The 144,179-nt window shown below is 42.2% G+C and overlaps 2 protein-coding genes across 2 annotated transcripts; one reads left to right on the forward strand and one right to left on the reverse strand.

Moving 5' to 3' along the window:
- The first annotated feature begins 7,833 nt into the window (after positions 1–7,833).
- Positions 7,834–101,598, forward strand: CEP85L (centrosomal protein 85 like). The gene is made up of 15 exons (XM_054393022.1): positions 7,834–7,882; positions 8,040–8,236; positions 19,097–19,154; positions 25,239–25,400; positions 48,135–48,901; positions 80,525–80,646; positions 90,520–90,637; positions 91,470–91,643; positions 93,487–93,639; positions 93,914–94,068; positions 95,606–95,723; positions 96,007–96,057; positions 99,491–99,598; positions 99,971–100,184; positions 100,975–101,598. Exons 1-15 carry the CDS (start codon positions 7,834–7,836, stop codon positions 101,136–101,138), a joined length of 2,610 nt encoding a protein of 869 aa, XP_054248997.1. The 3' UTR covers positions 101,139–101,598.
- Positions 60,147–60,495, reverse strand: PLN (phospholamban). Its single transcript, XM_054393055.1, has one exon. The coding sequence runs from the start codon at positions 60,493–60,495 to the stop codon at positions 60,337–60,339; it is 159 nt and encodes a 52-aa protein (XP_054249030.1). The 3' UTR covers positions 60,147–60,336.
- Positions 101,599–144,179: the final 42,581 nt, after the last annotated feature.

The raw sequence follows: 144,179 nt of genomic DNA on the forward strand, positions 1-144,179 counted from the left end.
TATTGCTATGCTCTGCTTTTAGAATTTGTTACTTACTTCTAGGGGGTTAAGTATTTCAGATTAGTTGAGAGGTCTGTTGGAGTTAAGTTTCTGAGGTCATATTTTTGTGCTTTAAACAGATGTATATTGGTAGCACCTGAAAGTGCTATATAAATGAAGTATCTGTGGCTTTGGGATATGTGATTCCATTTCAAATTTTTAGAACTAGTTCTTGAGTTCTGCTCTTAATACAATGCAAAATAGATGATTTTCTTGTGTTTTCAATCCAGATTTTATGAGTTTATCCTGGCAGCAATTATTATCTTCAAACACAGAAGGAAAAGACAAGTAACATTTGCATTTAAAGATGCTTTATTATAGCTGTCTGCTTCCTTTTCATTTCTTTCTTGGTTGTCTGTTCTATCTTTTTACCATAGTGGCTGTTCTAAGTAAAGATCTTGTCATAGTAACTGCTGGGGACATGTTCCAGCAGGGCCAACACTGTGAAAAGCTCACATAATGTAAGCTCAGTGGTGTCTTCCAGCAAGGCCTTCCATGAATGAACTGACTATCCTGGAGGAGTTTGGAGATGGGAGTCTTGTGTGTGACTGCCTCTTGCATTTCTTAAGGCATGTTTATTGCTGTTCATTTTAGCTCCCTGCACTGCTTGTCATGTCCTTTTCAGTGCAGTTTTCTGCTTTTCACACTGGGATCATGTACATAATGTTCTCTTGTAAGGATGCAGACAGTTCTGAAATTTTAGAGAGGCTATTCAGCTCTTCCCATTAATGCATTTCATTTGGGTGCTTCAGGCTACTTACCTTGTGCATAGATGGCAGTCTTCCTTCAGAATCTAAAAGGATGTTCCCCTGTTCTGGATTGATGCTTGGCTCAGAAGGCAGTGATGCTGAGAATTAAATGGTCCAAGGACAGAGCATGCTTGTACCTTACTGACCTACATTAACCTGAAAGTCAGAATTATGATTCTTCAATTTAATTTTAATTGTCTTAACCAGATATTCTTATTTGAGGTATTAGAATGAAACATGGGTGACCTACATGATGTGCAGTTCTTAAACCACAGGATTTCTACATGAGTGGGACACTCCACAACAATTTAAGCAGCAATACTTCAATTTCTGTACTTCTTTTATTTATGCACTCTTAAAGTTACACACTTGCTTAGGAGCTCAATTTCTTCTTTTCTCCGTGACCAAAGATCAGGTTGCATGTTTACCAAAACACCTCCCACATCAATCTGGTCACTCAAGCAATGTGTTAAAAGCAGAATACTAGAGAAAGATCTTGCATCCAAGTCAGAGTTGCAATGTTACTTTTAATAAACTCTTGTCTGTGTTAATTTTAAGTCAAAAGCAAAACAGTCTAAGGATGCTGTGGTGGATCATATGTGTGTCATGTACCAACCTGTGAAACAACTCTGATGGGCACTGTGGTCAGGACAAACCAGTGCAGTCCACTTGCTGCATTTCAGACATTTTCTCCCTTCTTGGGTGGACTGGGTTTGTCTAAAAAATTATATATATGTTTACTAATGTGAGAATGCCATTAAATGGCCTCAAGTTGCACTGAGGGTGGTTATTAGGAAATTTTTTTTTTACTGAAGGAGTGATTATCCCTTGGAACAGGCTGCCCAGGGAGGTGCTGGAGTCACTGTCCCTGAAGTTGTTCAACAAAAGGTGTAGGCATGTTCACTTCAGGACTTGGTTTAGTAGGCATGATGGTGTTGGGTTGATGGTTGGACTCAATGACCTTTTTCCAACCTTAATGATTGTATGATTCTATGAAAAAGACTGAAGGATATGAGGTATGAGATATAATTTAATTGTGCTTTGCAGTCTCAGCCATAACAAACCCAGGAGTTTTCTAAGGCTGCCTGTCCTGCACACCAGCAACTTTCCAGCAGTGCCAGAGCTGATGGCTGCTGGCCCTTGTGCATTGTACTGGGGGGGCATGACTGGTTCTGAGGCATCTGCAAAGGGTGTGTTGAGTGGGTCTAGAAGTGTCTTTTTAAACTGGGTTTTATCCTACCAGCACAGAATAGTCTATGATTTTAGGCACAGACCTCTCACTGCTGAGAGAAAACAGTTCCTATAGTGTTACATTATATAGAGTAGTGACTTATTGTAGAATCAATTTGGGGGATGTTTGCAGAATAAATGTAGGAAAAAAAACTGGGGTGGGGAGCTTCATAAAGTTAATTGTATTTATAGTTGTAGCATGAAATAATTTTTTCCATCTGACTTCTGCATATGGGCATATGACAGCAGTGAGCTGCCTAAAACTGAGCACTGGCATAACTCCATTGACTTTACTGAAATTTCATCCCTTTACAGCAATCCTGAGTTTGGCTCAAACACAAGTGACCAGATAATTTTCTGACTGGTAATGTCCATGAGCTGTATTTCTGACTTGGAATAAACAAATGACATATCTGAGGCTATAAGCAGATAATGATGGTAATTTGAAAGAAATTTCTATTTTGAAGTATTCGTATAATGTTGTAGCACTGGCTGGCTGTGCTCTGTGTGTTGAGTCTTCCAGGATGCAGTCACTTTTAGTTTGAAGTTCTGTGTTTCTCAAAAGTTGTGGAGTTCAGCAGGATGTTTGCTGCACAAGGAAAACGGGATTTATTCTTTTCTGGGCCAGGCTGGAGAGCCTCAGCAATTTCACTGATGATACCAAGCTGCGCGGTGTTGCTGACATGGTGGAGGGAAGGGATGCCATCCAGAGGGACCCTGACAGGCTGGAGAGGTGGGCCAATGCCAACCTCATGAAGTTCAAAAAAAGCCAAGCACAAGGTCCTGTGCATTGGCTGGGGCAATCCCAAGCACAAATACAGGCTGGGAGGAGAATGGATAGAGAGCAGTCCTGAGAAGGACTTGGGAGTGCTGGTTGAGGAGAAGCAGTGTGTTCTTGAAGCTGAGAAAGCCAACTGTATCCTGAGCTGCATCAAGAGAAGCATGGGCAGAAGGTTGAGGGAAGGGGTTCTCCCTCTCTAGACCCCACCTGAAATAAGTACTGTGTCCAGTTCTGGAGACGCCAGCACAAGGACATGGAACTGTTGGAGTGTGTCCAGAGAAACGCCTGAAATTCTTCAGGAGCTGCTGGCTGGATGTCACTGGATCCCACCCTCTGCATATGTGCTTTTTTTCTGCATTATCAGAGTTGATAACACAGAGTTGATTTTAAACTCCTTAGACTTATTTTAAAACCATGAGACACACACACAGAAGTGTTTGACCTACCCAGTAATGAATCACGTAATCCCCGACTCCCACGGGTCTTCTAGCAATGATGTAAATAATTTCTCAGGTGAAAATCTGCTTCTGAAACCTAAAACATTAAAAAAGAATCTGAAATTTCAGGAAGCTGGTGATAAACCATAGCAATAGTAACAATAAACTGCATGGCTTTATTCTCCCATCACATAAGCTGTTACTGAAAGTGCAGAGCAGATCCAAATCTTCACCAATTTATGTTCCTTTGTGAAAGACACACACTCCCATTTGCTTGTAGAAGAAGCAAAAATAAAAACATTATATACAGTGTGTTTCTTTCATGATGCCTGCTCTGCAGGCATTAGGTGATGTGGTTTATTGTTTATGCTGTGCAGGGCATGTGATGTACTTTTAGTGGAATGTTTCAGTCTTTTGTAAGCCAACCTGCCCCTACCAGCAGGGGTGCAGATTAGGTAAACCAATCTGTTCTTAATGACAGTGCCACTCAATACAGCTTAATATCTTGCTTTGTAACATACATAGTTACTTCTTTTTGCAACACAGGAGGAATTGATCTAAGGCTTTTAAAATGCTACATAGGCTTTGCTAGGATACAGTGTGTTCAGCTGAAAAAGTTGTGAGTGGGGGGAAAAGGATTTCTCTACTTAGTGAAGCAACTCAACCGAAAATGTGCGATGTTAACTTCAAGGTCATTTGCAATATAGATGTGCTTGCAGAAATGCTGCTGTTGCCTTTTGATAGAAAGCACACATGCCTGTTGTCTTAAGCAGATAGCACAAATAGTCTGCATTCTCTTGGAACAGTGTTTAGCTGATCAGTATTCAGGGTTTTCTAATAACCTTTTAATTCTATTAAATGTTAAAGCAAGTGTGTACCATAAAAAATTGAACACACTTCTGGCTTTAATCAAAGGGAGGGGGGGGGGAAAGCTGCTTTCACAGGCTATGCTTCATCTTAATTCCATTTAGAGCATTATGTTTTCACTCAGGGAAGAAAAAAAAAGTGATTTCTGAACCTGGAAATAGATCACAAACCCTTTGGTAAAGACATGGCTGCAATTGACATTAATGAAACATCTGCCTAGTACCAATGTTTAAGCTGTTACTTGCTATTGCTCTTTTTCTTTGTTGATTCTGCCAAGAGGGTGGAGTTTGTGTCAGAAGAAATATAGGTGGTGAGAAGGCTTTTCAGACAATGAGAACTTGAGTCCATTCATTGTCTGGAGCATCACATTTCACAATAATTATCTGGGGATACAGGCTGCTTCCTCTTACTATTGATTCCTGTGTAAAGTTACAGGAGTTTCTCCTCCTACTCCATGGATCTTTTCTATGACTGTTGAGACTTTCATACTGGCAGTATTGGAATGCAGATTGCCAGGCTCCTAGTTTTATCAACCCAAGAGAAGCAGGAGAGCATAAGCGAATACAAATCATCCTACTGGAGGTAGGTTCCATTAGGTACATAGGTAAAATGGACCAGAGCCAGTATTACACACCACCTCCACGTGGTTGAGCCTTGTAGGTGGGACAATAGACTTGTTGAAAGAGTAGGGTCTGCTGCATCACCAAGCTGAGATCCCCAGGAAAGCAGGGGTTAGCTTTGGCGGCATTAAATAGCACAAGCTCACCTCTGCAGGAAGTCCAAGGCCATTAGCACACTTTTTCGAAAGGATTTTGAAAATCTAACCCAAATACTGCTCCTGGTCTAGCACTGTGTGCATAAGCAAACTGCAGATGCAAAACATTGCTGGATAATGAATAAAGCATTAACAAGCTACATTTATTTATAGAGTAAAGCTACTGGCTTCAGTTTGGCCCAGTTTCCAAGAGATACAGTGTGTAGCAAAAAAGCTTTACTAATTACATTCAGTTTCTATAAAAATAACTTAAAATTCAATCAAAAGGATGAAGGTGACTCAGGTTCTGTTATCTGACGTTAAATTTAAGCATGTGTGTTTTTTCCTTCCTGCTCTGAGCAGTAGCACTGTCAAAGCACAGATGCCCCAGTTGGGAACACCTTGGGAGACATCAGAGGTGATGCAGCCAGACTGCCTGGTTGTGCTCTGCCACCCTCGTCTTGACCTTTTTATCTGTTTGGTTTTGTTTATTTGTTTGTTTGTTTTTTTTTTTTCCCCCACTCTGTGGTGTTGTTCAGGAGCTATATAGGAAACTGTAAAGCTTCCATGAACAGCAACACCAAAGTACATAAAAACACAGCAGTGACATTTATTTGGAGACGGAAGAGCTGTTATCACACCTTTTCTAGGCTTGCAGCTTTCTGGGGTGCTGATATGCCTCTGGATTCTTGTAGCTGCATTATAGGACAGCATCACAAACTCCAGAGCTCAGTGATGAGGTAAATCTTCTCCTTGCCTGCTGCTGGGTACCTTCACCTTCTTGATATTCAGCTTCCTCACAACTCACTGTGTCCCCCTGTAAATATGCCAAGTACACATGCTTACCCAACAAAATAGAATGCAACAAGTGTTACAAGCAGACAAGTCCTTTAAAGAAGTCCTGAACTAAGCTGTTCACATGTTTCTTGGTGTTGAGTGTTTTGCAAGATACTTCAGGTTTCATTCTTCCTTCTTATATTCATGTTAACCATCATACTGTCTTTCTGGACAATTTCATTGAGGTGTTACTAACAATAACTTAGTTTCCTGCTTTAGTTTTCTACTGCTGGCCAGTATTTGTGGCTCTTGAGAACACTTCTGACCTTTATCATTCAGAGAACCTCAAGAAAGTTTTGATGGGATCTCCTGGAGTTTTACTATTTGGGTTTTCTACACAGTATTTACTGTATTTAAAGCCAGTGTTTCTCTCTCTTACTGAATACATTAGGAGTACACAGCTAGGCATAAATAAAATATGCTTTGTGCTGCAATATAACAAATAATTTTCCAAAGAGATAAAAGCTATTCTGTGATCATCAGCTACTAATTAAAAATGCATCAGGTCAGCAGGAAGTGTTTGAACACAGTTTTATTTATTGATTGTGAATATTTCCACATGAACACAGAACTGTTCCTACTTCACTCCTCTTCCCTAACTTGTCATGCCCATCATACTCTGCAATGATGTCCAAAGCATTGCTCTTCTTATCTTGATGGCTGTGGTAGGAATTTTGAGTTGGTTACACTGAAGCTGTCCAAGTATCTTCTCCTTATGTTTTTGTTTTACAACATGGATTGCAGATTGAGTCAGAAGGTAGTTTACAATGGGGACCACTTGTCTGCAGCTGCAGCCAACACCAACATGAAGGCTGCTATTGCATAATTATCTCAAAGTATTTGGAGTATCTTGAGGTGGGTGGAAAGCCTCTCACTGTGTTTCAATAACTGCTGCCAGGCACATTTCTTTTTCCAGTCTTGTGGCTTAAACTTTATGATTACTGAGGATCTTTTAGTAGAACTGATTGTTCAAATGAATGTTCTAAATCTTAGAACCATAGAATTGTTTTGGTTGGAGAAGACCTTTAACATCATCAAGTCTAACCCTTATCTAACTCTGCCAAGGCTGGTGCTAAACCATGTCCCTCAGCACCACGTTGATGTGCATTTTAGACATCTCCAGACATGGGGATGCAACCAGTTCCCTGGGAACTGTGTTTGAGAGCCCTTTCAGGGAAGAAGTTTCTTCCAATATCCAACCTAAACCTTCCCTGGTGCAATATGAGGTCCTTTCCTCTCGTCCTATCACTCGCTATTCATTCTTTTCATTTTTTCTTTAGTGAAACAGAAAAAGCACAGGAAAATTGTGACTTTTTATAATAGAACTCTACCAGGAGTGCACGTCCTGGCCTTGGGTTTTTCAAACACTGCAATTCTGCAGTGAGTCATTATTTCACTTTTCTTTACCTATTATCTTTATATCAAGCTAACTCCTTCCAGTTGAGGATTTTCCCCGCTGACAGTTACCCGCCGTTGGTAACCGGCCCTTTCCGGGAGCCCAAGGGTGAAACGGCCAGGACTCGTCTGGCGCCGGTTCAGCCGGGGGCTCGCTGAGCCCAGGGAGCCTCAAGGGCAGGCGCATGAGTAAGTGAAGAACTAACGGGAGCGCCCCAACCGCCTCTGCGGGGCCTGGGCTGGGCGCGGGAGCCGCCTCGCCGTGCCGGGGCGGTGTGGCCACTGCCTGGGGGCCGGGCTGAGCGGGGCAGACTCGCCCCTGGAGCCGCTGCCTGCCTCGCCCCGGCCCCCCGCGACCGCTCTCCCGGCGCCCCCTCTCCGTGGGCCGGGTTATGTAAGCGGCTCGGCCCCGAGCAGCAGTACCATCTGCGGGGCTCCCGCCCCTGTCTCCGCCCCGCTCCCAGCGCCGGAGAGGCAGGCGGCGGCAGTAGGAGCAGCGCAATAAAGCAAGTTTTGTCTCCTGCGAGGGGGCGGCAAGGTCTTATCGCCTTTAGCGGCCCCGGGACCATGGCTGTGCTGTTCTCAGGGCAGGCAGCAGCCTCTGCCGTGGCGATAACTCGCCGCTAACCTTCCTAGGCAGCCGGAGCGGCCGCCTCCGCCGGCCAGCCGGGCCGCGGCCGACCGCTGAAGAGCGCGGAGCTCCGCGCCGCTGCCGGAGAGCGGCGGTGCCCCCGGGCCGGCACCATGTGGGGCGGGCTGCACCCCCAGCTCGGCTTGCGCGGCTACAAGGCGGGTAAGGAGCCTTGCGGCCCCGCCGCCGCCTGCGCGTTCCGGCGGGACGGGAAGGGATGAGGCTGAGGGGAGGCACCAGGGCCCCATCGCGGTGGGGCAGCGGCGGTGGGGCGGGGGGACTGGGCCCAGCCGTTTCCCGTCCTCCCGGGTTCCCACAGTAAACGTCGGAGGAAGCAGCTTCCTCCCTACCCTGGGCGGAAAACGCTACGGTTCCCCCTCCTCTCCTCCGCTTTCCCACTCCTTGAGGGGGGACGTGGCGGCGGGGCCTCCCGGAGGGGGCGCGGGGGTCGGCCTGCCGCCGCCTCGGCCCGTCCGTGCGGGGGGCTCGGTGATTAGCTGGACTTTGCAGCGGATGGTAAAAGCTGAGTTTAACCTACATAATCCGCTTCCTTGTTTGGGGTTTAACACCCCCCCTCCCCCGTATTTTGTCAGTGTACCCTTAGGCGGAGGCTGGAAGCGTGCCTTCCTGTGTGCTTCTCGTGTTTAACGTAGACTGCAACGACTTAGGCGAGCCTTTTATTTGTGATGGGGCTGGGTTTTTTTGCACCACTTTCGGTTAATTAGAGCCTAGTTTCTTCAGGTTAGCTGAGATACGTTGAGATTTGATGCTTGGAGTTAGGTTGTTCTTGGGGAGACATCCAGTCTGTAAGCCGTGGGCTGACTTTCCACCAGCAGGGCTAGGAGATAGGTGAATTGACTGCAGAGCCGTGCGAGCATGACTTTTGGGCAGGTAAGACTAGGTACCGACTCACTTAAATGCCCTTTTCAGGATTTGAAAATGCTACCAGCTCCATCACCTGCTTTCCTCTGGCAGAGTTCCTGCAAACGTTTTGTGGTACTTTGATTTATTGAAGGAATCGGTCACCGTGAAGGTCTGTGGCTTGGTGCCGCTGTTACAAGCGGTGGAATAATTTTGTAAACTGTTGGGATAACATAAATTTCCCCCCCCACCCCCCCCTTCAGAAATTTGGGTTCGTGTTTTAATTTTAAGATTTGCAAAACATGGCTGCGTAATATGCATGCAGTTAGCTGACACATTTAAAAGGCAGGATTGTTTTGCGTTCGACTGGCAGGGCTTTTCTTGCAAATACAAGAGCTGCTAAGATGTTCTCAGCAACAGCAGCTGAATCTCTACAAGTACGCTAATGTTTAGTCCCCATAATGAGAAAGAAGACATTGTTCCTGTTTTCTGTATTATTATTAATTTCTATGTATAAAACGTTTGCCTTGTTAGAGTGTTGTATTTGGGGGTTGGTTTTGTGTGTGTGTGTGAAGCATAAAATAGAAGTGGAGCTACATTATCTTTGTGCCATGGCTTGCAAAGGTATTGGGCATTCTCAATATTAAGTGCAGAGGTTTCAGTTAATGTGATGGATACGGAAGGAATTTAGGGTGTTTCAATTCTTGATTATTTGTGTCTGAGGCAGGAATGCTGGAAGATTATATCACAAGTGTGCACTGACACTAACTTCAGATCATGTTAAGTTTTCAGTTGTTTCAGAAGACTTTAGATTGTGCCATTTGTTACAGTGTCTTCCTGATTTTTTTTTTTTTTTTTAATAATGAAGTTTTTAATCTTGATCTGGTCAGCAATTCTGGTCAATCAATTGCTGCATGAATATTTTACTTGTCAGAATTGTCTTTTAAGACTTGAGAACAGATTTTGTGTATGGCTTTTCTTTTCTCTCCTATCCTCTTTTCCCTTTAAATACTCAGGGTTAATACAAAGTTCAACATGTGCATTTGTCTATGAGCAGTAGAAGTGTAAGGTAGCAAAACCTGTAGAAAAATCTCTAATTTGAGATTAAATAGACTCAGAGAAGGTGGTGGTTAATTAGAAAGCAAGCAGATAAAAGCTTAACCTTGAGATACGATCTGTGCATTATAATTTCCAACCTGGTTGTCCCTTCCTTCATCAGTCTTACTTTAAAAGAGTCGAGAAGCAGTTTCCCGAGGTTCATAATCCCTCTAAAGAAGAGGAAGTTAATTAGCTCCATGCAGATATTGTAATGAGGAGTTGATGGTTTCTAAGGTCCTGTGCTATTATAGTCAATTTAGACTTTTTTTTTTTTTTTTGAGAAGGAAGCTGTCCGTGGGACAAGTGTTTTGTCACATAACAGTAGCGTCCTGCTAGGAAGCAGAAGTTTAAGCATTTCTTTTTCAAGCTGAATGAATTTTTCCTTTGCCAAAAGGTGTTTAATTTTCTTACAGCAATTGCTTGCTATGGATTCTGATTATCTTGTAAATACTAGGGTGGAAACATGACAGTTAATGTCTTATTAGGCTGTGTTTCTTAGTGCAAAGCATTCTGTTTTGCATGTATTTTAGTTAGGAATATGGGTTTTTAGAAGTCCTGTTTTTGTTGAAAGTCTTACAGTTCCCTTACAAAGCTAGGTGCCTACTGAAGCATTCTGTAAGTATTTACACGGGGGAATTACCATTTTCCGTAATAGATGCAAATTAATTCTGATTTTTCCTAAAATGTACCAGGCAAGGACAGTTCTCGGGGAGTATTTAATTTGTGGCCTTCAGTTTTATTCCCTCTTGTCATTTCCAAGTTATTCTTGCTTTTCAGTTCAATCAGAGTGCATCCTCTGAAAAAAAATGTTTGCATGCTGCTGACATTTAGGGCATTTTTTAGGTAGTTGCTTCTTGTTTAAGCAGTGAATTTAATGACAGCGTTTGCTGCCTGTGCCAAATAAATTCAGCTTCTTACAGTCTCAGTACCTGTCCTGAAAGATTAAATTACTGTTTTTGGAGTGTATATTATTGATTTACAATCTTTCAGTTTTCTGGTACACATTTAACTGTTTATGAAAACCTTGCAGTGTAGTTTATGCCCCTATAAAGACAGCAGTTACCTGCTATGCTGCAGGAATTTCAATAACTGCAGTGAAGGGCATACTGCGTTTCAAGCCCTTTGCTTATTCATCTAGACCAGCTTTTTAAGGGCACAGTTGGTTAATAACTCTTTTAAGACTATGAAAGTGATCATCTAGATGTGTTGTTCTTCTGGGGCACACAGTCATTCGTTTAGGCTGTGTGTGCCAACAGATGCCTGTGAAAAGTGAAACACACTTCAAAATGAAATCACAAGTATGTATTACTTTCAGTAACCTGTGCCACCTCTTGACCTCTAGTCAAGCTCTGCTCTTCAATATTACCAATAGCTGACCACTACTGAAGTTTGGCTGGTAAGCTTTTTAGATAACAAAAGCAAAAAGTGATGAAAATTAGAAGTAGGGTGCTCAAAAGTATGCATTTGACACTCCCTAAACATAGTAGCCTGTAGTCCTCTACTCTTAGAAGCCTGGCAATGTGAGGCAAATCCCAAAGTAACCCACAATCTCATACTTAACCCTTGCTGGCAGCAAGTGTGACACACGTGGGTCCCAAAGATTATTTAATTATGTCACAATGAAAGTGTCAAGCAGCAGTAAGGTCACAACGCATTATAAGGCTCTCAGGGTTCTGCCTCCTTGAGTTACCTGTGGACTTCACCAGCAGCTTTACAGACAGCCAAGGTAGGGAGGATGGGGCTGGTGACAGTCTTTTTCATGCTTTGGGATGGAGAAGGGGACAGAAATCCAATGGTTTCATTTCTGTAACAAGTTTTATTGGTGAGCTGTTGAGGAGGCCTGCAGCTGAAGGTAGGACAGCTCTGAGACATCTTGAGAAGGCAGATTTTATCATTGCAGGCTGTGCAAGGCAATAAATGGTGTTAGTGTTACCAAGACTAGACTTCAGATTGTTTACCAGTTCTAGGGGGGTGTGTTTGTATACACATGTGTACAGTGCATTGTGAAGATCGATTACAAATGTAATGTTGTAACTGCAGGGCTGGCTGCTAGAGCAGCCTTTGCTGCCTTTGACAGATTGCAGTGATGTGAAGTGACATTCTGTGTTTGAGTGGTGATGAGCAGGAGTTACTTGCTTCCCTTCAAAAGCAATGCTTTTTTTTTTCCCCTTCCTCCAGGCAATTCACTTTTATGAACATAGTGTTCGCTCTTCTAATGTCTACAAAACATAAATATTTTAACTGCTTATCAAGAGAAGAGTGATAGCTGTAAGGGTGTATGATATTGTTGATCTTAGGGGCTGGCAATTGTTCTAATCTCTTATATGTTAAACATTTACTGACTGAACATAGACTTATGTTGTCAGTTATTCTATGCTTTTAAAACTTTAATTAAGGAAGTAATTAGTCTAATGGTTTTTGAGACAATGCAATGACTTTAGAATGTACAGGGTAAGTATATAGTTAAAAGCAGCCTGAGTCATCATTTCTTCTATGGGATAAGGAGCTGAAGTTGCACCAAAGAATGCCTAAGATTTATGTCCACCAGTTATGTCCAACTATTGCTTGTTACAGCTGCAAATTACTTGTTAAGATTTTAGCCAGGCATTAGATATGTGTTAGCCCATGTATTTAAAAATGTGGAGAAATGGCCAAATACAGTAACAATGCACAGTAGTAAGAATAGCAGAAAACCTCCTAAACCAAATACTTCTTGCATGACTTGAGGTTGTCACCAGAAGCGATCATTTGCCATTGTTGGAATCAAAGCCTGTTTGTTGTAGACAGGTTAGTTAAGGAAAAAAGGCATAGGACTAGTTCAATATCAGTTGCTCTGCCTTCTGTACTCTTTGGATGCTTGTTTTCATCATATAACTTGCCTGTGGCTTGATAGTTGGAGAGTTAAACTAATTACCAGTTCCTGATCTTGGTGTTCTTTGGCTGGAAAAGTGCTGACTTGGTTTTAGTTGTTAGTAGTTGCTCAGATGCCCAAAAGTGTCCTGATGTTGTACACTGACAAAAAGACAGTCCTATTGTGGTTGTGATTGGCTGTAGAACACGGCCAGTGTATTTGCTATGTGATTCAAGGAATGGCTTTCCAGCTGGCTTATGTGGTGGCTTAACCTTGGCTGGCTGCCACATTCCCATTCAGCCACTCACTTGATTTCCCTCCTTAGCAAGATGGGAGCAAAAAAAAGGGTTGAAAAAACTTGTGAGTTTTGCCATGGGCAAAAGAGGCCTGACTATGGGTCAGTCCATGGCAACTCCTCCATGTTCTTTCCTCCTCATGCTGTTCCTCTGCTTCAGCCTGGTCTATGGAGGGGCTGACAGGGAATCTCTGCTCAGATGCCCGGAGCAGAACTTCCTCCTCTCCTCCTGCTCTCCGTCTGGGCTCACAGGGCTGTTTCTCACACTTATTTCCCCTCACTCATTGCTCAAGGACAGTGTTCTGAGTTTTCTTACACATGCTTTCTCCAGGGCACAACCATCTCAGTGTGCTCTGCCATGGCCCAACCTGTTAGAACTGACTGTCTCTGGCCACTCCTCTCAGAGCCCATCCTGCGCTCACCCTGTCCAGTGTCTGGGCACCTGCTAGAACCTCTGAAGAAGGAAGACATTATGTTTTGGGTATTTCTTTTGGTAGCCCTGGAATATAGATATAGTGTCCTGAAGTTCATTGCTACTACCCAGCAGAGGGGAGTGTGGGAAGGTGTACTGAAGTATAACAAGGTTCTGGTTTCTGTCTTGGGTTCTCACATGGGAGTTTTTCCTGTCTGGGGCAAGTTGAGGAGGTTCTAAATGTGGCATATGGGAGACTGCACATCAGCTGCAGAGGCCCAGAGGTGGAAGGCTGGAGGAGAGAAAAACATGCAGCAGGGAATAACTTGTGTAAATTTGTTCACAAGTGTGTTTTGGTTTGTGTCAGTCCTGACCCATCATGCCTTGTGTGCTGAAACTGCTGATCCCTGTGGAATTGCCCCTGAGGATGTGCTGGCTTTCTCCAGGGACCGTTCCTTGCAGCCTCTGGCTTGGTGGCAGGAGCTTGAACATCCTATGGATTGTACAGTCATGCTTAAGTGACCTTTTCTTTGCAGCCACCCATGCCCTAAGTGGCACTGCATCTTCCTGTCCTCGTTCCTCAGGGACCTTTGCTGTTGCTAGAGACTTGAATGGCTCCTTTGTAAAAAGAGACATTAGCACAAATAAAATAAGGGCAAGTGTTGAATTTTAATTTTTTTTTTCTTTCAAGATCTGATAGTGCCTGAGATGTGGGGAAAAGTGACAGGTAAACTCCTTAAGCCTGAAGGGGAATGTGTGTCTGGATTGCAGGTTATGATTTTGTTTTACATCTAAGATAATTTAATAGACAATTTAGTGGGGTGGTTGCTCTGCTCTTCTGGCCTCCTCCCATCATGGCCTGTGCACCTGCTCTAGTACTTGTCTAACCTTATTGCAAACTAATCTGGGGAGGTGGACCAGGAGATTGCTAAAGTTAAATAAATACAGAAGCAGGGATTGATAGTTGTCTGACCCCCATGTGAGAAATCGCTGTAGGAAGCATCTGTGCTGGTGTCAGGTGGGTCAAGTGGGCTGGCTTTTCAGTCAGCTGATGGATAATGGGAAAACATCCTAGCACAATCTTGTTCCAACACTGCTGATGCCATCAGGAAGTACATAGTTAATCCTCAGACTTACCATGAAGACAAAGGAAGATGAAGAGAGAGGATCAGGAAAAAGTGATGTTAATTGCACAGGACAGTGTAGCTTCTGCCAATTAGTGGACTTGCATACAGGTTGAAATGGGTCTAGTGATAATGACTAGAGAGCTAGTAGGAGACTGTCTTGCTGAGAGGCAGTGCAAGTAGTGTCTAGAAGAGTCATGCTGCCTCTTTACTGGTTAAAATATCTGAAGTAGACTTAGTAAATGCAAATGATGCCTTTCAAACTTTCAGCCTCCTAATATGTTAAGAGACTCTGGTAGTGTAGATTTCAGAGAAGAAACATTCTTGAATCATCCTGGAGTCAGATCTGAGATTCCTTATAAGGTATCCTAATGGTTTTTAACATCTGCTTTACTCCTTTTGTAGCGTAGTTGCCAGATGCTGTGGAGCACTGCAACTTTTTCAAAGTTTCAGAGTAAATAAGACTCCCTCCCCAACATTTCTTTAAAAGATGGTGTCTTCCCTTCGAAGTGTCTACTCTACAGCAAAGCTCTTTATACCTTTTGGCAATTCTGAACCTTTGGAGACATTCTTATAGTTAAGAATTAATGCTTTGTAGAAATGTTCAGCGTCTAGCACTGATCGAATGCCAGATAGTTTGCTGTGTAGTAAGAAAATAAATTGGGGATACAGTGACCCATCTAGAAGCACTAAAAGGCATTGAAAAGACCATACTTAAACCTTTATCACTTTTGCTAAAGGCTGTATGGAAAACAAAGCTAACAGTTGTGGTCTTATCCTCCTTCTGTTTGCTTAATCTGAAATACCAAAGTGATTTGTTAAAGGCCTTTGTACGGATCGGTAGAATCACTGTAAAGTTTTATTACTGTCAAGTTTTACAGCAGAAGTGATTGTAATTGTGAAGGTTGAAACAAGAGTTTTTGACTGGAAGTTTCCTGAGTAGGATTGATGAAAATTGCCTCAGCTTGCACCAGGACAGGTTTAGGTTGGATGTTAGAAGAAACTTACTCACTGAAAGCACTCACAAACGCTGGAACAGGCTTCCCAGGGAACTGGATAAATCCCCTTTCCTGGAGGTGTTTCAAAGAGACAGAGATGGGGTGCTGCAGGACATGGCTTAGCACCAGACTTGGCAGGGCTAGACAGTGCTTGGACTCGATGATCTTAAAGAACTTTTCTAATGGAAGTGATTCTATTCCATGGCTTGGGTGAAGCCAAAATTTCATCCTTTTAATCCAGATATACCAATATAATGTTACATGACATGCATAATTCTGTTAGCACATACTAAAACTACATAGTCTGAAGGCATGGTCTCTGATACATCCATATTGCAGTAGATCCTATGGTGTGTGTAGTGCGTGTTAGACTTCTTTGAAAAATTACACCAAAAACGCTAGCATTGTTACATCAGAATGAAGTATTTCAGTGAAATTTGGGGGCTTTTTGTTTGTCTTCATTTGTTTTACTACCAGGGATATTTTTAGATCTGATATGATTACAGTGAAGAGAGAGATTATGCTCTTTTTGGGAGAGAAAAAAGACTTCTAGGCTTACTTAGTTGATCCTCTTTTGGTAAGTGCAGGAGCTGCTTGAAATCTTTATTACTTTTTCTTTTTTTGATTCATTCTAGCAGCTGTGATTACTTCACTTTTCCTCATCCATAAAGGAGATTTTATGCCTAAGCAGTTAGTTCAGAGTGAGGACAAAGATCATTCTGTAAGAAAAATCTTTGAATGACTATTTGGAGGAAAAAATTACCTGATGGTGGTTTTGAATATCAATAAAGCTAAGCTGCTAAAAAGGCTGAAATATAGTTAATAACTTGTGACTGTTAGCTAGTATTTGACAGAAGGATTCAGCTGGTTACCTATGAGTGCACACCCTCTAGGAGCTGACTCCCTGTCCTGAGGGCTTGCTGTTCATAAAGTTTATATTAACTTTAAGCATAACTCAATGTGTTTATTTTCCTGGATGTTCCCTTCTTCATACTGTAAGTGACAAACTTTCCAACTTTGAAGGGTGACCTTCCCTATAGTTACGATACGGAAATGAATGGAAGCTAAGAATATCATTTTGTGTTTCTGTGGGGTGAATAGTTCATAGAGTCCAAAGACAAAGAGGCAAGCCAGCATAGCAGGCATGAGGTAATACATGTCGTCTGTGTGCCAAATGTGAAATAAGAAACATCTGCAGTTTGTATTTTGAAGTTCTGTTTTATGCATATACTGTCTGGAAGTAGAAAACTCACAGGAGTGCCATCAACAGTTGGACTGAATTCCTCCTCTTACTCCTGTCAGTGATGAAAGCAAACCTCCTCCTTTCCTGACAAGGGCTGATATTCAGTAACTACAGCTAAATGCTGTCTGTATAAAAAATTATAAACTGTGTTATGAATTAAAGTTCTTGGTTTATGTACTTTGAAGAGATATCAGGGAGGTCTGGTCCATTGTTCCAGTCTAAGGATTTCACTACCTTTTAAGCTGTGTTGAACACAGCTTTCTGTTAGTTGAACAGATTTTGTTATCCATGGTGAAATCAACAGAGATTTATGCTTATCATATTCCAGTTTAGGATATGCCTTAATGTGCAGTTTGACAGTATGGCTGAGCCTGGTTACTCCTGGTTGCTGCTAAGCACCAGAAGTGTGTCTGCCCATTCTCACTCCCTCCTTGGCGCTGCTTTTAGTCTGACCCTTTGCTGAGCCAGCATAGGAAATCAAATTAGCAGATAACCTTTTTAGTAAGCAGGGACAGTTTGTTCCTGGACCACTTTCTGTGGTGTCTGGAGTGGCACAGCTGATGCTGGGAAAGCACAAGCCAGGCTGTGGCTGGGAAAGGTGACCAGCCTTTGCATGGCAGCTGACCACTGGATCCAGTTAGCTCTCATGTCATACAGCATTCTCAGCTCAAAACCAGTTTAGCTGGCTAGCTGGACTCTTGGATGGAAAGACAGAGCTGGGCACCTTTTACTTTCTCCTCCACACGAACTCTGGTGTGGAGGGTTGAAAGAGTGAGCTGTTACCTGATTATGTCTTTGCCACGGCAAGATTTTCCTAAAGCTCATCGTTCAGATTGACATATTTACTCTTCTTAGTTAGGGGAGAAACTTTGTAACTTCTTGTTGTACAATTAAAGTCATACAAAATGGTAACTTGTGGAAGTTAATACTGAAATAATGCTTTGTGTGGAAGACAAAGATTTTATAGCTGTAATTATCTGTGACAAGAGTTTGTACACTCAGCCTTTTCAGATTGAGCTTTTTATTAAGGAATTCCAAAGGCAAAAGAAGATGGAGGTTTGGTGACAAAATCCATTTAGAATTTGGCTCTCTTAAGGAATTGGAGCACAAGTTTATAATCCTTAAAATATGAACCTAGTCAGCTTCTGCTAATTGTTAATGTCAGTCACCTGTATGTTTGCTTAGAGGATTATATTCTCAAGATTTTCTCTTGGTTTCTCTCATCTACTTTTCATTTTTTTCCCCTCTACTATTTTATGATGTTTATCTCTAGCAAGTGATTTTCTTTTTTTTTTCTTTTTTTTTTTTTGCACATGAATAGTATGGAGGACAAACATGGGCCTTTGTATGCCAGGCAGTATGTTTTTATCAGTCAGGATGTACAATTTAGAGGGTCTTGCTCTCAATACTCTTCTGCCTAAACACTTCGTATTTCCATTTTTCTTTCACTGTTTCCCTCTCTATCTGTATGTTTTAATGTTCTTGCTTAGGGCTGCTCTAGCCAGTTCCCAACTGAAAAAAAAAAAAACCTAGGAGAACTTAGTTAAATTGCTTGTAGGCCCTGTCAAGAAAGCACACTATAAAGGATGTGAGTCCTCAGGATGAATCATGCTTTAGCATTCTGACGTAAAGTGCTTGTGAGAAACTGAAATGTAAAAATTCAGTAGTTCAGGCTGTCATTTCATCCCACTTTGCCTTGCTCCTTTTTGCACTTAGACTGTCTCATCCACCTCCTCTCAGCTGCATTCATGTGAGAAGAGGGACTGGAGCCTTCTGGTAACTCAGTTCACAGCCAGCTGGTAGAGCTGTGAGTTTCTACCACCTCCAGAGTGTTTGTGAAACTGTCACCCTGCCACCTTCCCTGAAAGCACTAGAAACCCTCTCCTAGCAGCGTACAGCTTGCCTCAGAAGAGGTTTCACTGGGGACCTGGCACTTGTTTTGGACATTTTTACTGGAAGGATCACAGTGATGAAGTGCACCTAACAAATACTTGTGTAAGTGTCAGGGCTGGGATGCTAGTTTTTTAACTTTATTATCCAGAATATTTATTTGTCCATATAAGTTTTATTTTTTTCCTGTATCTTAGATGCCTGATTCGTTTTATTGTGTCAGATTGAATGAATCCACCTTATCTATTGCTTCACCTTTGAATGAAAGAGGCTGCTGTTGCATTGTTCTGTCAGCATTTTGTTAAATAAAGCCTATATAAATATGTTTAAATATTGCATCTGCCCTTGTGTTTACTTTTTGGAAAGGGTTGATTTTGTTGGGTGGTTGTTTTTTTCGTTTGTTTCCTTGTTTGTTTTTTTTTGTTTGTTTGTTTTGTTTGTTTGGTTTGGTTCTTGTGTTTGGAGCGGTTGGTTTTTGTTTGTTTGCATGTTGTTTTTGTTTGGCTTTTTTGTGTGTGTTGTTTGCCTTTTTTTTTTTTTTTTTATTTGCTTTCATTTTAAGTTTCCCTGCCTCCTCCTCTTACTATTTGTGTCATCTTTCCAGCATTTGGCGGAAAAGATGGTAGAAGTTATTGGCAAAGAATTGTTGTGGGCCGAAGTGAGTAATGATCTTCCAGCTATGATGAATAAACATAACATTTTTCAAATGAAGTAAGTTTATTCACTGAGACACCGTTTGTGGGTTGGTTTGTAGGCTTTTCCTTTTGAAGGGATGTGTGGTTACTTTGCTTTATGGGACAGGGAGAAAGTGAAGTGCAAAAGTAAGACTTCTTGAAGTGTGAAATCTTGAAGGATTTGTTGAGCCTGGAGAGAAGTTAGTTGCAGTTGGGTTAAGTTGATATATAGATTTATAGAATGGTTTGGGTTGGAAGGGAACTTAAAGATGATCTAGTTCCAAGCCCCCTGCCATGGGTTAGGGACACCTTTCACTAGACCAGATTGCTCAAGGCCTCATCCAACCTGGCCTGGAACACCTCCAGGAAGGGGACATGCAACCTCTTCCAGTCTCAGGGGACTGTTGAGTAGGCAAGGTGGCACTGAATTCAAGGTGGGTTGGCTTCTTTCAAAATACTGTTTTTATGGTCTTCTAGCATAATTATCAGGTTTTTGGATGAAGTTGTTGCTGGTGAGGGTGAAATTAATACTTTTGGGCTGAAATGGTGACTTGCTTTCCTTGAAAGAGCTTCAGGCAGGCTTTAGTGCCATCATGGCCTGAAATGTTACTGTACAACCTGGTCCCATCCTTGGTGACTAGGATGAGCTCTACATAGTTGTCAGTTTTGATAGTACTGTAGTGAGATGTCCCCCTCAGAATCCATTGATTGTGTAAGTTCATGCTGGCTGTCATGGGTGATTCATTTCTGGTCACAGTCTATGTCAATGTCATGGAGTAGAGGAGGGAAATCAGTATCCCTAAGTTAGGATGTATCTGCTGTGAAACTCAGTTTAAGTCTTTTGCTATTGCTTTCCATTCAGCTTCTAAGTAAAATAATAGTATCATAGCTGTCACTTAAAATAATACTATTTACATTCAAGCGTGTTAGAAGTATTTTAGGAGCCAAATACAAAGATGGTGGTGTTATTATTTTGTATATGTAGATCACATGGCACTTCTGCATGCCACTGCAATTGAGTGGTAACTTTCCAGAATTAACTAGGTGCCTTCTTGCCAGCAGTAGCTGACAGCATTCTGTTACAGACTGAAAAAGATAACATGTTTTTGTGGAGTGAGATTTCAACAACTGTTCCCTTTTAATAAATCTACTTCCTGCACTTTATATAGGTAGTTGTTAACTGATCTGTTTTAAATGTCCAGTCTGGAAATACAGCTTTCTGTTGGTATATTTAACTGGCCAAATCCAGGGATGGATTCAACTGTTTGTATGAACAAGGCTCCTTCTGAGATCTGTTTGGGATCTTGAATATATTTTGTCACATTTGTTATAGGAAATTACAGCTAAGTAGAATGACATGGAACAAGCTGGAACACAGGTGGGTTCTCCTTGTGTTTACAGGGAGAGTGTTGGAGCACTGGAACAGGCTGCCAAGAGGTTTGTGGAGTCTCCTTCTCTGGAGACTTTCAAGACCTGCCTGGATGTGTTCCTGTGTGATCCTGCTTTGGTAGGGGGGAATTGGGCTCAGTGAGGTCCCTTCCAACCCCTAGCATTCTGTGACACTATTTTTTTTTTTCTCTCTCTCTTCTATTTAGTCTTATGAAAGGTAGATTTTCCAGACCCAGAAAGGAACATTCATAGTCAGGTGGTAATATACCATTTAGCAGCACAAATATCTACTGGAAATTTTTGCTTGCTTTTCTTGTCCCATTGTGTGTTTTGGACAGATGGACACTAATAGTAGATTGGCATGCTCAAGACTAGAGCAGCAGGGTAAAGCAGGTGTGCTGGGCATCTTGAGGACTCCTGTGTATCTTTTTCCTCCTTTTTGAGTGTAGGCTGTTTGCATGAAAGGTGATACAGAGAGCTGTGGAAAAGGAGATAGGGGGAAACATAGATAAGGGTGTATAGCCATTGATAATTCCTCAGGATTTGGCTTGGAAGGTCAGTTTCAGATAATGGATACTGTTGAGGCAATTGCCAAGTCTTTTTCTACTGTCTTGCTGATTTTATTTGTCTGTTTATGGGAGTGTGTTCAGGTAGCCTTGAAAAGCTCTCTTTCACACAGGGGACTTACTTTTATAATATTCTGCTGTTGTGCAGAGTCACCATTAGGCCAGCAAGGTCAAAGAAGGTGGCTTTGCCATGAAGCCTCAAATGTAGACTCCTGGAATATCTTATTAGTTATCTTTTTTAAAAATGCAGCACATTTCATGTCGAGGCTTCTGTGGGAGGCAAAGAGAAAATGCTTCTGGAAGATCACAAGCAGATGTTCTGTTTGCTTATCTAAAATAGGTTAAAAAGCACATCCTGCTTACCTGTTCAAATCCTAACCCGGTTCTCTTTCTTGGGACATAGCTCTTTTAAATGCAGAGGCTGCTTCTGAACGGCAGAAGGCCAGTGAGTGAGAAAGTGAGACAGTTCCTTTCCATCCCTGCCCCTTTGTACAGGACTGCTGTAAGGGGATGAGAGAGTGCCTGAGTGAAGAGACCCTTCTGGAGATCAGAGCACCATGCAGAGAGACTTGAGTATTTCCCTGGAAAGCCAGGTGGGATCTGGTAGGCCTGTGCTGAGCCAAAGCTAACAAAATCTTGCTGGTCTCCTCCTGATGGGTGTGTAACTATGGATTTGTACCACCACTTACTTCTTCAGACCTAACAGCTCAAAAAATTGAGCTTCATGAGGTAACTTAAACGTGCTGAACTGCCCCTGGATGTAAAGGTGCTCCAGAAAGTGTTGTATTAGTTCTGTGTTGTGCCAGCAAGTCACAGAATCGTAAAAGGAGTTTGGTTGGAGACGACCTTTAAGATCCTTTTGGACCTTAGTTTGAGCACCACACATAGGACTTGGTGTGTGCCCAAGCTGTGTGCATGTAGGTTATTATAAGGTGGTTTGTGATGCGTTTCATTTCCTCAGCTTACAGTATCCATGGAGATCTTGATGGGAATGGGTGTCTGCCACCTCTGGTATGTTAACCTTTGAGTTTAGTTGCATAAATTGCAACAATATGTTTGGAACATCAACAACTGATGAGATGTCAGGAAAATCTTACTTGCATTGAGGGTAGTTAAAAGCTGGAACAGGCTGCCCTGAGTGGACTCTGAGTTCTTGGACTTGTTCAAGACTCAGCTGGACAGAGCCCTGAGCAGTCTGATCTAATTAGCTTTGCTTTGAGCTGGGTGTTAAGAGTAGATGACCTCTGAATGTCCTTTCCTATCTAAGTTACTCTGCTGTTCTGTGATACTTTTAGCTTTTATTCCTCAAAGTTCCACCAAAGTGAAAAGTATCTCTTCCCTTTTGAGGGGGCTGTGTAGGGATGGTTGTAGGTTCACATGCTAATGTGTGCCTAACCAGAAGATCTAAAGAGCTTGATGCTGTGTTGAAGTAATGTGCAGTAGTGGTAGCATTATCTGCTCCATTTCTTTTAACACTTGTTTAATGCCATAAAAAGCTGAAATACCACCATAGAACTGTATGGTGGAGAACAGCATAAGAGAGGGTAAAGTAAACTCAGTTTCTCTTCTATACATGTATTTTGAGTGTCTCCTAAATCAGAACCATCTCTAACTTAATTCGCTTGTTCTCATGTAAGTAAACTTTACTCTTACTGGAATAGCTAGAACGCAGCTTGAGAAGTATGAATTGGAACTTCTGTGGAAAGTAGACCCATTTAGAAGGAGAGACAGAGAAATCATCCCCAAAGCAGCCAGATTGTTTAATGAAAACTGCTAGATGGCAGGAGAGGAAGAAACATCCTAGTTGCCCACCGGCTGTATGCGAAACCATCGCATTTCAGTACTTCAGATGATGACACAGGAGGGGTTGGTTTGAAGCGTGACAGCCGGAGTGGTATTTGCTTAGGATCTTGGCTAGGACCTCTTTACAAGGTGTGACTGGTGAGCCACAGGCAGTCATGTCTGGCTCCTCTGTTCTACTGCCTCACCCTTGAACATGAAAGCTACTCAATAACGAAGAGTTAAGAGGCTGCTGTGGAAAAGCGAAATGTTTAAGGAAGAGAAGGAAATACCTTGAACAAGTATGACTACAATAAAGGGGAGAGAGAATTAGAGCGATTCTGAGGGCTGAGAAAAGATAGTAGGGGCAGTAACCTCAAAGGAAAGTGAGTTTAAGACAAGTGAGATGGACAGGCATACCTAAGATCTCCTGGAACCTACTTACAGAAAGTAGACTTGTCTTAGATGTTGTGCTAGAGTAGTAGTGCACACAGTAAGCAGGCATGTTCTGTATTCCTCAGTACACAAGAGGCTTGGTGGGCAGCTGGTACCACTCTGGCAAGTATTTGGCTCTGGCAAGGTGATTTGGCTACTCTGTGGGGAGTGTGAATGTATTAATACGTGGGGGGGGGGGTGTGTGTTATATATATAAACACGTGCATTCATTTTTACAGCCTTTCTAAACTATTTAATTTACTGGGAAACAAGTACAGCTGGAAATAGCAATGATCTGCAGATGTCACTGCAAAGGCCAATTACTGCTACAACTTTGGATGGACACTGCTGAAAATGTTTAAATGACCTAAAAATAACCAGATGTAGTAGAAGAGACATTGTACGTGAGCTGATACTTCTCCATGAGCTGATACTTCTCCATGAGTCATTTCCTGCTGAAAGTGTTATGCAAACCTCACTGCTAGAGGGGGTGTATGTGTCTAATAATGTGATTATATACAAAATCAAGAGCAGGCCAAGCATTTTTTCCAGAGTTCTTTACATGGCTCTGCTGGTTTGGAGTGTTTGGCTGTTGGAAATGGTGATGGTCCCCTGGGGTTGTGCTTTGTGGTATATTTTCCCTTGAGACTGACCATAAAGTAAGCCATATATTCTCAAAAATTCCTTGAACAGACTAAGTATTTGCTGCTCTGAATTGTGTTTCAAAATTTGAATATTTCAATGGTTATTTAAATAATGAATCAAGAAAACGAAACAAATCATTTGACAGTCGGATGTCCTCAGCAGGCAGGATGGACTTGAGTGTGTGGCTTCATTCCTTGGTGCAAAAGGCAGCAGCAGGGGGAGGGAGGGATGGGAGTTGCCATTCTGCTGCCTCAGGGGAGGCTTTGGGGAAAGATGATGAGGGGGCTGAAATATCTGCCTGAGGAAAGACCAAGAGAGCTGGGTCTTTTGTAGTCTGGGAAAGAGCAGACTGAGAGGGGGATCTCACCGATCAATACTTGAAGGGTGGGTGTCAGGAAGATGAGACCAGGCTTTTTGCAGTGGTACTCACTGACAGGACAAGGCATAATGCGCACAAACTTGAACATAAGAAGCTCAGTCTAAAGATGAGGAGGATCTTCAATGGTGATGGAGCACTGAAACAGGCTACCCAGAGAGGTGGCGGAGTCTCAGTCTCTGGAGACATTCAGAACCCACCTGGACATGTTCCTCTGTGCCCTTCTCTAAGTGAACCTACCTTAGCAGGGGGGCTGCACTGGATGATCTTCAGAGGTCCCTTCTAGCCCCTCCCATTCTGTGATTTGATGAATAGATGTCTCACAAAGACAGCTAATGTGCAGCTGCTGTGTGCCTGCTTTGGTTGGTAATGTGTCCTTTGATGATGAATTACTTTGTCAGTAGTTTTCAGTTATGTTTCACTGTTAGGTATCAGTGTTATCAATTTGATTGCTGGCTATATCACCTAGGACATGTTTATGTGCAGTTGGAGATGACAGTATTTCATTGGCCAAATACTCACCTGATTTCTGTCCTAAAATTTGTTCATATCTGTATTTAAACTCATGTAATGCAAAGTTCTGCTGTGAGTGAGAATCAGGACTGTGACTGATAGGCATCATATGATAAATGTCTTGTTAAAGTGCAAAACCTGTTTAAAATAGTAAAAATATATTTACTGGAACTTTCAGGGAAGATTCTACTTAGCAAAAGGATTTTAATAATAATAACCTCCAACCAAACAACAAGCCTCAAAACATTATCAGTCTCTGGCTCAAATCTGAATTTTGAAACACAGGATGCGGGTTTTTCATCTTGACTTTTTGTTGTTGACTTCTGTACTGTATTTGTAATGACAGATTTCTGGCTTCCTTCTTTACAGGCTCAGATTATTCTTCAGTGGGATGGTTACCTGGTACTGAATCCCTGTGGCAGTCCACAACCATTTCATCAAGCAGTCAAAGCAATCCTGTTAGAAGACACAGTATAGCTTCCGACAGTGGGGACACTGGGATTGGTACCTCCTGTTCTGATAGTGTGGAAGGTGAGTTGACATTGTTGTGTTTTGGGGTTTTTTAAATGTTTCTGAGAGAGAAACAATCCCAAATGTTTTAAAGGTGTGTTTCCCTAAATGATGGTACTTTTCCAACACTGTTTAGTGCATGCAGTTCTTTGTTTTCCTGGCTGGACCAAGTAACTGTTTTAATGAGGTTTAATTAATTTACTTCTGCATGAGGTGTGTGCATTAACTGGCCTCTCTGCCACAAAGCCAGTACTTGTGTTAGATCTTTTGATACAAGAAGTGCCAGATTTATGCAGACAAGTGATACCCTGTACTACAGCACTTGATAATCAAGTGGTAAAAGCAGGAGAGGTTCTGAGGGAGCTGCTGAAAGGGCAGTGCTTTGTAGTACTTATTGTGGGTGTCAGCAAAGAAAGCTTACTCATTGGGGCTGGGATGACAAGGGTGTGTGGTGTCTTCTCAGTTCTTCTGGTGAGAAATGCATTTACATTTTATTGCGTGGCACTTGACACAGTCAAACATCTTTAAGGAGAATCTAAAGATTATTAAAACTTAGTGTGGACTAAATCACGATTACTCAGAGCTGAGCTTATCAGGGAGGGGTTCAGATTCTAAGGTAGCAGCATCTGTGGAATGTGTCACTGGAATTAAGCTGAATGAGGAAGATGTTCAAGACCTAGGTTAAGGACAGTGGGACTGTGATATGCTTTCCTTTGGCCCTTTCCTATGTCTGGTAAATTTTTCAAAAGGGGTAACTGGAATGAGGAAGAACAGGAAGAGCTGGAAGAAATGAAGTAAGGAATGCTGAAATCCCTATGGAGGGCTGAACATTCCTGAGGAGAGGTCTGAATGCCTCAGAGTTAGGTCTGTCAGGCCTCTTTGCACATGGGGAAATCCTTTTCACACTCTTCCTGCTGCATCTGTCAGCTGGAAAGGAACTCCATAGGAGAGTCCTTAGCAGCTTGCTTTCTGCTTATTTTAATTTCTAACCCTTTATTTGCTTTGGCAAAATTAAAGTTTTACTCAAATTCTTTGGTGTAAAACTAAAATAATAAATGGTTCTTAATACAAATCCCTTACTGTTTTTTCCCCCCTATTTTTTTAAGAGATGGAAGGGGAATAAAGCACTGTCATGGGTGTGTGTATATATGTGTGTGTATGTGTGTATATATATGTATGTATTTACAATCAGACTCACCCACGTGTTGCACAATAATATTTTAAGATGCAGTATTTGAATTCAACACATGCTCTCCCCTCCCCCCTTTCTGAGGGCTTCCCCATTTGAGGGGTGGGAGGAAGGAGAGGAAATGAAACAGCACCTCCTCATCAGATGTCGTCCTGGCTAAAGAGATTAGAACAACTGTTCTTGGGGGTGGGGTGAGGGGATGGGACATTGACAGAATGACAACTTTAATAGGCGTTTGTTGCCAGTTGACTAATACCGAATTTAACAGATCCTCGTTACAAGCTGCTTTAAGGGTTTCTCAAAGGGGGGAAAAGTTGCCTCAATAGACAGTTCATGAAGTTCATCCCTCTGGCAGTAGCTGACAGTGGTCAGTTTTGCTGTACCCTTAATGTAATCGATTTCCTGCCACCTTATTTGAAAAACTTTGAGTAGCAGAAAAGAAAATGGTAAAGAAAAAAGGAGGGAAAACTGAAATGTAAAATGAGAGTTAATAGAAGGAGCACATGCCAGGTGTGAAAATGGAGTGTGTATGCACAGTTTTGGTGGAAAGTGCCTTTGCCTGTGATCCTCAGTTGTCTGCACCTCAAGCTGCCTCTCCCCACATCCATGGACAGAGTATCATTGTGATCTGTGGGACTGCTGGGCCAGATTGGTAATAGCAGGCTTGATGCTGGCCATCTGCTCTCAACGTGGTGCTTGGGAAGAAGCCCTTGGGGATTTTTCAGAGATGGATTTTTTTCACAAGTCAGCAGATCATTGCAATTTTAAACAAAGCTCAGAGAATGAAATGCAGCCTTGCTATTTCCTTTCTATTACACCTAACATTAATATCTGCTTTAATTCTGGAAGTTGCAGCTGAATTAATTTCTATAGATGTGTAGTTATTAGTTAATACACTGGTGCAGGGAATGGAGCTCAGATACATTTAAAATCTTTTTAAAATTGTTTTCATTGCATCTTAAATGTCCCTTCAAATTCATCTTACTCTTACTGCATTTTGGGAACACATTCTTAAAGTGCAGGTTTTAAAGAATAGGGTCCACTAGCTCTTGTGTTTGGCTTAAAACCTCTGTTTTGTAGGGGACAAAGGCAAGAGGAAGAGAAATCTTTTCTGTTAAAATGTATTCAACTGGTTTTCTGTTATGTTGTGCAAAGGTAGGAAAATTAGGAACTGAAATTACTTGTGGAGTTTCATTGTTGAAGTTAAGCTATGCTGATGTGCAGTCAGGAAGCTGAGGAGAGAAACTTACAACCTGTAAACATGGGGATGCTAGTTTGGGTAGAATAGAGCTAAAACTTTTAATTCAGAATGTACTTTTTATCTTTAAATTTAGGGTAAGAATGCATTTTAGCTTTGTGTAAGCTACAGTTCATGTGGTTGGGATTTTTGTTTGTTTCCTGTCAAGCAGTGGTTCTGGATTTAGATCAGCTTTTGAGAGAGAGAAAAACAATTACTATATTCCATGTGGAGCAGGGAAAAGATTTTGATAAGGTCATTTCCAGATTCTCTTCTTTTTAAATTTACCTCTATTTGTAAGTCAACTCTGTTATTACTGTTTTAAGCTTATACCCTGTCCAAGTCTGACTGCAGTATACTCTTGGTTGCAGAGAAGTCTTCAGAAATATCTGATATTCTCTGTTAAAAAACACCATGCAAGTGAGATGTGGAGTTCTATGAAACTGTTGAAGTTGTTGCGTTTCTGGTAGAGTAAGGAGGTTGTGTCCAGGATAACTCATGACAGAAAAGGTTGTAGTTGATGTCTAGCAGCTGATCAGCTGTCAGACTGCCTGAACAAACTTGATCTTTTCCTTCTCACTGGCAACTCTGAAATTGGCAGACATAACGTTTGTGGCTTATGCTTATAGGGGCAAAAGAGCTTCCAACAGCAGACAGGTAATTGCTATGCTAGGTGTAGGTCTTCAGACTTTGGCCAAAAGATTGTTATTATTTCAGCAGTGAAGCTAAAAGAGGAAATAAGATTAAGGGGGGTGGGTGGCAGAGAAAAGCCTCTCTTGCAATGAAAAAGTGCAGGCGTGAGGTTCTGAAAACTTTCAGTTACAGGATCTTGTGTCTTATCTTTGTGCAACTCAGAAGCCTTTCAAATGGAAGCAGATTGTGATAACATTCTGAACTGTTATTTCTCTAATTGTCTACTTTAAATGCATTATTTGGATTAAAGTGCTTTACAATTTGCCATGCCTATGAGGATGTGGGTGGGATACTGTGTGGAAATGTGGAACACACCGATGAAGCATGGGATTTCCATCAGCAATAATAGCATTTGCAGTTTTTAATAACCATTGTGACACCTGTACCAGCCATCCTTTGGTCTCTGTAAAACCATTTTTTTTTTCAGAAACATGAAGTCTATATTTTAAGCTTTTTTGGGACTGTTTTTATTTGGGTTACCTAATTAGAGAATTAGGATCTTATCAGAAATTAAATTGGGCTGTAAACCCCAGCAGAGCTCTTTTCCTTTGTGCACATTCTGAATTTTGCCTTTTGATCAGGAGGGATCAGAACTAGATGTTGATGCAAGAAGATACAGGGCCCATGGCTTTCGTAGGCCAAAATATTTTCCTCTGTCTCCGAATATTAGGGGTGGACCCCCTGCCAGATCAGGATCGCTGAGGGCAGGTCATACAGAAACGTATTCAGGCAGGTTTTGAATGCCTCCAGAGAAGGAGACTCTACAACCTCTCTGGGTGGAGCCTGCTCCAGTGTTTTGTCACCCTCACAGTGAAAAAGTTTTCCCTTATGTTCATGTTGAACATCCTCTGCTCCAGCTTGCACCCACTGCCCCTTGTCCTATCATTGGGCATCACTAAGCAAAGCCTGGCTCCATCCTCTCAACACTTACCCTTCACATCTTTATATGCATGAATGAGGGCACTCCTCAGGCTCCTCTGCTCCAAGCTAGAGAAACTTAACTCCTTCAGCCTTTGCTCAGCAGGGAGATGTTCCACTCCCTTCAGCATCTTTGTGGCTCTGTGCTGGACTCTTTCAAGCAGTTCCTTGAGGTCCTTCTTGAACTGAAGGGCCCAGAACTGGACCCAGTATTCCAGATGTGGCCTCACCAGGGCAGCGTACAGATGGAGTCATTGTGTCTCTCCTCTCTTCATGTAGGAATCTGAACAAGTGTGGTCTGTTACATGTTAAAATGTTGTTCCGTGGAGGTATGTAGAGGTAGTCTTTGGGAGAGGAGTTTCACAAGAGGAGGTTCAGGGAGTATTATGGACTAGATGTGCTGTGCTCATACATTGCCACTGCATTTTGTGTAGACTTCTCTGGAACACTTAACTGATAGAATGGGAACTTCTTTTAATGTTTGGAGACCCAGAGGAGTCTCTGTCTCTCATTTTGAACTGAATATGTTACCTTTTTAAAGACGAAAAAGATCTAATTAGTTCAATTTAATTGTAGTGTTTCTTGATACACCAGGGAACATGCTACAGCCACCTTCAAAGGTATGAGATTTTGCTATTTTCAGCACTCTTTTTCCAGCAGGGTCTGAGCATGGTATTCTAACACTTTTTTTGCCTTAGGAAAAAAAAAAACAATATAGCTATTGAATGTAGTGATAGGCAGAACTGAAATTTGAGACAAAACCTAATTATGACTTGTGAGGGTGGTGATCTGTTTAGTATGCTGCTAAAGGTAATGAGATTGAGAATGTGCACAGGTCAAATACTAACTTGTGCTGTCAGTTTTGATGTCAGGATGCTGCAATAGCTCAAGGATCATAAGTCTTGAGAGCTGGCAGTGTACTTCATACTGATTGTTTGCTGTGCTCTGTCATTTTAGAAGATGATGGATTTTCAGGGAAGTCCCTGAACGTATTTGGGTTAAAGTTAATCTCCATGGCTTTGGATTCTGGCAAGTACTGACATAAATTTGGTGAAGTAGCTTAATTATCTCAAGGGTAGAAAATAATCATTTGGGGCATTTCTCTTTGGTTTCCTTCCTCCCTGCTTGCCAAATCTCATGTCGTGAAGCAGTGTCCTGCCCTCTGTGAGTCAGCCTTTCTGGGTTACTTGGATACTATCTATCCTAACATCAGAAATGTGTGCTTCACTTAAGCTTGTGTTAGATTCTGTTCCTTGTCAAAGAGGTACTGTCGTCCCCTGCTAGAATTAAATGTCCTTATTTCTGAGGAAAATCGAAATGTTAATGGATTTGAACAAAACTTCAACAAGAGTTATTTCAGAGTCTAGTCATTTATTTCCGGGATTTAATGGATAGGAAAAAAGATGCTGATGAATTTCCACTAAAATAAGACATGGAGAAGTTGCTTCAAATGACAGTAGCATACTCCCTGTGTGAATCTGTGTACTCTGAACTTGGAGTTGGCTTGAACTAAGCTAAAGGCACTCAGTAGTTCCACAAGTGAATATTCTGCAGAGAGAAGTAGATGCTGCTTGAAGTTCCTTCTTTCTTTTGTGTTCCTTTCTCCATAGAAACAAGCAGGCAGTGTGCACATGCTCAGTTTGCCTCACATAAAAAAAACAAAACATAGTGGCAGGATTTTTCTCCAGCTAGTGTGAGTGTTCTGCCCTGTGAACTTGCTTTACCCCAGTGGGATGGAAGAGAGGATCAGAAGGGCAAAAGCAAGGAAAAAAAAACAAGCTCCAAACTTGTGGTTTGAGATTAAGATATTTTATTAAGGGAAAGAAAAAACCCAACCAAGCAATAATCAAGTGTTACAAAAGCACAACCAGCAGACCAATGCCCAGCTAGTCTGTGGGCAACAAATACTTTGGAAAAAAATACTCCAACAGTTTTATTGCTGAGTGGGACACTTATATAGCATGGAATTTCTTTTGGTATTTCAGGTCAGCTGTCCCAGCTGTGTCCTTCCCCAACCTCTTCTGCACCCCCTCAGTGGGGTGGCAGAGCCTTTGATGCTGTGAACATGCTGTTCAGCAGTCGCTGAGACATGGATGTGTTACCAAAACTGTAAAACACAGCCCCATAGGGGTTGCTATGAAGAAAATGTAACTGGGTTCCAGCCAAACCCAGTATGATCTCTGCCCCTTATTCCATATTGTTTGTGTCATGCTCAGGTGAAGCCTTGGGGAATTGTTTTTAATATGTCCTGTAATCTGTATTTTTTTGAGCCTGGTGGACCTCTCACATTCTGATGGGAAAACCAAGGAGCATCATACTAACCTAAATATAGACAAGATCATTGTATGATGAGACCTGGGCATGCCAAGTATCATACCTCTCTGCTGAGAGATTTCTTGGAGGATTTTGCACTTTTCCTTGCTACTGTTGCATCAAAGAAAACTTGGGGCTTTTTTTTTTTTTTTCCTCTTCCCTTTTTTTAAAGGGCTAACAGATAAGATGAAGTGTGCTCTAAACCATCTCATCTAGCTGTGATGAAGAGGAAATTGCAGATGAAATCTGAGTCACTATGTACTATTAGGTACTTTATTTGCCTTTTTTTTTTTTTTTGTCCTTGGACACTTTTTAAAGCTCCTGGAGATGCTGATCATGTTCTCACATGATCACTTTGCAATCTCATGTTGCTTGTGAAGGCTGCTACTTACCTCCACAGTACCTAGAATCTGTGACCCTTTTTCACAGCCTCCTACTGAGTGCTACAATGCCATTTACTGACCTTAGAGGCATGGAGATTTCTGTCTTAACTTTAGATAGTCTTCCTTATCTGTGGTAGCTTGTTTACCTGGGTGTATAATTCCTTTGTATTTTCAGCTAAAAAATACAAATGTAGAAGTAGCAAATAATTAATGAATTGTAAATACAAGTATTTGAGATGGAGGAAAACTGCTCAAGTAAATTAATTAGCTTTCCACTGCAGAAAGCTAAGGGAAGTATAAGGGAATGTCATCTCTCTTTGATAGCTCATAGTTTTACTGTTCTTTGCTCTTACCAGGAGTGAGGTTTTAGGCATGTTGTGAAAGATGATTCTTAATTCAAAATCCGCTTAAGAGGAATTGGTCTGAAATGTATCAGGAGAATGGAGGTGAGATGTTTCTCCTTTTGAAATTTAGCTTTATAGCTGTGTGCAAAAGATAATATTGTAGATGCTAATTTGAAATAACCTGAAAGAAGTCTGTACATGTTCTGAGGAGTCTAGGTTATCCAAAGCACAGAGATAAAGCTTTCTTGTCCATTTTTTTTGCCAACACCATAGGAAATATTTACTGCATTCATTTGGATGTGCCAGGTAGCACCAGGTGATCTGTGCAGTTAATAACTTGAGTTGAAAGCTGCACTGCACTGAATTCAGAACAGGGCTGAAATGAACTTGTTGCTTAAGATTTGCTTTCTTGTGTCTCTGTTAAGATCTAGACAGTATAAGTAGTGTTGGTACTGCCAGGGGAAAAAATAAAAGCCAGAAACTGGAGGCCCTGTGTTCCCTTCTGGCTGTGGGATGGTCATTGAAATAGAATAGTAAAGAGCCTTGTGATTGCAGAGTGAGTTTGGACCCTTGTCCTTTTCTGTTTCATTTGAGAGAAACTCTTTTCAGCTCTGTAACTTAATAAAAGGGCAAAAGTATCATGCTACAAATAGGACATCTGAAGATGTTGCAGTTTGAAGCCAGTTGCTAAGAAAACCTTAGGATATATCTCAATTCAAAAAGTTCTGGGGTTTTTGTTGTTGTTGTTTGGTGTTTTTTTCTGTGCTTTGTTTCATGATGACTTTACAGTGATGCTGAAAAAAGAATGTCTAAGTTTTTGAAGAGTGGGTTTTAAATTGGGGGTTTTAAATATATTTTTATTTGTATAATAAGTCCTGCCTACTGCTCTTCAAATTGCCTGTGATGCTCTCTTCATTTCACTTAAAATTTGGCTTAACGATAGGTCTGATTTGGTTGGATATAGCTCCTGGACTTGCTTTTGTCCAGAATGACATTTAGTTAAATGGCTGAAGTTCAGCTTCATCCTGTGAATGGCAGAATATTGGCCCCTGTGAAAGGAAACTTGTGTCTTGATTTGGTGTGGAGGGTTTTTTTTGTTTGTTAGGTTGGGGGTTTTGGGGTGCCTTTTTTTTTTTTCCTTTCTTTTTTTACTTTCTGTTGTTAGTGATGTGCTGTTGCTTTAGGGGTTTTTTTTGGGTGTGTTTTTTTTTTTGTTTTGTTTTGTTTTTTTTCGGGGGGGTTGATTTGTTATTTGGTTGGTTTAGGTTTTTTGTTATTGTTGTTCTGTCTTGTCTTTTCTTTTTAATACAACCTTCAAGCAAACCCCACAGCTCTTTTCTTTACTGTGAAATCCTCTAACGTTCCCCACCCCCACGGTGTTAGCAGATCCTCTCATGAAGTGACCACACAGATGCTTTGTGAAGGTTCACTGGTTTATTTTAGTACTCTCTATTGATAATAAACCTTTTAAAGTGTGTTCTTGCCTCTTAACTACTTTGAAATTGTTGGAGGGGAAAAAGCTTCCATTAAAGATGGTTTTTCCAATGCAGTTTTATGTTCTTGCATTGTAGTTATCCTGAAAAGTTTGCGTCTCATTCTGCTTATGAAAAGAAATGCAACTTATGTAATGAATCACTTGTTGACAAATATTCAAGCTGCTTCTGCAGGAGAAAAATCTTTGAGGCACCCCTGGTCAGAAACATTAGCTGCATCGACCTAAAGAGTATCTTCAGTATCTTCAGTGTATGTGTGTGTAATGTTTTAAAATATCTCTATACTCTCAAGATCAGAGAAAAAGATAATCAAGCAATTTATATGTATAAGAATAAAATTAAGTAAGTTCTTAGACAAAGATAATTGTAAAAAAAAAAAAAAATGTTTTATTTCTCTGATGCAGAAACTTTTTTTCCTCTGCATCTTTTTCTACTTTTATTAAGAATGATCAGAGTGATGTTTGTCATAGAGATGGTATTTTAATAGATGGCATGGTAAAGAGAATTGTGGATTGGGTTGTGGATGCCTTCTCCCTGGAGGTGCTCAAGGCCAGGTTGGATGAGGCTTTGAGAAGCCAAGTCTAGTTGGTAGGTGTTGCTGCTCATGGCAAGGCAGGTTTGAGTAGATGATCTCTGAGGTGCCTTCCAACCTAAGCCATTCTATGAAGTCATTTATCAGAGAAGCTTGGAGATTTTTTTTTTTTTCTCTGAAACTTACTGATTTGTGAGGCTGGTTAAATCACTTAATTTATCTTTTATATGTGCATGTATAGGTAGTTTAATGAATATGAATTCTATAAGAATTTGTACATGAGAATATATGTACAACATAGCTCGTTTATTCTAACATCATTAATCTTTTAGGCCTGTAATAAGTGAGAATACCAACTAAATTCTAAAAATAAAGTGCAGCACAGAAAGACAAGATGAAAAATATTTGGGATTTCTGTTAAGTAGCTGGTTTGGCATTCAGTGTTTACTGATACAGTTCTGTTTCCACTGCTTCATCATACTGCCTCATCATAGTGCCTCATCTGCCTACAGATGCTAGTCCAAGAGGCACAAGAGAATTCAGCAGTGCTTGATTATAGAAAAAAAAAGCGTATAGACTATGAAGCATGATAGTTTTGATATATCAAAAATCATTTATGTCAACCTCCCTTCTAAAGCTGAAGTGCACTAATGGCCTTCTCCCACTTGAGTGATGATGTGAAGATCTCTGTGTGGCTTCTAAAATCGCTACCCTTTGCAGAGTCTCAGATTTCATCCTGGTAGCTGGGCTGTGGGCTGAATGCCATTACAGTTTGCTATGTTAGGGATTTACTGGCACTATTAGGTAACTCTGGAGAACACATTAGGTACTGCATTGCGCAAAAGCACTCTCTGGTTTCTCTGGGGGTGAAAGAGGACTTCAGTTATTAACATCATTAGACATTTAAATGTATTTTTAAAGAATGCTTGTTGTAAGTAGACAATTCAGGCTCTCTGAGCTAGTGGCTATGGAGCTGGCTTTATTTCAGAGCCAGAGAGCAGGTTCTGGTAAGCTGTTTTCTCCCGTGTGACCTTTTATGATGTACTTTGTTTCCTGCTTGTTTTGGTCAAAAAATACTATCTGAAGTTGAGTTCAGCTTTTTAAGAGTTCTATTTTTAATTTCTGGAACACTTTGTGCTAGTAATGCCACAACTGAGGTGTTAGGTCAGAGGGGCAGAGAAGAAACAATTTTATATTGTTCTGCGTGGGTCAAAGCACTGCTAATGGGCTTGGATACCATAGTGATGAGTTCTATAAATATCCAAATACGAGCCAACAACTGGATATAAATTTATAAACACTGAATTCTTTCTGTTATCAAAGGCAGCAATTGAAACATTCTCTGCTCCGCCACCTCTGTACTCACAACTGTGCAGATCAGAAAACAAAGTGGAAATACAAACCTTCTGTCTTCAAATTTTCATGGGATGCCAGGAGAAGTGATAACCAAACTCTTTGAAGAAAAGTGTTGTTCTGATTGTTCATGGTTGAGCTTGTTAGCTGTTTGTAAACAGTGAACCCTTCCACTGTTTTAGCACTGTCTAGGAGGCACTGCTTGGGTAGCAGCATGTAAAATAACTTTGCAGTTCTTATGTCCTGTGATACACTTTGTTTAAACATGAAGGCTGTTCTGGCTCCAGTTCTGCTGGAGATACAGCAGGTACCAGGTGCATTGGCATTGTGCCATCATACCATTTAGGTGCTAGGTGGTACTACTTGGCAGTTGAGAAGCCAAAATGATTTTTAGAGCTGCGGTCATCAAACCGCTAAACTTTACCAAGAAGGGATTTTGTGTATGTTTGTGTGCTGCTCTCTTTGTCTTTTGAACGCTTTATCATGTTTTATCTCAAATGACTACAGAAATTATCTCAAATATGGAAGTTGGAGTTTGGTTACAGTTCTGTTCCCTGCAGTGGATCATATCTTTTAATCTGAGACTCCGCCATTTGTACCAGGGAGGATGGATTTGGTAACCAAATGATGGCTGACATGTTTACAAGTTGGCAAAGGAACTTCTTCATAGATTCATAGAATGGTTTGGGTTGGAAGGGACTTTAAAGATCATCTAGTTCCAACCCCACTGCCCTGGGAAGGGACACCTCCCACTAGACGACCTTGCTCAAGGCTTCATCCAACCTGCTCTTGAACATCTCCAGGGAGGGAGGATCCACAGCCTCCCTGGGCAACCTGTTTTGGCTTTTCAGGCTGAGAAACATTGTTTTGAATCATTTCTCATGATTACTGACTTAACATTTTCTTGCTCTTACAGCTTAGCTGGATTTGTTACTTAGTGCTAATTCTTAATATTTTTCCAAATCACGGTGATGTCAAGGCAGCAAAGTCTTATCTTTTCTCTGGCATAGGCAGTGGGGGGAGGAACAATAACTTTTTTTTAGGAATGAGTTGCCAGTGAAAGAATGGAGAGGTAATAAACTGTAGTTAATGTGGTTTTTTTATGTCAGAAATGATTTGCAAAGCTAAATATTTTCATTAGGATAAGCTTGGATACTGGGTGTTATGCATTTCTCTCCTAATTTGGAATCCGTTTAAATATGGGTTATAGCTAAAAGTAACTCTTTCAGGGTAGCCTTTTCAAAGAGCACAAATGGCCACCTATTTGCCAAATATTTCTAAAGAAAATTGACTTACAATTCAGGAAACCTGTATATAACTGCCATTACAGACAGACTACTAGCAGGTGAAATATGGTAAGCATTAAGATCTGCATATGCACTCCAGGAAAACTTCAGGGTAATACTATTCAGATGGTAACATGCATGAGTTTTGTTTCTTTTTTTTTTCATCTATCCTTTAAAGTTATTCTTTGTGGCTTCTTTGATGGTGGACGTGCTTTTTTACAATACAGAAATCCTTCTAAGTGTGTGAGATTTAGTTCTAAATATTGCTTCTGAATTAGCATTGCTAATTTTACCTGAGTATTACTCACATTTGCTCAATCAATCAACTGTCCACCAACATAAAGGCAAAATTAAGTCACAGAATGGCTTAGATTGGAAGGGACCTTAGAGATCCTTTAGTCCAACCTCCCTGTCCTGAGGATGTGTGTGAGGGAAGTGGAAGTCTTCGAAGGAGGCTTGTTTCTGAGCATTACAGGAATGTGAATCCCTCTCCTTTGATGCTGTAGAGAAATTGTGCTAGAAATGGAACACCATCAGTTACCAGTTTACTATCACGGCTTCACAAGTGTGTCTGAAAAAAAAAGAAAATATTAGAAGCTAGAGTCAAAAGGTTGAAAGTTAGATGGTGCAGGAAAAGAGAGGGGTTTCCATATCTGTATACTATTTTCTAATCAGTGATTGGATAGAATTCAGTAACTTTTCCATCCCTTGCTTTCAGAAAGGTCTCTGTCAGTTCTAGGAGTATCAAATGCCTTTGGCAAGTATCAAGCTTTTTGTTGCTACAGCACGATGCTGAGAGTTCCAGGTGGTTCTTAGCCTCCTCTCCTCACAGTTTAGTCCTTTTTGTTGTTGTGCTTGAATTTGTGATGTTTAAAATATATATGTTATACATTCCATATATTGCTCAGTGTAGAGAGCAGTGGGAGGAAGCAGGTAAACAACCAAAGGAGCATCAGGCTAGTTGTAGGTAAGACTTGGCCCACTGGCCCACTGTTCTTCATTCAGGAAATAAGGATAATGATGCTTTTTTTTTTTTTTTTTTTTTTAAGTATAAAAAGTGATGACTTCTGTAGGATACAGAGCTAGGCTCAGATCAAATTCAAGGTTAATCCTCTGAGCTGAGTTCCAGATGGTGACCTACATGTGGAGCAGGCTGCCCAGGAAACTTAGAGTCCTGTATATTAAATGAAGGGCAGCTTCTTAAAAGAGCTAAGAATTCAAAAGTTAGGAAATAGTTCATTTTTCTTCTGCAGTACTGCATTTTGCTCTTTTGTGTGTTTGTTTATGGTGGTTTTTTAACAGTATGGTTTTGGTCTTATTAAAATACCTTTTTTTTTTTTTTTCCCTACTTGTAAGTAATAGCACAGACCTGCTACGTCTTCAGCAGACGTATTCAAGTTGAATATAAGCTACTGTTAATGTACTTCAGCAGTTTGGGGATCAATATCTGAAGGGCAGAGACTTCCCCAGTGAGCTAAATTATTCCTGAGGCAGCACTTGAAGTTTTAGGATTCCTGGGGCTGATTCCTGGCCCTTGGAAGGGATTGCCACTGGTGCAGGCGTTGCCAAAATGCAGGAAGCAAATTGCTTGTGGCGCATTAACCACTCTGAGTGGTTCATAGCAGTGGCAGTGCTGTGGCAAGCTGGCTCAGTTTGGAGACCTTGCCTGACCTTTGTCTTGCTATGAAGCAGTGTGAAAGCTGTCAAGTAGTATCCTCCTGCCTCACTGGACCCATGGCAGCCTCACTGCTGGGGCTGCTCACAGCACCTGCTGCTGCCTGTGAAAGGATTTCTTCTCCTTGGGTAGCAGATCACACACATGCTCTGTTAGCAGTAGTACAGAAGCCTGTGTGATACTTAGGAGGGTTACTCGTTAAAGGGTTATCAGACACCAGAACAGGCTGCTTGGGCTCATGGTGGAGTCACCATCCCTGGAGGTATTTAAAAGACATATTAGCTGTGGTGCTGAGGAACATGGCTTAGTGGTGGATCTGACAGTGCTGGATTAACTGTTGGATTTAAGGGTCTTTTCCTACCCAAGTGATTTTAGTCTGTGATTTTAAAATTTGAGCTAGGGCTCCCAAAATGAGAATGTAGAGGTAAAGCAGGAGGATGACTACTGGGGGAGTTCATTAGAGGAAATAAGGTTGGAAGGGAACATGAAGGTGTGTCTCTTCTTGCATGCTCGCATAACCTGGAATAAAGCTGAAAACTGCTGCTCCTTTTAGAACTTTTCTTGGCTCATGAACCAAAATAAGAGGTCCGCTGCTTAGTGGAGATTGGAGCAGGTACCAGATGCATCTCAGTAAGATACTTCTAAACTGGAAGTGTCTTAAAATCCCTTATCAGGAGCAGGGATTAAACTTTCAATATAGATAATCTCAGAGGTGTAGCCAGAAACTCTTAGAAGCTGAAAGTGGGATTTAACCTTGTAAACTTACTTGACATTAAATTGTAGGCTCAGTTTCTGCCTGTATTCAGGAATAAAATGTAAGGAATTGATACATACCTTGCTCAGCAACAAAGTTTTAGCTGCATGGAATTAGAGTGCTCTCTGGGAAACCTCAGATTTTTGCTCTGGCCCTTTAAGTTAGAGGAAGTCTCTCCTCTTAACTCTCCTTGTAGGAGTCTGTCCTCACAAGTATCTCTGTTTTCCTTCGTGTTTTAGATGAGGTGGTTTCACTGCTGAAAGATACCAGCCTACCTAATCTGGGAATGCTGGTTTTGGAGATGAGATAATACAAAGAAGTATCCTTTGGAGCCTGAGAAAGTACAACTTCTGTGTGTCTTGGTGTAGGAAAGTGGAGGGGTAGGGATGTTTCTGCTACTGGCTATTCTTATCAGTTGATAAAAATGGATAGTTATTATTAATTTTATCAATGCTTACAAATATCTAGAGGGTGGGGGGCAAGAGAATGGGGCCAGACTCATTTCAGTGGTGCTCAGTGACAGGACAAAGGGAAATGGACACAAACTGGAATCCAGGAAGTTCCATCTGAACATGAGGAAAAGCTTCTGTACTTTGAGGGTGCTGGAGCACTAGAGCAGGCTGCCCAGAGAACCTGTCAAGTCTCCTTCTGTGGAGACTTCCAAAACCCACCTGGATGCAATCCTGTCACAAACTTACTTTATCAGAGGAGTTGGAATAGATCATCTCCAAGAGGTCCCTTCCAACACCTACCATTCTGTGTTCTCTTTACAGAGAACAAAAACACCTAGGATTTTCCCACTCTGGAAAGCATTTCTGATGGATTTCTGTTGTAGTGGTCCACGTTACTCTATTTTTTAAAATAATCCCTAGCTGCTAAATGAGATGGTATTTGTGACATGGGTATCTTGTAGATTCAGGAAGGAAGGAGGGCAGAGAGATATTGAGACAGTGTGACATCTGTAGCAGTTGAGCTTGGGGTTTTTTTTCCCCTTTAGCCATTGCTTTTAATGAAGGTCCTAGGGGGATATTTGATTTCTGCATGTCTTCACCGTTAAGTGCTTATTGTTGGAAAATGGAACTGGAAGTTGTGGATGGCTTTCATAAAAAGGCAAATGCTCATTTAGGTGTAGACTTTAAAAGAAAAAAAAAAAAAAAGAAAAAGAACCAACCAACCACAAAGGAAAAAGACCACCCCTGTGGTGATACAAGTTTTCACTCCTACTTGTATTTCAGCAAAATGAAGTTGCCTGATTACGTGACTGCTGTCCTGGAATACTGCTTTATCCTCTTATCTGGGGGGGGGGAAATAGAACCTGTTAATCTAAAAATCATTCTACTTAGTTATGTAACTATTTCTTAAAAATAGCTGCAGGCTGCTGTTCAGTTTCTGTTCTCATACACAGAGCATCCACTTCTTATACATAACATTTCTTTTCTCTCTGTGGTGCCCAGTTGCATGTTACCCACACGTATCGTGCAGCAGCTTATGAACGCCTTGCAGCACAGTTTGCCATACACACACAGTATCTGATAGCAATAATAGCAGCAAAACTGAATGCTGAAGAGCTGGTAGGCAGAGAGGTACAGAAAGAGAAAGCCTTGAGGACTGGGCTATCTCTTTGTGTGTGTGGCAGTTATTGCTGTGAAAGTTTAGCTTTGAAAATGCTTGTTCAGAGCACCCCTTGTTGTGTTGTGTTTCTGGAAATCACAATTCTCTTTCACTGTGGGAGTGTTACGTCCTTGGGATAAGGAGACAGTGCAGAAATCAAAAGGTTTATTGTATTCTGGTAAAACGAATTCAGTCTTTCAAGATATGCTTCTATCTTAACATGCTCAGCTTTCTCATCTAAAGAGATTTCATGTGTTAGGTTAGCCTTTGTCTTTGCAGATTAATTTAGCAGATGGCCATTGCAAGCTTGGAACGATAGCAGTTATAAATAACTGGTTTCCAGTGACTGATACACAGTAAAAATTTGCTCTTATGCTTACCCGCTGTTTACTTTAAACTCTTTGATCAGGTAGAGCCTGTGAAATCTTTCCTGCTGCGGTTCACTACCCCATAGTATTCTGTTAGCCTCATATGCTTTCAATGAATCTCTGCTTTCACATTTGTTGAACATTGGAATAATTGAGTACAATAAGAAAAACAGAATCTTGCAGGAGTTGACTCTGCTGTAATTTTTCTCAGCTGAATTGTTTTTTCCTATAAAACATTTCACCTGCTGCTTTTTGAACTGTGCACTACTTCGTTAAAGACTGATACCTGACTTCATTTTGGAGTGGCAGTGTCCTACCTTTATGCAGCACTGCTCTTCCTTAAAGCCCTGTTAAATCGTCTTCTGAATATGGGCTTCATGATAGCAAGCTAATTTGACCCAAATTTGGCTCAGTAGTAGGAAGGTATTAAATTTCTATGAAGATGTTTCTCTTTTGGGTTGTGGAAATGGGTGGAATGCTGCAAATTAAAAAAAAAATAAAAAAATAAGGAAAGGCATTAACTGTAGAGGAAGGAGAAGGATAATGAAGATGATACCAAATGGCCAGTTCCTAGTGAGCCCAATGGGACATGTTAGGCAAATTTCTGTTTTTGTTTTTTCATATATATGTAATATTCCTTTGTCCATAAGGATGACCAAAAGCTGTTTATCATTTGCTGGAATTCACTGTTATCTCTGCATTTCTTTCTTTGGATAAGTGTGTGTGCTACCCAGGTACTACACAGCTTTCACTCTTCCCACCACTGCTTTCTGCTCTGATTACTAAAAGTCCTTCAAACTCCTCTTGTACTATTTGTGTAGGTTGTAGAAGACCATTTATTCCTTCTTCCATCTCTCTGAAAAGAAATTGCCTGGGAGTAGCAGTAACTTTCCCAGTATTTCATCACAAATCCTTACTCTGTGATGATAATGTTTGGGAGGAAGCAATAAAACCAACAAAACTGCTTCCATTTTTGAAAGTTGTTTCAGTTAGAACCTCCTAAGTGTGCATTTGTATCATTCAGATTTGTACTGCTTATATCCCTAGTGAATTCTGGAGATTTTAAATTACTTTGACTTTTTAAACTAGCAAGTTTTAGGTACAACTTGTGTTCATTCAGTATGCAATGCAGATTACAGAAAATTCTACAGGAATTAGTTTGAAGTAAAGTAGAACTGACTTGGAGTTTGTTATCCACTTACTATGTAAAGTAGTTCTGACCAACACTGTCAGTACTGTAACTGGTGATGATGGGAGCCAGTGAATTTGTTTCTTTTTTTCCAAATACCATTAATTCAACTTGCTTCTGAACACCACATGACTGGTTTTGCTTTGAAGGCATAGATGCAGGACAGGAAACTTTACTGGCAGTAAGTATTCTAGTGCTTAATACAGTCTTGTTTTAAATCACTATTGATTAGTTAATATTAAGTAAGATTTTTTTGTTGTTGTTGTTAGTGATTCTTTTGGTTTATTTCCTTGCTGTTCAAACACAGCACTTCATAAGCCAATAATATTTGGAACTGTATGAGGATTTTGGACCCACTTTCTCATACAGACCTCATTAAACAAGAACGGTCTGCAGCATTTTCTGGCACAGCTTTATAGGATGTGTGCTTGAGTTTGTTTATTTGCAGAGATTGCCTCCATTCATTCACCTCATCTTTTGACATACTAAAAGTAATAAGAACAGGGCTTGTAAAAATAACGTTGAAGGTTTATAGACAGTTACAGAATTCAAACAAGCAAACAAAACCCCAACCAAAACAAACCAATCAACTTCCTGTGGCTGCTACCCTACCCTGATAAGGCATGCTTTTGCTTCCAGAGGTTAATAAGTCTGTTTATTCAGGGCCTTTTTGCTAGGGCTGGCCTTCTGCCTGTCCATTTGATAAATGTCAGTTGGCTCATCTGATTATCTATGCTGCATTAAGGGTAGTCCAATTTGTAAGTAGGTAGGAAAGGGGAAACACAGGTAGCATAAATACTGCTGTCATGGCACATCATCCCATGTCCAATTCCCTGGAGAGTTTGACACTTCCGTTGTTGAAAGCAGCTGTTTGGGAGAAGATTTCTGGGAGGCAGCCATGTGCTAGAGCTAAGACTCATGGTCGCCTTCAGTAAATTGTATGTTGGATGCTAAAATTACTTGTGGCTTGTTGCTGGGGTCTGTGCAGTGAAGTGTTAGAGACATTTCAGAGCATTCAGAAGAACCAACATCCTATGATGACTGTAAGAACTTTCTGTACACTAAACTGCAGCCTGATTCAAGACCTTCAATTTGTATAATAGAGGCTTGACTTCCATTGTTTATCTCCTGCTTGGTTATTAAGAATAATTTTATTTATTTTCCTAGATTTATGTCAGTATGCTGGAGGGGTGGAAGGGGAGGGCAGGAAGAGAAGGTCAGCAGTTTTTAGTACTGGTGTTTTTCTTCATGGTCAGGGCTTTCTAATTATGCCCTGGATAAAATATCAGATTTCAAAGGAAGGTTCTCCTTTTTCAGTGCCACTAGATACACCTGCATCCCATAAACATACACATCTTCTGCATTTTGGTTTTGATTAGTATTGGGCAACTGCATTAGCTGATTGCTCTGCTGTTGTTTGGTGATACCTTCTTGGGAGCAGTGGAGAAATTGTCACACATAGAAGCATATCTTGTAGGTGGAGGTTCTTACAGTGCTAGTTTCATTGTGCAGCTGAAGAGGTTTTTCAGGGTTTCAGTGAGCCTTCTCATTTGTGTGCCATGACTGACTGGTGGGCAACAGATATGGGTTTTAAATAGCTGAATGATGGTGTTTGTGTACCTGGCCTGAGGAATGACCTCAGAGGTTTTCTTCTAGTTACGACCTAGCACAGGAAAATGTAAATGAGGAGGCAGCATTCATTAATTTTATATCGGAGAGGTTTTTTGTTTCTTCTTCAGAAGGCATCTGCTGTGTTCTCCCTGTGATTAGATTTTTATTAAGACCAGAATTGATTCTGTTACGTCATTTTCTGTGCCAGACATGTGGTGATGAAAGAGTTCAGAAGAGTAACACAACTTAGTAGGAAAGCCATTTCAAATGTTCTGCGCTTTTTATTCCATCTGCTGCTACCATGCAGTAGAAATCTTGCAGCGTGTTTTTTAGTTCTCTTATTTCTGGGGATTAACTGATATTGGATCAGGTATTAGAATGCCATGCCTATTAGAGAAGTACTCTAGGTTGCTTTGTGGTGGGACCCCAAAAAGAGTTCATTAGGATAATTGAAAAGCAAAAGTTGACATATAATTTGACACTGTTCAAAGGCAAACCAGCAGCAACTGGCTATCTTCTTTATTTTTTTTCCTGTTTTCTCCTATCTCTTTAAATTTTCATTAACAAGAGCAGTCTTAAGCATTAAAAGACTCTGGAGACACAAAAGGCATGATTAAGGGTGTTTGTAATCTTCAAATAAATGCTGGCTCAAAGAAGTGAAAACTGAGTAATGCTGAGAAGAGAGCACTTTTAATTCTGAACTAGGCTTTTGCTTATCCCTGACTGTAAGGAAGGGCAAAATCTGCTGTTTGGATAAAATAATCTTTGGCAGGATTTGGCCAGATGGAGCTTATTCCTGTGACTACAGAAGTAATATCTTTTAAGTTTGATGGTGTTTTCTGGATTCTTTCCTATTTTCATTGAAATTTCTGAATTTCTTGCCTTTTTTGTCTTGTGAGGAAATCTTTCAGAATATAGGCTGGCTGTCTTTCCAGCTGAGCCTGCAGTCAGGACAGACTGAAGCAATATGCTCCAAGAGGAAGTGTGAATTTTCTCTTATGTTTCAGTGAGCGCTAATGGGAAGATTAATTAGGACAACTTGAAGCCAAAATTGCTGTGTTTCACTTTGAAACAAATTATCAGAGACATCCATCAGCTGTAGGTGGATATAAATGGCATTCCAAGTTTAAATCTGCTCCAAGAGTTTACAAAAGCAAGTGAGGAAAAGTTTAAATCTAACTCATGGCTTAAATTTAGAGCAGAACAAGAAAAAATGGAAACCTACCACACAAATAACTCCGTGTTCTCATAAAAACAGATGGAGGAGATCATGTACTTACTGTTTTTCATTTTAATTTGAAGACCATGTGTAGGTGACATGAAGTCAGTATGTCAGATTGAAAATGATCTATTAAATACTACAAATTCTTCTGGTATGGAGCTGTATTTAACTTTTACAGCCACGTGCACACAGCATTTCTTCTCTTATCTTTCTCTTGCAGCCAGGACATTTCTGCTCACAGAAATTTGCATAGCCTAGAATGTAGGTCCCCACAGTCAGGTTTTTTTTTTTTTTTGAATCCTAACATATTCTTACTTTGTTTCAATGTAAAAGCCTTTGGCTACTTCCTTCACAGGCCTGACTTTGTGCTGTGTCAGATTCAGCTTGACTGTTAGAAAGGCAGCAGCCTCTTGCTAAGAAGTACCTGTACAAGAAGAGGTACTTTTCCTTTCAGCTGTGTGTTCGTTCTATACTCTCCCTAGGAGAGTAGGAGGAGAGCAGGAATCTCTCCCTGCTCTTCTGCTGCCTGCTCCTAGAAAGCTGGGCTCTAACCTTGAGTTTTTCATCTTGTGTTTGAGACTCCAGCTCCATCATGTCATATACCTCTTGGACCTTCTTGTCACTGCTTTGATGTCTTCATCCAGTGATGACTGAGTACCTTCATTTCTTCTGCAGAGCAGGGCTACAAGTGCAAGGAGTGAGGCAGTCTGGCCCAAAATAGGGAGGAGTATTCAAGTTGGAAGTAAGGATATCTTTATTGGGATCCACAGAAAAATGAGCGCTGCCGTTTTCAAAAGTTGTTGCACTGTTGAAAGATCTTTTTTCCTCTCTGTGGCATGGCACACTGAGTCAAATACATCCTTTGAAAGTGTGCCAAATTGATGTGTTCTGGCTTTCACCATATCACATTACCTTAGTGTGGCCTTCAAATGGGATATGCCAGTTGTGCTTCTAGAGTAATTTTTTTTTTTTTGCTTTTTAATTGTTCCATTATGAACTCTCATATTGGCTAAGAAATAAAAACAAGTTCTTTCCAGGTGAGGGTGAGAGAAATAATGAGTGTATCTACATTGATGTTGGCAAAAAGGACCAAAAGAATGTTTTAATTAGAACAGTTTCATTCTATCTGTTGTAAACCTGAGAAGCAGTATGAGCTTGCTATGGTGCAGCCATGTGACGTGATGGGAGCTGATCCTCTCATGAGAGGATTAGATGTTTATTTCTAGTTGTGCACAGCCTCTGATGCTAAGCACATGTTGTTCAGCATGTGAGAGCTCTCAGCTAGTCTCCAGTAATCTCTCCTTTACCTCTCTCATCTTTCCTCTTCCAAACCCTTCTGAATATCACCTCACTGATTTCTCTGTTCTTGATATTTTAGCTTGGGATAGATTTCATAAACTATACTGCATGCAGTTTGTGTGCTGTATTGTGTTTGGGTCTGTAAATAACACAAAGCTTAAATGGAATGTGCAATTTTAAGGAATCTTGGTTTTCTAGCAAGTCACCTTGGGAAATGTCATGGTTTGGCCCCAGCTAGCTGCTGAGCACCAAGCAGTTACTCACTCACTCCTCCTTTGCCCATACTCACAGTGGGTTGGGGGAGAGAACTGGAAGTGTAAAAGTGAGAAAAATCATGGGTTGATACAAAGTTTAATAATTGAAAAGGTTGGTTGTTTTTTTTTTTTTTTTAAAGGGAAGGAAAATAACAGAAATAAACCCACAGCAAGTGATGCAAATGAAAAAACTTGCTCAACTGACCCAGCTAGTCCCTGAGCAGTGGGCTCCCAGCCAACCTTCCCTCTAGTACTGTTGCAGGGCATGACATCAAATGGGTAGAATATTCCTTTGGTCAGCTAGGATCTGATGTCCCAACTGTGTTCCCTTCCAGCTGCTTGTGGACTCCCAACGTACTTGCTGGCAGGGTGATGTGGGTAGCAGAAAAGGCCTTGACTGTCAGCACTGCTCAAGAATAACTGAAACATCCTGGAATTACCAACAGTGATTTCAGCACAAATCCAAAATGTATCCCCATACCAGCTGCTGTGAAGGAAATTAACTCTGTCTCTGCCAAAACCAGCACAGGAAGCCATGTTTGAAATCAACAAGATACAAAAAGGATTAATGGTGCTGTCCAAGAGGCACTCATTAAACTGGCTTTCCTCCAGCATAGCCATTTCACAGAGTGCATTTAGTGAGTTGTTTTGCCTTTAAATGAGAAGAGGGATGATGAAAGAGGAACTAGGCTTGGGGCTCCTCAGTTGTCCCCATTTGTGATGCAGAAGCTACTTGATACTGTGTGGGATGGGGGAGAAATCCAGCCTGCCAACTTCCAGCTGGGGCATGAGTGCTGGCTCGTGCTTGCAAACTGAGAATTGTACCTGGTCTGCTGTCACCACTGCTCATTGCTGAGCAACACATATTTGAAAATCTCCCACTTTAATACAGTCTCATGAGCTTGAATGGTGTCAGGAAACCTATTTCCTTCTGGGTTTGTATTTCACCTTGAATTTGCTGGCTTGCCCTCTGGGCACTGATGTTGATGTTCTGTGTTGTCCTTCCTTACATGGTAAATCTCTCTCCCCAGATCATTCAACCTCCAGTGGTACCTCCTCGTTCAAGCCCAGCCGGTCCCTGGTTTCCATTCCCACTGCCCATGTGATGCCGTCTAATGCCAGCTCTTCGCTTCCCAAACACAGGGAAGCTTTCAAGTCTGATGGCTCAAAGTGGAGTACAAGCTTCGTGCGGTCAGGAGGAGGCAGAAATCAGGGTGGTCTGGACAGCTCTCTTGACATGAAAGATGTAAGACCTGTAAGAAAATGGTCCTCTTTGTCTAAACTCAGCTCCCCAACTGCCTTCAGCCAGGATGGCAGTAGTCATTCAGTGGACTCCAGGGCTAGTGCAGACAAAGCTGTGTCACCACAACTAAGGACAAACGGGCCAGGCTGTTTGCATGATAGCATGGAATTGCTAAAAATTGAGGACAGAGAAATGGGGAAAAAAAGATCTTCTCTACTGGACTGCAAATACAAGTTTGAAACGTGCAGCAAAGACGATTTTGTTTCAGATTCCTCAAGTAGGAGACATGCCTTAGACTTGACCTACAGTGCCTTACCAGAGAGCAAACCCATGGCAGCCAGTTGTGAGGCTTTTGGACCGAGATATGCAACTCTGGGCCCGCAGGCTGTGAGTGGGGCTCCCATCCAGCCAGCAGTGAGGACTCAGATGTGGCTGAAGGAACAGCTCCGGGCAAATGCCCTGGACTGCAGGACTACTGAGGAGCCCTACGGCGTGGCAGCATGGCATGTGCAGCAGCTCGAAGATCTCAGAGCAGGAGGTGAACAGCCTGTGCAGGTAAGGCCAAAGCTTGGTGTTTGCTGCCATCATGTGTTATACCTGAGGAATGCCAGCAGCAGCTTTTAACGAAAGAGGAAGGGGAGCAGATCCCCTTAACCAAGTGATGATGGTTTTAGACTTTCACTGGGGATGCTCCTGCTGGTTTCTCAATATTACTTGAGTGCCACAGGGTGGTTTTTTTCTGGTATGTGCTCACAGTTTGCTCTGGTTCATTATGCCTGTCTGCATGAGACTAGCATCTTTTTCTGAAGCTAGGGGCAGCAAGAGGTTCATCAAATAACATTTCCTGTGGCTTTTAAGAGAGTCCTCAGTTGCAGTGTGGTGGGGGAAATGTGAGTGTATTTTGATCTGAATGGGTTTACAATGTGTTGATGCATTCAGCAAAATAAAAATTACTTCTGTGTACTGCAAGGATCAATATGCACTGTCACTATGCACTTAAAAACTGAGTTCAGTTTGATATTACTCCTTTTTAAAACTAACTAGAATCAACTAATAGTAGTCAAATGAATCTTGTTTATTTCAGTTAAATTATGTAGGTTTTATATGTCATACTTGAGGCATTTTCATATAGGGGAAAAAAAAAAAGAGGCTTTTAACCTTTTTCTTTCATGACAATTCACAATCTTTGTTTCCAACCCTTCCCCTAATGTGAAAGGATAGCTTGTGAAGGAAGGCAGTAATGATAATCTAAATGTTTAGATTTACCTGTGTAGGTAAATTTGGTTTGCCAAAAAAATTCCAAGCAGTTTAAAATATTTAAGTTTTCCTGAAAGGCATCTTAAGATTAGGCTAGGATAATATCAGAGCAGAGGTCATCTAGCTGTATATGCAGATTACCTCTTTTCTTCAGCCTGAAGTTATAGTAAGTAATTTACAAAGTTTTATTGTTTCTTCCATTGTATATTGACAATTTTAGATGTTCTCAGGATCCAATTTTGCTCGTAGTGGTGATGTGGAGTTTTTTTTTTGTTGTTTTTTTTTTTTTTAAACTTAAAGCAAATTAACACGGCCAAATTAAAAGAGATCCCTAAGGGTCTCTCTAAAAACCTGGCATTGTCCTCTGTAAGTCCTTTTATATTACCCCTGCTGCTACAGAAACCCCCATCTTGCTCTAAGCTTTTTGAAGGCTTAGATGTCAAGAAAGTACCCAAGTACAGAGGGATCTTCTGAGAACCAAAGTGGCAGGAACTGGCTCACTACTGAGACTTGTCAGGGGCACTGCCATCCAGGCTGCCAGCTGGCAGCTGTTGATGAGGTGTTCAAGAAGTGAGAGCAGGGTGCTGCAGAGGAATGTAGTCTATCCACTCCTTCAGGCCTTCCCCAGCACCTGTGAGATGTAGCTGGCTGCAGCTGTCAGTAGTGCTGGCTGTGTGCACTGCGTCTGCTGCTTCTCCTTTTGGATCTAAATCTGTGTTTAGGGTAAGCTTATTTAGTTCTTTATTTAGGTGTATGTCTTTTCAGCATCTTTTATGTTCCTTTTACAATGCTTAGTTTAGCATGGATGTTTTAGAATCATAGACTCAAGAAGGCTGGAAGAGACCTCAAAGGTCATCGAGTCCAACCTGTCACCCTAAACCTCATGACTATCTAAACCATGGCACCAAGTGCCACGTCCAATCCCCTCTTGAACACCTCCAGGGATGGTGACTCCACCACCTCCCTGGGCAGCACATTCCAATGGCCAACCACTCTCTCTGTGAAGAACTTTCTCCTCACCTCCAGCCTAAACCTCCCCTGGCACAGCTTGAGACTGTGTCCTCTTGTTCTGGTGCTGGTTGCCTGGGAGAAGAGACCAACCCCCTCCTGGCTACAACCTCCCTTCAGGTAGTTGTAGACAGCAATGAGACTCTTGCTCAGGCCAAAACAACTCCCATCTTTTGCTTTTCGTGGCTCACAAGCGTTCTCCACTCTGGTTGTGATTAAATAGTGTCTTGTATGAAGACAAAGTTTCATATTTGAAACAGGTGAAACCCTGTATTTCTTATTATGGTGATTAAAAAACTTCTGTTGATGCTGAGCTGTGTTTTGAGGACAGAGCCAAGAGGGGGAGCACAAGCATTATCTTTGGAGCTGCATTCATGAAGCTGCACCTTTTCAGGTTTCTGAGCCATTGAGTTTATAGGATGATGATTTGCTTAAAATTGGTTGTTTTGTTTTTTTGTTTGTGGGTTGTGTTTTTGTGTGCTCGGTTTTCTTTGTTGTTGTTGTTGGTTTTTTGTTTGGTTTGGGTTGATTTTGGTTGGGTTTCTTTCTTGCTCCTGTTATTTGTATCTCTGTATCAGTATTGATGTATATGTTACAGGATTCATCTAGCCCCTGGTGTAAGAAGTAGCAATCAGTTCTGGAGAACAGGGGAAGTCCTTGAAGCTGTGGCCTTTGCTCTGCTTACCTTGACTTGCAAGAGGGGCCACAAGGAGTCTGACAGTAATCAAGGGCATAAGAGGTGTGGAGGAGGTTCCTGGTGGCCTTAGCAAGGCTTTCTTTGGTATGATTTGGAGTTCTGTTGATGGGCCTTGAAATATGATCTGCTGCGCTTCCTCAAGTGAGAAGCTGTGGTTGTGAAACAGGAGCCAGAGAAACATAAAGCACATGCAGGAGTGATGAGCCTCTGGGCACTTACAGGCATCCTCTGCTGGCCCTCCTGCCTGCCCTGTCTTTCTGCCCAGAGGTTATAGCTGTAAGGATGCCAGAAAAGATGAAGAAAGGAGAATGGTCCTTCCTGGCTTGCCACCTAGTTTTTAAAGAAACCTTAATATGGTCATGCTGTGTTTTATTGGGTTTGGGGTATTATTTTTTTTTTCTTTTTCCCCCAGAGATCACCATATGTAGATCTGGGAATAGATATGCTGTTATATCTGAGGAACCAAGGAAATTGCAATCCTAAAAGGATTATATATACTTTCTTCACTCTCTCCCTTTCCTAGGTTTCCAGGCTTCCTGGAGAGGTTGTGGATGTCTTTTCTCTGGAGACTTTCAAAACCCACCTAGGCAACCTGTGCAACCTGCTTTAGAAAGGGGGGCTGGACTAGATGATCTCTAAAGGTCCCTTCCAACCCCCACTGTGCATACCTAACCATCTGTAAACAACAGTTGTACAACTCTTGAGAGAGAGTGAGAACATTCTTCAGAGAATATTGTTGCAAAGAAAACTTTATTTTTAAGTATCCAAGATTAGTTTTTCTTATGCTCCTGACAGATCAGCAAACTAGAAGTGATTAATATCAGCTTTTTTCCTGTGTCACATTTTGATCAAAGCATGGTTTTTAGCAAGGTAAAATTTTTCAATGTGAGCAATTATCTCCGGTATTTGGCAGAATTAACCCCTTCACTGTCAGCCACAATTCAGCTTTTTGTTCTGTCCTTTTGCTGTGCAGTTGGTAGTCCAGCAACTGGGATTCCATTTGCAATATGTGGGCTCAGTCTGAAGTAAGCACTAGCAGGCGATGGGAAATCAAACTGGGATCATACTTGATTGCAAAAAGAGATTTGGCATTGGTTACCTGGCCAGTTTTGTCTGTAATCTTAGGAAAATGCATCTTTTGGTTTCAGCATCATTATTCAACATTTGAAGGTTCTGTGTTTTCATTGCTGGCTGAAAGAAGTGTCCTGGGGTTGTTTCTTGTATTTTTTTTTTTCTTTTTTCTCCCACGTTCTGATGGCAGAGTTTCTTACAGGCCTCCTTTGTATGTAATTTTTGATCTGGAAACATGCAATCGTTGGTAGCAGTAGACTCTGCTTTCTCCTTTTATTAAAAAGGAGTATGTGTTTTTTTTTTTTTAATCTTAATTTTTCTCAACTCATCTAGTTTTAGTTATTAAACTGTGACAGTGGTTTCTTTAAGATGGGGATACTTCTTAATATACAGATCTCACAGACAGTGAGCTTTGTAGGATCCTGAGTGTTATATCAGTTATAGCCATTTTGCTGGAAACCAATTTTTATTCTTCTTTAGACCAGAGTGAGTTTCCTAAGTGCTTTTGTGGTTTTGATATGCTACGTTAAAAGTCATCAGAGATCCTCCTAAATAGTCTATAACAACTGTTACAACATATCCCATGTGTATAATCTTACAGATTGATTTATGTTTTTTGCTAAAGCAGAGTATTTCAAGAGTATCCAAGTGATAAAGTGCTTACAGTGACATAGCTGTGAAGAGTTTTCTGCTTTAAATGCAAACACAGGAGTTGACACTACTGTATCAACATATAGATACTTAGTTTGCAGAAGCTAAATGTTTATTACACGTATTTCAGAGCAGGTGAGAGAAAGAAAAGCTTTCGTTTTAACACACAAGCCCTATGAGGAGAGGCTGAGGGAGCTGGGACTGTTTAGCCTGGAGAAGAGGAGGCTCAGGGGAGACCTCATTGCTGTCTACAACTACCTGAAGGCAGGTTGTAGCCAGGAGGGGTTTGGTCTCTTCTCCCAGGCAACCAGCACCAGAACAAGAGGACATAGTCTCAAGCTGTGCCAGGGGAGGTTTAGGCTGGAGGTGAGGAGAAAGTTCCTCACAGAGAGAGTGGTTGGCCATTGGAATGTGCTGCCCAGGGAGGTGGTGGAGTCACCATCCCTGGAGGTGTTCAAGAGGGGATTGGACGTGGCACTTGGTGCCATGGTTTAGATAGTCATGAGGTGTAGGGTGACAGGTTGGACTCGATGATCTTTGAGGTCTCTTCCAACCTTCTTGATTCTATTCTATTCTATTCTAACTGTCCATGCTGCTCTAGCTAATGCTGCCGAAGCTTTGAAGAAGGTAGCATAGAGTGGAACGTGGATGGTTAAGAGTAGGAATATATTGCAGTAGTCATGCTGCTTTTTCCTGGGAAAAGGTTCTTTGTAAATCCAATCTAGATGGGTCTCTTCCAGAGAACTGAACCACCCCACAACGACCATAATTGGAAATCCTGCCTGTGAACAGGAGCAGATCAGCTCTGTAACAGCCAGCACTGGTGAGAAGTGCTGCATCAGTGTGTGCTGAATCAGGGATGTGCTGCTGGCAGTAGAAAGCTGGTAATTTGGGCTTCTTCCACCCCATGAGTAACATCTGCCTTTTCTACATGTGTGCAGAAGACTGTTACTATGCATATGTGTGGCATTACGTTTAGTGTGCAATGCATTTGTGTGAGTGTGTTTTGTTCCCATGTGCTTTTGTAGAGAGAGATGCTAAGAGTAAGCTGTTTGGCCCTGATGTAGTGTAGGAAATCTGCTTCTGACCACCTTTCTCAGTGTCTCTCAGGTGTGTAAAGCTACCTCCTGGGCAAATAATTCCAGCAGAAGCAAGCTCCTTTTGGTCACTGTCCTTCCCAGAGACCTGTGAGGAAAGTGTATTGTTGTGTAAAGGTCTGTAAGAAGCTTCTTGTTGCCTGCTTTAAGTGAGGACAAGCTATGGACTGGATGATTGCACTGGGAAGTAACAAGTGGTGTGTCAAATACAGCTTGAGGGCTCCCACGCTGTACACTTGACCTGTGCATAAGTGGTAAATCTTTACTGAGGCTGTAGCATGCTGCTTGTCTTGGTGCAGAGGCAGCTCCTGCTCCTGGATGTGTCGGTGGTAAGGGCTGCCTAGGCAGAGGTATGATAGCTCTTGGCAGTGGTCGGCTGCTTTTCAGCTCTTTTGGCAACTTCTTTTGATACTGATGGACACACTGATGGCTTCTGGCTTTTGAGATGTTTGTGTGAACCATAGGTGGTCAAAAAAAGTGTAAGTAATAATTAAGCTTTCATATTTAAACTTATCTGCACCTTAGCTGCTGCAAGCTGCTTCTCATGGATATTCTTGTTTCTGCCTACAGCATCTGTGACTTTGCTTTCCACAGGTAATTTGATGCATGCTGTCCACCCAGTATAGGTGTTTTGTTCTGCCTTCCTGCTGTGTCCATGTCATTCCCTGTGAAGTATATGTTCTGTGGAAATCCCATTTTGAAAATCTGTGTTCTGCTGTCCCCTTTAGCAGAAATAATGTTCCTTGAAGGGTGCAGATCTTTTTGTGATCTTTCAATATATGTCAGCTGCATCAGTGAGAAAACTGCAGGACACACTGTCCCATGCTTGCATTTATGCCCAGACTCAGCAAGGCTCTTTATTTAATGGCAGGTAGCTAATTGTGCTCAGCTTTTAGGATTGAGTTCTGATAAAATAGGTGTGAACACTAAATGACAGGTATTTCATCTCTGTAGTCTTTGCATATTTATGCTCCCATTGTGAGAACTGTCTTTTGCTGTATTTTAGGGGGGTTGAAGTAGAAGATCTTCAGAGGTCCCTTGCAACCCCTACCATTCTGTGATTCCACACCCCTCAAAAGAAGGTTTGAGAAGGAAGCAGAGCCTTAGAGGTTCACATCAGCTTGACAAGGATAAACGCAAGCACCAGAACCAAGACAATAAGCAGGAAATTGAGTAGCAGGTTGAGACCTCTGTTGTTAGCAAGATCCATAATGTGCATCAGTCTGCCCTCCTCTGCTTGCAGCAGACTCTTGATTGTAGGCTTGGGGCTGCTCCTTCAGTGGTGAGCAATGCAGAGTTACATGAATTTCATTGTGTTCTCTGCTCTTCACTTCTCTTTAGTTTCTGGCCCTTAAGAAAAAAAATGATTGTTTACAACAGATTTTTAATTTTTTAGTTTTCAAAGAAATTCATCTGGATATTCTTAAAAGCCTCTTTTTTCCCCCAAATATCTTAAAAAGAAAAAAAGCTTTAATTTGACTTCTGAAGAACTAATGAATGGCAAAAGGACTTGAATTTTATACAGTTTGGCTCTCTGTTTACTTATTGTTAAATGTCCATTCTCCAGATTTACTCTTCAGCAAAACTGTAGAAAATTTACTTTCAAAAACTCTCTTCAGGTGCAAAAAAGAGAAGAAAGCCTTTTCAACTGGTCAAAATGTATCTTTGCTAACAGGAGTATTTCCTACCCTTTTAGGGTTTGGCATGGTGCAGTGTGTCAGGGAGCAGTTTGCCAGCAGCGTGCTGTGCAGAATTCATTGCAGCTTTGCAAATTTCTTATTAAGAATCTAGACTGGGCTGGCAGAGTGTATGTCCTTAGTGCTTATAATAGCAAGAGCTTATTTTAAGATGGTCTTAATAACTTAGCAATTGTGGTTTATATATAGAAATACATAAATGAAAGAAATGGAAACACTTAGCCCTAACAGTGAAATGTTGCCAAAACTTCCATTCACTAACCAGCTTAGGTTCATAGGGAGGCTCACAAGAGGGCAGTGTTTTCATAGTTTCATATTTTATACCAAAATGGAACTTCTGTCATTCTTTTGTCTTAAAAAAAAAAATGTAGTGAGCTTATAAAGCAATAAGCTTGACTTGAACTGTCAGATACTACAATAAATGTAGGGTCTGTTTTGAATAATTTAACAAGGTTTTTACTGAGATGAGCATCAGTTTTTAAAGGAAGGCCACAAACATATCAGGGGGCTGGAGCACCTCTCTATGAGGACAGGGTGAGGAAGCTGAGGTTGTCCAGCCTGGAGAAGAGAAGGCTCCAGGGAGACCTTATAGCAGCCTTCCAGTACCTGGACCTACAAGAAGGCTGGAAAGGGACTGTTTACAAAGGCCTGCAGTGATAGGATGAGGCAATGGTTTGAAATTAGAGAAGAGTAGATATAGATAAATATTAGAAACAAGTTCTTTACCATGAGGGTGGTGCAACACTAGAACAGTTTGCCCAGGGAGGTAGTTGAGGCCCCATCCCTGGAGATATTCAAGTGCAGGTTCAACAAGGCTATGAGCAACCTGATTTAGTGGAGGATGTCCCTGGTCACTGCAGGGATGTTGGACTAGATTACCTTTGGAGGTCCCTTTCCACCCAAACTATTCTATGATTCTATGAATCTTTCATAAATACATTGTTCTGGTTTTATTTCTTGCAGTGAATAAGAGGTGTTCACTCAAATCCTTTCATAACAAAACCAGTTTTTTAGGTTTTTTGTTTGTTTTGGGTTTTCTTGTTTAATTATTTCTCTCCCTCACAGAGTAATGTGCTTATAACTCATTTTGAACAGGTGAAGCACATCTCAGCATGAATGTGTATATCTGATGTGTTTATGGTTCTGTGTGTAGTTGTAGCAAAACTTCCACGTTTAGTGAAAATTTTTGTGGAAGCCTGTTTTATGCTTTTCTTTTCACAGGGTGGTTCACTGATGCTAGGAAGGGAAGTTGCTGCAAAATTGATGCAGAAAAGTTATTAAAGAAATGCCAGTACCTGCTGCCCTGTAAAGTGCCCTACGGACTAGTTTTAATGGCAGCTACATTTTGATTCTGAAATGGGTGAAGTCTTCACCTGGAGAGAAATGGGGAGAGATATTGTGCTGGGGAGTCACATCTTTAAAAGCAGCATAGTTTTTTTTCCTGATTCAGCTCTGTGTAAAATTGCCATGGAAGTCTGTAATTTCTTTGGGTTTAGTGTTTTTTGTTTTGTTTTGTTTTTTGAGGAATATTAATATCAAGTTGGTGAATGTTTAGCTGTCTTCATTCACTATTAATGTGGAAGATGAACTTAGCAAGGTGATGTAGCCTTGGGTGGAGTGAAACAGAGAATTGAAAACTTAATCCAAGCTACATGCTGTGTTTGGAATTTTTATTACTGCTCATAGAAGTAGTCAACTTTTTGATTACATTGTCATAAAATTTGTTAGGATTGCTTATATGGTGTAGTTAGTGCAAATGAAGTAGTATGTGTAAGTGAGCTGGACTTTGCAAAACAGGCAAGAATATTGCTGAAAACCAAATCAGAATAAATAGGGGTCTAAAGAACTAGAAAGCTGTGTGCTGACTAGCTTGTTTTTTTTTTCCACATAACTATAATAAGTAGCTGATAGAATAGATGCTTTTTCCTAAACATAATCATATTTAAGTATCTTATTATACACAATATATTTTTCAAGCAGTCAATAATAATAATAAAAAAGAGAGCAGATGTTATTTTTAAAACCCACAAATATAATAGTATTTTTTTTTCTTTCTATAAAAAGTTTTGGCTTTTTATCTCTGGGTTCAGTTGACATTTCACTAAGATGGTAAAACATTTTCTGATCAGCAGCATCCTGAGACATAAACGATCCATACAGTACAAGCAATTTATCAACAGTAGGACATCCAGTTTGTTTATATTTTAATTTTTTATCTGTTTAATTTTTTATTGAAACTAAATTACAGCTTTTCAGGTACATAAGAGGAAAGCGATAGTTTGTTTTTTTTTTTTATGAGGAGGGGAGTGAGGTTTTGGTGTTTTTTTTTTTTAACAATAATTTACTGTGAATTTATTTGTGAAACATGTAAATCCAGTGTGTCCTCAGAATGTATATGCTGATAGTTCATTCTTGACATCCCTTTACTTCAGGAAGTTTTCAGTGCTGTAGAACCGTTGTCTATTTCCAGTCAAAGTCAACACTTCCAAAGCAAACTAAAACTGACAATTCTATCCACCACAAAAATACAGATTTTTAAAAGAGAAGGAAGTCACTTAAGATTTTACTATTTCCTGCCCCTTCCCATGCCTGCTGTGCACTGTTTGTGACTTTTCTTAAGAATCAGTTGGGAGAGGGCATTAAGTAAAATCTCATCCGTTTGTGAGAGTGCTCAGAATGCATGCAATGGAAATTGAAATTTACACCATCAGTTTGTGTCACTAATGTTCATACACTAACTTGCAAGTGGTGGTGGAGGTGTTGCTGATCTCCTCAGTGCTTGCCTCACCCTAATCCTCATACAGCAGCCAAATAATTCCCTCTGGTGATTAACCGTATTTCAGAGGTGCGGTCTCAGCATATCCATTTGCCAGATAGGAAGTGCATCACTTGCTTGTGTTCCATCAGTACAGAGTTTCTCAAAGGTTTCTTCCCTTCCTGTGCAGCTGTTCACTGTCAGCCTCTTCTCATGGAATATTAAATCGTAAAGGTTGAATACAAGGTTAGGATAAAGTTGTTTTGACTTTCCCTATACATCAATAGGATTGCTTACATGGAGTGCTATAGGAAGATGCCTGTTTGAAAAATGGATGTTTTGCCTCTGGCTATTGATTCTTCAGTTTTCTTGAAATTTGAAAAGTATAGAAATTTCTTAGGAATTTAGCTTAATACCAGCAACATGAAGGAGAGTTGGAAGTCTGCTGCTCTCTCTTGTTATTGACAACTACTGGAGAAGCAGCTGCAACTTTTATCTGTAGAGACTGTGACTTACATGTTGAAAAGATGTTTCTGCTGTGCTTTCCCTCCTGTGCTTAATGGTTTGGGGGTTGTGGGGTTTGGGGTTTTCTTTGTTGAGGTGTTTGGAGGGGTTGTTTGATAGAATGGTTTTGGGTTTGGGGTTTTTGTTTTAATTTTAGGAAAACACTTGCCTGTTCTCTAACAGGCATTTGCAGTTGAAGGCATTGGTTTTACTTGTATTTGTGTGTTACCCTTCAATGCCAGCAGTAGGGGTAACCTAGACCTTTCTCTTTACATCAGACATAAGCCACCTTGTGTGACATTGCCAGGTACCAACTCTTCTGCAGTTTTAAGCCCGGGAAATTACTACATAAAGCACAGCAGGCCATAATAAAGTAATCTGCAGCCAAATACTAATAACTGTGAATATTATTTCTGAGTGGTGCCAATTGTCATGTCACTTAAATGAGTTTAAAAAATTAAAATTTTGATACAAGTGTGGTAATGTCGATTTTTTTTCTGCAAAACAAAGTGAAAAAACTCTCTCGATGTCACTCAGTTCTGTAAGGGTGTGCCTAGTGAAAAATACTGTAAGTTAATTTGCCTTTTTTGTGTGGGTGCACATACTCATGCGTGTGTGTGTGTGTATATATATATGTGTGTATATAAAAGATCCCTTAAATAGGGAGAAAAGCATTAAATAGTTTTTATTTCAGGGTTAGAAGAGATTTTTAGTTTATTCTTGTATTCCCTTAATAACACTGAAACAATTTGAATGCCTTCAGTTGAGATGCAGCACCTTGGAGTAAGCAGAGCAGAAACTTTCCTAGGATGTGTTGAGGGCTGTGTGCCTGGTGGCTCTTCTTTGGGCAGACCCTGGCCAAATTTGCAAGCCCTCCAAGGGCTTAAGAATTTTCAGAGAAACAGAAAAGTGAAGTTGCTCTTTGATGTAGCTAAAACATTTTAGAACTTAACAACTCTAGGAAGAGCCAGTACTTTATACCCCATTCAGAAAAAACCTTTCTTGATTCAGACAGGCAAATTAAGTCATGCACAGCTTTGTATCAACAGGCTCTGAGCACTGTTGTGCACAGCCCAAGTGTTTATAATATATGTAGCAGGTAGTAAGAGGGTAGTGCGATGGTTGGCATACAGCTCTAGTCCAAGGGCTAGCCTCTCTCCCAAGAGGATCCTTGCATTGGGAGTTGCAGGTGTAGGTCTCTCTTCCCTCTGGGGTGATTTTCCTAGAGGACAGCGCAGAGAGGTGCTGGAACTTCAGAGGAGCATCACAATGATACAGATCAGCAAGAGGCAAATTAAAATGAGGCAGAAATTCACAAAGAGCTCTTGGAGCCTTTGGCGTGCTTGTGGGTTGACCTCAATAGTTGAGGCTCTCCGCAGAGCAGAGCGAGTTATGTGTTGGACCTTCTCCATGGCAACAAGAAAGCAGAGGGCACAAATCAGAGGTTTTAGGAGTACAGGAGAGAAGAGAAGTTGTCAGAAGCAGTGCAAGATGCCTATTATCTTCTCTTTTTGTCTTAGACAGCCTTTGTGGAGCTGGGAAAGCAGAAGAGTGAAGAATTAGAAATGCAGAAGTAAAGAGTTTTGATGAGTGCAAACAGATTGTTTTAAAGGTTAAAAAGCCTGAAGTGAATAGATTGCCTTTACTGTGTTTTTACTTTGAAACAGGATTTTAAAGATCTTGCTGTTCAAGTTCAGGTTTGTGCTGTGTTGTGCTTCTCCTGAAGGCTTACCAAGCACCTACATCTGAGCCATCTTGAGGAACTGTAAAATGGAACCAATGGATATATTGGTTTGACCCCGATCATTACTTGAAATTCTAATCTCTCTATCCTTCACAGTCTGAAAAAGCCATGGCTGATTTCCACCCCACCCCCTCCCCACATGCTTTATTTGTTAAAACACAAGTGGAAGCCTGGTTATGTGATTGAAGTCACAGACCTTTTGGCCAGGAGATTTGGATGTTACTGCTGGCTGTTACTGACTAGGGCAAACAATCTGATTTACCAGTGCTGGAAGGAAGGAAAGGAAATCTTGTTGAAGCATTTCCATTCCAAGTAAACATTCTTTGTGGGACTTCTGGGTTCTCAAATAATAAAACAAAGTAAGGACTGTTTCTTGGTTTTTTCTTTTTTTGATCTGGTTTTTTTTTTTTTTTTTTTTTTTTTTGATTGGTTTGTTTTTGTTAATGTGTGTAGGACAATGTCTTACAAAATGCAGGTGCAAAGGTAGAGGACTGCTCTGAGGAACAAAATAAAGCATGCATGTAAGTTTGTCTCCTAAGTGAATGTTTTATTTCAAGCTTCTTTTCCCCCTTTTTTAGTGGCAGATGGAAGCACAGGGTGTCAGTTGTCTTGAGCTCCCAGTAAGTAGTTGCAGTGTAAAACTCTCCCATATGAGTCCTCAAGTGAGAGAGGCTGGCTTTGATATATGCTTGCTTAGTTCATAAAGATGTGGATTCTGTAGGTGCTATTGCAGTGTGAAAACTCATTTTTCAGGATGATGATGATAATATAGCCATCTTGCACATCTCTCAAACTTCGCTCCTAAAGCTTCATTTGCCCCTAAATATTCTATGAATTTATATTGTGATCATATCTTTCACAGAGGGCCTTTCCTTGCCACATCTTTGAGTATTTTTGGCAATAAATGAAATTCCTATATGCCACATAAAGGGAAGCCATTGCTTAGATAACTGCAGCCCAAATTACACAAGGATCCTGACTGAATCAGGGGCACTTTTTTTCCCCCCACAAATTTGACTTTAGATATGGCTAAAGTGGAAAAAAACCAAAAATGAAACGAGTGCCATTTAGACTCTGTTTGCAGTCCCTCTATGTTGGGATATCAAGTCCAATAGTACTATATGAGCAGAATGTGTACTTCCAGTGCCAGTGTTGGTATTTCATAAGAGACTTTGAAAGAAGCCAGGTTACACATGGATATTGTAATATCTTTAGAGGACTCTATGTGATGACATCTCTGAACTTCAGATTTTGTTATGATTTTTCGAGCTATAGCTGGTCTGAACTTTATTGCGAACAAAACACACACCAGGAACTTGCTTTCATAGTGACTATCATTTTTCAGCTTTGTTTGACTTTGTGGTGTACCTGTTTCTGTCTGTTCAAGCAGTTCAAGTGCTTGCCAAGTATCTTCTGCTGGTCATTGTCTGCCCCAAGAGCAGTAAAAGCAAGACATGCATAGGAATTCTCAAGTGACTTGGCTGAAAGAACAATTGTTCTCTCAGCCCAGTACAGACTGGGATCCTTTTCTAGACAAGTCACTGTAGATGAACCACTAATGGATTTATGTTAATGCAGAGAAGGTTGTGTGACAAACGCTGCCCAGAGAACAATATATCCTGGGGATGGCTACTTCACAGCTCCTGCTGTCATTTCTTTAATGCAGGGTGTGTGCAGCCTGTGGTATCGGGGCTGTGTGTGACCTGCTACAGCAAGACATCTGTCTTCATCCTGGCTGCTGGTTTTGTTGGGGCCCTCTGAAGGATTGGAGAAGCCTGAGGTTTCTCCTGTGTTTGTGCACAAGGAGTCCATTTCTGTGTAAGATCTGACTGCACACATGCTGGCACCTGCACTGCTCTGCTGCTGCTTATGCTTCGCTTGCATGACTCAAGGGGTATAAGGACCTGAGACTTTGAAGTGCTTCCATAAAAAACAGTATTATCAGCTGGTTGGGCAGGACAGATGCAAGGCCAACACAGGTGAGGAGAGATGGCAAGATCCTTCCTGGAGGGGAACAAAAAAATACTATTCCCTTTGGAATGGGTGAGGGATGTTGCTGAGGGAGCAGATGATAGATTGGGAGCCTCAGTCCAGCTGAGTCAGCATTAGCTGTTTGGACATACATGACCAGACAAGATATTAAAATAAACGTAGGGTAAGTTTTTACAGCTAGAAAATGGTGTAGAGAAGGGTGGGGAGAGGTCAAAATAGAATAATTAGGTTTTCTTAATTTAAAATCTCATATGGTTTTGGAAATTTTTGAAATCCCTCTGTGTCCTTTTATCTGCTAGGTCTACCCCTGGGAGAAGTTTTCTTGTAAGCAAAGGAAGCAGTCTAAGTTTGTATTTTAATGTTTGCCTTTACAAGTGCAGGGCTTTGACTAATAAACACATCTCTTGCTTGTTAATCCTCCGTGGTGCTGTCACTCACCTAAAGTGTGTGTAAAGAGAAACAGATTCAGCAACACAGCTGCATATGGGTGGCTCTCAAGGTCAAAATGGGCAGCCTGAAAAATAGTTATGCTGAAATGAAGGCTGATCTGTGCCACAAATAGTAGCTGTTCTCTGCTGTTTAGTCTCCTGACTGTGTTTTATGTCAATATCAAGAAGGAATATTCATGCACACACCACTTCTAGAAAGGAAGGTGTAGCAAAAGGGCAAACTGTATTTGATTTTTTTATTTTTTTTTAAGTTGAAAAGCATGGCTCAGGTGTGCCCTGAGCCTGAGCATTGCCCTAGAGAAACTATTGGCTGCATTGCTCTGCAGCTCTGTGTACATTCCAGTGTTGGTACTGGATTTGAAAGGCTTGTCTTCTGCACAGCAGCAAGAGGTGTGTGCTTCATAGATTTATAGAGTGATTTGGGTTGGAAGGGACCTTAAAGATTAGCTAGTTCAACTCCCCTGCCATGGGCAGGGACACCTTCCCCTAGACCAGGTTGCTCAAGGCCTCATCCAGCCCGGCTGTGAACATCTCCAGGGAGGGGACATCCATGACCTCCCAGAGCAACGTGTTCTGGTGTCTCACCACCCTTACTGTAAAGAATTTCTTTCTAATACCCACTCTAAATTTCCCCTCCTCAATCTTCAATCCATTCCCTCTGGTCCTATCACCTGTATGTTCCTGTGTAGGGGATCCCCTATACCTGGTGCCCTAGAATGAGTCACTGGTCATAGTTATTGCTTCCTTCTTCACTGACATGTGACTGTTGCCCTGATTTATCAGGTTATTTTTATCTTTGTTCCTGGGTGTCCTTCACAATGAGAGGAGGAGGTATGTGACCAAAGTGAAATCTGTGGGCCATGCTCGTTCCTGGTGCAACTGCATTGACTCCATTGAAGTCACATGAGATAAATTTGGCTCCTTTGGAAATGCTGCAGCAATTTTAGACCCAGCATGTTTCCTGTCATATGTTTACTAAATGCAGCAGTGATATCAGTGGGATAGAAGAGGTTTGACATCTTTGATTTGTTGCTGTCCCACACGACCAAGTGAAGCCCCTGAAAGGGCATTGTTAAAAAGTGGTGTTGCGTAACAGTCTGTTGCAGAGATTTTTACAATGAGGTGTCTCCAAACCCTAGTCATTCAGTTACATCTATTGAAATGAAATGTCTTAATAACCATAAAGATAGTGATGCCAAAAGTAGCATCAAGTTATGTGATCCTTGATCTAGTACCTCTTTAGAACTGTTACCAAAAAATACCTGACCTAAGAAATTCCTGTAGGCATTTGTGTGAAGAGGCATCCTCTGTATATTCAGAGGAGGTAAACTCAGATACATATGCATAGTGCCAAAGCAAAGAACTCTGCTCACAGGACTGAGCACTGTGAGTTGGGTTGAAGCTGGAGCCCTTTGTCACCATTACTGGTGGGTTGTTGACCCCCAGAGAAGACACTGCAGTGCTGTAAAGCTCTGCACGTGCAAGCAGCTGCAGCTGAGGTGTAGGCGTACTTTTGCTGGCTGTCTTGTTAATGTATGTATCTTGTTCCAAGCTGCATTGCTTTGTTTTGAGCCCTGCTGTAAAATATCTCCTCATTGGCAGTGTGGAGTCACTGCAGTTGAGATTTCCAGATCTGAAATACCTCCATTTTGTGTGAGGAAGATGAGAAGGGGGTGAAGGTTGAAGCAGTTTGAATTTAACTCCAAAGGCTTCTGGTGGGTATCACTACTGTCACTTCTGTTCTGTAAGTAAAAGTTTCCTATGATAAACCAGAAGTTGCTTACAGGTTTTCAAGTATAGAACTGTATATCATAAATTAATTTTTAGTATCTTAAAAAAATTAAAAAAATAAAAATCAAAGGAAGAGATTTGCTAGAATTTGTCCCAGCAGCTTGGTTTTGTATTTGCCTGTGCTAGAGGTGCAGAATTCTGGTGCTTTTGATTTCAGGCTGAGTTCACTTGTATCACTGAAGAAGGCTGTTCAGGATATTAGCCAATTCAACAGCTTGACTACAAAAAAGCAGAGTTATTTTTTTGTTTCTGGTTTATTGTTGTGGTTATTGTGTTGTGGGGTTTGGGTTTTTTTTGTTGTTTGTTTGGTTTTGTTAAGAAAATGTCAAAGGGCAAATAAAGGGCTGAAGGTTGAAATGAAAGGCAAGAATATAGATTACAGTGCAGGAGAGGACAGATTGAAGGAGGAAAGTAGAAGAAAATGAGCAGTGGAAGAGTGGGAGTGTGGGGAAAAAGCAAGGAAATGTGCAAGGGGAAAGAAAACTGCAGCTGGAGTACATTAAGTGATTGGAGAGAACTGGACTTGTTGCATATAATGTCATTTTTTCAGTAACATGCAGAAAATATTTCCTTGGGAAGAGGGAAGAAGCAACAATTTAGCTCATAGGTTTTTGGGAAGTGCTGGTAACAAGCAAAGCAAACTCATTTTATCCTTCTTTTGCTTCACACATTTTCAAACCTTTTGTTTCAAAGTCTGGTTTGTACTGCAGTGTCAATGTTTTCTGTTTGTTTGGGAGAGGAGAGGGGAAGGCTTACACTTCAGATGTTTTTTTTTTTTTCTTTCCATCCCTCTCAATTCATTCCTCTTAAAATCTTGCTTTTGACTAGCTTTGTTCTCAATGTTCTAGAAGCAAGATGGCCAGTAAGAGCCTTTCCCTATGTTTCAAGTCCTTAAGAATCTGAAAGGTATTACCAAGAAATGACACTGGATGATAGCTCAATGCACCAGGCTTGGTATTTTGGCTTTTGGAAGGTACCCACATACTTTGGAGATAACTGGAACTTTGATCTGTGTGCTGGTCCCTTAGAGTAGCCTGGGAGCTAATGCTTTGGGCTGGTTTGGAACTCTGGCTTAAATTCGCTGCAGCTGCTGCAGAACCTTGTGGTGGGAGCTTGGGCAGGTGTTTCAGCCTCCATACTCATCAGTTCCCTTCATCTTCTGCCATAAGAGATCTCATAAGCGTGTACTTTTTCCTGTCTCTTGGTATGATGTGCCTTTCATGGAGCAACTTGCAGGAAGCTAATTCCTTCCTCCACTTCACTGTTGGATGTTTTTAAGGCCAGGCTGGATGTGGCTCTGGGCAGCCTGATGTAGTGGAAAGTTTCCCTGCCCACGGCAGGGGGGTTGGAACTAGATGATCCTTGAGATCCCTTCCAACCCTGGCAACTCTGTGATTCTGCACACACTGAGTACCTAACACCTTAAACTTTCAGGCTGGGTTTTAGGTTCTGGTGGTTCATGTGGCACTGCTTGTTAATAGGAAAAGGGGTAAGTGTAGTTTGAACGGCAGTAAAAATTGTAATACATCTAGCATGTAGAACAGAAGTGGAAGGGGATGTTGCAAGTTGTTTAGCAGTGTAGGGGACAATGGCATGGCATTGATTAGAAGAGGAATATAGTAGGTAAATTCAGCTTCTGAGAAGTAACTTGATGCCAGGAAAGTCCTCTTAAGCCGTATATATCAATCTCTAGACAGCAAAAACAAATTTCCAGTTCTAAAGCATCCTGTAGTTTAGGGAACATAACATTACTTTCCTGTGGGATTTTTTTGTTTCTCCAGCCGAGGTACTTTTCTATTCCTAGGTCAAAATATTCTTAACACAAATGAAAAGTTACTCTTGTAGCTGTATCCCATACTCGTTTGCTGATGGTCTGGAAAAAAGCAGTGAAAATCACCTTTATGCTATCTGATTACAAGTTGATTGTATTGAGTTTAATATTCTACAGTGATGATGCTATATTTGTAACCTCCTCAGAGGCTGAGGACTAAATGCAACGTTTTAAAACAGAAATGTGGTATACACATAAATCTGAATCTCTCAAGACAACTATGTTATTTGTATTTAGACACGTAGCAAAAAAAGCAGAAAATTATTTGCTGTAAATGAAACTCAGTTTTTCACATCTGATTTGTAACACTTTTATCACCTGCTGCGTAGCACATGCTTCTGTCTTGACTGTAGGCTGTTGTTACTCAGTTTGGACGTCTGTGACATGAGATACTATTGGTGTGAAATTCTGAGATTTAACTTAGCATGTGAGTCATGCTGTCATCCACTTTAAAGTACAATTCTGTGACAGGATAGAATGCAGATGAAGGGGCATCTCACCTGCTGCAGCTATGGATGTATTCCAGTAAAGAGCTGCCAGCAGCAGCAGCATATGTTCAGTCTGGGTGTGTATGCACAAACTGTGTACTTTCAGAGCTGCATGTATGCAGAGTTCGTGTTAGGAGAGAAAGTTTCTGTGCATGGTAAAATAAACCCTGACTCCCCCATACCCTTTACATAACCAGCCTTGGGAAAAAATGTCTGTCTCAGAATCATCTTGCTTGCTGTAGGTATTGGTTTGAAGGCACTGGGAGCTCTGAAATGCTGCTTCTGCCTACTGGAAACAGCTGCTAGAGAACTTCAGAACAGATTGTTTGCCTTAGGAGTAACAGGATGTCCAGGCACTTCCAGTACTTGTCTATTCAAAACTGGCACAAGGCAGTTGAGCACAAACCCAAGCACCTGTATATATTTTTGCCTGATGCCTACCAATTAGTAATGGGGAAAGAAATGAGGTGTCTGTTCAGTAAGAGGGAAAACATGGCTCACAAAATTAAGGTCTATACTCAGTCTGTCTTTTCAAAAACCAGAACCTTAGGTATCTACCTAAGTAATAGTAAGGTGTGAACTGATAGAAGAGGAAACATGGTTGTAAGGAGGAGATATTCCTGAGAGACTCATGAATCATATTCCCTTTAAAATATATCTACATCTTTCATGTCCTTTGTGATATGTTTCTGTTGGAGATGTGGTCTTTTTGCAGTGGTTTCAGAGGTGGAGTTGCTTTTTTTGCTTTACAGTATGCATGCTCTTTCCTTAGTTGGAACTAAAATGGATTATTTCCTGTGTTTGAAATTCAGTTCATGATGTTACGAATTCTAGCTAAATTATTTATCTGTTCATGCAAGCCTTATAAGACAAGTTTGACAGTTAACAGTGACCAGTAGGAGAAAACAAACCTTTAAAGGAATTCACGAGAAAAAATGATATATAAATTCTGTAGCTTGAACTGTACTTTGTGTAACATGATACAATTTCAGTTCTAGTACTGCTATAAACAGCTGAATTTTTAAAAATTAAGGCTACTACTTCATCATAGAACAAAGCAAGATCTTCTTTCTCAAAAGCTTTTATGAGTTAAGTGTTTAAAGACCTTTTCTGAGCTGTGTGGGTAAGAAGCTTTGGAGGGTGGAGGAAGTGCCTCTACAAAACTTTTAAGTGAATTACTGTCTTTGTGAATGTTTTATTAAAACCTAAACAATATGTATTAAATTGAGAAACAAAGGTTTGAGGAAGATTATGAAAGCTTCTCATCTACCCAAGGACAGCCAGTGTCCCTCGAGCATGTAGAAAAACTCCCTTTGTTGCAAAATACATCCCCCACAGCATTATGTTGTTGACTTGGAGCTGTAACGCCTGCATGTCTGTATTTTTGATAAACAAGTTGCAAAAAGCTGTTGAATAGAGGAGTTTCAGTAGAAAGCTCCAGCTAGACCACCTTGCTGTAGGAATTAAAAGCATAAAAGAAGAGAGAGGTTCCTTACCTCTAGTACAACTGTCAGTGAAGCACAGAGGAACCTGCTCAGGGCTGTGGGAAGCGTCTGTAGATCTCTGGCAACTTGTCTGAGCCTGTGACCAAGTTGTGGGAACAATTGAAGTAGGCTGAGGGGAAAGAAGTAACAAAAGTTCAGAGGCAGGACTCCTGGTGTCATTCAGCAGCTCACAAGTTGTGATTGGCCCCATTTCTGCCTTCTGACAACAGGCAGTTGCTTCTCTAAACTTGTTCACAGCGGTAATGGATTAAACATGGGCAACATCTTTCCTCTCGGGAAGGGAGCTGTGTGCCAGGGGACCACCTGCACAGCCACATGATGAAGGAATCTGGGAAGCAGCTAAGGGGGCTGCCTGCTTCCACTGTGCCTTTTAAACAAGATCTTAAATGGTAATCTGTTCAGGCACCTGGTTTGGATTTGTTATTTTTGCTACAGCAATGGGGGTGGTTGTTTTTTTGGGGTTGGTTGTTTTTTGCATTTTCTTTTTTTCCATAAACCCCCTAAATCTCTAGTGTGGGTGATCACATTCCATATGGATTTTTGAGTTTGAATGATTTTCCTTTGTAAAAGGCGTTTCTTAAAGTACACTTCAAGTATGTTTTGATAATGCTGTTACACAGCCAGTATTCAGTTTACAGCATATGAAGTGTGTTTTCCAATATCATCTTCTGACACTGCTCGAATTTTTCTGTATTTCAAGTTTCTTCAAGCCTTTAAGCTATTTTGTAGGTTAGAGGATTTTTCCCCCCCAAATAACCCTCAGCATATCTATCTACATTTTTCTCTGAAATGTATCATTCCTATACAACTTAAATCCCTTTAAAACACACACACAGACACACGCTAATTTTCTCCCTTGCTCTCATTTTGTGGCTGGAAACTATCCAAGTGGTTCTTGAGAACCTGTTGTGTTTGTTTGGATAGGAGTAGCAGGTGGATGCTACTTTTCAGATGTATTATCCTGTGCTGGAAGGTAGCAGTGAGACCACAGTGCATCTATGGAACAGGTTTTGTTAATCTGGGAAGCAGCAGACTTACTGAATGTGAAAGAGCTGAATGGTTGAGTGTGTGAGCATCCAACATCAGACTTCATCTGTGGATCCAACTGCCAGCACGTCTCTCTTCCTGATTTGGAAATTGCAGGCAGATACACAGAAGCTCAGGCTGACTGCACACTTACAGATCCAGTTTTGACAGTGCTTGTTTAGCTTAGTGCCTGGCTTTGCTCAGGAAACCAGACAGGATGGGGATATTTTATTTTGGTTTTTTTGGCATTTTTTTCATTCCCTATAAGCCCTGTTTTGATACATGTTGCTAACCAGAGACAAAAAGACCTTGGAGGGTGATGTACCACCTTGCTTCAAACTGAGCTCCATTTTTATTCTTGGAAATAAAGTTTAGCTCTTCTGTAAAATCAGTTGTAACTTAGCTGAAGGTAGCAACTCAGTTTTAATGTAATAAATCTACCTGCTTTCTGTTATCCTTTAATATCAAACTCAGGAAATTTAGGGTCACATATTTCAGTTTAAAGTTAATTGAATATCCCCACAGAGAGGGGTAATAGTCCTTTACCACTGCAAAGGGTTCCATAATTTACTTACAATGGCATTATTAACTTTATAAATCTCTCACAGTCAAGCAAATTGTGTTCAGCCTTTTTATGAGGGAAGCTTCATGTTTCTATTGTGTGCTATCATCTGGCAGAAGCACTGCTATCATTGCATTGTTTGCCTTTTGTAAGGTGTAATAGGAAACTTGTGCTGTTGAAGTTCACCTCTGGGCTTCGTTATTAAAGTACAACACCCACCACTGTGCTAGCTGTGGTGCAGTTCCTCCCTTTTACCAACTCACTGTAAAATGATCATGTTATTTAGTTACTTTACCTCAGAACTTATTTTTGTTAGCAAATTGGACCTAATCATCATTTTGGAACTTCTTAGAAATGAGATGCATTACAAGAATGCTGATTTTGTTTGAGCTATTGGCACTGTCATAACTTGGTCTTCCTTTTAAAGAATGGTCCTTAAATGTGCAAAGTAAGGCATGAAGAAAAATAATCGTATCTCATCAGAAATGTAATACCTGCCTTCTGCAAATGTCTAACTTGGATAAGAAATTTTGAGATTGGAAATATGTTTATTAAATAACAATAACATGCAACACTCATGTGGTCTTAATTTGTGCAGCTCTTGTAGTGATGATGAACAAGTTTGCTTAGATACCCTCTTGCAAACATTTCTCTAGTTCAGTTTAGTATCACTCCCCACAAGTTACACAAGGGATTTTGATGGGGTTCTGAGGCAGGTGCCAAAGTGCTGCTCATGGAACATGTCACACTGACTGACAATGCACCTGAGCAGACTGACAGTGCATGTGGTCAGACAGACAGTATATATGAGCCTGTTGTTGTGCTGTTTGATTCACCCGGGGTGAAGGGGTCCAGGCACCCATGGTTATCAAGAAAGGAAAAGCTTTAAAAAAGGAATCTCTGTTGGAAGTTCTGGTCTGCTTTGTTTTGTTCTGGGGAACAAAAATGTGCAGCTGTTGCTTGCTTGACCTTAAATGGAGATGATCTGGGCTTTCTCCAGTGGGATTAGAAGTCTACCACCAGAGCATGTTTCTTCTCATAAATTTATTTAGAGATCCGTTGATGTTTGGGATAATGTCCAAAAAGAGACGTGTTATACTTCAGCATACCAACTCCTTTATTTATATAATAATGCTACTACTTTTATTCACATTGGCCATAATTTCCTGGACTATTTCTCCCTTTTCCTCTGCTAGTTTTTAAAATTCCAGCTGTAAACACTGGCCACCTGTATAATCTGTAAGGAGTTGAGATGTCAGGATCTAGTCCACCGATAATCCCCAACTGTGTGAAAATGAACTCTAACCCAAGCCCAATTCATTGTAATAAAGAAGTTCAGCAGTGAGGCTGAGTACTGAGGTTAGTGTAGTATGTCATGGTGCTGCTGCAGTTTCCTCTCACACTGCAGGTGTACCTCTAGGAACTGCACCACTGAGGTTCTTGTGTTGCACATCTGTAGTTTAAAAGTAACTAAAACCAACAAGAAGCAGCAGATGTTCTTATAGATGTGCACTAGTTTGAGTGGGTGTTGAAGCTGAACACTAACATGAAATACTTCCTTTTGTAACCAGTGTTTTCTGGACTGATTCTGAGATGCTTCCTGCAGCATGTGAAATTGCTTGTGGCCATGTAGGTACCAGCAAATGTGGCTTATGAGACATTTTTTGCTGAGGGATAGGACCCAGCTAATACATCCTTCAGTTACATTTGTACTACAAGTGACCTAAAAGAAGATGGGAGTTTCTTCTTCCTTCTAAAAATGTAGGAAAAGCAATGTTTTCAGCTGGTGTGAACAACTTCCAGCTTTACACCAGATAAGGAGATAGTCAAATCAATTTAGAGACACAAACATCCTTATTTTATGCCTTTGAAGGTTTTTTGCTTGAATTTGATATGGATTTATGGACCATAAGTTTGTGTGCCTATAGTGCTTATGTGTGACTTCAATGATGCTCATTCACATCTGGAATCACAAATGTTTTTTGGATGTATGTGAACGAAGTTGCTTTTCTGAGGCTGCAGACATTGCTGCCTGTGTAGTGAGCCTCAGTCTCTGCTGGCATTATATTAAACAGCTCTGCTGAGAAATCTAGGCTTTGTGTTGTGTTATTCTTCTCTGGGACAAGAAGTTACTTTTCCTAAGTAAAAGTAGTTTCATCTTCACATTTTGTTCTTCATGATAAACAAGTACTGTTGCAAAGTGATTTAAAAAAAAATGTACAAAATAAATTAATAGAAAACTATACAGCTTGGGCTAAAATATTTTTTGTTTTGGGAATGCTGAAAGCACTGGCAGGACTAGCCATCTGACTGTTGCTACCCAAACATGTTTTCAGAAGGTCAGCTTGAATATTTTCATTTTAGTTGCTGTTACTGGCATGAACTTTTAGCCATTAAAGTGGATGGCAGGGCTCAGAAGTAACGCCTGTTTATTGTCTTTGGTGCTTTGACCCAGTGTCAGATGTAGGGAAACAAGAAATTTTGCCTGGCTCTCTGAAAATCCAATGTCCTTCCTCTTCCATATCCCATAGGGAGCACTTAGTTCACTTGGAGGCAACACAGTTAGCACAGACTTGTCCCACTTAGCTTTTTTTATTTTCCAACAAAACATTGAAAGTACAGAAAGTTGTGTTCTTTCAAATACCTGGTTGCTTTCTTATCAATGAAGTTTACTTTCTTTTACTAGATTAATGAAAGTTAAATAATGAAATAGTAGTTCATTATAGTAATGCAAAGTGTCTTCAAAATAGCAATGTGATATAGGAAATTCAGTGCTCTTCTTTACAGTGGAAGTGGTTTTTTATCTCTAAGAGATGCCTGGGAGAATGGTATTTTGATATTTACTGGTGTTCTCAATTGGTTAAGCTGAACATTGTGCTTTAGGTGGTACCCTGAGATCCTTATACCTAAGAAACTGTGTTGAGTGTCTTTTGAGATAACTGTTCTAGGAAGCACAGATACTAGTTGTGTTATTTGACATGCTGTGAGTGATGGATGAACAGCAAGGCAAAGGCATATGGAAGAGAGATAAAGCTGGAAAACCATGTTCAAGTTGCCAAGGGGTGGTGCTGGATTGTCTCCACAGAAATGGAGAGTGCAGAATGGAAGAGAAGCAACTGGGGTTTGGATTTTGCTACTACCTGTCTGTAACTGAGGGTTGTCCTAGCAGAAATCCTTAAACATTGCTCAAATGTGAATGCATTAGCAGCATTTAGAAGGGGAGGGATTCTCTCCTGCGAAGTATTGCAGTGGCCACCCTCATGGGATGTGGAGGGGGAGCTTGTAGACCAGTGGCCTCAATGTCTTGCCTCACTGGGATTCTTCGTTCAGATGAACATGGTGATCATGCAGAACAGACATTGAAAGGGTTTTCATGCTAATTTTTAGTTGGTCCTACTTTGAGATGTGCATATGGAAAATGTGAAGCAGAAACACCTGCCTTTCTCTTGGCTGGTGTGACAGAATGATGTCATTCTTTGCTTCCCTTATTTCTTCTGCCCATTATCTTGCCTTTTTTTTTTTCTTTCTTGTTTTTTCCCTGTGAAGTGGCTATGAATAAGATAAACAGAATCCCCATAGTGAATGTCAGCTATCTGTTGCTTCCTTTCTTTGTTGCATCCAATTGCAAACACTAAGGTAATTTTTGTTACTTCATAGGATCAGAAAGGCAAAGGTATAGAGGATTCCCCAAGTTCTGCCCACCTGAGCTGCCCATGGAGGTGGTAGAGTCACCATCCTGGGAGGTATTTAAAAGATGTGTGGATGTGGTGTTGAGGGATGTGGTTCAGTGGTAGTGGTTTGGTATTATTGGTGCACTGTTTGACAGTGTAGTTTGCTGCAGATGCCACGTTTTTAGCACAGTGGCTCATCACAACACTGAGAATCATTTTCTTCCTCTCATTCTCTCAGTAGTAGACACCAAAGGGAATCTCCAGCTGGAGCATCAGGACATCTGCCTCTGTATGTGACACTTTCTAGCATGATGAAAACCAGATTCAGATCTTGTCAAACAGAGTATGCAGCTTCATCTCCAGTTTGGTTCCAAGAATAGTTTGGATGGATTAGGACTTTGCTTTTCTTCCTAATTCCATCAAAAACTTAATTCAACACGTTTATTTTTCTTTAAGCAGGGAGAGTCTCATTTGTATCTGTTAAACCAATATTTTCCTTTCAAAACGGTTTCTACAGCAGAGATTCTGCTGTGGTTTTGTGCTCCTTGGAGAGGTCCTTGATCGAATGGTCTTTGCTGTTGTCTCAGTTTCCTTTCTGTAGAATAAGAATTCTGAGGCTAATTTCTTAAGATATTTCGAGTCCTGCAAGTGACAAGTACTAATTGCTGGTGATAGAGATGATATTTATTTCTTTTTAAGTGTAAATTTTTCTTTGCTCTTTTCTGCTTATATTAAAAAAGTGCTAGGGCTCCCCTCACCCCCCTCCAGTTTATCTCCTGAGGAGGGAAAACACCTTCACACACTGACACGGATGTTCGAATGCACCCTTACATCATCCTGCTGCTTTTGCTAGAGACAAGTGTGTTTCAAGTACCCCTCATAAACTCAAGTGGGAAAGGTTCATAATCTGGACTGAAGCCAAACAGTTTAAATATCTGTCACTTGCTCCACACGCAAATTGTGGAACTGTCTTCCATGCTTGTGTGGTTCCCTGTTTCACAGGCAGTCTGGTGTTAAACTGGCTGCAATTCTTCTGGTTGTCTGTGGTGGAGAAGTTTCAGGCCAGGATTTTGACAGCTGGCTTTAGATATTCCAGGATCTGATTTTCTGTAAATTTCTGTAGTTTGCTCTGAAATTTAGTAAATCACACTGGTACACTGTCTCTCCATGTATGTTTTTTAAACAAAAGGCCAGCATCTCTCCTAATCATTCCTTCTCCATGTGCTGGCAGTTACGACAAGTACAGAAGTACCTGTACGAAAATCTAAATGCACAGGGTCCAGCAATTTGCTTGGACTCCATTCTTCTTGCAAATGCCCATAGAGACCCGTTCTGGATTGTTGTTTTTAAATCAAGTGTGCTTATGAACTTGTGTGAATACTTCAGTTTGTTGTCATACAAATATTTTGAATATTTCTCCTTTATTTTTGTGGGAGGTTTTTATTTCCTTTTAACTTCAGTTAAACATGGGGAATGTTACGGCTCGTGTTTCTTTTAACTTCACAAAAAGCTAAACCAAACAGAAGACAGGAGAGAGGCTCAGACTATTCTGGTTTGGGGGCCAATACCCTTTGTGGAATCTAAAGATCCTCCATTTGATTAATTGGGACTCTTAATAAAGCAGTTGCAGAGCATCAGCTTCCCCTAAATATATACTCCTGCTTCTCATGGAATTCAGAGTGACTTAGCTCCTTCCATATATTTCCATGTTTTTGCCCATGCTACTTTCCAGGCCAGAACAGGAAACAAAAGCCTGATAACAGTGAAGCTTTCACTAAAAGCTAAAAATTCTCTTTGTGGAAGCTCCCTTTCATCTCCAGATTTTATTTTATTTTTTTGGTAGAGAACATTTGAATTCAAATGTAATGGGAAGATAAATTGAACACTTAATAAAACAAGTGCTTCTATACTTAGGAAATACCCAATTGTTATCAGTGGAAAATTCCAGGCACTGTTGCTTTTAACGTCACATTAAGTGGCACCTAGAAGTGTTTTGTGTTCATAACATTTGCCAGAATATAAATGGAAAGGATTTCTGACAAAAATAACATTGGTGTTGTGTGGATTATAAAGGAATGCCATAACAACACATAAAAGCAAGAGAAGTGTAATTGTTCATAGGAAGATAAGCAGAAGAAGGTATATAATCTAGCCTGCAGCTCTGGGAGTGCCACTTTCACCCTTTCAGAATGTAGTAGCTTAAGGTGGCAGAGATGAGAAAGTCACAGTGGACTGAGTGGCTGCAGCCTCTTCTAATGAGACTGATCCATTGACTTGCACAGTAAAAACCTGCATCTCCAGGGATCCTCCAAAGCCTTTTCAGAGTTAATGACTTCTGAGCTTGTTGCTTGAGGATTCTGCACAATGCCATCAAGAATGGCAGAGGGAATGAAACCTTAATTGGTGGCCAGCATTCCAGATCAGTTCCCATACTAATCCCCTGTGAAGATTTCTGTTTTATTCAGGAACCCTTGCTGGATGCAGATTATGCATATAGAGATCTTTTGTTTTGCAGATTCTGCACATAGAGATCTCTGAGTGTAGACTGGGGCTGAGCTGCTGCTCCTCTCTGTCCTCTCATAATTCAGACAACCAGCACAGGCAGGGCTATTTCAAAAGATAAGAAAAAAGCAGGAGGTTTTGGGTTTCTTCTCTTATGTCACTTTCATGTGGGAGTTCCTTTTCTTGAACCAATTGCGTATCTAAACACCAGGTCTTGGTCAGTAGCCTGACAGTGTCAGAGCAACTACATAGTAGCTTGCTTTTTTTTCAGAAGCTTAGAAAATACTCAGTCCACCAACTGATATTTTTGGAGGGTTTGGCAGCATCTGGAGTTGAGATAATTTGTCTTGTCGTTGTGAAGCTGTGCCACTGCAAGAGGTTTTCTCGTGCATTAATTCTCCACGTAGCAATGCGTGCCAGAGCCTGACTTGGATGCAAATAACCTTCATGGGCATGGGGCAGGGGAGCATGCGGGCTAGGGCTGTCAGGAGGGAGCTGAAAGGTATGAATGTTTGAAGTGGTGAGAAGGGTCAGGAGAACAGGCCCCTCTCCCTTTGATAGCAACATAAATTTAGGCCATGTTTAAGTGACCATGTGGTTGCTATCAATCAAACCCCTGCAACTGTGCCTTCCATAGCAAATATCTGCTTTATTTTTTTTTTCCCCCCTCCATGGTGAGCAGCATACCTGACCTTAGCATTTGTTTTTTCCCCATCTCTCTTAGTATCCCAGCAACCGTTTACTTGTTATGCTTTGCTCTTAACTCCTTTGCAAGCTGTTGTGTTGAGGGATCTTGTCTTCCCCTCCTGCTGTGGTGATCAAACTTGACCTTGATAAAAGTTCAGAAGCCTCAACTGCAGTATAAACAATGCTGGGGAAGAAATAAATGTACAAATAACAGTAACTCCTAGGACAGTCAAAATCCTGTCTGACTTACATGGGTGAAGTCTGTGAGATCTCCAATAAGCACATAATGCCTTGTGTGCAGCAGGGCTTTCATTGGTGAAGGAAGCTTCAGCAAACATTCTTGGAAGAAGGGTAACTGTTGGAAGAAGTGCTGCTTTGAGGAGGCATTTTAATGCTGTTTAGTGTTTTCATATTGAAATCTTTCCACTTTCTGGAAGATACGATGGTAGTGGGGTAGTCTGTAAATAGTTATAGCATTAACATAGCTAATCTCTCTGCTCTATGTCTGTATTTCTCAGTACTTCACAATGTGATGTTTCAGTTCTTGTTTTAATTATGTCCTCCTCACGAAAGATTCCCCAAAGAGTGCCTTGTGTACCGTAGCTGGAAGCAGAGTGCAAGGGCATGATGCGAGGTCCTCTCACTGTGACAGCTATACATTGGTAAAAGTATAGCAAAATGTGATAGAGCCTAGATCTTGTTGCCAAGAATTGTAGTGATTATATCCTGCTGAGCAAAATACTGGCTTCACTGGATGGCAAAGATGGAGCAGAGTGGAGTGGGAAGTAGGTGGTGGTCAGATACAGGTACCACAAGTCAGGATTTCTTGAATCAGCCTTGTTTCTACCCATCCAAGAATCCTTTATAATGTTTCTTTCTGGCTGTTCTTTCTAGTGTTTCAGCAAGGCTCAGCTGCTTTCTGTAGAAATGATTTCCTTGCCTTTCATCTAAAGATATTTAAAATTAGGGCCTGATTCCATGGTGGCATCCTCCTCTTGCTTTTCCTGCACAAGAGCTACCAGCCCTGTTGTGCTTTGCTGGCAAGAAGATGATGGATGATTTTCTGGGCTTTCTGAATTAAAGGAGCTTTGTGAACTGAATCACTCAGCTTGATGTTAGGAAGAAATCTGGGTGGGGAGGAAGGGATGGGTAAATTCTTTTTTCCTTACCCGGGGCAGGGAGCAATTGCAGAGCTTATCAGTGGCTGCTGCTCTGCCTTTCCAGATCTAATTCTTTTCCCATCACAGGGTAGTGCTAATACTGCACTTGGCATTGTTGCTGCCACATCCACCTCTTCTTCCTCCTTCATTGCATAATGAGGTGATAGGGCAACTGCCCTGTCCCTGAGCACAGCCAGTGGAGACTGTTGGCTCCACTGTCAGTTGAACTAAAGGAACATTTGTGATCCCACTGACATTGGTGGTGCTGATTCTTTGCCTTAGATCAGCTGTGGGTGCAAGGAATTCTTTCTCCTGAATAATGAATGCCTATAAAATGAAGTGAGAGAAGAATGCTACCAGCAGAGGAGGGGTTTATCATGGCACAGGGCAGTGCAAACAGTTGGCCAAAAGGGATCATTCACTTAGCATAACTTTTGACACCCTGCTAGCTGTTTAGTAACAGGCTTTACAGTTGTAGTACAGACAGGGCTGAATTATTTACACTGCAGCTTTCAGAAAACAAGCCCTTTAAAATCCATTACTTTTTTGGAAATTAGGTATCAGTTTGACCTTTAAAATGGGAGGCAGCATGTTAGGTGGAATGCTGTGCTCCTCTGTGTGCTGAGACACCCAACTGCTTCAGGCAGAAACTACCAGCATGTTTGGAGAGGATAATTTTAATTAGCATTATTGAAAGCCCAGCCATTATTGGCCTTAGTTACCCAAATGTTGTTATTCTGTAGTCCAGAGAAAAAAATATTTTCCCAGTGTTAAAAAACATGATGGAATCGGTCAGCAATGTGTGTTCCAGCAATAAATATTTGCATATAGGCTAGTACAGCAAAGATTTTTTTAATGTTATTTTTTTTCTAGCAGCTAGCTGTGCCTCAGCAGTGACTTGAAGGCTTGCCAGGTCATGAAAGTCAAGGCCAAGCCCTTGTCAAAAAACAAACTAGTGAGGACCTTTGGATGCCACTGTGCAAAGGATACTGTTTTAACTGAACAGATGTTTTCAGTGCAAAGCTGATGGTGTTGGAGGAGGTGCCAGGTGACAAAAATAGTGGCATTTTCTGGGGCAACTGGAGAAGAATGCTGTGTGTGTGACAAGCTGGTATCTGAGTTTGTACTCCTGGGGGATTCAAGTCGAGGACTAGGAGTTGTAGATGGCTTTCTGTATCTTGCACTCACTATTTGGTTTAATGTCCTTAGGAGGCAGAATAATCAAATGTAAGTGGACCACCTCTGTGTTGCCACACCTTTCAAAGCAGCTAGAAAGCTTTGGAACAGTCAACACCTTGTGCTTATGAGTGGTGTGTTGTTATTCTGGGAAGTGCTAAGAAATATTTTTAGCATGTTCTTTCAAAAAAAAAAAAAACTGGCTAAAACATGCTATCAAAAACATAAATATTTTTAGCATGTTCTTTAAAAAAAAAAAAACTGGCTGAAACATGCTATCAAAACCAGAAATACATTTTGTTGTTTTCATCTGTTCAGAGCAACAAATTGAAGTACACAGTTATCATACAAAGTAGTATTTTGTTAGTTTTTATGTTACATGTATGCTCCATGAGATTAGATGTATTTCAAAGGCAAAGCATCTCAGTTAGTCAGCAAAGGAGGCTACTGGGCATGAGATTTTTTTTTTTTAACAGAACAACCATGTTACACTATCACTAGCATCTAATTGACAAAACACTGCTTTGGTCTTAACTTTGCAAAACTCATTGCCTTGCTTTTCAGAAAGGTAAGGATTGAGCTGAATAGACTGAATGAGAAGAAAGACTCTTTTTAAGTTGCAGAAGAGACCACAGCTGTCAGGAGCTGGTTCCTGACTTCAGCACGCCATGGTGGACAGGATTTTAGGCAATGAATTCTCTCAGTGTTATAATTCCTAGCAGAACTTTGACCAGAAGCATGGACTGCTTGACAATGTTTTGCTTGATATTTGTTCATGATATGTCTTGGCCTTAATGCAGTTTATTGTTGTCTCAGTTTACTGTTTTGGAGGCTAATTCTACAACCATTTTATGCAGGCTCCAGCTGGCACGTCTCGTCAAAGTTACCCAGCTACCAGCTATCAGGACTTCAGCAACTGGGAGTCTCTAATGAAAATTAAAGAGGGGCTGTTAAGACAGAAAGAGATCGTGATCGATCGGTGAGTAACCTGCTCCTGCTGCATTGACTGCATTAGATCATATGAAAGCTATGATGTAGAATCTGACTTTTCAGGAGAGCTGCATACTCAGTAAAGTTAATAGCTTCCTGTCCAGCAAATATTTGTGCAGAAATATATGGGAGCTAATCCTTGCTAGGAGAGAAGAGTGGCTGCAGGCTGCATCTTGTACAGAGCTGGAAATGTACTTAGGAGTTTAATGCCTCAGCTTCCCCATCTCAGTTTGCCAGTCTAGGAGTTTGTATCAGACATCCTTCTGCTTGTACAGGGCTTGGAAGTGACTTGCAGGAGGAAAACTGGTCAACTGCCTTGCCCTGATTTTCTTTTAAATGACAAGTACAGAAATGCAATATACCGAAGCCAGTTGATAAAGCTTTGAGCAACTGGCCTTTGCAGTAACATTCAAAAGTTCATACAAATTATTCAGATAATAAAGTATTAAATCCAAGATCCATATGTCAGTAAATATATCACTTCTTATTAAAATTGTTATTAATATGAAATGGGCCTTGGCAGCAGCTCACTGTTAGGTTTCTAATATATCTGAAGTAATTTCTGGAGTTCTCGATGTTTGGATAAAATGAAGCCTTAATGAGGAAAATGTGCTTTTAATAAAGGGCTTGAGCTTAATGAAGCTTACACTAAATTAGCAGATGTCATCAGGAGCTGCAGAGTTTGAACGCAGGACATAAAAGAAGAGCATTTTTATATTGGACATAATTATCATTTGGCTTAGTCTGGATTTTAATAATAAACTCTTGGCTTGTGGTTGTTCTGATCTTGAAATAGTTGTGCCCTCTTACTGATAGTTGGCTCTACAGCATGAGGGGAACTGTGTAAAACAGGTGTGGGTTGGATCACAGGAATGTCTGGCTCCTTTATGACTGTTTTCATATCTCATCTAGCAGTTCCTCTCTTCTAATGGGTGGAATAGACTGAGATTGGCCATGATTTACTTTGGGATGAGGATTATTATGCTTGTGCAAGATCTGTTCCTTCTTCTATTGTAACAGAGCAAGGAACTGCAGTGGTTTAAGGTGTTTCTACCCACTAGCAATCTGGCCAGTACCTCTGCTGGCATTGCCCTGATGAGGGTTGGCATCAGCTTCCCCAATTTGATGTGGCATCCTTGTATCTTTGGTTTTACTCCTGGAGAAAATGGTACATAGCTGCAGTCCAAAATCCTGGAAATAGAACCCCATTATAAAGCACCAGTATGAGGTGGAGTGTTAAGACTTGAGTTTGACTAATACCTTTCTTCAAGGCACTAACCAGAAGCCTTATTGCTCATATTTAATACACAAGGACACGAGGCCTTGCACTGAGAGTCAAGATGGTGTTCAGGAGTAAATCCAGGTCTTCTGGCTGCTGCTTTTCCTGAGTTTACTTTAAACTTCTTTCCAGAATTTTGGTTTATTTGGGAATAAAAACACAAGTTTGCTGAAGTGTGGTTAATTTGGATTCAAGATAGTGGTAATCGTGTTTCAGTATTTCTTCTTTCAGGAGGTGGAAGAGGAATTCTTTTGTTGACTGAGGTTTGGCAGGAGGTGTTTGCTGAGAAGGGCCTTTGTACCTGTGGTTCTCATGGAGTTATACAAGGTGTAGTCTCCTTAAGTCATGTCTTATGGTGAATTTACAAATTGGTAACTGGAGGATGCCAGCAAGACTTGTTCAGTTCTGAGTGTGGAACAGAAGCTTGGGAGAGATGGGTTAACCTCCTGCTGAGAGGAGCAGAATAGCACCTGCCATGGTGCTCTGGCCCCAGCTGTTTGCTGCTGACTGGTACAAGGAACAACTGGAGGAAAAGAAGCACACATGGGAATACTTTCTCTTGCCCTCCAGCCTCACATCCAACCACAGGGTGATTACCCAGAGGTTTTCTTTTAAAGGTTAAATCCTCTTCTGTTGGGAACTGCACTGGAACCTTGCTAATCCAGGAGGTGGGGGAGACTAACATCACACTGCACGATTTGTTCTGCATAGCAGAATTTCAGTTTGTTGAGGTGTGGGAACTGGAGGCTTTTGTCCAGGGCAGCATCCTTAAGCTCATCTCTGCCCTTATCTTGTTAAAAAAGGCAGGAGGAAGAAAGAGAAACCTGCTGTCTGCTTCCCTTCTTTCCACACAATAATAAAACAACAACAAAAATCTGGCCCTTCCGGATTAAGTTATTAAACTTCCTTGTGTTGCATTGGAAAGCTAACAGTTTGGAATAGCTGCAAGCAAATTTCAAACAGTCATTAAGAATTATGCAGGGAACAATGCTTAGAATGTAAATCATCATACTTGAATACTTTGGTGTATCAAAGCCACAAATAGAACTTTTAAAAACCCAGACAGCCACTTAGATCTGTCAATAAAACAAGTGGCTTGGTTTTTATTCTCTACACTGTGTTGAACAGCGGATTTATTAATAGATTAGTTAAAATGGATTTGGTTTGTGTAGGCTGTTCAGCATAACAAATGCATCATTTTAAGTGTAAATGTACCCAGCATCATAAATGGGTGGGTTTAAAAGTGAGGTTTGTTTGCCTTTTGAAACTGCTCTGAGGGATCACTGCCAATTTAATGAGCTTAAAAATGGTTTTTAAGTCTGCTCTTAAAAAAATGAGATGGAGATGGTACTTTCAGGAAGTGAAAATGAGAGTGCCATGAGGAGGGGAATACAAAGAGTTGTGTGAGTGATCACAAAGGCACTTTTTAAATGTGTGTCTTGTTTTCTGCATATGAGAGCTGTTGGTACAGGCTGTGAATAAGTACTTCAGGATTTCATCTGCAATAGGAAATCTGCTGCTGTAACACTTATTACTGGAATGTCTGTCACCTACTGTACAAAATAATTGGATGATATCATTGCCTTCCTTCTCTGGAGGTTTAGTATGGAACACTGTGTTCTATTTAGCACCAGAGGGAGCCAGCAGTGTTTGTGTTGGTTTAGAAAATTACAGCATCACGTTTTAGTTCTTTGTGTTGCTCCTCCATTCAGTACATTCACAACACTGAAATTGCAGGGTTTAGTACAATTGCAAATGTCTCTTGAGACTGGGCAGCCACTGTAGGTGTTTGTAGTGTGGTCCTGGCACTGTTTGTTTGGCAGGGACTTGTTTTGACAAGAGGTATGTGAATAAATGCCAAATACCTGCACGTATGACATAAACTGCTGAGAATAACATTGTGTATGCAATGTTCTCTTCTGGACAGTTTGAAGGCATTTGAACAGCTTTTTAAGGAAAGGTAGGTAGAGAAGTATAATTTTTAGAGAATAGCTGTCATTCCTCAGGGTGTAGTAACATGACATTCTTAAAACAGTTGCTAAATCATTAACTTTCCATCTCTAGCTGAGTTATGCTTAAATGTTTTCACTGGGACAAGAGGTTTAGATTTTCTTTTCCTTGTGTCAAATTGTCCTGACTTCAGTAGTTGTCATCAAACTGTTTGTGCTCTGATACTGCTACTAGAGTAAAGCTGTAATTCTCTAAATTTGGGATGATCTGTTAAGATCTTCAGGACTAGGATGTCCACTTGAGTGACAATTTGATGTCATTTTGGAGGAAGCTTTCAAACTTTACACCACCCAGGGGCTGCTCGCTTATATGTGGTAACTCTTGAGTTCTGTCCAGGGAGTGCAGCTGCCAAAAATCTCCTCGAATGTCTAGCTGTGAAAAATACTGTTTGCTTGTAATAATAACTTTAAAAAGATGCATTTATCTTTTTCCAATCACCCAGGCAACTTGAAGTTGAGATTTTCTTATCTTGGGCTGGTAAACTTTCAGGAAGATTTACAGAGTAAGATTATAGAATAATCGCTTTAATTTTTAAAGTTCACCTTTGCAGAGATATTTAGTCATAGGGAAGAAATGGCATTTGTTAACATTAGTTTTCACATAATAACCTAAACACTGGTAATAACACAAGGCTGCAGGGCTAGAAAGGACCTAACCTATCCACCAGGCCCTAGGGAGGACAAGCTATAGTGGTGTCACTCCTGGTAGATGTCTAAGATGTTGCTATCAAAACCAGCAGATGTTCTGCAGCCTTTCTGGGTTGGACAGTGTGGTGATTTATTAGCTGAAGCATTAGAAACTTTTCCTAATATGACTTAGTCTTTCCCCCTAGGTCATGTTTTCTAGACCTGTGGTAGATTTCATTACTCCTTTAGATCTCTCCAGCTGATGAGTAGTCATGGCCTACTTTGAACTGAGTGCTCACCACTCTTGCAGGCTCTGCTTGCATGTGTTTGCTTTTTGCTGTACAATAATCTGCGATCTCACATCCTATTCTGTGGAACTAGTGCTGAGACATTTTTCTGTTCTGCAGATTTAAATATTTTCGGGAAGTTGTAGTATTTGGCAGAGCAAAGAACAGCTGGGGAGGTACAAGGCTTGCTCCATGTTTGTCCTGTCAAGAGACTGCAGGAGTCAAAAACCTGCTGCTGTGGAAGAGAGGATGGAGCTCTCTGTGTAAGCAGGCAGTTGTCTGTGTCTCACTCAGGCCTCACACTCCTTTCACTAACTAGCCCAGAGCATTTGAGAGTCAAGTGCTGTTGCTGACTGTGCTGTTGCCTCTCCTGCCTCAGCACTAGCTTACCTCCCGTGGCTCAGGTTAGCATTTCAAACCTCCATGGCATTCAGAAAAGTCACTTAAAACTCTGTCCATACAGAACAGGAATCACCTCTTGAATCACAGAAATAGTGTTCCCATCTTCTCTTCTAGATAAGTTCTGTGACTGGGGGAAAGGTAGTATTCACTTTGCACTGCAGGCTCTTAATTTCAGCAATAAAACCAGACTTGACTGCATAGGAAGTTGGAGCTCATCTTTTCTCACGGTTTTTGCTGGTGTTGGAATTCTTTGGCGTTATCTTCCAAGCTACAGAAAACATATCCACATTGTTTTTAGGACTTTGTTTACTACTGATCTCTTTCCCTGTCAGTACTTTGCACGTTTGAACTTTGTGGTCCCAAGAGATCATGCCTTTAAGACAAAGGGATATAAAAATCAGTATCCTGCTTCTTAAGCCACAAAGCAGCAGACGTCCAGCTGCAGCGTGGAGTTACATTACATTTGTAAAAGAAAGGATCCGTATTCTCTTACTTTGCATCCTGATTCTGAGGAAATCTACTCAGGCATTTTCAACTCTTTCTCCTTACCTCAGAACTTTTGAAGGTAAGAATCAACTGTCATTTATTTGTTATGAGTGTCCCTTCTGTGGCGGATGAAGCTCTATTCTAAAGTCCCCAGTGAATATACTGCACCTGTATATTGACATGGAATGTGGGACTTAGACTTACACTAATTTAAGGCTCTTAAAAGTTGAGGGGTGGAAGTTATTCTGGTGCAGTTGTGGCAGCTTGGCTGGGTGATAGCCGTGGTGTGCTGTGAAGGGAAAGGAGAGCTGGAGCAGTGCTGCATGGATTCTTGCCTCCCCTTCTCACCAGCTCTCCCTAGCCAGTCCCTTGCCTTCAGCATCATCCTAGGACCCCAGCTCCAGGAAATTTGCTCAGGGCCACCATCATTATATTACCACAAGGCTGTTCCTGTTTTTTACCCCACAGCTCCTCCAATCCTAATCACTTCTCACTCTGCTCTTTCCCTTCCAGCCCCACTAGGGCTAGGGGATCCTGTGAGGTGCTGAGAGCTGATGTCCAGGGCACAGTAGGAGGGCCAACAGCCTCTCACCAAACAGATGAGGCAGCACAGTGCATTTTTCTTCTTGTCATCTGCATATACCAACTGAAAGTGAGCTGCTTATTTACAGATCTGGCTTTAGGCAAGCTACAGTTACTTGATGCTAGGGCACACTAATGGTCACTGCAGGAGAAGGGGATAGCTGATGGACTGGTTTGCTCTTTCCAAGGGCTTAAAGCATGGTGTTCTTTTTCTCCTTAGATGCATAACTCATTGAAAGTATTCTGAGATTTACTTTTGTTCCCCATTCCTTTAGCATCAGAAAGACATTTGAGCCCCAAATACAGGGGCATTCAGGATTTTAAGGGCTTTCTTCTCCAGCAAAGGACACTGACAGAGAGAGACTTGTCAGAACTGTGCTGGTGTGTGGCACTTCATTGATTTTAGGCCTTTTGAGTGTGGGCTTTTAGCTTCTTGACTGAGGTGCTTCAGTTTGATTGAAATTTTTGGGCTCAACACAGAGGTTGCTGTGTGGGAATGGAAGTATCTGTGGCAGGCAGCAAGTGAGATAAGGAGAACTACTGTCCTTAGACATCATAGAAGTCATTACACAGAATCAAGTATCTCAGTGAGGTAGCCTAGTGCCTAGTGCCAGCAGTTCCTGTAGTTAGTAATTCTGGGAAAGGAAAGAGAATAGTACAGTCTGGCATGACAAGTTTTCAACTTCTTCCTTACAAAGTGTCATTGCAGTAGTGAAACACCACTGAAGTCTATAGCAAAATAAAATAGTAGTTAATTTAGTCTGATTTAATTTGTTTTTTGTTGTTTGGGTGGGTTGGTTGGTTGGGATGTTTTGGATTTTGGTGAGGTGTGTGTTTGTTTTAAACATCTTGAACCCTTGTTTGCAACAGTTAGAGAATTTCAGTCTGTTCTAATCTGGCCCTCAGCAAACACAGAGGTTATCAACATTGTGTGCATAAATACACAAGGTGAGAGTAGCAGTGGTGTCTGAAAGACAAAATCCCTCAGTTTCAGGATTGTTTCTATCAGCTAGAGTGGCAGTTGCCATGTGTCTGAGCAGAAACTTCAAAGTATCTAAATCATAGAATCATCATAGAATGGCTTATGTTGGAAGGGACCTTAAAGGTCATCTACTTCAGCCTCCCTGCCAAGGGTGGGGATGCTTCTCAGCTAGATTTGGTTGCTCAAGGCCTCATCCAGTCTGGCCTTGAACACCTACAGGGAGGCGGCAGTGCTGAAGGTTTTGGGTTGGTTTGGGGTTGGGTTTTTGGTGGGTTTTTTGTGTGGTGTTTTTTTTTTTTTTTTGGGTTTTGGTTTTTTTTTTTTTTTTTTTTTGAGAGTGCTGGGATGATTGATTTGTAATAGGGAAGCTTCTGGGGACAGTGTTCCTGCCATACTATGTGACCTGTGTTTGTGAGAGCATCTAAACTTTCTACGCTCCTTTAAATAAAGCTCACAGCCTGTGCTTATACAGTGGATTAATAGTAACAGCTGTGGGCTAACAGAGGATTAAAACTGTCTTAGCATATGAGAACATCAGTGATAAAATGCATCTGGTATGAAGTCTCCAAAGACCTCTAGGATTGTATGTAAATAGTAAATATGTTTCTATGGTGTGTGTCTTCTCTTCTGCTTGTGACCGCCAGGCTGTTTTCAGAGCTTAGTTTCTGGGTGCCGTGAGGTTAATGATATTTTCAGTGAGGCAGCTATGTGAAGAAGTTGTGCAGGATCTACACGGCCTTAAAACATTTCTAGGGTGCATTTTGTTGGCAAGGTCTGATAATAAACTCGAGAGTTTCATGCTTTGCAGAGTGAAGAGCAGCAAGCTGGTTACAGTCTGTGCTAGCGCAGCTCCGTCTCGCCCCGGATTAATCTGTCTCACCTTTTTTCCTGCAGGGATTTGATAGGGTAGGGAAAGGATTATGAAAGGAAATATGGTAATTTGGTTGAAACTACACTGGAATTTCAAAAACATGTTAAAACATTTAGTCCAGGCTGTAGTGTTTAGTTCAGGCTGTTGAATCCTGCCTGCAAAAAGAAGGTGCTGCTAAGATCCAATCAGCCACAAACTGAAAATCCTGTAGTGCCTTCAAGGGCTAGGTAACAGATGGATAAATAGTGTTAAAGCATATCAGGCAAAGATACTTTAACAGATCTGTCTAGTAAGTAATAATGTGAGTACAAAATGAAAAATTACTTCTATTCATAGTTTGAGACAATTCATACTAAATTATTTTGATATCTGTGACCAAGCTTGCACAGAAGTCATAAAGGCTTTATATTTTCTCATGACTACACAAGCTCTTGGGCTCAGATAAGGTCTGTTACAGGATAAGAGCATGTTCTTTTACTTAATCTTCAAATCTGCTTCTTCCACTATAAGTTCAAAGCTTTTTGTTTGTAGTGCTATTGTACAGACACCAACCAGAACCATAAAAAGTCCTCCTTTAGTACCTACTCCTTTTATATTTGTACAAGTCTGTGCATCTAGATAGTGGAATGAAAGAAGGAAGCCTCAAAATCACCTGTGATGGTACAGCAGATTTGATTTAAGACTTGTCTTGGAGTCACATAAATATTCAGTTGCTCTGGTTTTATGAACTGCATTGAATGAGTTGTTCTGAGGTGCTACCAAATTATAACTTGTTTGTACTCTTTCCCCGTTCGCTGCTGTTCTTTATAGATATAAAACCAGGGAAACAAAACGATGTTCTGTAGATGTACATTATGTCTTCTGCACCATGTATAGTTTAAAGATTTGACTTCTAATATATTCCCAATTCTTAAAATACTGAATTCCTCCCTTTAAACCAAATACAGTTTGGCTGATGGCTAGCTAGGAGAATGCATGTGGCTATAAAATGTTCCCATAATTGGGTTTACACATTTTTACCTCTTAAGATTTGTAGTTGGCATATTTTCAATTTTTTTGTTAGTTTACAGATCGTATAATGCATATTTTGTATACTCATGATAACATTTCCAAGATGCTCTTCTTAAACACCACCCTCTCCAAGTCTAAAAATAGCAAACCAACTTCAATCTTTTTCTCTGCTTTTAGAGGATTTGTTTTTCCAGTGTGTGCACAAGCAAATCTTCTCCTTTGAAGCTAACCTGTATTTACCATTTATCTTCTCTTAAGATTGGGTTTAGTCATCTCAGTTCAGCATCATCTTTTCCAGGGAATCCAATCATACTGCATGCTTAGAGGTGAAGCTTTGAGATGGCTTGCATGCAAATATGTCCTAGTATGAAAAAGAAGGGAAAAGGGAAATAAAAGGAGTGTACAGAATTGGTTTGAAGTTTGAGAAGGTTGCTCTGTGTGTTTGTGATGGGTGCTGACAGCTCCATACTGGAGTCAGTTCCAGAGGTGCTCATCGCTCCATAGAGATTACAGCACACCTCACAGGGCTGTCATGTGGACTGGGGCTGAGACCTGGCTTGAATTTGCCCTGCAGTCATGGTAATGGTAGTTTAAATGCAGTCATGATTTAAACAGTGATATGATTTGTGATATAATTAAAAGTGATACAATACTGATACGGTGTCTGCTGTACACTGGCCAAGTGATTGGTATGAGGTTAATTCTGGCTTAGTGTATGTGGTGTGGTACTTTACCCTAGGAAGAGGATAAAAGAAAATCTTAAGCAAAAGAAAGGCCTTGCAGGAAGACCATGCTGAATATCTTTTATAATAACTTGTTGTTCTTAAGTTCTTCCTGCTCCTCTTGATTTGTAAATCTCTTTAACCTGTGTCAAAAGTCAGCCAGGGGCTGAGCAGAAGTCCACATAAAATGAAGGTGCAACTTTCGTTTGTTTTCATTCTGCTTTCTGTATGCTTTTTCCTGCTTATGCTTGTGGCCCTAGGAGCAAATGACAACAGAAGCTTCCCTCAACCCCTACAAAACCCACAGAGTTTTCAGATCTTATTTCTGCAAGGTTTGCTTATTATTGCCAGCTGAGCACAGACTCTTTGGGATGTGCTTAAATGAAAGTTACATGGCAAATGTGGTTTAATAGTTTATGTCCTGATGAGATGCTAGAAGTAGAGTCTAGACTAGTGACAGTCTGGCTGTGGTGGGACAAAGTCCCCAGCTGCTGTAGATCCAGGATAGTCCAATAGCATCATTACAGTATTCTCTAGCATAAGTCTTAAAATCTCTGGGTTTTACATCTCTATTCCATTCCTTTTCAAATAAAATCTATTACAGGCAAAAGCAGCAAATTAATAATTTACATCAGAAGATAAGGGAGAATGAATTACGAGCTCAACATGCAAGACTGAACCATCTTGTGAACTGTGAAGACCCTTACCTGACTAATTTGCAGGTAGGTTGGATATTTTTCTTTCAGCTAAGCTTTCCATTGCCTGGTAACTGACACCTGAAAGCATCTTCAAAATTTACTGCAGGCCAGAGTGCAGAGCTGTTGTGATTACTGATGGTTCTGTAAGTGTATAGCCACAAATCATATAGAGGAGAATACCCTGCAAGTGGTGTAGCTTACCATAGCTTTGGAGAAATCTAAGTTATGTTAACATTTTGTACATACTTGCTCTGAAAGCTGATAAAAATGAGGTAAGGAGGAAGGATTTTAACACCAATAAGGGTTTGACAGCATGCATGTAGCATGGTTCTACAGGGAGATGCTAGGAGATAAGCAGTTTGGTAAGAGAGCATCTGAAAACAACTGAGGGAAGGTTTTCTGAAAAGAAGGAAGTACCACCAAAGGAGTGGTTAGATTGACTAGTGCTGATCATCTGCTTTAGAAGAATCCTGAGGTTAGTCCTATCTCATTTCAATATATTCATTTTATAGAGTGTTTCTCTTCCATGGGGATGGTCTAATAATGCAGCGGCAGTGATTTGTTTTGAAAACACTTACTTGGATTTTCAGGGGGTTTCTTTTGGAAGGAAAGTCACACCTCTTCCATAAATCTGAGGGAGAAAGTGGCCTCACAGCATTCAGCTTCTTTATTTATCTTGCTTCAGATTCCTGAAGTACATGCTGTTACCATGTGTTTTAATGTTTGAAAGAATCAAACTCCACCCTTCCTGACAGTGGAAAAAATGCAGGACCGTTTTCTGCTGTGCTGCTCAAGTCCATGGTGGTATGTGTGCATTCATTTCTGTGATGGTTTTCTTTTCTTTTTTTGTAAGCAGCCACAGTATGAGAGCACAGCACTGCAACCTCACCTTGCAGAAAGACCAACATCCCACCTTGAGGAGCTCGAGCGAAAGGTTGCAGCGGCTGAGAATAAGGGACTGCAACTCACTGAATTTATAAAACAAATTTCAAACAAATCTAGTGAGGAGAAAAAGAAGATGGAGGAGAAAGTAAGTGGCTTTCATGTTCCAAGTTTCTTCTTGACAGTTACAGCAGCATGTGTTTTGTTTGCTAGAAAACTACTTAGTGTGTGGGTTGCTAAGCTATTTTCAAAAGGTAGCTAAACTGTGATAGAGAAAATGATAGTTGGTGATTGTAGATGTTGGTAAGGGATAAATCTGAACTTGCAGTGAATACATCCTAAAAAGTGATAGGAAATGGCAATCATGATGATGGTTTTAACCAGGTATCAGTTAAACTTGCATCAAAGAAAAGCTGCTCAGCTCCAAGCATTCTTGTAGCTTGAAGTGCTTATCGCACTAAAAGTGTCATTTGAAAATGCAGAATGAGTGTGAAAGTGACATCCTTCTTTATAGCATGGCTTGTGTGTGTGGCCTTCATGCTTTGAGATGTGCTTAGGAGCCTGCATGTGCCTGCTCAGCAGGAGTGATTCTCTTGTAGCTTTGCTAGATCTGCAGAGGAGTCTTCAGTCTGAGACAAGGAAGGGCTTAGATGGCTGTGTCCTTGGAGCTGTCTCAACAAGGGGTTTCTTTGGAAGCTGGATCAATACCCAGGGGTAGTTTTGAATGTCCTGACAGCCTCCTTTTATTGCAAGCAGGAACGTGCTATGGATCAGGTGGTTCCTCATTAATGTAGTGGGGATACATTGTCACTGGGTCGTATTACTGGGCTTCCATTTGTATTAATGCAGATTCAATGGGTAGGAGCAGTATGATACAGTGAAGTGGCAGGTGGGAAGATAGAGAAGAAAGCATAATTCATCTTAAATTCTGCCTCACTAATTCTTATGAACACTACTACTAATACTATCACTCAGGAAGAACAGAAATCAAATGCTGCTGCTTCCTCCTGTCTCAGCTTTTGCTGTTGTGTTCCTCACTGTATAGGAGCTGCTGCTGTGGGTGGTGGCAGTGCTTGTGCCAGCCAGCAGGTCTATGGCTAGAAGCCTGATTCACTGCACAGTCTTGATTCATCCTCAGTTTTGTGGCCCATATAGAAGGCTACCTGTGGAAAAACTTCCCAGACATTATTGACTTGAGCTTTTCAGTAGGCTCCATTACTGTGCTCTGACACTGCCAGTGTCACACATTTATTGCTCAGTGAGATGGATGTCTGTAGCACCAAAGTATGTTTAGCACTTACTCTAGTGACAAGTGCTTGTTATCTATGAGTTACTATACCTTAGTTCAAGCAATAGAGATATTATTTTTCATTTTATTGATCTGTGACTGGAAAATATTCTTTTTTCATGCCTCCTTTCCTGCTTTTTTGTCCTAGTTAATAAGCAAAGTAAGTACCAGGAATATAAGCAAAGATTATACAATATAAAAACTTTTTGCAGGCTGATAGACAACGTAGATGCCTGTAGAAAAGGCATTTTAGAAAGCCACAGTTCTGATGTCCTCTAAGTGAATTTTCAGATTGCATTAAAGTCAGGTTTTTGGCTCCAGTTCATGCTAGGTCAAGATCATGGTCCCCATGTTTTGTTTTCTTAGGCCAGAGGAAGAGGATGGACTAAAATAGTTCCTGATCGTTTGTTGCATATGAACATCTCCCTTGGTGAAAAAAATTAAGAATATTTTAACTGTTGAACTGTTTATGTTCTCAGTTCACAAGGCACATGGAGTGTTCTGGGCAGAGGTGAATCCACTGGAGTTTGTGGTCACGTGTGGGTCTGTGACTTGGAGCTGCTGGGATTAATCATGCTTTGGTTTAGGTTGTTGGGGATTTTTTTTTTTTTTTTGTCAGTAACCAACCATTTCATGCAGCTGCTTCCAAAGCAGATGGATTTTTCACTGTAGTCATAGTACCTGTATTCTTACTTTCTTCTAGCTTAAAACCAGAGACCGATACATTAACAGCCTGAAAAAGAAATGCCAGAAAGAATCTGAGCAAAACAAAGAAAAACAAAGACGAATTGAAACCTTAGAAAAATATCTGGCTGACCTACCAACACTGGATGATATAGAAGGGCAGACTAAACAGGTAAGGCAAAGGGACTTTGGTTTATGTTTTAAAAATGCAAGTGAGCTCCCTAACATCTATTATCAAATCTTTTACTCTTTCAACATCTATTTTCCCCCAAGCTGTGTTGGAAGAGATGTATTGCCTTGTTTCAGCACGGTAGCCGTTAGGGATTCTCATCCTCAGATAAGTGAAAGGGGCCTAAGATTATACAGAAGGTAACTGCGAGGCTGTGGCCTGCTCCAAGGCTTTCTGCTCATGTGGCATAGTGTCTGACTAATGCAACCTGTGTTAGCTCCAAATTCTAGAAGAGAAGAACAAGCAACTTCAAGAAACTATGACTGAGTTGGAGAAGAAGCTCGGAGAGGCCCGGTCGCAGTGCAGAGAGAGAGAATTGCAACTGGTGTGTCAGAAGAAAAAAGAAAAAGAGCTGGTCACAACAGTCCAGAGGTATGAACAGCTGCTTGGGTTGTGCCCTGAAATGGAGGTACTTCCCCATCTGATGTCAAGAGCTAATGTTATTTGCAGGCTTAATCTATTACAGTGCTGACAATTTTTCATGGCATAAATGTATGACTGTGCAGAATGAGAGTGTAATGCAATGGAGAGCCCAACAAGATTTTTATGTGTGAAGTAGCAGATAATACCACGGAGATGAGTATGCCTAGGACACTCTTCACTGTCTGTCTTTAAAGATGTGTGGCACTGCTGCAATGACTTAGCCTGCTGCCAGAGAGAGAGGATAGAACAAAAACATGTGCAGCAGAGAGGGACATTGTATAGAAGTTGTCAGCATTCCTATCTGATAACTAATCCTGTCACAAGCTCTGGAAAAGGTCCCTGGATAATGGCTGACAGGTATATCAGGGAAGGGTCAAAGATTTAAATAAATTATAGCTGTTTCTTACCATTTCACTGAGCATGGAAGTGTTTGCAGGGAGATTTAGCTGTAGCTGAACTGCTGATGTTGAACTTGCATGGCTTAAAACACGAATGGGACAGATATGCATGGGAAGAATCCGGATGAGACATGGAGACGTTGTTGCTATAGTACTTTTAAGATCAGGGGAGCTACTTATACACAGTTTTTTTTTTTTTTTCTTTTTAAATGGATGGTGGGGGGAATCACTTTAAAATAATTTATGTGGATGTTACTATAGTTCACTGTCTCTCCGTTGGGTAAAGGTGCATGCCACAGGAGCCTGAAAGTGTTTCCATGATGAAAGGCAAGCTGGTTGGGACACCTTGCCAGCCAAATTGTTGACACATTGTTTCCATCTTACCAGTGAAATGCCTTTTTTCTTTGTGCCATCTTAATCTCAAAGGGAATCATTTTGGGGTGTCTGAAAACCAGCTAATAGTTGAAGAGGCCTCTGGTTTCTAAATTAGACATTAACACTCACAGAATGCCTTTCCTTGCTGAAAGAAGGTGAGGAGGCAGAGGCTCCAGCTACACCTAGAAGCTTGAATTGAGCTATGGAGGGTCTGAAGGGCATGCCCTTATGTGAGAGCAGCTGGCAGGAGCAGATTTATGCTTTGCTTTACAAGTCACAGAGGGCATGAAGGCTGGGCCACCACTATGCAGTGCAGCTTCCTATGCCAGACTCTGCTTCTGTGAGGGAGTCTGATTTTAAATTTCCTGCAACTTTGAGAGGTTCAAAAACTCCTTTAACTCCTCTGACCTATGCTGCTGCTGGCTTTGCCTCCCAGCTTTACCCTTTGGGATATGCAGCACAGAATCTGGCCCTTAAAACCATTCCTCCATTCATCTGTTCTTGTCTGTGCCACGGTAACTTCAGTAGTTTAGGATTTTTGCATCGTGTATCTGCTGCTGGTTTGCTCATTTGTAAGGATGGATTCCACTAGGTATAGTTTTACCATGCTTGTTGAAAGGTGGTGCAGCTTTGTCATTTTTGATTAGAACACACAGCGAGCCCTTCTGGCTTCTGTCAGCACACTTTAATTTTTCTTTCCTGTTGAATGGCAGTTTACAACAGAAAGTGGAAAAGTGCCTGGAAGATGGTATCCGCCTTCCGATGCTGGACACAAAACAGCTCCAGAGTGAGAATGAATGTCTCAGAGAAAAGAATGAGAAAGCCAGTAAGGTTAGTCTGCCAGGGTCTTGTTGGTGGCATCTTTCACCTTGTGTCCTGCATTTCTTTTCTTTTCTGTTTTTCACTTCAGAAATAAATATCTCATTGCAGAATTTCTGATCAGTACATGTAATTTGCATGACATTCCTATTCTAGCAGAGTTAAAATCTGTTTTGTAATTTACATTTTTAAAGGTTCCATTTCAAATCTACACACCTATAAGCTATATTAAAAAAAAGGGGGGGGGAATCTGAAGAGATTCAAGCCTTTTACATTACTTCATTTTATATTCTAGGTCATAGACAATCAACAAAATCAGATAGCTGGACTGATTTTAGACATGCAGGTAAGGAAGAGCATGCATTGTATACTCTACATTTTTAGTTCATAAATATAACATTACTAAAGTTGAGTTTCATCCTTTTTATCTTCCCAAATAGGAGGCAAAGGTAGGAATGCCAAGAACATCTTATGGCCTGTGGTTGACCTGTGTTCTCTTGCAGGCTCATAACGTATTTGTTACTGATATTTGCATGGTTTAGCACTTTGCTGGTACTCATCATAAAGTGGAAAACTATTGCTGTGTAGCATCCTTACTCTCCTGCTCATCCTTATTCTGCTTCTTGTTTACATTAGAATTTCCTGTAAGGATTATCTCTGTAAGTAGTAATGAAGCTTCCCTTCCAGCTTTGAGGTTCATCTGAACCAAGTACATCCAAAGTACAAGAAGTGGTGCTCATTAGGAGCTTCATTGCTGAGATCCTTGGTAGACAGGTAATCTTTCTGACTCATACCACTTCACATTTCGTGTCCTTTAAGCAGGTGCCTCTTCAGCTGCATTCTGATACATCACTCACTTGGGTATCTTAACTCTCTTGGGCACCTATCTTGGAGCCAAGGATTTTTTCAAGATAGCAGAGGTGATCAGCTAGGAGTCAGTTGCAGCTCTGTGGATCAGATGAACACATCTGGCTCCTGAGACTCAAGAATTACTTAGTGTTCAGTGTTTGTTGTGGCAAAAGGAAACCTTTTACAGGTTGCAGAGAAGGTATGTCTTGCTCTAGAGAAGGAGCAGCACTTACAAAACCAAACAAACATCTCTTTTCAGAAAATGTTGAAGCCAAATTCAACAAATCCTAGTTTCTGTGTTCTTCTTGATTGGCATTTGTCTCCACAATTTTTGCTTCCTTGTCCTCCAGAAAGACTGAAGTTACAGGATAGTTGCTTGAGAATGAAGAAGTTGCTGCTTCTTTGACTTTGTGTGTATTAGATTTAGAAGAACAACAAAGAAATGTTGATTCAGACAGCAGTGTATGAGACACTGCTATGTGCTCATAATCATGGTATAATGATTTTGATGGATGGTCTTGCTTGGTTGATAAGTTCTTCTGAAAGTGAGGGATTAAAATTCTGGTTGGTCTTGACAAGGTGTCATGCTGCATTTATAGTACATCTTCAGAAAGAGACAAATTGTAGATGAGTGGTGTTTAAAAAAAATAAATCTGTATTTACATGATTAATTTAGGCATCACAAAATTAACAAAAAAAAGGCAGTCAGACTGTAGGATGTCAGTGTTACCCCAAGTACATCTGTCAATCTTGTCAATCACAATGAACTCAAACTGCTATGCTGGGAGCCATGCCATCAAACTGTGACTTTGGAAAGCATATGGAAAGATGAAAGGTGAGATATGGAGGACTCCTAGCACTGTGGGCTCAGCCAAGCTGGTAAGCACGTGTGCTTTTGGTGAGCATTAAGATGAGAGTAGCAGAGAATGGTAGATGTGAGGTGTATCTTTTAGAAATAAACACTGATCTCCACTTGCAGTGGTTACCACTAAGGCATCCAAGTCACAAGCTGAACGTGTTCACATTACTTGGAATAATCTAGAAGTTGGTTTTGGAGTAGTCTGCAGTCATGTAAATGTAATAGCAGATGTAGCCCTGAAAATACACTGGGAAAGGTAATATTTCTGAGCCTGTCTTCTCCACCACTTGCCCACCCTCAGGCTGCACAGTCAAACCTTTCATGTCTGGTGTTGATGCCTCTCTGAAATCTGTAAGTGGTGGTACTGATGCCTGTTGTAAATGGGGGCTCTAGGTGTCCCTCAACTTGCTCATCATCAAAGGCCATTAATATTTGAAGGTACTTGGAAGCTGGGAGGGTGTCTTAGGCATCTGCCATGTTCTCCTCTTCCTTCCTAAGCATCTTCTGTTTGGTTGCTGCCCTGGATGGAGCTAGAGGGATCTTCAGTCTGACCCAGGGTGACTATTTCTCTCAGTAGATAATGTTGTTAAACTAAGGAAAGTTTCCTCCTCTACAAGCACAGCAAAGGAAATGCCTGAAGCAGAGTTATTTCCTGCCGTCTCCTGGCTCAGGATGTTTCCTCTTTCTTCCTCCCCTTCCTCCCACTGGGGTGTGAGCTGAGCTTTCTCTCACAGCTTATCTGTAGGATGCACGTTTCTTCAGCACTTCCTTTGGAGGGGCACAGTGTGGGTGAGCTTAGGAGCAGGTCGTGTGTGTGAGAATGGTTTTAAAACAGTAATTTCTGGGTTCTGCCTGCTCATTCTTATTACTTGCATGAAAAGAAAGTGTAGGGGGTTCTTTAGTCCATATGAAGTGTGTAAATTTTAGCACCACTGTTTCCCAGTTGTGCAGAGGGTGTGACAAAGTGCTGTCTTCTCCCACTTCTGCAGGGTTGAGCTGAATCCATTGGAAAACTTTGTTCAGGCTGTGCACCTCCTGGGAGTGACCAGCCTATTAAAATTCTGCTTAGTGTTGGCCCTGCCTTCCTTCTCATTGCTGCCTCTTCCTCAGCCCTAGTAATTCTTAGGGCTGGCAAGTCAAATGCCTTCTTGCCCATGCTGCAGGCCACATGGTAAAAGGCAGGCCTGGATACACAGATGTAGCCTTCTATGTGCTACAATCCCCTATACTGGTTCTCTGGAAGGTGTATTCTTCATACCTCTTAGGAGCAACTCTCACAAGAGATTTTCCAAAGCCAACTTGTTTTAAGACCCCCAAACCAGCATACCTTGACATGATTTGCATGATTCTCTCAGATGGGACCTTGGGTTTTCCTCTTGTCTTTGACTAAGGTTGCAGAGTCATAGTGCAGTGATTCTTGCAGACGTTTCTTGTACTAAAGAATTACTTTGATCTTCAGATAGCATTTTATTTAAGCTGCCCTTTAGAATTCCCAGTGAAAGAGTTCTTTGCTTTGGAAGAACAATGTTTAGGACTGTTCCTACAGAGATTCACAGAATCAGCCAGCTTGGAAAAGATCTTCGAGATCATCAAGTCCAACCCATCGCCCAACACCATCTAATCAACTAAACCATGGCACTGAGGGCCTCATCCAGTCTTCTTTTAAACACCTCCAGGGATGGTGACTCCACCACCTCCCCAGGCAGCCTATTCCAATGGCCAATCACTCTTTCTGTGAAGAATTTCTTGCTAACATCCAGACTAAACTTCCCCTGGCGCAGCTTGAGACTGTGTCCTCTTGTTCTGTCAGTGGTTGTCTGGGAGATGAGAATGACCCCCACCTGTCTACAACCTCCCTTCAGGTAGTTGTAGAGGGCAATAAGGTCTCCCCTGAGCCTCCTCTTCTCCAGGCTAATCAAAAAAAACCCACATTCTTCTGGAACTGTGCCATAAATTGAGAGACAATAGCTTGTGAAATGCTCCTTCTTTCAATAAACAGAAGTTTAGTGAGGATGTACTAATATAAAGTATGAACACTTAAAACCATTACCTGTGTTTTTGTTCACTTTAGTCTATGCAAGAGAAGCTTTTGCAAGAAAAGATGACAATTCAGAAGATGACAAATGAGCTTGAAGAAAAAGAAAGGAACATAGAGCAGCTAAATAAAACTCTCTCTGAAGTAAGTAAAAGCTCCAGTAGCACAACCCCTGACCACACCAGCTGGAAAGAACCTTACAGAATGATCATAAGATCCCATGGTAGGGTTTTGTGAGCTTAGTGACATGTCTGCTTGTGCTGGCTGCTGTGCAGATATGTTATAGCTGTCCCTGCCCCAAGACATGAAATATTCAAAGGTGAAGCAATGGTAATGTGAAATAGACAACCGTGTCAAAGTTGTTTATCAGCCATTCTTTGGAGGGTACACAGATAGTGATTACATGTATGGAAATTAATTATTATTAATTACATTGTGGTTTGAAACAGCAAACCTTCTGCTACAGTGCATGCTGCAGACTCACTTTCCCCTTTTTCCCTTTTACTTTCCCCAAAGAACCAAAGACTGATGGAAGAGAATGCCTGCCTGAAGGAGCAGATGCGGCAGGTGGAGCAGTCCAGGCAGCCAGTATCTGAGAAGATGCCTATAGCAGACCAGTTGTTCAAGGAAATGTCCCATTGCTTGTTTGACTTGAAAGCACTGTGCAGTATTCTCACCCAGAGAGCTCAGGGCAAGGAGCCTAATCTATCTTTACTGCTGGGAATCAGATGTAAGTGATGATGTCATTCCAATGCTTGATAGTGTTCTGAGACAGGGGGATAAAGGTTAGGCAAGTGGTGCTGGACAAACCAGTGTCCCCCTTGCTATGTAACTGGAGCAGTTGTGCATGGAGCATTCTGGAAAAGCTGGGCTTTTAATGCACCTGGGCCACTAAAATGCCCTTGCCAAGTCAGGAGAGCAGGTAGCTGGTTCTTCATATGGACCAAATCATGGATATGCTCATCCCACTAGAAAGTAAAGGTGTGTAGCCAGGTGTCCATCCCTCTGGAGATGTGTGGCAGTCACCCTGAGGGGTAACAGATGCTGGTCTATCAAAGGTCTTGTGCCCTATAAAGTCATTATGAGGGCAGGCATGGTGTGGCTACATCTCCTGTCTTTGTTTTAAAGCCTTTGGGATCAAGTGGTAGGGATATCCATCTGCTGTTTGACTGTGAATGTGTTGAATTTGGAGGTGGGGAATGGGGGTGTCTGTGGGTGTCAGATAAGCCTGGTGCCAGGCAACTTCATCTCCAGCACTGTTAATGGCACTGCTGTTGGGATCCATCAGACTTCAGCAAGTCTAGGACTTGGTGCAAACAGAAAAGCATACTTTTCAGAGGAGCACTGATGGGCTCTGAATGGACTTTAATTTCACATGGTACCCCATTTTGTTGGCTTTTTCATCATACCAAAGCCTGATTTGTCTTAATGTGCAGTGACCTGCCCCTGTTTCAAAGGGGACTGAGAAGTTCACAGACTACATCTGTATGAGCTTTAACCTTGGGTGTTGTTTTTCCTAGCACTGAGTGGCTCACCTGAAGAAAATGAAAACTTCCACAGCACAGAAACCCTTTCCAAGAAGCTCCTGGATGTGTGTCAGCTGCGGAAGGACATTGATGAGTTAAGGACTATGATGTCAGACCGTTATGCTCAGGACATGGGGGACAACTGCATTACTCAATGACACCTTCTCATCTAGTATCTAGTGACTTATTAAATGCTGCTGTGGCACAGGTCTTTGCATTTTTATTAAGGAGCCATATTGGAAGACTGCAAATACTCCCAGGTGTGCAGCTCTGAGAACTGTGCATATTTAATCTTGGGAGTCTGGCAGGGAGGGGAGAGACATCATCTGAACAGAGTGGTACAGACAACAAGAAGTCTTTTCTCCAAACTACTGAATGTAGGAACAAGCTGTGAAGAATGATTCAGTTGGATACTCTGCTTCCTTCTCTAGGGCTCATTTTATCATTTCACCTGGTTTCTGGAATCAGAGCATCAAAACAGCCATGCTGCTATTCCTCTCAGTCCTTTCTTTCAAGGGTTTGTGTGGGATTGCCTGTGTTGTGAAATGTAGAGCAGAGGGCTGAAGGACCTGTAGCTGTGTGTGGTGAAGCCAGTGGTTTCTGCAACTGCACTGCACTCTAGGAATTGCAATTGGAGCAGTCTTGGAGCACTACAAAAAATGGTTGCTCTTCAGGTTGCCTAAAAAATGTTATATGGGAAAGATACTGGGTTTAGTAGTGATATCTAGCTTGCTTGCCCACTAACAGGAGAAAACCACCTCACACTAGATCAGGTTGCTCAGAGCCCCATCCTTGGAGTTGTTGAGGCCAGGCTGGATGTGGCTCTGAGCAACCTGATCTAGTGTGAGGTGTCCAGCCCATGGTAAGGGGGTTGGAACTAGATGATCTTTGAGGTCCCTTGCAACCCTGACATTTCTATGATTCTATTTATGCACATCAAGTCCATAAAATACAGAGCTGTCAAATAGTTTTAAGCACTCTCACATTGCTGTAAGAAGTTTCAGTGATACCAAGTCTTGAGACAAACTCAGAGAAGCTGGAAGGCATCAAACTGCAACATAGTAAGTGGCTGTCAGGAAAAAAAAAAAAGAAAAAAAAATAGAAGCCCATCTGTATCTTAGTGTTTGTACCACACTTATTTTTCCCTTATGTTAATCTCCTTTTTAAAACGTGGCTGGTCCATGCTCCATCCCTGGAGGCCTCTGAGGAGGTTCTGAGCCACCTCCACCCTTTTTACCACAGCTACAAAATGGGTGTTTGGCACTTGGCAAAATCAGGGCTTATAACAGAATGTTTTCACTTAGCAGTATTAAGTACTCAGCTATCTGAGGACTGCAAAATATTCCACATTGTTTGGCAATTCTTGATTTCTTTATTTATGTAGGAAGCAATTGCATGAAAAAAAAAAAAAAGAAAAAAGATCATGTCCCATAGTTTATTCAGTGAGTGTCACTTGGCAGTCCTGTTTCCCTCTCATGGGACTGATGCCATACTAATGCTTCTAATTTCCTGGAACATCACTGAAAATTAGCTGCACAGTTATGCATCCTGTGAAAGAGATTGAACTGAAGGAAACAAGCTTGCAAAGAGCAAAACTACTCTCAGATCACACTGTTCAGAAAATATATGAGCATCAGTTCCATATTTGGTATTAAAAGTTTCCAGTGACTAAAGGTGTAAGTCTGCCAGCTGACCCAGAGTGTGGATAATAGCAGGAATCTCTTAGCTTAATGGTTAGAAGCAAGTAAATTTTAGGGTAACTCTTTTATGGCAAAAAGTGGTAGTACCTTCAATTTTCTGATTATGTTAATAGAAAAAAAAGGTTTAGCAGCATAGACTGATTACCAGTTTTAACTTGGTGATGTTTTGCTTTCTGATTCATTGCTAAACAGCTCATGTTTTAATGTTGCTTTTATGATTTAGTGATTTTTTTTTTTTAACTATAGGATATTATTTATTTGACAGTTTTCTCTATCCTGAATCTACACATGGAGTAATTTGTGAAAAATAGTGTTTCTGTTTATATTATTGCTACATGGTGTCTTCAGATAGATGAATCTGACTGGTTCAGCTCCTGTGAGTACTAAAACAATGTCTAGATTCTATCTGTAGTGGAATTGCCTGGTGTCTCTACTTCAAGGTAAAAAAAAAAAAAACCCAACCAAACAAGGCCATTTCTATTTTAAATACCTATGCTTTTCCTGGAGGTTTGAAGGTATACTTTCATACTAGAACAAAACTGAAAACAAGGATCTTTGCACCAGTGGGTTTGGACAGTTTCCCAAGCCTCTAACAGTGCTGGCTTTTGTGTCTAGGGCCTCAGCTCAGTCCTTTGGTCTTGACTGTGCAATGAAGCAAGTCTCCAGTTTATGGCAGCTGTCTCCTATTAGAATTCAACAACAATTCAGTTAATAAAATAGAAGTATTAGGGAGAAGGGAAACCCTGATGTTGTATGTTACTGTGTCCTTAGATTCTTGTACCTAATAAACATCACCAAGCAACACATTCTTCTAAATTTGGCAGAAATACCAAGGAATTTAACAGAGCAATCAGAGGAGTCACTTAGAACTACTGAGCTGCTCGTCTGGCTGCTGTGCCTCCACTCTCCCTCCTGTCTCAACTGCGGAGCTGAGATCAGAACTTTGTATTTGCAAAGCACTTCAGGAGCTCTCATGCTCCTCAAGCATTAGTTGAAAGTCCCTCAGGAAGGAGGTCCCATGTTCTTTGTAATACTTTGATTGCAGTGCTGTAGGCTTGCATTGTAATATTTATGACTCTAAAGCACTTGATTTTTTTACCCCCCACCCCGAGCTTATCTGCCTTTGTCAAATCAAAGTAGGGAGGTAAATGATGGATGTGTGAGCCAAAGATGCAGACCACCAATTGACCATCTCTAGTGATGCAGTGTTTTGCTTTGATTTCTTCAGATTTGGCCTGGTGTTGTAGTAGCAGTTACTCTATATGCATCAGTTTATGGATGCCTCTAAATGGAATAAGCTTTGTCGAAGATATGCATGGTTGTTTAACTGGTTACAATGTCGTGTGCGTGGTCTCACTCAGCATATTTAATACAGAGTTGGGCAATGAATGTGAACATTGGAATTGCATAGATTTCGTCATGACAACTTTTTGCTCTAGCTGTTAGACAATCTCAAGGGCTGAAAAAACAACTGCTGGTGAATGGGTCCTGTCTCATTCTGTGCTGGCTGTCAGCAAACTTGTACAGTAATTTTTTGTTGTATAGTTTCAGATGGAGTGTCTGCAATGCTTTAGGAGATATTTACAGTGTCTACTGTATTCAAGAATGTATTTTGAAAAAGACTTGGAAAGTAACTGTCCTTGGACGAGCTATAGACAACGCTATGTATTTGCTAATAGAAGTAATGCAGCTCCTTTGTGTAAATGTGATGTAGGTTGGTAGCCTCAGCTGTGCAGCTCTGAAGCATGATCCTTGTGTGAAATTGTAGAGATGCTCTAACCACTGCCTTGAGCTCTGGCATTCAGAACTGCTGGTGGCCAGGAGGTCATTGCAAGAGCTGAAATTCCGTCCTTTTCATTTCAAAAGGTTTCCTCCTTCCTTTGCCCTCACTGCCTGCCTTTTGTTTCAGCCCCTTTGGTGGGCCTTTTTCTTGCAGGGTAAGAGCACAAGGAAAGCCACCAAAGCACCTTCCTCCTCAGCCTGCTGCCTTAGCATGGGCAGCGACTGCACACTGCAGTCTCTCTCCACATGGGCATAGTTTGCTCCATATTTCCTTATCCTTACCTATGATGTGCTGCAGGTGGGGATGGAAGTGTAATTGGACTCTTCTCATTGATGTTGTGAGTGGGGAAAAGATCTTCTGAACTAATCTGCATTCCTAGACTGCAAACAAATCAATGGTTATTATCCAAAGGGATGATTTATTCTGGTAGCTCATTAGCAATATTAATTCCACAGCTGCATACCTTTGTGCCTTTTTTTTTTTTTTGTCCTGAAGTAAGTGAGGAGCTTACTTGAGCTGCAGGTAAGTTGTTAGGATGCTGCTCCTTGTTTTCCTCTCACCTGCCAGTGTTTTGTTTTGCTAAGCCTTTGTAGTGAGATCTCTGGCATGATGTCTGGGAGCAGAAGCATTCAGCTAGGCACTAGGTGTACACCCCCAAATGTCAGGCCGGCCGTAGCATGCAGCTTTTTGAAATACAAAGCATGAGCAGGAAACTCATCATAATGTGTTTATTTTGTGTCTGTTAATTACAATCTATCATTAGTTCAGCGGGGAAGGAGTGTCTGGAGCTCTCTTGTAAAAGCACAGCTGACACACATACTGGATCAGTCCCTGCAGACTGGTAGTTTTGTAAATTGGGTTCAATTTTGGAACCGCTCAGAATACCTCATATGTAAATAGAGTTGTCATGACTTAATCACAATGTGTTCATTGTAAAAACAAACAAAAAAAAAAGGCAAAAAAAAAAAAAGCAAAGGAGCCACTGGCTGGCTCAGCTTTAGGCTTGTTGTTTTCGCCTCTTTTTTGTAAAAAAAGTGTTGTTTTTTTTTTTTTAAAGTAGGGTTTACAGCTAGAATTTTGAATGCCAAAGTTCTATTTATTAAATAATAATAATAAAAATTTTCATTGTTAATGGCTGGTATTTTTCCACTGGAATTTGTTTGTTGATGTTTGGAATTTGTATCCACAGAGCAAAAAAAAATAAATTTTGTTACAAAAGTGAATTATTTTCTTTCTTTTTTTTTTTTTTGTGGTTCTCTTTTGTTCATCTATCTGGCATGTGATAGAGTGACCAAAGCTGGACCCAGGGGCAGGAGACAAGGAATTGTGAAAGATCTTCTCAACAGCCACTCCAGCTTCTCTTCAGTGGCCTAAATATCAGCTGGATGCACTCACAGAATCACAGAAACACTCAGGTTGGAAAAGACCCTCAGGATCAGCAAGTCCAACTGATAACCCTGCTCTACAAGGTTCACCCCTAAACCATATCCTCAAGCACCACATCCAAACAACCTTTAAACACATCCAGGGTTGGTAACTCAACCACCTCCCTGGGCAGCCTGACCACTTTCCATGAAAAAAATTTTTCCTAATGTCCAGTCTAAACTCTGTCTTCCTGGTGATAAGTTTAAAACAAAACCAGCCAAATGAACCCAACCAACCAAAAACCCCAAAACAGCCTTAGCAGCAAAATTCTGGTTTCAGTGTGGTAAAAGGATGTTTATAACAGAGTTCCTTTTGGAGTCCCTCATGTGTTTTTGGGCAGGTATTTCTCTTACACATCTTGAATGCTCTTTGAAGAGAGCCCAGGTAGGACTTTTAAAAGACTTTAGCTGGCACTAAATTGCAGGCTGACTTGAAATGATGTCTTGTTTCAAAGTTGTTGAAGGATTCATCAGCTTTGGAACATGTGGTTGTCCCTAAAGCAAATGACACAGGGCAAGAGAGAAAATTGGATGGTGAAACAAAACCAGCAGTGGGCCTGGTGCTGAGGAGAAAACTGGTGATTAGAAGGGACCTGCTTTTACTTACTGTTTTGCTGTTAGAAAGCACAAATAGGTGGCTGGTCAGACTGAGCAGTAGTCAAGGCAGTCAGAAATCCCTGCAGTGTCAAACACTGCCAGTCATTCTAGTCCAACACAACAAAGCAGTATTGACTTCCCTTCCATGTCAAGTTCATACAGTCTGAGGAAAAGTCAAAGCTTAAAGATTTTCATCAATGCCACTTCACAAGTGCCAAGGGAAGTGGGGTCTCCCACACAGAAGTTGACACTACCTCTTCTTTTCCAAGGCACTGGGAATGTCACTTTAATTAGCTAATGCTTTATATATGGTAGAGATCACTTGCTTTTCTCCAGCCTTGTGACTGAGCGTTGAATGATGGGCTTCTAACTCAATTAAAACATTCTGTGCCCTGTGTAAACGTATGGAAAGGGCTGCACAGATGCCAACTTTCCATACGATTGCTGAGGCTGACCTTTTGTCAACTGCCCAAAGTCAGGTTTAGGTTTCAAAGTGTCATGATTAAAGTACTGCTAACAATAGCAGTGGCAGAATATGTCCTCTTGCTTTTATGCCACAAACAAGCTACGGCTCCAAATGTGGAGCAAAATGAAACTTGGAGCAGTGAGGCAGCACACAGCACTGCAGCATCTTTGTAGATTCACAGATTGGCTTGGGTTGGAAGGGACTTTTAAAGATCATTTAGTTCCAACCCCCCCCTGCCAAGGGCAGGGACACCTTTCACTAGACCAGGTTGCTCAAGGCCTCATCCAACATAACCTTTAAGACCTCCAGGGAGGTGGCATCCATGACCACCTCAGGCAACCTGTTCTAGTGTCTCACCACCCTCACTATAAAGAATTTCTTTCTAATCTCCAGCCTACATCTACCCTCTTCCAGCTTAAATCCATTCCCTCTCATCCTATCACCACAAGTCCTTGTAAAAAGTCCCTCCCCAGCTTTCCTGTAGCCCCTTTCAGGTACTGGAAAGCTGCCCTCCCTGAAGCCTTCTCCAAGCTGAACAGCCCCAGCGTTCTCAGCCTGTCCCCATAAGGGAGGTGCTCAAGCCCTCTGAGGACAACGTGAACGAGGACAACTTGCAGCAGCTACATCCTCAGTAGATCACCTACATCAGGGGTGAGTGGTTGGTTTTGTAAAGGGGAGAATTTGTGTAATGAGAGGATTTCCAAGTGGCAAGGGAAAGCATATACTATGGAACAAGATAATTACATCTTAGTATGTGCATATTTCTTTTCCTGCTTTGGGTGAGCTACTCTCTCTTTGGTGGTGGCTGCTGCTGCTTTTCTCCTCCTTTTCTTGTGTGGCAGGTGTGAATTCCAGGGAGGTAAAGGCATGCCTCAAGTCAGGGAGTTGGAGCCTGCTCAGTCTGTGGAGAACCTGATAGGTTCAGCTAATGCTCTGGGGCTCTTCTGTGAGCAGTTTGGCAGCTCCCCCAAAGAATGCAACCCGTGGGTATTAATAGACCAGAAAATTGACTTAATGGTGTGGGTACCTGTGGGAGCATTTGCCTGGAAGAAGGCAAAAGGAAACCACTGTCAAGGTCTGCTTGAGGAAAGTGTCATCTTGCTGAGAGATTGAATTGTAACACCAAAAATTGTGGTAAGAGAGTTTCCTGACTGAAAACTCCTCCCTGAGGGGGAACCAAATGGAATTCAGTATGACAGAAGATCTCTTCCTTACATTAAAATTGAAAAATGCAGGTAATCCCTGACTGCCAGGGAGATGCTAAAAGTACTTCCCAGGCTTGTGTTGTATGTGATGTATGGAGCTTTGTGATGGCTCTGGGTGCCAAACAAGGGTATTTCTGACTGCACCAGGGTGAGGACCCAGTGCTGGTTCCCCACTGGCCTAGCTCCCAGGGCTGAACATTGTCTTGGAGGGTCAGGAGCCAGCCCCTTGTGACCACAAAGCTGAGCCCAGTTCTCCAGTGTGGACTGAGCCAGAAGCCTGGTGTGTCAAGAAGCCAGCTTGCCCATTCTGGCACCAGCAAGACCAGCTCAGTAAGGAGCTTGCCTAGCTGTGGCACAGGCCTGATGCCTGTTGCTTCAATCACAGAAAACCTCAGCATTTCACCTCCTGTGTTAGCACATGGAGGAAGGGCAGTGAAAGGCCTTTTACCTGTTCCTGGGACTGTCATTTTGATCCCACAGAGAAAAGTAGTTTCAAATCCCTCTTCTGCTTTCTCTGCTGAGACAACAATTCTCATTATATCTCTCAATGTTAGTGATTTACAGTTAGGGAGAAAGCCCTCTTTAGTTACTACATTTGAATGGGTTAAAACATTCTCTTTTTTTTTTTTTTTTTTTTTGCTTTAGACTCTCTGATGACAAAGTAATTGCCATTCTTTTTTAATGACTGCTATTTATGATACCTGTGTTGTGGAGCAGGCATGTTCTAGAGACCAATTTGGCTGAGATCTTGAAACTAATGCAGTAATTGGAGCAAGGGCTCATTACACTCTCTGTAATTGTATCCACTTTCATTAATTTACCAAATTATTTTGCAGGACTGCAATCGCTTTCTGACTCATTTTATGGTTTTGTATTTCAGGCTGTAGGGACCAAGTATATTACATCTGGGCTTGAGGCTGAGGGAGGACAAGAAGGAAGCACCTCAATATCTGCTTGAGGGGGCTGCTCACAAGGACAAGACGCCTTGCTAAAGGCAGTTTGGACAACAAGACTTTAATGGACTGATTTCTAACCTCCTGCTATTTCTGACCTCATCATAGTTAAATCAGATGATGCCTAATTTATTATCACTTAGATTGGGAGGGAATCCAGCAACAGGGAAGGAGGGAGCTCTGATCAGAGCTTTTTCAGATGATCTGTCTTCATCTAGTGCATGGACACTTGAGCAGGTCAAGAAGCTGGACTTGTGTTGTTTCATTTGAGCCTAATGTTTTAAGGTGGCCCAGAAGTAATGCCAATGCCTGGGACAAGTCCAGAGCTGTGGGATGGCCATGCAGTGGGATGGGATGAGCCAGTGATGTCCCACTGCAAACAAATCCTAGCTGTGACATAGGCTCTTGAGTCTGACACCCCCCCCCCCCCCTCCAGCCTTTGAAAACCCCACTCAGGTGTCTTGGTGGTGGTCATGCCTAGAACACAACCACCCAATTGTTCTTTGAGTTCAGCCATGAGGCAGCCCTCAGGCTTTTCAAGTGGAACTTTCTCCTCTGCAGACTCAGCTGTGCCATGGAATGGTGCTGTCTCTCACCTTGCCATTAATCCAGACAAATCCCTGTTATCCTTTTTAATGTCAGAGCTGGGTGGCAGGACCTGGGTTTTGAGCTTTTCTTTGGTCAGTAACTCTTTCATGCTAAATAGGATTTACCAGCAGGTTAAAGCCACAAGACAACCACCTCCCAGAGGAATCATCCCTGAAGTGTTATGACAATGACCAGAAGATCATCATCCTGTAGCCATTCACAGCCTCACTTTTGCCCCTCTTATGGGAACCACCACCTTGGAGGCTGCAAAGCAAGGCTGGAGTGCAGGTGTCCAGTGCCTTGCAGGGAGCTTCACAGACGGAGGGAGTGCTCTGAGGGGCTTTGACTGATGGCATCATCTGCTCAGCCCCCAGACACACCTCATTATACAAGCTGGTGACAATCAGCTCATTAGTTCCGTTATTGCCCTCTGCCTTAGTGCCTGGGAGCCAGCCAAGCTAAGTAACAGGGTATTTTTAGTTTAAATTATGGTTTGAAGATTTTAATTAAAAGCCGATTATAATCCATCTGTTTCTCACACCCTTTCCTTCACCCGTATTCCGAAAAATTAATTACCCTTGGGAAGAGCCAGTGAGAATAGCCAGCTCCCAGCCTCTGGCAGCTTCACAGCTTGGCTTTGCTGCTGCCCAAGTGCCTACATGGAATTGTTTTGGTTGGAAAAAGACCTTTGAAGATCATCAAGTCCATGCATGGAGCCAGCTCAGATGTGTGCACAGGCAGGAGCAGTCACACAGGGCAGGTTAACAACCTCCCTGGGGTGTGTTGGAGGTTATTTAAGCCAAAGCAATGGCCTGCTCAGACCCTGGTAGCTGAGACATCTATGTCTTGAAGGTGAGAAGAGGTGAAAACACCAAGTGTTTCACTCATTTAAAAATATTTTTTTTTGTTTGTTTCCTAAGAGCTTTTTCCTCAAGTCTTGAGTTGTTATGAAAGGCAGCACAAAAACTACCCCAAATGGCTGAGAGCAGCTGAGAGCATGGGGGAGCCCAGGCAGCTTGAAACTAAGAGTGTGCAGCCTGACTCCAAAATATGTAAAAATCAATTTCAAAACTGAGCCTTTCCTTAAAGAAAAATAGAAGTAAAACTAAAAAGAAGTGAATCCCAAGTCATGGACTAAACTTTGCCTTCTCAAGGCTCACCACTCATATCCCAGCCTCTATAAACAGAGGTACCTCATTTGGGAATTGAACTGTTTTCAGCAGCACAAAAGCTTTCTCTGCCAAGGAGAAATCAGCAATTTAACTGAAAGCTTTTCTTAACTTAAAAAAAAAATACTGCTGCTGTTATTTCCCCCTGGGAAGTGCAAAAGGTGAGTGAGTCTGGCAGCAGGGCTGGAGGCTTGAAGGAAGGAAAGGATTTTTGTGCTGCACTCCGTGTGGACAGACCTGTGTGACTGAGACCATTTGCTGGCTAATGGGGGAGTCAAAGCTCTCAGAGGTTGGGGCTTAGCTCACTTGAGTGTTGAAATGTCATGTTTTGGAAACCAGAACATCAGGCGATGGTTAGAAATCACAGACACACAGAGCCCACTTTGCAGCTTGGTTCCCTACAGCTCTTGCACTATTTGCATTTTGTTAGTGCTTATCCTAACCTTTCTCCATGGCCATCTATAGTGGACTGAGAGAAGTCCCTCACGCTGTGGGGCAAGGAAGGGGAAGTCTGGAAGGACACCAAAACACAGAGCCAGGGGAGCATGGAGAAGCTGGTGAGGTCTATGTGGTGTCCATGGCAGGAGAAAAGGGACAGGGAGAGGCCTTCACCTAGTGATAAGTGGTTTGTATTAAAGGATCTTGGCAAGCAAAGCTTAGCTTTGCCTTGGGCAGCTGGAGCCCATCCATTTGTGTGGCAGTTCAGTCTTAACTGGTTGAAATAGGGATAAAAAGAGGTTTCACAGAGAGGAAATCTGAAGAAGCAGTAGTAACATCTTCTGTGTCTTAGGTTTGGGGCTCCACCCAGCTGTGCAGGAAGAGTTTCTAAAGTATGACAGCACCAGGGTGCTGTTATTTATAGGCACATTGATACAAGACACAGCACAATCCCTGTTTAATGAAAGCAAAAATGTCTGTTGCATAAACTGACCTGCTAATAAAAAGAAATTAATTAGCCCTGCACTTACGCCTTCTAAACCTGCCTGTTGAATGCTTTGAATTGCTTTGGTGGATGGAGTGAAGAACTTGTTTCTCTTTGACACAAACTCACCAAGAAGAGGTCAACCATCCATCTATGGCATGCCTGAAACGTATTTCAGAGACATCATGTCCTGGAAAATAGGCACAAAATGCCCAAATGTGGTGCTGCCTGCTGTGTTTGGAGAGCTCTGGGGAAGTTGCTGTGTCGCGGTGCCTGGGTGTATGTGTGTCAAGTGGAGACTGCACAGGCCCCTTTGGAAAGCATCTTGACACCTCCACAAGGACTAAACAGCAACTCCACTCCACACCCTTTGTATATAAGACTGTGAAGGTGAAATTAGATGCTAAACAAACTAGTGGTTTTCAGTGGGGTGCTACATCTCCTGCCTTGGATTCCCTACCACCCCACAGCAATCAGTAAACCAGGAGCAGAGATTAGTTGAGCTGCACCAACCCACATCCATTCCTCATACAATAAGGAACAGGGGGAAATCTCTTAAATGCCTTCCTAAAGGGCCAAATTGAGGCAGAAATTTATAATTTCTTTTATATGCAGCGTGATTTCCCTGTATCCACAGGTACTGTATGAAGACCTGAACTGTCTTTCATTCTGTAGATGCAGCACAGAGCATAAGTTCTCTCTCCTCAGGTACCAGATCAGCCTGCAAGTGGTTGAATTCCCTGGGTGGCTTTCCCCATGCTGGGGCTGTTCAGCCATGGATTGGAGATTGTCACCCTGTGCTTGTGCATTGCAGTGGAGCATTCCTCTGCTGCCTCACATGCTTGCAAAGGAATGACCCAGAGAGTGGAAAAAAATAGAGCATCACTCTGACCTCTGGCTGGTTTGGGAAGCAGTCCCTTGGGAAGGGAGCACCATGGGAGAACATCATTCAGCATCATGGGGCTGCATGGAGCAGAGTTCTGCTTCCTGCCTGCCTTCACTGCTCTCCTTTCCATCCATCTGCCCATGAATTTCCAGAGCAACAGCCCCAGCAACACTTCCCAAGTGGCCCCAGTGCTTTTCTTCCCTGTCATGCAGCACCAGTAGCCCCTTCAGCACCACCTGGTGCCACTCTCCACAAAGGCACAGACTCAGGCAGTGAGCATCACTGCAGCAGTGGCTGCTGTTCATGCCTCTGTCACTGTGCCATTTAATTCTAATTGAAAGGTCCCTGCTCATTTATTCAGTGGTCTGCTGGTGCTTCAGGCTGTGTGTGTGCAATATTAAGTGGAAAATGAGCTAGAAAATATCATTAAAAGCTTCAAAAGTTCAGACACAGCTGTTTGTTCCTTTGACAAACAGCAGACAGCTCCCACTCTCTCGTTTCCAGCCAAGAGAAGGAACAGCAGGATTACAGAAATAAAGTTGTTTCATGAGGAAGAGTCCTGGCCAAGCAAGCAGACATTTGCAGCACTGGTGAGGACAAAATGTACAGAACAAAATGTAAGTGGAAAGATCCTGAGATCCTGCTGATCACAAGGGTGTATTTCCAGCACTCCCAGTCTCTTTCTGGTCACAAAGGACAAAGCAGATGGTTTTGTCTCCCTACTTCATGCCTGAGCACCAGCAGCGTGGGATCTTGGCCCCCATCCACAGGATCTTAATCTCACTGCCTAGGGAGCAGAATGCCAGCGTGAGCTCCTCCTACCTGCATATCTCACTCCATTTTTAGGGCCTAGTCCTTATCAGATGAAGAATTCTCTGCCTGCTCTAAGGTACATGTCCTGCCCTCCCTGTGTGATTTGCATGTGCAGCAGCTGGAGCAGCAAAAGCTCCCAGGTGTGGGCAGTCCTGGCTCTGCAGAAGCACTGTGTGGAACTGGGTGGGGGGTGTCCCCAGCTAGGGGCAGCTGCCATTGTTCATCTTAGCCCACGAGCTGCAGTAAAAATGTTCTTCAACCATGACTCAGAGATTTTCCTTATCATTTAGTAAAGCTTTTCCCTAGTACTAACAACCCTCCTCTCTCTCATCACCCTTCCAGTACAAGGGAGCACAGCAAAGCCTGAGAGCTCATCCAGGGTCTCACCTCCCACACTGCAGGAGCTGTGGGGAGAAGTGAAGGGATGGTTGACTGAGTCTGGCCTCAGCCAAATTGTGGAAAGCAGCTTGGGCAGCTCTTGCTGCCCATACCTGACACGGACTAACTGAAAACAAGAGCTGAAGCCAATCCTGACTTGAATGCCTGTGCATCCTGCTCTCATGAATCTTCTTCCTGCACCATCACTCACTCTTCCATCCACTTGACATTTTGCTAGCTAATGAATAATGTGTCTGACCTTCTCCTAACTAAGATTCAGCAGCACAACTTTTCCCAGCTACAGCATGGAGAGACAAAAGGTGACAATGTCACAGTTCCTTTCAGAACCATTCCAGTGTCTCTGGTGAAAGCAACACAGGCTCCATGCAAGAAATGGATTCTCCTTTCTGGAGGGGCAGATTTGAGGAGTACCACTACAGAAAGACTTCTTGGTTCATCTAGTGATGGGCTGCATCTTCACAATGGAGGGTTTGGAGGTTTTATTAACACTTTAGGATCAGAATTCAGTGACAGCACATGTCAGCAGGCTGCCCAGTGAGGAGTGTCCTCACCACAAGCTGCACTTCTACCATTGCTTGTTAAAATAATAAGGGCATGTGGATACTGACCAGGAAGAAGAAAACTTTGCAAGTGAAACAGCAAGTCATTGCAAAAGAAAAAATGGGGAAATAAGGATTGTACTAGATGAATTCTAGAGATTCCTTCCAATGCAGTGCGTTTTATGATTCTATGAAATGACTGTGAAGCCTTTAAGACTGTTACACAAGCATCTGTAACTACCAAGGTCATTATGGAGGGGAGAATGAAATAGGCAACTGTTAGTCCCACCCTTCAAATCAGAATTACAAACAGCTGCTTTAAAGCAAAACAAACAAAAATTAGATAGGAGAAAACTGTCCATCAGCACACCTAATAAAATCCTGCATTGAATTCAAGGGGAAATAAGTTAATTCACCTGAGGAATAAAGATTAGCCACTCCTGCCATGAAAATCCTGTTCACTACACATCCCTCACTCAAAGCACAGCCAATGTATGCCATCAAAGTCTTTCTAACAAGATCCTAAAGACTCCAAAGGGAGAAAGAGAAAAAGGCTAGAGAGGTTTCAACAAAAGCCTCAGTAACACAGAAGTAACCCATTCAGTACATGGTAGGATTGCTTATGCCCGAGTCCCTCACTATGGCTCAGGGAAAGCTTCAAAGCACAATGGATGTCGTGATGTGGTCCCTGTCATGCAGGGAGTCATCACTGAAAATGAGCATGCTGTAAAAGAGCAAAGGAGACAGAGAAAAGGGAGGGAAACCAAACCAAAACACCCAACTCAAAGCAAAACTCTGGCTTTTAAAAACCTCTAACCCACCATGGATATTTTGAGTCTGGTGTTTTGAAAACCCCAGGCTAAGGATGAATATGAGGGAATCCCCACGTTCAGTGTGTCCTATCTCACTGCATTTCCCATCCTCATCTGAGCAAGGCCCCTCACAGGAACATGGAAATGCTCAGGATGGTTGCCAGATTAGCCCAGATACAACATGATCAAGCCAGTGAGTTCCCCACTGCACTATTTCCTGTGGTAGAAAGATGTTTGGCAGGGCTGAGAGTGCCACAAGGAGCCCCATATTGCCCCTACCAGCTCCAAAACCATTACAGCCCAGGGCTGCTCCCCTTAACCTACAGAGAGATTCTTCAGGTGCTTTGTCTTTCCTTAAAAAACAATCAGTACTCACACCCCATGTTTCCTGACTCCCAGCTCTCAGCAGTTATCCTGGTGGAGGGTAGCACCCCAGTAAGTAGCAGCCCAGCCCTCAAAAGCAGAGCCAGATTTCTGGTCTCCTTTTAATCAACTGCACAGACATAGCCATAGAGACATCTTTGGGAACAGTAATTAAAAAAAAAGATTCCTTCTGCAGCCTTCAAGCTTCATTTCTGCTCTGTAATTCTGCCTTTGTACTCAGCAAATCTGTTCAGATGCTTGGGCTCTGCAGGAAGGAAGAAAAGGTTTGGAGTGCCATTTGTCTTGGATGAACATTTATCTTGATTAGTGATTTATCACATCACTATTTAATCACCACCAACATTTACCCTAGCATTGGGCACATCACCTACATTATTAATGTGCTAAGGAGGTCGGTTTCTCCATTAGCTGCAAAGACAAGAAAAAAATAAAAAGAAAAAAGAAAATATAGAAAATATAGAAAAAATAGAAAAATAAATAGAAAAAATAGAAAAAATAATAGAAAAATAATAGAAAAAATAGGAAAAAAAAAAAGAAAAAAAGAAAAAACAGAAAAGAAAAAAAATAAAAAGGGTGTTTGAAACCAGCCTTTGGTCCTGATTTATCTCCATACCAATGGCTGCAGAGCTGTTTGTCCTGACAGCACACATGGGTGCAGCTGGGCAGGCTGGGCTGCTCTGTGCTGCTCCACCAGGCTCCTGCTGGTGTCCAGCACTGGCCAGTGGACAAGGAAGGTACACAATTAATGCTCCTGCATGGTGACACTAGATCAGCACCTAAGAAAAACTGCTCTGTTCCTGATGGGAATTTCTCATGGCTGGAGGAGACAGGAGAGGTTTGTACATTTTACCAAAACTGAGGTTATAACATGGAGGAGAAAGGTCACATCTCAGTTCTCCATAAGAAAGTGGAGTAGCTTCTAGAGATGTTTAGCACTAACCACCACCCATCCCAACCCTTTTTGCAAGGGTGTTCAGGGATCCCCTGTCATTTATCAGTGCTGAAAACATCCACTCCTAATTGCAGCTGTCTGTTTATTAACCTGCTCTTGCAAAGCAGGATGTGCAGGCAAGCAGATGAATGGGTCACTGCTTGTGCCCAGGAGCTCTCTTCCAGCAAACTTCCCAAAACAGCTGAGTGCAGAGAGGCAGCCACACCGATGCCAGCTCCCCTTCCAGACCTGGCAAACTTTGTTTCCCTATACCCACAGCTCCCCCTGAGCTGATCTAATCACTGCAAGGTTTGCAAACTTGCCTGGTGAACTGGAGTAATGGAGGCATCAAACCCACTCTGACTCCAGAGAAACTGAAACCCAAGTTTTCCAGTTCTCACCTAAGCACCTGGGCACAGTTGTTAGAAGGGAGGAGGGAACAGAGCAAAACGTGCAAAGCCAAGTCCTTGCCTCCTTTGTGCAGAGCTGCTGTGGAGGCACTTAGGGATTAATAGAGGTACCCACTGTGAGGCCTTCAATCAGGGAGCTGGTCAGATCTACTCCTGTGCCTAGGACAAGGTTAGCAGAAGGCATCTGAGAAATCATGGCTTCAGATTAAGTCTTCAGTTCATAGCACTCACTCCATCTATGGCCAGCATAGAGAATTATGCTCCCAACATGAGGCTCTCCATCGCTCCTCAGAGCTTCCACAACCTCTGAAACCTCTCCATAGATTACACACACTGCTTGGGCAGCACCCACATGTTTAAATCAGTGGGGAGAGGACCTTTGAACTGTTAAGTGTATCTTGACAGGTCTAAGGCCAGTCCCTCTGGGCTCTACACCCAGAGTAAATAAAAAAAGGAAAAAAAAATCATCTAAAAAATGCATTGAATTTAAATCTGCTTGCCTCAATGTAATTGAAATGTAAATCTCAGCAATGCAGCTTAGCTAAAGGAATGAGTTTCTCTTTCAGTCCCACAACAATGCCATTCTCACAGACCAATTTGTTTGACACAAAGCACACAGCCTCTGGAGACCTCAAAATCTCCCAGCACTTAAGCTTATGAATGACAAAATTGCCACATCAAAACATAAGAAATTAATTGCTACTAACAGCAGGGCTTGTCTGATGTGCTCCATTTAAATTGTGCAGCTTTCAGAATACCAGGAATTGCTCATTTAATGGACTTGTACATGGGGCACCATTGCAGCACCACCTTTGAGACCTCAAACATTTGCAAGAGGCTCAGAAAAAAACCCACACCAGAGCTGAGACAATGCTTAAGGCAGCAGAGACTCGGTGAGATAGACTCATTTTAAATGAACTTTCCTGAACACATCCAGAAACAGCAAATTATTTTGTCTTTTTGCTCATGACACCAAAAAATTGAAATCTCTGAATCACTAAATATCAGCATTTCATAGAATCATTTAGGTTGGAAAAGACCTTCAAGATCACTGAGTCCTACTCTAAGAAGTCCACCACTAAGTCATATCCCCAAGCACCACATCCACACAGCTTTTAAACACATCCAGGGCTGGTGACTCAGTCACCTCCCTGGGGCTCTTCCAACAAACAACTCAACTTCCATTTACTTTTTCATCATTATTCTTTTGATTTCTAAAGTTCCTTCAGGCAGGAATATTTTCTTTGTATATACCTTGTACCACAATGAGCTCAAGAGGACACTTAAATTCATAGAATCACAGAACTGTTAGGGTTGGAAGGGACCTCAAGGATCATCTAGTTCCAACCCCCCTGCCATGGGCAGGGACACTTCACACTAGATCAGGTTGCTCAGAGCCACATCCAGCCTGCCCTTAAAAACCTCCAGGGAGGAGGCTTCCACCACCTCCCTGGGCAACCTGTTCCAGTGTCTCACCACCCTCATGGAGCTTTGAGTTTCTACAACAGCTCAAAGCCCAACATTTCATAAATCTCACTGCAAATAAGAGGAAAAGAATCTGGCAGATGCCAAACAAGTGTAATATGTTATGTACAAATACATCATGTATATGTGCACACCTATAGTGGTAGTTCTGCAGGTAGAGTCATGTTCAGTTAAAAAAAAAAATCCAACCCAACAGCTAGTGACAGGATTCAGGGATTCTGGGCAAAAGAATTATAAATCACAGAATAGTTTAGATTGGGAGAGACCTCAGAGACCATCTACTCAAACCTCCCTGCTAACTGAGAGGCAAGGATGCCTCTCAACTAGACTCAGTTGCTCAAGGTCTCATCCAAAACAGCATTGACCACCCCCAGGGAGGAGGCATCCACAATCTCCATGGGCAACCTATTCCAGAGTCTCACCACTGAAGAACTCATACTGAAGAACTTCTTCCTATGATCCAGTCTAACCCTGCTCTCCCTCAGCTTCAAACCATTCCCCCTGGGCCTGTCTCTAGGCACCCTTATGAGAAGTCCCTCTCCACCTTCCTGTAGGATCCCTTCAGGTATTGGGAGGCAGCTCTAAGGTCCCTCCAGAGTCTTCTCTTCTGTAGGCTGACCAACTCCAGCTCCCTCATCCTATCTTCATAGGAGAGGTGTTCCAGCCCTTGAATTACTTTTGTGGCCCTCCTCCAACAACTCTGTGTCCTTCTTCTGCTGGGGACACCAGAAATGGACACAGTATTGGAGGTGGGATCTCACAAGAGCAGAGTAAAGGAGCAGGATCTCCTCTCTTGCCCTGCTGACCACACTCCTCTTGCTACAGCCTAGGATATGATTTGCCTCCTGGGCTGCATGAGCACACTGCTGGCTCATGGGGAGCTTCTCATCAATCAATACACACAAGTCTCTTTTTTCAGGGCAGCTGTCAGTCTCCCATTGATGAGATATTCCCATCTCACAGCAGAACTATGATGTATTCTTCATGTTCCACTTCAAAACTTCTGGCACTTTGAATGTCTGAAAGGTAGGAAGCAGATGAGGGCAAATTCACCCGTGGTGTAAGCCTATTTATTTCGCTCAATTTAGATTAGAGATGAAATTGGTTCCTGCTGGGATTTTAAATGATGATTAAATTTGAAATGTCACTACCAGGCTTCAGAACAGGGAGAGCTCCAGCAGGCACATACTGCCCATGGAAGGAAGCAGTGCTGAGCCACCTGGAGAGCAGCCATCCATCTTCCTGAAAGAAAATCATTACATTCTTCCATCAGAAGCTTAGCAAGTTACAGGATTTTTAACAGAGCCACCTTCTAGCAACCTTTCTTTGCTCCCTGAGAGCGGTGGAAGCTGCCAGACTTCATTATGGCAGGGACAAGATGGTTGGACCCTGTGTCCAAAGAGCTGTGTCATCTGCATGGTACCTGTCACAACTGCTGCTTGAAGGAGCACATGAATTTCTTTCTTCAGTGCTGCAGCCAGCTGACAGATCTGTGACATGGCTCCAGATGTTGGCAGACAGCTGTTCACAACAGTGCTCCAGACAGTGTAAAATATGCAGAGGGTCTCAAGGCTTGAATGCTTTCTGCTCTCATGTCAGCCCTTGCCCAGTCTCAGCCAGGTAGCTCTCACACCTCAGTGGTGTTCAGCAGTGGCACAAGTGGGAGGAAAATGTGGGTTTGATTTTATTTAGACATTTCATTATGACTGGGACTGGAACAGTCTTTTTTGTGTTGTAAATGAGTCATTAGCAGGGTGAGTAAAATGGACAGACCTAATATCTGTCCCTAGACCTAATACCTGTCCCTAGACCCCATACCTGTCCCTAGACCCCAACCTTGGCTACAAACACATCCTTCTTTAACAGAAAATAAAAATAACAATAAATCTCTAAAATGTTATAAACCTCCTACCTTTGGAACCCTATTAATCCACCCTAAGCTTTTCTGACAGGCAGTTACTGGAAACTTGGTTTCAGCAACTCCTTTTCCAAAATCAAAATTAATTGCCTCTCTTGTGTCAGCAGACAGTTCTGTTTCCCTCCCACTGAAGATCAGAGGAGCTCTGGTGTGAACACATTTCTCCCAGGTGAGTGCACTGTGGATTTCATTCCAAGTGCAAAACAGATGAGTGCTCAGCAGTGCCTCACCTTGCCTCTGCCATGAAGCTGAAGCATGCATTGCAGAGCAGCTTGATGTGCTGTGCATCAGGATCTGACTTTACTCACAACTTGCCTGGGAGCAACAGCAGAGATGGTTTTCTCTCCTGAATGCCATTTTCACCTTGCTCAGTGCAGATCAACAGCAGTTTGGGTGCTTCCTCTCCAAGTGATGGCTTTCTGGTAATGAAATGGTTTGTAAAATGGGTTGTCTGGAAAAGCAACAAACAGATGGGAATGCTGGGGAGATGGCAGGGAAGGGGAGACACTGGATCACAGGATCACTGGATCACAAGATCACAAGGTCACAGGATGTTAGGGATTGGAAGGATCTCCAAAGACCATAGAATGATAGAAATGTTAGGGTTGGAAGGGACCTCAAGGGTCATCTAGATCATTGAGTCCAACCCACTTGCCAAAGCAAGACCATAGAATCCAGCACAGGTCACACAGGGACCCATCCAGATAGGTCTTGAAAGTCTCCAGAGAAGGAGACTCCACAACCCCTCTGGGGAGCCTGTTCCAGTACTCTGTGACCCTCACAGTGAAGAAGTTCCTCTGCTCCTACAAACCTCAGGTGAATACATTTCAAAATGCATTTAGGGACTGACAAACAGTAGGATCAATATTGGGACTAGAGGTTTTCAAAAAATGCTTCAAAGGTGGTTGCCCCCATAAGTATGAGAGCTTTCCCATCATGCATGATTGCAGGGAAGTGTGAAGCCAGTGCTAAGTTCCTCTTGAAAAGGTCCAGCATCAATGTCTGGTACACTGAAACAGCCTTTCTGCACTCTGGCAGCATTTTGACTCAGATCCATTCTCATCTCCCATTTCAGGTAAGGTGCTCATCACTGGAACCAGATACATGTGCCTTTCCCCTCCCTCCTTTTTTTCCTTTTTTCCCCAAAATGGATCAGAAACAAGCACAAAGAAGGCTGGAAGATGAGCTGTATTAATTTGTTGGTGTTTTTTTTCCTTCTAGTGGCAACCTTATCCAGAAGATGTCACCAAAACCCAAGTAGTGCTCAGAGTTCCTAGAACAAGGAACATAAATGGAAGGACCTCAGACTTGTAGAAGAGCCACTGCAATATCAAGAAGGATGTTGAAAGAACACCTTGAAATAAAAATTACCTTTTCCCCCCTCCCCCCCCAGGCATAATATTAAATCCTCATATCATCACAGCAAGGAGGTCAGTATATAGATTTCCAAACACCAAGCCACACAGGTAAAATACCATGGCATTGCTTTGTGTGGAGACCAAATTCTTTCCAAATTCTTTCCTTAAATTAACAAAGCACAGACATAGCAAACAGAAACTGATTGCTCTGTTTCCCCACTCTCATTGCTGAATCCCTTTGGTATTTGTCTCCTCTGCTTCCTCCTTATCAATACCTTACTTCCATTGGGGAGGTGCATGTTAACAACCTGCTCCTATCTCAGCTTGTGACCTTGCACTGCTAGGGAGTACATCCACACAAATCCTCAATCAATACCTAATTGCTGCATCATAGAGACCAGCTTCATGCTTCAGAAGATTATGTTCACCAAACCTTCCCCTTTTGCACTTGCACTCTGAGTTTTGAAGCAGTGAAGATCATCTTTTCCTGCCAACAAAGATGGAGTGATGAGAGAACGAAAGGATTCATAACCCAAAGGAAGGCAAAACACATTAAGTGCAGCACTGCACATAAAGTCAGAGCAGCTCTGGTGGTACCTGTTTTGTGTTAGCTGAAGCCAAGGTTGTTAGGCAAGGTCAAAGCAGTGTCTGGAGCAAAGTCTCTCAGTGCTTCTGAGAGATTGGCAAAGTATGGCAGAAAAAGATCAGCAATCAGCAGCCCATACATGACAGGTAAATGTTGTTCCATGTCTTGAAGACAGCTGAGCTCAGGTTTGAGCCAGCATTGCCCATGCTGACTGTGGCTCAGGAGAGATGCTGCTGTGGGAACAAGTTCAGCACAAAGCACACAGACCAGGACACCAGCCAGCAGGAATTGTTCCAAGTCTTGGGCTTTGCATTTGAGGGTTCTCTTGACCCTCTGTGGTACCAAGCACCACACCAACAGGTTTATCCTTCACTGAGAAGAAACCAAAACAAATCTACCTGGTAATGGTAAAATCCACAGGTGCTTTAGGGCTGACAACCTGCTAGGGTGTACCATCATCTGAGTATCACCTTCCACAAACTTCCCTGATGAAGGAGTTCTAGGAGCAGCAACAGTTTGAATCACAGAGCTTCTAAACTCAATAATCCTTTATGCAGATCTTGCTTGGCCACAGTGTCTGCTCAAACCACCTACACCATTTCAAACACAAAGGTAAGAAAACCATTTGCTCCAGTGGTATTTGCAGTGCTGTGGGAAAAGCTTTTGGAGGAAATGCTCTGAGGAGGTTGTGCACATTGTGGCATAATATGGGAAATCATGGTTTTATCATGTCAATTGGCAGCTCTAGCCATGTCTCTAGGAGCCCTGGGCTGATGGGAAGTGTCCTTTCTGATTCTGTATTGCTAAAAACAATGCAATAAGGCCAGGTCTACACTAAAAAGTTTTTGACACCTTAAAGTCTGAAGGCATTTCAGCATGAAGTGCCACTGTCCTGAAGCCAGCTGTAGTCTAGACAGATTTTTAGGTTATGTTTCTCTACTTCTATGTATATACTGCTAGGAACAGTCAATTTCTATAATTAGACTCCCAATCTATCCAATGCAGTAAGCAAGCCTTCTGTACAAATTAATACTACTTGAAAGTCCATTACATTCCTTACATCTGTATCTGTTAAAGAAAAACGTGTTCCAATTTCTAACAATTAATAAAACACTCTTTAGCCAGTCATGAGGTGGAATGAGAACTGCTTTAAAAGCAGAATTTGAGATTTAAATAAATAGAAACGAATGGCATGCCTCTTGGCTGAAGGAATTCAAATTGCAGACAGAATCCTTAAGAAAAAAACAAATCAATGCATGGATCTCAGGCTGTTGCTTGTGTCTGAACAACCAAAGCACTGTTTTGTTTCAGATAAAGAGAAGAGGCCTCCTTAGCAATCACTGACAGTTGAAGAAAAACACAGCAATGGGGGGAAAAAAAGGCTTAGCTGCACACACATGCTTAAAGTAGGAATAAAAATGCTATTCTGCTTTATTAGCATGGTGAACCCCAAGTTATGGCTAACAGATCAAATCAGCATCTTTTAGACACCACACTGTCCCTAGCTCACCCCTATCCTCAGAGGAAACAACAAGGGAGAGAGGGTCAGGAAGCTGAAAGCAATCCCCTCAGATGCCAGTTGTGCTGTAAATGTAATTCTCCAGTGCTTGTGGTGAGGTTCAGAGAGGCTTTTCCAAAAAGCTCTTCTGAGTTGTGTCTCTCCAGAGCAGGGGTTTGCTTTCTGTTTTCCTGAGGGAGAATAAACAGAGGTGGAAGGAGTGGGCAGGTGGTTGGTTTAGTGTGTGCACTAGTGGACATCAGGTAGGTTTGCATCACAATCTTAATGTCTTATTGGACATAACTTGGGAGGCCAGGCAATGTAAGCAGGCATCCAGCCTTACTGGGTAGAACAAAATCAGATTTTCAGGATCTGTGAAGCTCTGTTCACAGATCTACCAGGCAATAAATCATTGCAAATGAACAGGCTTTCTTGGTGACAGAAATCCTCCTCCAATCCATAACACCATTTCTTGCTCTCTCTGTCACAACCTAAAAGAGGATGCTTGATAATAAACACTCACAATTCTCATTCATTTGCTGCTCTTGCTGCAAAGTCTTCCTTCTTTCACAGTGACCTGCACAGTCAGTGTGGTTGGGAATCATAAAATTGTTAGGGTTGGAAGGGACCTCAAGGATCATCCACTTCCAGCTGCCCTGCCATCAGATCAGGTTGCTCAGAGCCACATCCAGCCTGCCCTTAAAAACCTCCAGGGATGAGGCTTCCAGCACCTCCCTGGGCAACCTGTTCCAGTGTCTCACCACCCTCATGGGGAAGAACTTCTTCCTAACATACAATAATCAAGCTGTTGGGACCAGCCAGAACCTCTGCAGTTTTCAGATTCACTGAGCTTTCAGTGTATGCTTCTAGGACCAAAGACACAAAGAAATGGAAACAAATCAGGAGGTGCCTGAGAAATCTGCTTTTTCCTCTTTTGTTATTTTTCAAGCAGAACCTACTGCTCTTTTATCAGATTCCATCACACAGCACTTGCTGCTTCAAATTTCTTAAACTCTAAGGAGCTACAGCCATGGAGTTCCTACAGCAGTGTACCCACAGTACTGATTGCTTAAAAAATGGGATGGGAAAACCATAATTAAACAAGTGTGCCTTCAGCTGAATTCAGAGCTCTCCTTCTTGAGGAGGTTACATCAAAGCTGACCTCTCAGTTTCTTCTCCAATTGTTTTACTGCAGGCAACAGAGCAGAAATATTAGTTCAGAAGCTACACTGTCTTGCTGATCCACACCCAATTTGGTACTGGTGCCAGGGACAGGGATTCAAGCTGACATTAAGTCACAAGGTATTTTAAATTAATTTGGCATCAAACATCCAATAAGTTTGTCACTACTTTCCTGCAATGCAAATATGACTGCCTGGCAGCCCCCAGGACAGGCTGTGGTGGTTTTCTCTGCCAGAGTGGTTTCTCAATGTCCATTTTCCAAACATACCTCCTTTAGCTGGGTTGCTCTGTTGGAGCTCTTGGAGGATGCAGAGATAGTTCCCACCCAAAACGCAGTGGGTACAGGGCTGGGTGAGCTTCCCCTGCTGGTCCTGGCTGTGAAATTTGCTTCCTTAGCTACAACACTGTTAAAGATTAGAAAGAGGAGATTTGAGGGGAAGAGGAGAATCTGTATTTTGCTGGTGAAGGACAACATTGGTCACTCTGTGATGAGATGTGGCTCTGACCAGCACTTCTCCAGCAGCAGGATTTCCAACTCTAACTTTTTGCCCTTCAATCAGGAGTTCCTTGAGGGCAGACAGGTATCTCTTCTCCAGGTGCAGAGAGTAAAAAGTATTCTGAACAGCACTGTAAGTAATTAGAGAAAATGAAAAAGAAGCTTAACTGAGTTTCCGTGACCATTCAGATCCTAAGGACTGGCTAATTAAGAGGCTGAATAACTCACAGGATAACGTGAAGTATATAGTTAAATATGACTGCATATTTAACTACATATTTATTTAAAGCCTGTCTTGCCAGGCACTCTGCAAGACTTGGAGCATCCTGATATTTATATTGTTCCATGGTACAGAATCCTGTCTACCAAAAAAATTGTCTGAGCCCTTAGTCTATTCTATGAGCAAGTCAGTGAGGAAATATAGATGTTAATAATTTGTTGTTAGCAGGAGTACAGGAGGGTTTTAAATAACTCACAGTGAGTAGGAATGCCATAGACAACATATACACTTAGCTATCTCAGCTTACTCTTGCAAGGCTTGGTTGTTTGGGTTCTTTTTGTAAAGAAAACCAAAGCAGAAGCCTGCAGAATGATTTCTTTTTATGTAGCAAATGACAGCATCGTTTCACATAAAACAACAAGAAAATCATGCTGATCACCCACCCACACACTTTCTTTCTTTAAGGCTCTCCTAAATTGGATCAGCATTTAGGAAGCACAGCAAGCACTGGCATTTAAGTAATATTATAAAGCCAGGCAAGCTGTGAGAGTGAATGTGAGTCCTTCAGCTTCCCTCTGCACACACACAGTTAGCAGATGCTGCTCAGGAATCCAGGGACATGATTTTCGTGGGAATTTCACAATCAGAAATCACTTCTCCCTTTACACAGATGAGCAATGCAGCTAAGCTCTCCCTCACAGCAGCTATTCACAGAGCTGCCCACTCATTCTGCCTCTGATCACAGACTCATGCTCTGAGCCCACAACCTGCATCTCCCAACACAAGAGGTCAGCCACAAATTCCTGTGCACAGTCAACGTCTTGGTCCTCCCACGCCTCAGATGAGACTAAATTGGATCCTGACATGCCTTGGGAACAGCTACAGCTATTGCTGTGTAAAGTCTCAGGCTTGCTGTGTCTGTGGTGTGCATCCTCTGCTTCCAAGGAAAGAGAAGTTAAATATTCTAAAGTGATTTTAGTATTTGCTCAACACCAAAACACACAGCTGGCATTTCATCCTTGTTACTAGGGAGAAAAGACCAACACCCACCTCTCTGCAGCCTCCCTCCAGGGAGTTGTAAAGAGCAATGAGGTCTCCCCTCAGCCTCTTCTTCTCCAGACTGAACAGTTGCTCAGCTGCTCCTCAGGAGACCTGTCTTACATCTTGTGAAAGTCAAAGCATGGCTGTGGCCATGGCATGTTCTCTTTGTAAAAAGAAGTGATGATGTCTGCAGTGGGACACTGAATCCTATCTGCACTCAAGACAGCATCAACCCGCCCACACTGTGGCCCAACAGGTTTGGTCTCCCTGAGCTAAGCAAGGACCATGCACTTCATTTCACTCTGAAGTAGAATTTAAAGCAGAGTTTAAAACTGCAGACCCAGAAAATTGGTCTTAAAAAAAAAAAAAACCAAAACCCAAACAAAACCCCACAACTCAACTCTGTGCCGAGCTCATAACCCTGAAATTAAAGCTTTAAAATAAACTCAAAAGCCATCATCTGCTGCACTATGTTTCTCAGTGGTAGGAGTTTAAAATGCTCACACTGAGATGATGTGAGTAGCCTAACTCTGTGTCAGTAATAACACCTACACCAACACCCTGCAAGCACAACACCAAACCCTTTCAGGCAGGAGGCCAGGTGCCAGCACCAGCTACTGAACTTGAAATCATTTTTTTTCCTCTCAAGTGTAGCTTTATTCTCACAGTCTATGAATGTATCAGCTGTGTACAGGGACAGCTGTGCACACATCTCACAGAGATAAGTAAGATGAAACCTTTGCCTTAATAAATCCGTATCTTATAGATGTGCAGCACTTCTGTGCAGCCCACAGTGGGACTGAAACAAAGTTGTGCAAAGCAGGAAGAAAGTAGAGACAAGGAGACCTTTAAGATCTGTCACAGCTTCTTGCTCTGGAAAGGGAGCCCCATTTCTTTATTTTCTCAGTAAGAAATTGCTCTGAGGGTTTTCACCACTGTGGTCTCAAGGGGGTTGACTACAGGCTTTGTTTCTCATTCCCCTGTCACTTGTGCAAGCAAGTTGGTATTTGCATCCCCAGCCCTCCTTCTCCTGTGGCACAGAGGTTTAGATTTACCTGGCCTTTAAATTGGCCCAGAATTAACTGGGCTTGGAAAACACCCCTTTGCAGATTCCAAAAATAGAAAAAAAACATAGAGAAGAGCTGCACTCTCCTCTGAGTTAATAGGTATAATTATTTCCAGTACTAAATGATGGCATAGAAGTTCACTCACCAAATATTTGCTTGGAATTGGAGGGGAAGAAAATAAGGGGGGGGGGAAACCAAAACAAAACCAACAACATTTTCAGAGTAAAGAGATCACAGAAGCCAGCAGTTAATGCTCTGCTGGCAGCAGGCTGCATCTGTTCTAAAAACTGGCAAAATGTGAATAAGCATACGACAGAGTAGTAGAAAATAACCCCTTGTAGCCCTCTATTTGTAGTCATATCATTGACTGTAATATGAATATCACATCAATATCACATGAATACCTAATTTTTCACCCACATTAGGCCATTTGAGCTCGACTTCAAATGTTTTAATGTCCTTCTTTCACCACTAAGAGTCACTAACTGCAGGGTCACACATCTCAGCACAGCTCATGATCACCCTCTCAGCACAGGTGTCCCTCCCAGGAAGCAAATCTGCTCCCTGATGTGACTGTTGGACAGTTTTGGAAGCAGCAGAGGCATTTAGGCAGAAGTGTAGTTGTTGTCTTGCTCTAATGGCTTCGTTACCTGGCAGGCTGCCTGGCATCTTTTGATGCCTCCTTATCTTGGGAGAGCAGAGCAGCCACACACATGGCTCCCTGATTCCAATGAACAAGTCACAAGACTCTCAGAGATATAACTGGCAAAAGGCTGTTGAAATGCTCTTAGAATTATAATGACAATTTATCAATGCCTGGAACAAAATCATCCTTTCACTGATTAATTTGCAGGCTCTGGTAAGATACTTTGCCTGTGAAACCTTTTCTGCCTTCCTTCTCTTCCTTATTTTCTAGTGATGATCTGTATAAAGGGAATGTTAAGAGCAGCACAGCCACAGACTCTTCTGAATTTAGCTCTGCTATCAGATAGCTTTCTTGGGAGACTAAGAGATAAAAGCAAAACATGACTTTTCTCACCAAATAACAACTGCTTTGACAGGCAGAGAGAGATAAGCTGCCTGTGCTTGTCATCATCTACAGACCTGTGATCTTCATGCTACAGCTCTGTTGCCCAGTGGGTAGCCAGCTCTAAAATGTGGCCATCAGCCTCCCTGATGCAGTAACCATGCAGAAAAGGAAGCTCTTTAGGACTCTTCAGCTGAGCAGAGATTCCCTCACATGAGAGCTGCTAATACAGAAGAGCTCCAGATGAAACTGCATCTGGCTTTTATCAGGCAGCAGTAGTCAGAGTCTGTATCTCAACCAGTGGCCAGTAATTAAATATCCTTTCCTCAACTTACTGAGCCTCAGGCAAAAATGAAAATCTGGATCCAAGTTGCCTGTTAGCAGATGTTCAGCTGATGGACTACAGCCTCTAAAAATTATGCTCAATCAAATGGGTGATGTGGCTCTGGGCAACCTGATCTAGTGTGAGGTGTCCCTGCCCATGGCAGGTGGGTTGGAATCAAGTGATCCCTGAGGTCCCTTCCAACCCTGATAATCCTATGATTCTGTGATAAACAGAAGAGACTCAATATTAGACAAAATACACACAGAGAAGGACTTTTCTATCTGAAAGGCTTGAGACCCTCTCAGGGGACAACCACCACCCCATCTTTCCGAAATAAACCATGACACAACGTGGTTCAAATAGAGGAATGACTCAGAGGGTGTCACTGTCACCACGTCTGGCTGCAAACCCTTCAGAAGCCAGTGTGACACCCTCTCTTGCTTTGAACACTGGATGACAAAAGCCAGAACAATCTTCACACTTCAGACTGTAGAACAGCAGGTGGTTTGCAGTTGTATTTGATCCAAGTGGTACAGCAGCAGGATTTATATAAACTCACACAGCTGATACTGACAAAGTCTCCTCTGGTAAACCAGAAGGGCCCCCAAAGCCACCCCTCTCTGTCAAAACAGGGAGTCTGCAGAGCATCTCCTGTACCCTGAGACTTAGTGCCCTGGGTTTGGCTGTGACAGAGTTCATTTTCTTCCTGGTAGCTGGCAGGGTGCTGTGTTTTGGGTTTAGTGTGAGAATAGTGTCGATGACACAGGACACCTGGTCAGTGCCAAGGGCTGTTCTGTGTGCAGGCAAATCCCTGGGAACTGAAAGGGACACAACGAGATGGTTCTCAGAAGGCATGTTAGATAAGAGCACTAAAGCAAGGTTTGCCATGGCTGGAAGAGGACATGTGCCTTTGAGACAAGTCAGGGACTCCTGTTTATGTCCTGCAGGGGAAGCACCTCAGGCCAGTACCGTATGACAACACTAGGGTTATCACTAAGTTACCAGAACTTTATTATTTTCTGTAGTGTCTTCAGATCCAGTTACAAGGCAGAGTGAATGCTGACAAGAGATTGTGGAATCTAGAGGGACTCTTAACTAACTTGAGGACAGGAGCCCAGTAATGTTTCTCAAGCTTTAGAAGTTACCTTTCCAAATGGAGACCAAACCCACCTTGAGCTGAGCATTTCTCAGGGTTGAGAACTCTGCTTTCCTTCCTGCTCTGGTTACAACTTTCTTTTACCCTATCAGAACCTGAAGTCATCTACCACCCCCACTCACAAGCAGACAGCTTGTGGAACATCTTGCACAGCCTCCACACTTTGTCCACAGAGGAACAAACCAGAGATGCTGGCATTCAGAGACAGCATACCCAGGGCATAAAACACAGAGCCTCTGCTCTGTCACTAACTGGCCATCATATCCCACATGTCATCTCTCTTGCTAAGCTCCCAAACCTTCCTGGTTTGATCTCTTTTAGCAACTGACTCCACTTATTAGTTACCAATAACAAACAGTACATTTTAGTTCCTTTGCAGAAAACTCTCTGCTTACTGACCATTATTTGTCAAGGGTAAATTGCCTGCAGATGCCCAGTGTGTGATTATGAAAGATTAAACAGCTTAGGAATCCCAAATGCCAGTGCTGCTGATGCATGCAATCACAGCTTTATTAGCCAAGAGACCAGAAGATCAGTTTGAACTTTGAGTGTTGCACAGCCTCAATAGATTTCACATGGTTTCACTGCTGGTACCTCACAGTGGCTCAGGAAATGAGGGGGATTCTTTCCTCCTCAGCAACCTTTGCAACAAGTAAAGTATTTGGTACTACTTCTCTTCTTTACTTAGAATTTCTCTGCTCATTACTAAGTATTGGAAACACATAAGAAGTTTTTGAAAATAGCAACATCTCACTGCAAATCATGGCTTGATGATGCCACTCCCTAGATGCAAAGGGCTGCTTTGATTTCTAAGCTCACAGTGATCTTAAACAAAGCCAACAGTTTTCTCAACACCCAAGCCAGGTCCATAAAAGGTGACTGTCACACAAATTCACAGATGAAAAAGCAAACAAGCAAACAGCTCTGCCATCTCTAGTGTGAGTGACAGTGATTTCTCCCCACCTGGTTTGCTCGTTATCTTTTCTGACACCCACACAATATGGGAAGCTGAGCACAATCAGTGCTGCCTCTTGCTGAGTTAGGCAGCAGGAGAGTCCTTTGCAATGTGTTGACTCACTGCTCACCTTCCATTTGCTCTATTTGACATTTTGGTGAGGTTTATTTTATGGAAATCATCCAAAATAATACATATTGGGTGAAAGCTTGAGTCTGTAAGTGTTGAAAGGCAGGTAAAGAAGTTGCACTTTCCCAACAGTGACAGAGCTTGTAGGAAGACAAGTTATGCTGGCTCAGATGGGGTCATCTACAGCTTTTTGTTTGTTTAGCTTCTTTTCATCAAACTCAGATCCAGAGCAGAAAATGAGGGAATATGGAATTTCAGCCAGTCAGCCCTGGAGATGAAGTTAAACACAGAGTGCCCATCTGCATTGTGGAAGCTCTCTGAGGCTCTTGAGACTGGCTCAGCTGAGTCCCAAGAAACACCACTTCCAATAAAGTCAAACTAAGTACCTCATATCCATTTAAATGGAAATTAAAATGATGCTTTTGTTAGCAGAATAGCAAAGAATTTCCAAAAACCTCTGTTTATATATATATATATATATATATATATTGCATTGTTTAGCAGAGGAAGAACTGAGTAACAAATCTGTTATTGTTGCCAAACACCCCTTACAGAAATCAGAGACAACAGGCAGCTGGTAGGTTTTGGGCAGTGTGGTCTAATCAAGGAGATTTTCTTATCCTTTATTTTATTTCCACCCCATTGCTTTAAACACACCAGATAACGTGGCTTCTTCATCATGTCTGAGGACAGAATTCTAATTTTATAGGTATTCAAATTGACCTGCAGGCTAAATTTTTTTGTTACTTACTTTAATGGCTATCTTCCCTATTAGTTTCAGGATCTCTCTCCACTTTGAGAGTCAAGTCTCTCAGGCACTCAGGAAAACTCACAGCTATGGGCAGTTACTGTTATTTTACTCACTTGTATAAAGCCTTTTTTATTATTATTTTTCCCCCAAAACCAATCTTCCACATCTCAGACACTCCTGACAGTCCCTCAAGAATTCTTTCTTACCCTTCCTGCAATTACTCCAATTTGCCAGAGCCAGTTCTTTGGAAGTCAGAGATCAGAGCCTTGGTGCAGCTCTAGAGAAACTAGCCCTGGCTGAACTCTTCTTGATCACACAATGCAGCACACATCAGAGGAAGCTAAAAGTATTTCAGAGATTGTATTATTATTTTTATTATTTTACCAAGGTGACTTCTTCTCACAGAGAACTTTTCCCCCTCCCTGGTCTTTCTCAGAATCTGAACAGTAAATTTTTTACTTTTTGGAAGATAAAGTTGCTATTGTGAAGCGAAATTAAATAAACCTCAGAACTGAAGGGTGGAAAAGAAGATAAAAGACAATCACGAGGAATGCACACAATCTTTCTAGGAGTCTTATATGCTTTGTCATGTATGTAATATAAGATTGCAGGTAGCAGCTCAACCTTCAACTTCAGAGGTCCCAGGGGAGCATCAGCGACAGACAGCTGATCAATTGTCCTGAATATGCACTGCAGAAAAGTGACACTAATGGTTATGATAAACTGCTGTCTAAGGAGGCTCTCAAAAGCTCTAACTCAGGACCAAAGCCCTTACATAACCCTGCAATGTTCTCTAGACACAGAGGGTAAAATAATCTTTATTTAATAGAGTCAAGCAGACAGCTCCACTAACACCTCGCTCCTGTGCATCAGTCATTGAGCTGATCAACAAGGTACAAGCATTGTTAATTAAAAGCAAAAGAGCACAAGCATTTAGCAAGAATTGCTTTGAACTTTCAGGTAACAGATGTGACGTTCTAGCTACTGCCACCATTCCCAGAGCACACGTCAGAGCCCTCTTGCTCACAGCACCATGCATGCAGCTATGACTTTGGCTTTGTACATTACCTTCAGCCCTTTCTCTCACCATGCCTGCTTGTGCTGCATTTTGGGGACCCTGTTCCTCCTGATTTGGGATCTGCTGGGGTAGACTATATGGAAACCACAGACAGAGAGGACTGGTGCATCCCAGACCTTACAGCAGTGCAGAGCTGACGTGTGGGTGCCAGACCTTAGAGCAGTGCAGAGCTGACGTGTGGGTGCCAGACCTTACACTGCTGTAGAGCTGATGTGTGGGTGCCAGACCTTACAGCAGTGCAGAGCTGATGTGTGGGTGCCAGACCTTAGAGCAGTGCAGAGCTGACGTGTGGGTGCTAGACCTTACAGCAGTGCAGAGCTGACGTGTGGGTGCCAGACCTTACAGCAGTGCAGAGCTGACGTGTGGGTGCCAGACCTTAGAGCAGTGCAGAGCTGACGTGTGGGTGCCAGACCTTAGAGCAGTGCAGAGCTGACGTGTGGGTGCCAGACCTTAGAGCAGTGCAGAGCTGACGTGTGGGTGCCAGACCTTACACTGCTGTAGAGCTGATGTGTGGGTGCCAGACCTTACAGCAGTGCAGAGCTGATGTGTGGGTGCCAGACCTTACAGCAGTGCAGAGCTGACGTGTGGGTGCCAGACCTTACAGCAGTGCAGAGCTGACGTGTGGGTGCCAGACCTTAGAGCAGTGCAGAGCTGATGTGTGGGTGCCAGACCTTACAGCAGTGCAGAGCTGACGTGTGGGTGCCAGACCTTACAGCAGTGCAGAGCTGACGTGTGGGTGCCAGACCTTACAGCAGTGCAGAGCTGACGTGTGGGTGCCAGACCTTAGAGCAGTGCAGAGCTGACGTGTGGGTGCCAGACCTTAGAGCAGTGCAGAGCTGACGTGTGGGTGCCAGACCTTAGAGCAGTGCAGAGCTGACGTGTGGGTGCCAGACCTTAGAGCAGTGCAGAGCTGACGTGTGGGTGCCAGACCTTAGAGCAGTGCAGAGCTGACGTGTGGGTGCCAGACCTTAGAGCAGTGCAGAGCTGACGTGTGGGTGCCAGACCTTACAGCAGTGCAGAGCTGACGTGTGGGTGCCAGACCTTACAGCAGTGCAGAGCTGACGTGTGGGTGTCAGACCTTAGAGCAGTGCAGAGCTGACGTGTGGGTGCCAGACCTTACAGCAGTGCAGAGCTGACGTGTGGGTGCCAGACCTTACAGCAGTACAGAGCTGACGTGTGGGTGCCAGACCTTACAGCAGTGCAAAGCTGACGTGTGGGTGCCAGACCTTAGAGCAGTGCAGAGCTGACGTGTGGGTGCCAGACCTTACACTGCTGTAGAGCTGATGTGTGGGTGCTAAATCTTACAGCAGTGCAGAGCTGATGTGTGGGTGCCAGACCTTAGAGCAGTGCAGAGCTGACGTGTGGGTGCCAGACCTTAGAGCAGTGCAGAGCTGATGTGTGGGTGCTAAATCTTACAGCAGTGCAGAGCTGATGTGTGGGTGCCAGACCTTACACTGCTGTAGAGCTGATGTGTGGGTGCTAAATCTTACAGCAGTGCAGAGCTGATGTGTGGGTGCCAGACCTTACACTGCTGTAGAGCTGATGTGTGGGTGCTAAATCTTACAGCAGTGCAGAGCTGATGTGTGGGTGTCAGACCTTACAGCAGTGCAGAGCTGATGTGTGGGTGCCAGACCTTACAGCAGTGCAGAGCTGATGTGTGGGTGCCAGACCTTACAGCAGTGCAGAGCTGATGTGTGGGTGCCAGACCTTACAGCAGTGCAGAGCTGATGTGTGGGTGCCAGACCTTACAGCAGTGCAGAGCTGATGTGTGGGTGCCAGACCTTACAGCAGTGCAGAGCTGATGTGTGGGTGCCAGACCTTACAGCAGTGCAGAGCTGATGTGTGGGTGCCAGACCTTACAGCAGTGCAGAGCTGATGTGTGGGTGCCAGACCTTACAGCAGTGCAGAGCTGATGTGTGGGTCCCAGACCTTACAGCAGTGCAGAGCTGATGTGTGAGTCCCAGCCCTTATACCAATACAGTGCTGATGTGTAGGTCCCAGCCATTTCACAAGCAAAACACTCCCATCTTCCAGGTCAGATGCAGGCACCTTCCACCACTTCTTCCCTTCCATCTCTATTTTCATAGCATTCATTTTAATTCTCACTTCTCTCTTCCTATTGCAATCTCTGCCCCTCACAAACAGTTGGTCTCTTTAAAGCATCCATGTTGAGCATGCATTTGTCAGTGGACTACTGTATATCCCTGCTTGGCTGAAGAGAAAGAGGGGAGATACATGTGTGCACACATGTTCTTGTATAAAGAATATTCTCCTTGCCTTACCCCATGGAAGCCAAGCTAAAAGCCAGATGCTAGCCACCACATCACATACAAATACAAGAGGCCATCTTCTCAAGGGCTGCTGTCCATATCTGAGACTTTCTTACATATTTAACGTTTAAAATCAGTCAGAAAAATCATTTTTGTTGATTTATATCTAAACATTGATGTCAGAAAGGCTCCAGCTGCTTATTGCACTAAAGACTCTGCACCTAAGTATTTCAGTTTTCCATTTCATTTCTGTTATACCCAATCCTATCTATAGGGCACTAATGCACCCATTCATGAACTTCTCCAGGAACAAATCCTCTGCTTGAATAATTGCAAATGAAAAGTAAGATCCTGACATTCTATTGCAGGCAGAGTTTCCATGGCAGGCCACAAAGTTCTAATAACCTAAGCGTCAGAAAAACTAAAAACCTACCCAGCAATGCAATCTCCATGGAGAAATGAAACCCCCATTGTAACCCTACAGTAACTATTATGAGAGAATGAACAGTGCTTTCAAGCCATCAATGACATCAAGACAAGACATCAAAACAAAAATATCCAACAGCAATGATAAAAAGAATGCAGATGAAAGGCCACCATTTGAGCCCACAGTGAAGTACTTTCCCATCATAACAGCTGTGTGGTGATTAGGAATAAACACAGACAAAGTCAGATTAATCCCTCACTTACCTGCCTTTAATCCACAGGTAACTTGAAAGTGTCTCAAGGCTGAAGAGCTGACAGATAGAGGCTTGCAGAATGCCTTCCTTAACTCAGAACAGTGTCCTCATCCAACCACAAGTCCAGTTGCAGTCAGATCATCACCAAAACAAGGACACAAATGCAATGGGTAGCACCTGTGTCCCAGATGAATGGAAGATAACCAAAACAAGGACATAAAGGCAATGGGCAGCACCTGTGTCCCAGATGAATGGAAGACAAGCTAAGGAAGGTTCAGAGGCACAAGCTCACCCCATGGTGACTGTTGATACCTCAGAGGCATATCATATCTGTCCAAAAGCAGCTTTTCCTTTTCTGAGAGATGTGTTGGGGACTTGGAAGTTGAAATCCTAGCTCTTGGTGGTGTTCACTACTGATCTTGAATGCCTTGTGAGTATCTGGGTGTGAAAGAGCAGTCCATAAGACAGTGAATGTGACTGGTAGCAGTTGAGTTATTCCTTTTCTATCAAGTCTCACACAGGCTGCTCTTACATTGCTTTACTACAAGATTTCAGGCCCTAGAGGACTGCTGTGTTTGAAATGAAAGAAGTGACTAACTTTCTTTGGATTAAGAGACCCTTAAACAGAACCCCAGACAACATCCACTTGTCTGATGCCAGCGGAATACACAACACTTTAGTAAGGAAGAGTGAGGAGTCTCTGCTGCTGGAGACACTTCTGCTAATTAATTTTCCCTCTCCTTATCTGCAGCAGAGGCAAAAATGAAGTGGAATTGATCTCTTAAGTACTGTACCAAAGAACAACCTTTCAGGAGAAACTACTTTAATTAAACCAAGATGAGCAGCAGCATTTCCTCAGGACAAAACTGCACAGCCACGGAAAGGACCTCAGAGTTCACAGTAATTAAGAGCAAAGATGAGCAGCTCTGGTGGGAAGAGACTGAGCAAGGCTTAAGCCATGCTGTCACCCACCAAGTGATGTCAGAGACCAGCAGTTTAGTTTGGACAGAGAAGGTTGATCTGAACTTGAGAGGAAGATTTGGGAGTCATTTGCATTCACCTGGAAGTTGGTATATGAAGAAGTTTACCCATGGATAAGATGCAAAAGAAAGAGAGAAAGCAACCAAGGAATTAAATTCCTCAAGACTTAGAGGAGAGTTGGAGGTGACACAGTTAAGAGCACTGAGAAGATAAATTGTAAAACAGAGAAGAGACAAATCAGAACAACAGATTTCTGGATCTCAGGGGAGCATGCAATTACCAAAGAGACTTCCTGGATGATGTCTAGATGATTGTCAGTTAAATGGGGAGAAAAATTGCAGGGTCAGAGATGTGTTCACAAAGATCTTCCCAAGGGCTGGGTAGGAGCCATCCTGAAGCTTCTGCAACATCTGTTAGCTGGGCAGAAGGCAAGGGGATGGGTGACTGCCCAGCCAGTGTTTGCACAGTGCTCTTCCAGAAAAGGTCAACATTTGCAGCTGTCTGTTTTCAACCAGCTTTCAGTAGTTGTTCCAAAGGCATCATCAGGGGATGGAGGTGGGAGCCCATTTTAAGTGAAACATCAGGTGACAGCCTAGGAGAGGAGTGCATTTCAAGAACAATCTGTCTGGGCATATTTGCAGCAGTTCTCTTTTCTGTTTGAAAGCAAAACCTCCTAGGCTGCTCCTGTTTTTAAATACAATGCACAGAACACCACATGTTCAGTGGAGAGACAGGAATCAGTGTGGGGAAAGTCAGTTAAGAGCAATTCAGCACTTCTGGCATTAGTTTTGAATATAAAACAGCAAGGTTGAAATTTTAAGAGCTATGCCATATAATGTTTGGGAAAGGACAAATGCATGTCCAGAAAGAACAAGACTGAGTAATTTTATAAGTCTTCAAATTCTTCTAAACAAAATACTTTTAAACAACCATCAGAAAGTACCTGGCATTTCTCATTTGGTTAAAGAATCCAGAATCACAGAATCAACCAGGTTGGAAAAGACCTCAGAGATCATCAAGTCCAACCCGTTACCTAATCCCTAACACCTCCTGACAACTAAACCATGGCTCCAAGGGACACATCCAAGCTTTTTTTGAACACCTCCAGGGTTGGTGACTCCATCACCTCCCTAGGCAGCACATTCCATGGCCAATTACTCTTTCTGTGAAGAACTTTCTCCTCACCTCGAACCTAAACTTCCCCCGGCACAGCTTCGGGCTGTGTCCTCTTGTTCTGCTGCTGGTTGCCTGGGAGAAGAGACCATGGCAAATTCCAGGCACTCCTCCTGGAACACCTTTACCAACTGCCATCAGCCTGTGCAAAGAACAGTCAGGAGAGTCAGTGTCAGCTCTGTGAAATGTAGCAAAATAAATGAGGGTGATTTATTTCTGCCCTGCTCAGACCATCTCTTATGCTGTCAGAGAGATGGCATCTCCCCAGAATACAAACATCCAACATGACAACATTCCCTTCTGCATTTCTATATGTTTTTAAAAGTCAGTTTGGGCTGGGTAGGAAAAAAAACCCAACAAACCAACCAAAGCAAGGCAACAAGAATACCTTGTCTGACAACAAGAATAAAGTCCCTTTCCCTACTATAGTTCTTGTCTGAGGAGTTTTTTTCTGCTCTCTTGAACATCTGGGGAGGGTTGTTGGTTGGTTTTGGCAGTGTGTTGTTTCACATCCAACATGAGCACTGCAAGGTACAGCTCCTGAGGAGGAGCTGACTACAAACACAGCTCCTTTCTGTTTCCACTGTGATTTCAGAGGGAGGTTATGGGTGGTATGCAAACAGGAACCCTCTGGGCAAAGCACTGCTGGGTGGGCAGGCAAGCAACACCTGAAAGCTGTTAAAAGGTGTTGGGAAGAGGAGGGAAGTCCTTGCTTTCTAGTGTTAGTGGAAGTCAGCAGAAGTGACATTGCAGTGTGGAAGTGATCTGTTGTTTCTAAAATCAAGGGAAATGGCAGATGGCTGCCTGCAGCACAGGGCAGCACAGCTCTGGCAGGGGATTTTGCAGAGTTTGGATAGCAGGTGGGGTGATGATCCCCTCTCCTGCCCCTCTCCAGCCTTTCACAGCCAGAGACCCTCTGTCTCTGCCCACAACCAGTGCTTTTCTCTCTTGCCTGCTGCCACATCTTCACCTTTCATGACTGCAGCCTTCTTCCTCCTCAGTAAAGAGGGCTGCAGGAGTCTGGCCTGGGAATTGACACCTTCTTGCTTGGAACACTTACTATGTGAGTGAGGTACAGGATGAAATTTCATATCTCTATAGGGCTCTTGGGCTGCCAAAGCATTTTTGGTCACTTTTGTATCTTCATTTTGCTTTAAGGCACTGATGTGGAAAAGGTTTCTTGGTGCCATGTGAGGGCAAAAAAAGCATGGCAAACTCACAAGGAAAAAGCACAGGTAAGAATTCTAGGGTATTTTTAATGAACCTGTAGCCTTTCCCTGATATTTCATGACTCAGAGCAAAATCCATCAGCATTCTGTTGTCATACTAAAATACCTGTGCTGTAGCTGGCAGTGATGTTTTCCTTTCCACAGCAGTGGAGACAAGCTGTTGCTAGTGCAGCTGCTGCAATCATTTTCTTTAGCTCAGCAGCTTACAACAATAATTCCAATTAAAGTAACCCTGTGGAAGGTGCCAGACTGCTGGTGGTGCTGGGCACAGCCCCTATGGCTAGCTACACAATTTGAGCTGGATTAGTTGTAGCAGCACAAGATTTCTCATGCTGTTTGAGCATACATCCTTCCCTCCCACACCCAGAGGAAATAAAAATGAGCTTGGCTGTCTCTCTCTCTCCATCCTCTCTCATGAACTGAAGTGTGAGGTAGAAATGAAGATTTGGTTTTGGGAGTTGAGTAGTCACTGCTTCCAGTCTGTGATGACAAATGCCAGCCCAGCCACAGTTTGTGTTTGCACCAGGCATGGTTCAAAGAAGTCCTTTGTACAAGGAGAAAGCTTGGATAAACCCTGCCCTTTTTTATTTTTTTTTAATGGAATCAAGCCTTTCCTTGGTGCAACTAGCTGCAGAGAGGCTGGAGAGGAAAAGAAGAGCTGCAGGAGAGAAGACTTGGGAAGAGGAAGCCAGTCTTTATGTATGTGAATAGCCTGGCAGTACCATCTCTGTAAATAACTTCATTAATTCCAAACTGGAGAGGCATTTTGCTTTTTGTGCTTGTCTTTTCCATCAGGAAGGGATGATGTAGGTTACTGTTACTCCCTCAGTCCAAATGTCACTTCACAGCCTGAAAAAACTTCTTTTGCCAGCAATTTGTTAGAGCCAGGGGCTTCAAGGATGCCTGTGGCTCATTCCCCACCAGCCACCTCTCAATGTCAAAGTCAGAGAGAGCTTTAGCCAGTGAGTTTTCACTTTCCCTGTGTGTTCAATGGCAGGTAAAAGCTCATGGTGTTTTGAAGCTCTTAGGACTGGTTGCATACCATGTTGCTGTATCACTGGATGAACATCATACAGTGGACTTCTGTGTTGCATTTGACAGTTAACATTTATTTATTTACTCAATATCTCCATTTGCAGCAGAGCAGAACCGAAAGCTGATGATAGTCATGCAGATACTGACAGAGACTCCTGCTCAAATGTGTTGGCAAGCAGTTGGCCCTGTGTCAATAGCAGGAACCCATCTGACTGGACTACACAACCAACAAGGCAGCAAGACACCTGTGTGAGAGGTCAGTGGGCAGGCAGAAGACCCCCACTAGAGGGGCAGACTGGGAGGGAGAGGCAGGAGAGCTGAGGGTCTTGAGGATGTGAATGGGCAGGCATGCAGAAGGTAGCGTGACTAACAGAGCAAAAGGGCAGAGAAGATGGACTTAGAAGTTCTCTTGGCCACATGAAGGTTGGTGGATGGTGACCTGAGAAAAGATGATTGTCTGACAAGGAACAGAGCACAGGTACCAGGGAGTTAGGTGCTGTCCTCTTCTTTCCACAGATACATGGTTCCATTCAAAACTCTGTTTCCTTTTTCTTCTCTGTTGTGTTAAAGCTCAAGACTGAAATAAAGGCAGAAATATTGGGGTTTTCAAACACTTTGCTGGCTGGTGTGACCCACCTGGACTGTGGCAGTACACCCTGCCAAGGGAGGTGGTGCGCTCTGAGGAGGCAGTATGAAAGCAGGTCCTGCAGTGCTAATGCTCCTCGTTGACTTCAGTTATTAAATGAATCCTGCTGACTGGAGGTTGAAGTGTGGAAGATCTGAACTGCAACAGCTTTAACTGAGTAAAGCTGCAAGTCTGTTTTGTGGGCACCCTCTTTTAAATTCTAGCATAACCTCACAGTGGAAGTATGGGGACCTAATGACTTGTGAAATCCACTCCAATGCTTGCCTACATGTGACCTATTTAGCAGCTGCAACTCTGTTTAATGCCAAGAACTACATTAGATAACTCAAGCCAAAGCTCACACAGGGACTCAAGAGGAGACTTCTCAGATTATTGCCATGATTAGTCCATTCCCTTCTGCTGTCTCACCAAGGAAGTCCATTTAGGCAAGTAGTCATTTTAAGGGCATGCAAACACAGATTGTTTGCTGTAGGTCTGGCAAAAAGCCAGGCTGCTGGCTACCCCAGGCAGCATGCAGTCAAATATGCCTGACCTCACAGAACATTGCTCCGTGGGCTCACAGGTGTCTGGCACATGTGACAATCCAGGCCTCCTAGCTCTGCCTGCCACTCGTCTGCATGCCATGGTTCTAGCTCTGCACTCAGATCACTCAGCAGTTCAGTGCTCAGGTGAACTCAGCACACAGAAACAGAATGGAACCATAGAATGCACTGGGTTGCAAGGAACCTCTAGAAGTCATCCAGTCCAACCCCACTGCAGGAAGCAGAGACAGCCCCAACCAGATCAGGTTGCTCAGAGCCCCAGCAAGCCTGATATTGAATGTCTCCAGGGATGGGACCCCCACTACCTCCCTGGGCAACCTGTTCCAGTGGTCCAGTGCTCCCATAGTCAAGAACTTCTTCCTAAATCTACCCTTCTCTAGTTTAAAACCATTGCCCCTTGTCCTGTTGCTACTTACCTTTGTAAATAGTCCCTCCACAGCTTGCTTGTAGTCCCCCTCAGGTACTAGAAGGCAGCTGTGAAGTCTCCCTGGAGCCTTCTCTCCTTCAGGCTGAATAACCCCAACTCTTTCAGCCCATCTTCATAGGAGAGGTGCTCCAGCCCTCTGATAATTTTTGTGGCTCTCCTCTGGACCCTCTCCATCAGGTTCATGTTGTTCTTGTAGTGACACAGAACTCCAGGTGAGGTCTCATCTCTCTCTCCTTTGGCAAGTCTTGAATACATAAAGTCCATGATAAATGCAATACTTTGCTCTCGACACCACATGTGTATTTCTCATGGGAAGGAGGGGAAGATTTTGCAATTATGTTACAATTGGACAAGTCCACTGCTATCAAGACTTGGGGAATAAAATGCAAGAGTTAGTATAAATAATGTATTTGGCAGGCAGGAATTAATGATGCATTATGATGATCAGGCTGGCACTAGGCAAATTGCCTGGGGGCACTGTATATAATAAGGAGTCACCAAAATGTCAGCTCTAGCTCAAGGTTATAAATCAGAATCCTAGTAGAATAAAATTTATCAATGCTACCCGGTCAGCTTCACCTGGTCTCCATTTACAAACATTTGTGTGGTTTATAGGGCTGACAATATCTGTGTTCTTAAGGAGGTTCTGCAGCATTGGGTTGTCCATAAAGGGGTGAATTCTGACCTTGTGAACACCAGAGGAAACCCTGCCTTGTGTTAATTCAAAAATGGAACTTCTAGGAGAAGAAAAAAAGATGCCCCAAACTACTAGCAAATGTAAGCTTTTATGGCAGAAAGGACTGCAAAGTGCTGACTTTTCACTTTCAGCCTCAAGATTTGCTCTGAGCCAAGATTTTTCCCTCTGCTGGGTTGCCATACAGTAGCAGTGGTAGCAGAGGCTTCTCCTAGCTGAGAGGCAGCACAGTGGTTGCTCCCTGCACCCAGCAGAACCACCTCATAGAACCCTGGGGCACCCATGGTGTTTGCCAGGGCTGTGGAGGCTGCTCTGTGCCATCCATCCAGTGATGTGGCCTGGAGAAACGTGGTGGGCATTTGACTGACCCTGAAATACCAACTGCAATGCAACTTACAGTGTCTGAGGGTTAAAACTGGCTTGTTGTGGTCACTATATGAGGTTTTGTCTCCTCACAGCCACTCTGCCACCAATTACCAATTAGTGATCCCATCCCTATGGAATTAATACCCTCCATACAGCAGGAATCTTTATGAATAAGCACCACACTGCATTTCAGACTGGAGGAAGAGGAGGGCACGACCAATGTCCTTACCCCAAAGCCACCATCACTGCTGGGTTGTTAGCATTTGGTACCCGCTTCACAGTTGCTGTAGGAACCAGTCTAAGGCTGCACAAACAAAGGTTTGCCATGGTTTTGATCTTAAACTGTAGGGCAGACTTCACAAACCAACTTCTGTAAGTCTCAGAAGTATTGAATCATAGAATCATAGAATTGTTAGGGTTGGAAGGGACCTCGAGGATCATCTAGTTCCAACCCCCCCTGCCATGGGCAGGGACACCTCCCACTAGATCAGGTTGCCCAGAGCCACATCCAGCCTGGCCCTTGCTTCCTTGTTCCTGTGCCATAGCACATTGCTGCTAGGCACTCAGCTTTGGATTTGTAATGGTTTGGAGAACCAGCTCTGAATAAACAAAACCAAAGGGAGACTTGGAAGTTTAAGCTGCTTGAGTGTCCTTGTGTTGAAACATGTTTGATATAAGCACACAAAGATTCATTAATGTCTATTTATGATCTATTTTTAGAACAAGTCCAAGCAATTACTATTCATATGACTCAAGCACCCAGGCTGCATTCTAGACAGGCAATAAAAAAGAGATTTCTGTAATGCCAGAGAGACTCTCGAGCGGATTTGGAGGAAAATACAAATCAACTGTTAGAATGATAAAGCCATGAACACTAACTCAGTTTCTGGAGTTCTTGCTAGC

Source organism: Indicator indicator, chromosome 27 (assembly GCF_027791375.1).
Source record: "Indicator indicator isolate 239-I01 chromosome 27, UM_Iind_1.1, whole genome shotgun sequence".
NCBI lineage: Eukaryota > Metazoa > Chordata > Aves > Piciformes > Indicatoridae > Indicator > Indicator indicator.

Bases quoted from the DNA above. Each gene is read 5' to 3' on its own strand.
- CEP85L (XM_054393022.1), top strand. From the start codon at position 7,834: ATGTGGGGCGGGCTGCACCCCCAGCTCGGCTTGCGCGGCTACAAGGCG. The intron at 48,902-80,524 runs GTAAGGCCAAAG...CATTTTATGCAG, and splicing joins GAGGTGAACAGCCTGTGCAG to GCTCCAGCTGGCACGTCTCG. The intron at 99,599-99,970 runs GTAAGTAAAAGC...CTTTCCCCAAAG, and splicing joins TAAATAAAACTCTCTCTGAA to AACCAAAGACTGATGGAAGA.
- PLN (XM_054393055.1), bottom strand. From the start codon at position 60,495: ATGGAGAAGGTCCAACACATAACTCGCTCTGCTCTGCGGAGAGCCTCA.